Source organism: Microchirus variegatus, assembly GCF_963457635.1.
Source record: "Microchirus variegatus genome assembly, chromosome: 15".
In the NCBI taxonomy this organism is placed as follows: Eukaryota; Metazoa; Chordata; class Actinopteri; order Pleuronectiformes; family Soleidae; genus Microchirus; species Microchirus variegatus.
This window is the reverse complement of record NC_139816.1, coordinates 21,611,192-21,755,017: the sequence shown is the minus strand read 5'-3', so window position 1 is coordinate 21,755,017 and position 143,826 is coordinate 21,611,192. Positions and strand designations below refer to the sequence as shown.

General features: G+C 38.6%; 5 protein-coding genes across 6 annotated transcripts; 2 read left to right on the top strand and 3 right to left on the bottom strand.

Moving 5' to 3' along the window:
* Positions 1-41,779: 41,779 nt before the first annotated feature.
* On the top strand, positions 41,780-61,937 carry npas2 (neuronal PAS domain protein 2). The gene is made up of 21 exons (XM_083901842.1): positions 41,780-41,898; positions 43,467-43,523; positions 43,725-43,879; positions 43,989-44,080; positions 45,084-45,173; positions 46,990-47,110; positions 48,137-48,250; positions 48,409-48,527; positions 52,681-52,763; positions 52,843-52,949; positions 53,714-53,861; positions 53,959-54,043; positions 54,124-54,250; positions 55,861-55,958; positions 56,068-56,154; positions 57,122-57,313; positions 58,771-59,037; positions 59,327-59,511; positions 59,889-59,981; positions 60,145-60,355; positions 61,384-61,937. Exons 1-21 carry the CDS (start codon positions 41,843-41,845, stop codon positions 61,594-61,596), a joined length of 2,700 nt encoding a protein of 899 aa, XP_083757968.1. The 5' UTR covers positions 41,780-41,842; the 3' UTR covers positions 61,597-61,937.
* Positions 61,938-70,124: 8,187 nt separating this feature from the next.
* radx (RPA1 related single stranded DNA binding protein) lies at positions 70,125-81,076 on the bottom strand (the record flags this gene model as incomplete). Its single annotated transcript, XM_083901803.1, has 15 exons — positions 70,125-70,744; positions 70,833-71,009; positions 72,887-73,123; positions 73,209-73,360; positions 73,439-73,483; positions 73,698-73,810; positions 73,880-74,031; positions 74,690-74,857; positions 76,270-76,365; positions 76,444-76,563; positions 76,677-76,777; positions 77,395-77,503; positions 78,646-78,838; positions 79,200-79,342; positions 80,470-81,076. 15 exons carry the CDS (start codon positions 81,074-81,076, stop codon positions 70,608-70,610), a joined length of 2,550 nt encoding a protein of 849 aa, XP_083757929.1. The 3' UTR covers positions 70,125-70,607.
* Positions 81,077-87,781: 6,705 nt separating this feature from the next.
* tbc1d8b (TBC1 domain family member 8B) lies at positions 87,782-123,157 on the top strand (the record flags this gene model as incomplete). Of its 2 annotated transcripts, XM_083901630.1 has the most annotated exons (20): positions 87,782-87,908; positions 92,612-92,722; positions 92,951-93,069; positions 98,409-98,634; positions 103,017-103,257; positions 104,199-104,406; positions 104,537-104,704; positions 104,795-104,956; positions 105,556-105,706; positions 105,864-106,078; positions 107,358-107,475; positions 107,567-107,852; positions 107,951-108,080; positions 108,167-108,265; positions 108,342-108,410; positions 108,499-108,739; positions 109,855-109,920; positions 111,990-112,082; positions 114,490-114,635; positions 117,595-123,157. In XM_083901630.1, 20 exons carry the CDS (start codon positions 87,782-87,784, stop codon positions 118,009-118,011), a joined length of 3,393 nt encoding a protein of 1,130 aa, XP_083757756.1. In that variant the 3' UTR covers positions 118,012-123,157. The 2 variants fall into 2 exon arrangements, with proteins under 2 accessions (XP_083757756.1, XP_083757757.1); XM_083901631.1 differs by lacking the exons at positions 107,951-108,080; positions 108,167-108,265; positions 108,342-108,410; ... (3 more) ...; positions 114,490-114,635; positions 117,595-123,157 and having other exon boundaries at positions 107,584-107,647.
* Positions 123,158-131,554: 8,397 nt separating this feature from the next.
* gja2 (gap junction protein, alpha 2) lies at positions 131,555-132,625 on the bottom strand (the record flags this gene model as incomplete). The annotated part of the gene is made up of 1 exon (XM_083901677.1): positions 131,555-132,625. The coding sequence occupies one exon, from the start codon at positions 132,623-132,625 to the stop codon at positions 131,555-131,557; it is 1,071 nt and encodes a 356-aa protein (XP_083757803.1).
* Positions 132,626-141,028: 8,403 nt separating this feature from the next.
* Positions 141,029-143,624, bottom strand: gjb1a (gap junction protein beta 1a; the record flags this gene model as incomplete). Its single annotated transcript, XM_083901355.1, has 2 exons — positions 143,594-143,624; positions 141,029-141,765 (listed from the first exon to the last, which is right to left on the bottom strand). The coding sequence occupies exons 1-2, from the start codon at positions 143,619-143,621 to the stop codon at positions 141,029-141,031; spliced, it is 765 nt and encodes a 254-aa protein (XP_083757481.1). The 5' UTR covers positions 143,622-143,624.
* Between the last annotated feature and the right edge of the window lie 202 nt (positions 143,625-143,826).

Below are 143,826 nucleotides of genomic sequence, written 5' to 3'. Positions count from 1 at the left end.
AGCTGAGGAGGAGGTGGGAACAAACAAATGCAGCTGGCAGGTGGAATGAAAGCAGGAGAAGGAGAGCTGACCAATTAAGAAGATTCGGAAGTTTTTGGACAAATAAGAAAAGTAAAATGAATGACAGTTTGGTGTGTAACTAAAAACGAGAGGAACAAGCTGTTCTTAGGAGCAGGAGACCATGAGGATCTTAAAAAAACCTGCCTGGATACAGTGGACGTCTCAGTTGGACAACACCTACCAAGGGCAGATAAATCCAACATTTCTGGAACTCTCCTGGTTTCTCCTGGCTTATCCTGGCTTCCCCCCCAAGCTACAGATTCTCTTAAACCCCCCTCTCACTCTCTCTCTCTCACACACACACACACACACACACACACACACACACACACACACACACACACACACACACACACACACACACACACTCTCACACACTCTCTCTCCCCCCGTAATTAATTCAGATCCCCCTGAAACGGCACTGATGCGAAATGACTGAGATCACGTCTCTCTCTCTCTGAACTGACTGATACGTCATGTCCCCGTTTTCCCCTCGTCCTCCTCCTACTGAACTGAACTGAAAATACTTTATTAATGAGAAGCATTTTTGACATTTTTTCTGTTTTCTCGGATTGTTGATTTTGAATTTTGTTTGAGTTTGTGGATGGTCCAATTCAATTATTGATTGAATGTTGAATTCTATCTTCTAATTTTGTATTGACTTTTAAAGGTGAAGTAAGTAGTTTATAGTGCCATCTAGAGGAGAGGCTGAAATTTACAACAAAGAACTGCTCCTATGCTCACCCCCTCCCTTCCCTGAGCGCTACAGTATCCTCAGCAGGTCAAATGTCGTCCTCGTTGTCTTTCTCCGTGTCAGCAGATGAGGTTCGTGAGGCGAGGGAGAGGGCGAGCTACCGCGGCCGTAGCAGACGAAGCGGAAAGAGAGGAGGCGGGACTTCTGCTACAAGTAAAGAGACGCTTGATTCGTTCTCTCGCGTTTGTCCTTACAGGCTCTCGTAGAAACATGGCGTCTCGCTGCTAACAGTGGCTATGCAACCGCGGCCCGCGACCATGTTATTTTACATGACTTTTTGAAACACTACGAAAATGAAACAAAAACTATTATACAGCGACTAGACAATGCAGGAGCACATAATATGTATAAAAAAGTGGATTTTGGGTTATATAAACCCATAAATACTACATAGTGTCCCTTTAAGGTCTCATTCAGTTATTATTTCTAATATAATTTCCATGAAAATATGATGATTGGTTGTATATTTATTTGATGTTGGCATCTTTTGTAGCTTAGAGACAAGCTAACCGGGTAACCTCTCCTAAAAAAATGAATATTTAAAAATTATAAAAATTGACAGGTTCGACTTTTTAATAGCTGGCACCCAAACTTACTTTCGTTTTGAGAGGCTTCTTTAAATCTTCACAGCATACCACTGAGAGAGAGAGAGAGAGAGAGAGAGAGAGAGAGAGAGAGAGAGAGAGAGAGAGAGAGAGAGAGAGAGAGAGAGAGAGAGAGAGAGAGAGAGACTATGTAGTGCAGTGGGCGGGGCACATACCGGCTGTGGAGTCTCCACACTGCTCTGTGTCAGTGTCAGTGAAGGCACCACGTCAATCAGATTTGTCGCTCAGTGGATCGAAGGTGTGTGAGGTCTGGTGTGACAGTGGACCGGATCAGATCAACTTCACCGGTGATTATCACACGAAGAGGGCGGTGAGTCGTCGGTGCAGTTTCGTCTCTGGAGAACTTTATTTTGGAATATAGGACATTCGAGTTTTTTTTATTAGGCTGTTTTCTTCGTCTGCTCCGGATCCTTCTGGACTGTATTACTCAGAATAAGGTAAGCAAGCACTTTCCTGTTGTATAACCTAACGTTCAACACACACACGCACACGCGCACACACACACGCGCACACACACACACACATTCTTGTACTTGCTGCATACTGAGGACCAGCATTTCCACTTTATAAATCAACACAATTACAACTATCTACTTCATGAATGACATCTACAAAGAACTACTGGTTGCAGTACCATAACATGTCTGCAGGTGGAGCCCCAGAGCAAAAACGGCTGGAAAACTTTTTTTTGTTTGTTTTTTTTGGTCCAAAATTTTATAAAAACGTCATACTATACTATGTCAACCAAAATTTGAAAAAAATAATTGACCCAAAAATGTTCGTCCAAAATTTTACATAAACGTCATACTATACTATGTCGTCCAAAATAAAAAAATAAAAAATTTGACCCAAAATTTTTGGTCCAAAATTACCAAAAATTGAGTATAGCATGTTATAGCAACCTAAGGAAAGTGATTTCAATGAATACAAATTGAGGATCGGCCAAAATGTCCTCACTCCATAAAAATGACCTTGTTGGTTAAAAACCCTCACTGGTCCTCAGTATGCCGCAAGTATAAGAACACGCACACACACTGTGTCCTGTTAAAAATTAAACTTTTCACGAGTGTGAGGGGAAATACAGTTTACTTAGTTAAGACAAATTTTAAGACGAAATTAATTTTGACATTCTGTTTTTTTTTAAGTGCGAGTCGGTGAATGCACCTTTACACGACTGTAATCGATAACACATTACTGCCCTAACTAGATAAGGACATTTTCTCTGCTGTTAAAGGTACAGAAAACATTATTTATTTTAATGAGTCATTGATAATTTCACAATGACCATTGAGCATAATGTTAATCAGGTGTTCTGAGAGAAAACAACACTTCTTGACCTCTGTTTACAGCCTCCACATCTTATCTAATCTGTTAGCATCATAGGAGGATTTCACCAATCACAGGGCAGTTCAGACTAATCCACTTGTTTTCTCCATGGACTTTGGTGCGAGAGAGTGAGAGTGTGAAACTTCAGTTTTCAAGCAAAATTGTATAATTGTGGCAGAAGCCCATGACCAAGTGGAAATTGGCTTGTTACTGGAAGATTGCTGGTTTGAGTGCCCACCAGGTCAGAAAAGGGCTGGGGTACCCCTGAGCAAGGTATTGCTCATTGCTCCTGGGTAGTATGTAACTGTTATATACATGCTGATTAAGTGTATTGTTGCTGCACAACTCTCTCTGTGTTTCTCTGTTGAGCTTGAGTTGCTTGGCGATATTATCAAAACAGACGGAGGCGACAATGTGCTAATAAAGTGAGCCAAATGATATATGATTATATAGAGCTTCTACAGTCTACTCAAAGCTGTTTTACACTACAGTTTTTTTCCATTCACTCACACTTTCATGCAGGACATTTACTGTATGTCCAGCTTTAAGTGTTTTACCCAAGGACACATCAGCATTTAGACAAGTGGAGCAGGGAATTAAACCCACAACCTTCAAGTTGAAAGATGACTCACTCTACCACTAACCCACCACTGCTAAATGTATCAATCTACATTACATTACATTACATTACATATCTTATAACAATCCGTTTGTACCCATATTGCAATTTGAAGAATTCAACAACCAATCACAACCTCTGACATATGATGTAATCAGTCAGCCCAACGTTCAGTTCAGGAGTCCAGAGTCTCTCAAACTGCCTCACCGACCTTGTCATATGAGTCATAATTATTCAATTTGTTTGGTTGATGGAGCTGCTATCCACGTCATTGGTGCTCTGTTTATTTAGTTGCCTGTTTGGTTTAGTTGGGTGTTTTTCCACGAGGAACACACACGCACACACACACACACACACACACACACACACACACACACATACACACACACATTCTTGTACTTGCTGCATACTGAGGACCGGGTAAAAGAGCTGACAAAGTGAGGACCAGCATTTCCACTTTATAAATCAACACAATTACAAATATCTACTTATATATAAAATTTGACCCAAAATGTTTGGTCCAAAATTAAAAAAAAAAATTTGACCCAAAATTTGACAAAAACGTCATACTATACTGTCATCCAAAATTTGAAAAAAAAATTTGACCCAAAATTGTTGGTCCAAAATTTGAAAAAAATATTGATGCAAAAGTTTTGGTCCAAAATTTGAAAAAAAAAATTTGACCCAAAATGTTTGGTCCAAAATTTGACGCAAAATTTTTGGTCTAAAATTTGAAAAAAAAAATTGGACCCAAAATGTTTTAGTCCAAAATTTGAAAACAAATTTGACAAAAAAATTGATGCAACATTTTTGGTCCAAAATTTGAAAAAAAAAATTGGACCCAAAATGTTTGGTCAAAAATTTGAAAAAAAAATTGATGCAAAATTTTTTGTCCAAAATTTGAAGAAAAAAAATTGGACCCAAAATGTTTGGTCCAAAATTTGAAAAAGATTTGACGCAAAATGTTTGGTCCAAAATTTTACAAAAAAAGTCATACTATATACTATGTCGTCCAAAATTTCAAATTTTTTTTTTTTTTGACAAACAGAGTATAGCATGTTATAGCAACCTAAGGAAGTGACTTCAATGAAAACAAAGTGAGGACCGACACAAATGTCCTCACTCCGTAAAAATGTCCTCACTTTGTTGGTTAAAAACCCTCACTGGTCCTCAGTATGGCGCAAGTACAAGAACACACACACACACACACACACACACACACACACACACACACACACACACACACACACACACACACACACACACACACACATTGTACATGACACTCCCTCCTCTTCTCCCTCTCTTCTTACATCTTCTTCTTTTGATTCTCTATTTTAAGTCTCGTCTTTGCACAAAACACAATTGTCACAATATAATTGCACTGTTTCGCTGTTGTACTTGTACAGTCAATCATGTGACAAGTAAATCTTGAATCTTGAATAAATCTTCTTGAATCACAGCATTGTGTTTTGCACCTTTTGGAGTGAACCAGACTTGAGTCCTTTTGGAGATTTCTGCTCATGGTGGTCTGTTTTATCTTAAGCAGAGCTCTGCTCTTGCTGAAACTTATGCTGTGGTGAAGGGTTAGTTAACTGATGACACACAGCCTCGTCTCTGGTGTTACAGGGCATGTCGTGGGGAAAGTAGGTTAGTGGGCCATGTCCTCCAAGCTTCAACTGAACACTAGTCTGAATATTGCTGGAGCTGCTTAGTGTGACTGGGCATGCAGAAATGGGGCAGGTCTGTGGAGCGGCAAAGGGATAATTTCTTTGCTCTGTCTCTTTAAGAAAACAGTGTGACGCTACACACAGAATGAATGTTGAATGTTCAGCCTAGGTTGATTCATCTCAAACACTCATGGAACAGAGAAATCTGACAACAGACTGACAAATGACACAGGTTGAAAATAACTAAAGCTTTATATATCGATATATTTAGGTTATACTGTGATATACAAGATATATGGGGATATAAAGCTGCATAGAGGTTGCGTCTCTGGACTCATGGATAGTTTGTGCTTCTCAGTATCTGTATTACATGCTTAAAATACAATTATTTCAGTACATTATTTTTCTTTGGCTTTTTAATGTTAAATGAAGGATATTAACTTGTATTAGAAACAAGGAAATTGCCAGGTCTAATTCTGCTTTAACACAAATAATTAGGCTTAACATTTAAGAAGTGTTATTAAGTGATTTTTTTATATATATATATTTTGTTGATTCCATTCATAACATTGTGTATTTTGCTAATTCATTCAATATAATAAATATGATGATTATCAATGCAACAGCCTTTAAAACCAGAAAAAGTAATCCGGATACATTGTCATGATATCCAAAATCTAACATACACTACTCACAAAGTCAGGGATGTTTGGCTTTTGGATTAAATTTCAGAATGCACCCAAAATCCACTATAACCTTTATAGGTGAACTAAAGTTAACCTTCTCTAAATTTTTGAATGCACATGTTCAATTGTTCAATGTTTCCGTACTTATTGAATAACATGCTGTACTCTAACAAGGTGATTAACTGCAAAAATGACAACAACTGTCTGATGTAGTGATTCAATTGTTATTGAAGAGTTGAAAGTTCTGATTCAATGACAATTTGTATTGAAACAGTCGTCTTCATCATGATGTTCAAATTTTGACATCATGAGACCAAGACAACATTTTATTTTTTAGCTTTTGTTTGAAATAAAGAAATTATCCGTCTACTTAAATCCCCTACATGGTAGAATCACTGCAGCATGAACTTTTCATAGGGATATTCTTGTCGAATATCCCTAACTTTTTGTGAGTAGTGTGTGTGTGTATATATATATATATGTATATATATATATATATATATATATATATATATATATATATATATATATATATATATATATATATATATACATATATATGTGTATATATATATATACACACATATACTTTTTAGAGATATAGATATACTATCCATTTATTGTCCAGCCCTGTATGAATGGTCTCATCTCTTTGTATGTGAGTGGCCCAAAGATAATCAGTTTCTTCATAGGTGTTAGCAAAATGACAATCCAATTTACAATATAAAAATCTGTGCAGAATAAACATACACACAACAGTAGCAGTGCATAACAAGAGGAGTGAGCAGTAACAGATAGACAGATTTAGGGTCTATCCACATGGAACCTTAATCAACGTTTCTTTGTCATTTTGAAAAGGTTTTCTGTAAACACGGCATCGTTTCAGGATCTTCATCCCCGTGAAACCTCTAATACGGCTATAAATTATAGTATGCCAGGCCTGTATGTGGCACTGTAGCGGAGCTTTATTCAACTCAATATACGTTACAATGTATCAGGGGTGTGATTTTTCCTTTTTCTGCCTGAAAATGAGCCTCACGTGAAGTCTTAAAAAGTCTTAAATCCAATAATTTGAATTTAAGGCCTTAAAATATCTTAAATTCTCCTAAAATCTCATAAAAGGTCTTATAAACAATTGTGAAAGGTCTTAAAAATCTGCATAAAACATGCATAAACTTCAATCACGCTTTGAAATGTTTCTATTTTTGAGGATGCGATAACATAACTACAACACGGAACTAAAGTAGGCCGCCTGTGCTGCCCGGTCAGAATTTATCGAGCACCACTATCTAATGTGCTATGCGCGCCCGCCGAATTGCAAGTTCAACAATTTGTGGCTCCAATTTTCCTTCATGTCTTTTGTACTTTTTTTGCCAGTATGGATTTGAAATGGGTCTTAAATTGTATTCATTATGGTCTTAAAAGAGTCTTAATAAGTCTTAAATTTGACATTTGACGTAAATCGAACGTTGTTATAACGCATGACGAGTTTCTATGACCTCTGACCGGTAAAAGACGCTCGTAACTCCCAATTGTTAAAATTTGTCCATGCCGCGGCGCCGGAGTCCAGGCACCGCTTACCAGTTAGCGCCGTTAGCTCGTTTAGTGTCGTTTAGCGCGCCTACTGTCCAACTGGAGCGGCCTGTTTATTAAAGGAAAAGAGCATCGCTACAAATAACCAGCGTACCTGTGTACTGTGTATGTGTGCCTCTGTTTTAGTGTTCAGTTTAGTGTTACTTTAGAGACTCATTTAAACAATCGAGAGTTACGTAAACATGACGTCACATGACGTCACATGCGTCTTTTTCCGGTCAGTTGCCATGGAAACTCGTCATGCGTTAACGTTAGCGCCGTATAGTGCCCAGCACTATATATTATAAATAATTTTTTTTTTTTTTTTGTTATCATGTAATATTCGTGAAACATTTAGGTAACCAGTAGGGCTGCAACAATTTATTAATCGATTTTAGAGAGGTTTTTTTTTTTTTTTTTTTATACAATTAATACAAGCTTTGTGATTTTTTTAGCTTCTTAAATGTGAATATTGTCTGGTTTCTTTGCTCCATTTGACAAAAAATCATTTAAACTAGGTTCCAGGTTTGATAAACACTGATCAACATTTGAACTATATTTTATGGCCCAAAAAATATTAGATTAATCGAGAAAATAATTCTAAAACTAAACCGTATATTTCATTAAACACTGAAAAGACATCTCTAGCAGTGTTTCTTTGACAACCACTTTCACTTCAAGATGGAAAGATGAAAGTCTCTGTGAGTAGTGAAAGAGCATTTACATTTTTTTAAAACATGGTTTAACTCTTTTCCATGTAGACTATTGCATTTTATTTACATTTTTGAAACAATACAGTGCTGTTGCATCATGGTAGGTGCACCGGATATTTTCCTCTTTTTGTCCTTTGCTAATCACACCCCTAATGTATACAATCACAGAGACAGCATGAAGAATGAAGCCAGTGAGACTAAGGAAATAAAATGAAAGTTATCATAAAGAGAACTGACCAAACAATCTCCAAACTCAAGAAGAGGAAAACGATATTGATTAGGATTCACTAAGTGGCAGCGAATGCAAGTGTAAGATAGAGATTTGGGATTATGACATCATCGTATGCCCTAAGAAGTGCATTTCTGTATACACAAAATAAATATATATATATGTTTTTTTTTCTTTTGTGGTATTTTAAATTATGGGCATGCATGGATAAAAGTAATTGGAATAAAGGCCTGATTGCAATTCATATCATGTAAATTTGGGAACAAATTTAATTCTGAAAGAGTGCTGGTATCAGATCGGTGTTCATATAAACAGTTGATCTGATCATGACCTCCTGGTTTGATCATGTTCAGTTTTGTAGCTGCTCTATTTACATTCCAAAAAAGAATAATTAACAGACACAAATGTCACAGGAAATGAGACACAAAGCAGACAGCGAGGGGACAAACAAACATGTGCAGCGTAAGGAAGTGAAGCTTCTCCTTCTGGAAAATTAAACAACACGGCACATGACAAAATATATCTACTGAACGTTTGATGCATGTGTACGTAGACCACAATCGGATGTGAAAGATGGAATTTTTTGGAATGAAGACATTTTGCACAGTATGGACCTCAGTGCTGTTGAAATAAATCTTGGACTTATCTTGTCTTTATCAATAATTCAAACTGAAGGGCAGGTGTTAGTCTTGTGTATTGTATGGAAACTCTCATGTTGCTTGTCTTTGTACTGTACAGTAACATATAGTCTTTGTACAGTAGTCACTGAGTTTTTTGATGGCGTTGACAATAGTTGCCCTTGGTTAAAACAAACTTGATATGGTGCCATAGTCTCCCACAGTGTTTTGTCATATCATTTAAAATAGAAACTATATTCTGCAGTAAAACCCACATTAAAAATGTATTCATCTAGGTTAGTGGCAGAAACCTCAGTGAACCCATATACTGTACAAGAGATACCTGACACAGACACCTGAGACTTACTCGGGTCTAAGCAACAGCAAAAAAAAAACGAACAAGTAAAGCAAGGAAAAATTGAGAAGAGATGGAAAGAGACACTGTACCTGTATTATCTTATAATGTGATTAGCTCCTGAACACCATGTAACAATAGTTTCAGATATAGTTTCAATGTGTTGTCTGTCTGGCCATATTAATGATTATTATTATGATATCATTATACGTATGTACACTTGTGTAAAATTAGGATATAGTATATCCGTCAGCTATTTTGTCAATTTTCCTCACATTTACAGGACATAACCCTCTTTAGAGAATCTTATGAAGTTGATTTGTTGTTTGGTCCATAAAATGTGAGCAAACCGAGTTTGATCATTAGTGTTTCCCTAATTACAATTATATGGTCCTTCATTTATTTGATGTCCACAAACCAAAGATATGCAGGTAACTGTCATGGAAGCGCAAAGAAACCAGAATATTTTCATATTTAAAGGGGAAATAAGTAGTTTATAGTGCCATCTAGAGGAGAGGCTGAAATTTACAACAAAGAACTGCTCCTCTGCTCACCCCCTCCCTTCCCTGAGCGCTATGGTGTCCTTAGACGGTCAAATGTCGTCCTCGTCGTCTTTCTCCGTGTCAGCAGATGAGGTCCGTGAGGGAGAGGGAGAGGGCGAGCTACCGTGGCCGTAGCAGACGAAGCGGAGAGAGAGGAGGCGGGACTTCCGCTACAAGTAAAGAGACGCTTGATTTGTTCTCTCGCGTTTGTCCTTACAGGCTCCGGTAGAAACATGGCGTCGCTCTGCTAACAGTGGCTATGCAACCGTGGCCCGCGACCATGTTATTTTACATGACTTTTTGAAGCACTACGAAAATGAAACAAAAACTATTATACAACGACTAGACAATGCAGGAGCACATAATATGTATAAAAAAGTGACATTTGGGTTATATAAACCCATAAATACTACACATTGTCCCATTAAGAAGCTGAAAAAACAAACAAGGCTGTAATAATTATTTGTTTGCGTAGTAAGATTCCACTCTTTGTCTGTTGGGCTGCTGTAGAAACATGGTGGCTAAAGATGGCAGCCTGCATAAAGCAAAGCCTCTATGGAGGTAAGTAAAGTAAAACCAAATTATTTTTAGGTTGAAATGATTTCCATAGGTAATGTATTAAGTTTCTGTTCTAAATATACACAGTGAAGTTGCATGTTGCAGCTGAATATCCCCCACCTCATACTTCCCTTCCAAGTGTGTTGGACAACATAGCCTTGAGTTAGCACCAAAACAAAGATGTTTAGTTTGTTTATTGTGGTTCAAAATTGTGGCCTCCATAGAGCTGACCTGGCTTCTGGTGTATTAAAGGCAGCTTCTGTGGTAATGAAATAAAATAATCCATACAATCAGGTGATTTTATGCTTATAATATGTAATGAATAATTGAATATAAATTCACCTAATTTTTACACATTGGACCTTTAAGTGATGAACGATTGCATTGTTGCAGCACCTGATTTTAAAGGGCAACTGTTTGTCAGTATTTATACTGAGCTTTACACTTTTATTGGGCTGCAACTTATTTTCATAATGAATTATTATGTCTATCATTTTCTTGTCTGAGAGCTTGTCTTTTTTCATTATACTCCGTTCAGTAGTGTGTTAGTATTTTATGTGGAGACACATCAGCATGTAAACTAGAGAAGCCAGAGATTGAACCCCATGACCTTCCAGTTACAGTAAAAGACAACAAACTCTACCCACCGAGTCATAGTTGTCTGTGTACATTGGACATGCCTTGTTGTACTTCTCTCATTATATCGAATAAGTGGCTTGTCTTCACTGAGGAGATTTTTTTGAGACCTTGACTGAGGAAAGTGGTCTGACGTGATAACAGCACACAGTAGATTATTCTGTGTGCTTCTGATGGTGAGCTTGAACTATGTTGCACATGACTCCTGAGAATATGACTGGTATTCATGTCACTCTCTGACCTCGTAACTATGACAGACAAAATGTTCAGCTGGAGTTATATAACCGCCTCCACGGACGTCATCATCCTCACTGCTGATCTCTTGCTCCAAAGCACGCAGTCATTGTACTCGGTGGCTTCAGGCTCATAACCGTTTCCCATTCTTCTGCCTCGTAGACTCATGACCTTATGTTATTTCCTCACTTTATATTCATGATATGAAGGCGTGTCACAAACATCTGACCATTATGTGAAACCTTTTTCAAAGATTTTCCCAAAAATGAACAACCGTCAACTGTGAAATGTGAAGGGATGAGCTGATACCGTACTCAATATCACTATTGGTCCGATACTGGTCAAAATGATCAGATTGAATTTCGGACGGATAAAAATGTTAAATACAATACCATACAACAATGCAATATATGGCATGGTAGCTTTTGAGGTCACAAGGTATTCAAAACATAGGAAAGCCTTAGGAAGATGGCCATCTCCATATAAACACTGCTAATTTTACCATTTACCTTTAATAATAGCACTTCTATTCTTTCACAGTAAATTACACATAGCACAATTTAATCCGTAGACATATTGTCGCGCTGGTTGTGTACCAAGTAGGGCATTATTATTGTGTGGTATTGCTAACTGTGGCTAACCTGAGGCATGTTTAGGTTTCCAACTTCTCAACTGGAATGCTGTGAAATGGAAGGCAGCATTGAGCCACTTCATAAAATAATATATTCACAATATGTTTACATATTTACATATATGCTTTATCTTACAGTTAGACAGACTTTTCCGACTGTAAACTGAAGTTTGTAAACTGCTAAGTCTCCCACACCAAAGTCCTTGTTGAAGAGTCCACTGTTGCCTCGATTAGTAAGTTCAAATTAGTTATTTTGTGACTTTGGTGTTTAAAATCCTTTGTTGTATTTACCTCAGTGACACAAATTTACAAATGAGGCAATTGTAGACCAGCAGCTCCTGTGTCCTTGTGCGCAACAAATAATAAATACAGATTTTTACTTGCAGGAGAGTTATTTAGTTACCCTCTAAATCTAGACCAAAGACCATTGTATTTATTGGTATTTTTGTTATGCTTGTTGTGTTTTATGTTTTTGCCACCACTCTACATTTTGTACAGCGCATATACATCCTTTATTTAACTGTACTTTAGGAATAATTACAAAGAAACCTTCATATGCATGCACTGAGTGTCCTGTATTTTGATTCGCTGACGCTGCTTCTGTTGTCTGTCTATTGTTGGAGTTTGCTTTTTCTCTGGAGACGCTGTCTATTTTATATAACTGATTCACAAGGCTTGAGGTCCAGCTTTATTGTGTCTTTCATAACAAAAGGTCACTGTCAAGAAGCAGGTGTGACCGCACTGTGTTTCAGATGAAGGGGAAAAAATGTTGCGCAATACAGAATGAGTGGGTCCAGCCTCTGTGTGTGACCTAGATATGATTCACATCTTCAGCTCAAGGGGTGTTGGCTGCATGTGCTTTACAACCCTATTTGCTTTTGTGGGAGTAAAATACACAACAGAGGAGGACCATAGATGTCAGCTCTGATGCTGAAATAAAGAAAACACTCCTAATACACACCCCTTAATCCTTTTGATGTCATTGTGTAAGTCATATGCAAGTCTGTGACGTCAAAAGGCAAAACCTGCTCATTATATACGAAATACACACACACGCGCGCACACACACACACACCTTGAGTTTATTTTATTTCCAATCTTGGTGAATGTAATCAACACTAACATTAATCACATTTAGATCTGAATATATTAAATTCTGATTCAATTTATTTATTTATGTCAATTCATTTTCAATAATCAAAAAATATACAAAGACAAAACAACAAGAAAATTATTGGTGGCAAAGAAAAAAGGAAGGTTTTGGCTCATGGTAAAGCTTATTTTTCATGAAGTTCTTCTCTCACATTTCTTTGTCTATTCATCGTTTTTAACATAGTTTAACTTTTTGCTTTGTACTGTAATAGACAAAATAAGGTGTTTTGCTTACATTTGAGGATTCAAAATTTGTGTTAGTTGTGTTTCTTCATAACTCTTTACAATAATAAAATTGCGATAATTTTACAACATATGCTATAAAATATATATCTTTTAGATTTATTAACAGATGGGGCCTTCTGTCTTCGGATTTTTCTTTGTTTGGTGCACAAATATGCATGAATATCTGTTACAGGAGAAACAGTTGAATTAATGACAAAAAAAAATCTTACACAAAACAAGTGAAAAGATGAATACATCAATTTTCTATGTATGGTCTATGGGTAAAATATCTTTACCTTACATCTACAGTATACACTGACTGACTAACATATTCACTAGGGATGCACCGATCCGATATTTGTATCGGGTATCAGTCCCGATATTGAATAAAATTCCAGATCCGGTATCGTTCACAATGGGCCGATCTATTCAGTCTAATTCTATGCTGTGCCGCGTGAGTGACGTCGTACGCAAGCAACATGCCACATTTCCTCCTCGTCACTTTTAAGTTTAACAGTACACTGGCTGGATGAGAATTATGTGCCAAGTGCAATGTTAAATGCAACAAACTTCCATGGGTCACGCACCAGTGATGCGACTACCATAACGGAAAATATTTGACAAGTGGCAAATTCCTTTGAGTTCTAAACTATATGCTTGTGTTAAACTCTCTTACTCGGCTCCCTGACCATAGTTGGAGAGTGTGGGGGAGCACACTATTGTTCTCTACAGCTGACCACACTACACAAACAGTGTAGTTTAGTAGTATTCATTATATAGTCTAGTAGTGTAACGAAGGGAACTTCATCACTGGGAATTTTGCACTATTTTGGGTTCGAGTTATTGCATTTTAAGATCTCTCATAACAACGTTTACATTGAACATAAAAAATGGCACTCTGACACTTTAATATTAGTTGGCACAAATGGAACATTTGCACATTGCATATTTGCACGTTGTCTATGAGACATTTTAATAATTGGTATTGAATGTTGGAATTAAGTGTAGAAATTTCCTTGAATAATTGTTTGTCCTGGAGCAGGTGCTGTGGTGGCTACGCAGCTCCTCCTGGAAAGGAAGGAGAATTGTGACAATGACACTGTGAATATTGAGGATTGAATACATGACTAAAGTTAATCATTTCTGTGGCAAAATTGTGTTAAGAGGGCTATAGTAAACATGTGTTAAAGTTGGACAAGACACTCACCTTTTCTTCTGTGTTGCAGCATGGTGTTCGGGCAAAAGAGTCCCAAAGGAAACGAGAACTTATTTATGGTTCTGGGACGGACCAAGTGGGAAAATAGGAGAGGGGAACTGGTGGACAATGGTTAGGTTGTTGGGGGGTTCTTAATGGTGAGACAGACTTTATTTTTAATAAAATAATTTAAAAAACATTATTAAAAATTGGTAAAACATGTTAAAAATATGAAGTTAAAAAATGAAATTGTTTGTTGTTAATTATGTGGAGAGTTCACCTGCAAATGGTAGTGCCAGAGCTCACAATCAGGGACACAGTATAAAATGCGCCATTTTCCATCTGTCTGTTACTGGTCAGGGCGAAGCTCTTTGTCTGTGAACTATGTTGCTGATTTTTTTGGGAATAAAATGTCAATCGATCCCTCTTACCTTTGCCGTTCATCATTTGTCACTGTAACATCCAGCCGCATTTAATGGTCATTCTAAAGTAGTTATATATTTGTGTATTTGTGCTTCTAATGAATACAAACATTTACGTACGCCTTATTCTTGTATACAATACTTTACAATCATTTCCCATATATATTTTTAGTTGAATATATGTAATGACAAAAAGGCAACTCTTAAAATTGTGGCACTGAAGGTGGTGCGTTGAAAAATGTGGGCGCACACATACATTTTCATGGAGTACCTAAATGAAACAGTTAGACAGACCAGTGCAACCAATGCAAAAAGTTATTCTTGAGACGGCATTAAATTATAATGATTGACTACTTTCCTGATAAATCCACATCTACCAACTTACTGTGAGTGCTTCATGTATGATAAAATCATATGTTGACCCATCCCTAGTGCAATCATCCTGGCATGGATTTGTGTTCCTCTGGATTCTTGTGATTTCATGTTTATTTATAGTGTTGAATACATTTTTTTTTTTTTTTTTTTAAATAAAGAAATAATTTAAAAGTGCTCAAAACTCAAGGTCCACAGTTAGTGGGGGCCAGTGGACAAAGTGTTTCACCAAGTTGGAATTGCTTTAAATGTTTGCTCAAGGACACACGTGGGTGGAAAAAAAACATCGTCACAGTGAATCAAAATTTACGGAATATGGATTTGGCAGCAATTGAAACGTAACATTGTTCAGCCCCATATAACAACATCAAATGTGTAACATCTTAACTGATCAGGATGAATTAGGTCAAGTTTATGTAAGATGGTAAGTGTCACACCGGGACAAGGACTTGCTAATGAGGGGGAAACTAAGAAACAACAACAAAAAAAACTACTAGAAAAAACAAGGGCTTGACAAAGTAACAAACAAAAGTACAAAAACCTGACAGTGAGACAGTGGCATGGAGCAAATATTGATCATTCCTGACAACACAACGGCACACAGAGTTATTCTGGTTCACAAGAAAAGATGAACTGGCAACAGACAAAGGGTGGCAACTCAAAAAAGGAACCGCGGTGACCGCATTTCCGCATTTCTCCATCGCGTGTGCTCTCAACTGAGAATCTTGTAAATAAGTTATTGTTTATGTTTATCAAAAGCCCTTTCTGAGTGTGGAGAACACACACAAACACATATGAACAATACATACTAAAAAAGGTTTTTTGTCAGATGTAAAAATTGTTGATATAAAGCACTAGTCCGGGCACATCCGGTTGCGTACATTGAACCGCAGAAGAAGTCTGGGTCAGACTCTGGGTCAAAGTCATAAAAGTGACTGCAGCGTGGAGTCGTGACGCAGCTATTTTTAAACGTTTTTAAAACAATGTTTTGATAATGAGGAGCAGTGCATCCACCGTTCCAGAGGGGGGAGCTGCGCTTCTGAGAGCGGGTAGAGCTGCAGCTAACGATTATTTTCGCAATCGATTAATCTGTCGATTATTTTCTCGATTAATCGATGAATCGTTTGGTTCATAAAATGTCATAAAATGTTAAAAAACATTGATCAGTGTTTGTCAAAGCTGGAAATGATGATGTTCTTGAATGTCTTGTTTTGTTCACAAACCAAAATGATTCAGTTTTAATGATTTCTTTGTTATGTGGAGCAAAGAAACCAAGAAAATATTCACATTGAAGAAGCTAAAACAATCAGAAATCTTGTTTTAATAATGAAAAAAGCTTCCGATTATCGATTATCAAAATAGTTGGCGATTCATTTAGTAATCGATAAATAATCAATTCATCGATTAACCATTTCAACACTAAGAGCGGGTGTGCTGAATATGTCACTTCCTGGTACTGGCCAATCACAAGACAGTTGGGAAGCTTCTACGCTGGCTGGCCAATCACAACACAATCTGTCTTCTGGGGGTCAGAGTTGAGTCTGAAATCTCACGGCTGGGGAACAGCTTCAGAAAAGAGGATTTCTATCGGCTCGTTTACAGCAACTAGGAGGTTTTTGACCATAAAAACAAGTTAATGTATGTAAGTAGACGTCCATAACTAACATATATGTGCAACAGGACCACTCTATGTGAGCTTTAAATGTTTTTTAATACTCTCTTGAACAATTATGAATCAAAGCAGAAACATATATATATATAAATAAGACATCAGCAGCTGAAACGAAGTGCTGTACATCCCATATACACGTTTGGATTTTTGTTGAAAGGTAAATAAACAATAAAGTCTAGTAATAAAGCTGACTGCTTTATTCACAAAATATTTTTTCTTATTAATGTAGCATCTGAGGTGAATAGTCACAGACCTTCATGCTGAATATATCTCATCATCCAACACTGAAAGAATGATGAATGAACACAAGTATAAAACGCTGAGGATGATGATTTTGTGGTCTTGTTTTTCTACAACTGTCTGTTTCATACGATTGGTCATAAAATGTTGATCAATTATCAATAGAGTCTACTCTCTGTATTACAGATGGTCAAATGTCTAATAAACACATAAAAGACGTATTATGTGTCCAGCTATTTGTCTGCCTGTCCCCTCAGGCTGTTCTCTTTTAATTCAGAAAAGTCCTGAATTGAAAAAGAGAGATGTGTGTGCTTGCAGGATGAGGCTGAAATACAGATGGCAGAGTTTCATAATAAGGGAAAAACATTGCAATAGTTTGGAAGGAAGACAAGATATTTTTTTCCAATGACTGCTTGCAAAAGGCGACTTCATTTCAGAGTCTGAGAGAGAGAGAGCTTGTTTTACTGATCAAATCATAAAGATGATATTATGCTGGTTATTAGCTCAAACAATCAATACACTTCCACAGGTAGGAAGTGAATCAAAGATGTTTCCTACAATGGAATATAATTGCATCTTTTCCTGAGCAGCAGCATCAGACATTGAAAGGCCTGAAATAATTTTGTGATTTGTTTAGAATAGTTGAAAAAGGGTGATTATTAGAAAATCTGAGAGTAGGTCTACCTGGTAAAAGGATTTTTAGTTTGTTCTGTGGGTCTGCTTTGTCATGGAAATGATGCAGCCACCCGCCACGAGGTTGTGCTTTGTGGTGAGCATGTAATTACAAGCCACTTTTGGGTGAGGCATCATCAAAATCATTGGCCAATTTTGTCTGCTAAGCACAGAAAGTAAACACAGACCAAATAAAATGAGCTGTACAGTTAGACTCAACAAGAATAAGCTCATTGTACACAAAAACATTTATTTATTTATTTAATAAAAATGTGTTCATATAGTCCTTTGTCTATATTGATAAAGAAACACATGCAAGTTTCCTTAAAGTGATAGTTCAGATTTGGATGTTTTTCATTGCTGACTGAGCGGTGCATGTCCCTGGCTTCAGTGTGGGTCAGAAACCACCTTGACACACAGACTCGCTTGCTCATAACAACGTGTCTACCAGCAGGGACACAAGGAAAAACACATTTTAACCTCTTAATGAAAGGCTCACCTAAAAGAAAAAGTTCCATTACCATTACTATGGCCTGCCACAGGGGAGAATTTTAGTATTGGAATACAAGAGAGGTAGTTTTCAATGTTAGAAGAGTTTTTTTTTTTTGTCAATATAACAATATTGTCTCACATTATAATGATAAATTAGATATTTTTCCGCTGTGGCAGTTCTGCACTTCAAACGTTAATGCTAACAGCTGCAAACATTAATGACTAACATGTTCACCCGGGTCAATAAGAGCAGAAGCTGAAGACAACCCAAGTGAATGGCAGTGTCATTTGACCTGGGAATGAATGCTGGTGATAATCCTGTTTAAACCTGGGATTAAACAGGTTTTTTCCACCAGTGGGAATAAGGTATCAGACAGGCTCAGTGCACCAAGGTCCATAGAGAACATTTTACATCATGGCACAGATGAGTTCTCCATTAGTTCAGATGTGTTAATTTGTGATTTCTTTTTGGATTAACCTAAATTACACAAACTTACTAAAGGAGGCAACAGTAGACCAGCAGCTCTCTTGTTTGCCCAAACTAAAACCCCTTGTTTTTTTTGATGAACTTTGGTGTGTGAGAGTGAGCAATTTACAAACTCTTTCCAGTCTGACTATGTTGAAAGAAATGTTCCTAAAATATTCTATACTTAAGCGGGAGTAGATTTTATCAAGTGAGCCTTTTGTTAAGAGGTTAAATCTGTTTTTCACTGTGTCTATTGAAGCTGGTTCATGGCACAGGGGGGTCCAACTTGAATGAGTTAATGAATGTCATTATTGTCATTATACACAAGGTACAATGAAATTCAGTGAGGCTCTCTCTTGGAAAAAAAAAGTAGAATATTTAAGATTTTTTTTTAAAAAGAACAGAATCCATAAAACACCATATAATATAATCAAATAAAGGTTAGTACTTTTTAGGCAAGTACTTTTATGCAAAAATATAAGAAATTGTAGCAGAAATGAAATGAACACTGAAAAATTGCACATTGGCACATTGCTTGTTGAATTTATTGTCCTTTCTCGTATAATTCAGACAATTCAGTGTGTGTGGTAAGAGCTGTGATGGTGGAGGCTACTGCTCCTAAAGCTGTTCCTGAGTCTGTTAGTTTTTGATTTTATTGCTCTGAACTGTTTGCCTGATGGCAGCAGTTCAAATAGGGATTCTAAGTCAGGATTGTAGAAGTTGACATTAGTTTTTGTGGAGTGTTGCCTGTTTCACCTTGATATCAAATGGTAACGCCAAGAATCTTAAGGTTCTCTACCATCGAATCAAAAATGGCCAGCACAGCTCAGCAGGGGAGCAATATTTTTTGAAAAGGACATTAGGAAAACATTGAATAACAATCATTTTGTTCCCAGTCCCCTGCTCTGCTGTTGGATAAGGTCTAAAGTTATGAGAAGCAATGCTCCATCTATATTGAATTACATGGCACATATTGTCCTTGAATATTGCGTAACTTCAACCAGCCAACAGTGTGAATGAATGAGGTGTTATGTAAAAAAAAAAAAAAAGGGGGGAAAAAAGAGAGCCACCGTTTCCTGTGACGTGGTTCAGATAATACAGGTGGAACATCATTCACTGCTGCTGTTCTCATGTGTCTGAGGGAAGACAAAGCTGACTGTTTTGAAGTACCGTCCTTGGTGAATCAGTCAGGAAGCAATTATTAATGACCAGTTATGTAAAATAAGTCCTCAGCTAAAATTTCATATAAACCATTCTTATGTTCACGAAACACAGTTAAAACACAGATGGATCAAACCAGCAGGAGCGAAAAAAAAGACATTACAGCGCACACATTGAAAAGCGGCACCGGAGCGTCAGCGTGATTATGTAAACAAAAAAAACACGTGTCAGCTGGACAACGGAGAATCCCCCGATTTCAGCGGTACCATTTTTATCACTCTACGACCAAGATTCAAGGATCCAGCCCCAAAATAAGAGCAAAACAACAACTGACTTTCAAGAACTACAACCAGAAATATTGTCTTACCTTTGCTGTTTATCAAAACAAGTTATTTCCACCGGAACAAAACCACTTCTAATGAAGAACTACACTTCCCAGCATGCTTTGGGAACAAATCCCGGGCTGATTGATCATTACAGAGCGACATTAGATCGTTCTGATTAGAGAAAGGCGAATGTCCGCACAAATGCGTCATATGCATTTATGTCCTTTTGACTCGCTAATGAAGTGATTCACACGCATTTGATTCTACTGGTTTAGAGGTTTAAAACGAGCTGTCAATCACCCTAATTGACCAAGGTAAGCCAGAGCTATGGCGCTGCGTAACTGAAGACGCTGCAGAGACACAGAGTTGTTATTACGCACCACACAGGGAGCATCCATTTACAGAGAGTTTTTCGTACTTTTTTTTGCTTTTTTTTTTCAAAACAATTTCTTTTTAGACCAATAGTGACATGCAAATTAAGTTAGATGGGTTTTGATAATTTGGAACCTAAGAAATCTCAAATGGCACAGATGCTGCCAAACCGTGCCAAAAGAGAGAACGCCTAGATATCTCTTTAAAAAAACCTCTGTAACTTTACTCTGATTCACTTAAATAGCATCCGACTTTGCACAGCTCATGTCCACATGTAGTTACATGACCTCCATGTGTTTTTAAGCTCCTAAAATGTGAAAAGGTGATATTTGCTTTAAAAAATCCTTCATTTATGCTGTGTTCTATGTGCATTTTCTCTGACACAGCGGCATCTACAGTGAAACGTACACCATTGGTAGAATCTCACAAGTGTTATCTTTATTTTGATACCAAGATAATTCACATAAAGCTTGCAATTGCAGAGATTTACTCTATTTAGTTTGGGCATGTCATTTTCGAGCATGGACTCCAAAAAGAGGGTCAGGGAAAAAGAGGATAAAATCATGTATACATGAATCTGAACTAAAAGGATGGGGAAATTGGGGGGAAACACTCAAATGTGTTTGAGGACCCAAAATAAACCGCTTTATCATATATTTGTGCTCAGTTTTAAATGATACATCAAAGAATGAGTTTCAATTGTTATATTGACAAAAGTGTAGAGACAAAAGGGCTGTCTACCATCCAGTCTTTGACACGTATTCATCATGGAAATCCTTCCCTGAATGAACATATAGCTGCCTCGGTTGGGGGGGGGGGGATATACACATATTGTTACCATGGGAACGCAGAGCGAACAGCAGGACAGTCTAATTAAGGACAGTCAGTGCTTCAGTCAGAGGGCCACAATGATATCACAGATGTACAGTAAAGCTATAAGCAATATGGCCATTGTCCTTGCTGATTGTCCACGTTTTCCACCAATGTATATGCAGGCAGTCTGGACAAAAGGTACGAGATGTAAAGACCCCAGAACTGTGTGTCTTATGAAGTGAGGTCTCCTTATGAACACTAAACGTCACCTCGTTATCCATGGCCTACATGTCAAAGCACAACTAATCTCTGTGTAGGCGGATGGTGAATAAAGCAGTCAAATGTGCAGATGTAATCTGTGTCCATACCTGGGCATCAATTAATAAATGGGCCACATGGTGGAGTTGTGGCTATCTCTGTTGACTTACAGCAAAAAAAGACCCAGCCTGACAGAGGGCCTTTCTGTGAGGAGTTTGCATGTTCTCCCCATGTGGGTTTTCTCAAGGTACTCCCTCAGTCAAAAAATTGTTAATTGGACACTAGTTCACGGGTGTGAGTGAATGGTTGTTTGTCTCTGTGTATTGACCATGTGATGGATTGGCAACCTATCCAGGGTGTGACCCCACTCAACCCTCGTGTGATAGTAGGCTATGTCATCAGGCATTGTTTTCCTTGCCTTAACAACTGTTAACCTTTTGAAATGTAGCAGTGTATTGACGCTGTGTGAAAGTGAGCAGCGTTACTGGAGGTTTGTGCTCTATAGTGCTTGCTCTAGTGTTAATGGATGAATCATTTCACATTCCACGGACCTTGACAATGTGCAAATGACACGATTGGTCTGCCGACCGAAACTGAAGAACCACAGTGTAATATGGGGTTAGGGGTTGCATGACTTCACAATTTTTTTAATGTCAACACGACTGTAACAAAAGTCAAGCCGATGACGAAAGTAGAATATCTTAGCTTAATGTTCAGTTTTTGTTTTTGATCCAGGTTTACATGCACGAGCACAAGGGCATCGACATGGGCTGGGTGAGGGCTTGCCGATCGACATGCTGATGTGTCCTTGGGCAAGACACTTGCAAAAAACACTGTAGTGTAAAGCAGCTTTGAGTGGTCATCAAGACGGAAAAACTGTAATATAAATACAGACCATTTACCATTTCTAGGCTTAAATGCTCGTGCTGATTATTATTTACACGTTTACAGTCTTTGCATAGAGAAACACCTGGTCCTTCGTAATACATACATACTCAATCCATTTGATTTATCGGACCGATACCAATCAGTTTTATACCAGCTCATCCAGAATAATATTACTTTTTTTGAGCTCTTTGAAACTATAGCTCCATGTGTCAATTCAGAGGTACAGTATATAACGTGAGATGTTTGTGTAATAATACTTTATACAGCTGTGCACGGGTTCTATGCAAGATTTAACCATGGTTACCACCTTTCTTTTACTGAAACCTCAAAAGTTAAAAGTTGAGTGGAATTCATTAAGGCTGGGGTGATACAGCAGTGTCACAATCACCTCAGGTGTGAGAGTTCATCACGACATCGATTGCACAATACCGTCATCGCTGTGATGAAACAACACCATAACACACCAATCCCAAACTAGAGTCTGAAAATAGAGCATTTTGTTCTCTTCAAGGATTCAGTTGTAATTGTTATATTGTAGCAAGTAAAAGAGAGGAACAGCCTTTATATCAGCTGCTGCCTCTGTGTGGGAAAAAGGGAGCAGCTGATCAATTACACTGTGCCAAGGTGTCAACATGTCAAAAGTAGCCATTTAAGCTTAAGGCTTATCAATAAAGAAACAGTTGTCATGGAACATATCATGAGGGAAGGTCAACTATAAAGATCTCTTAAATCAGATTTTATTGTGTTGTGATAATGGTTGTCCATAAGCTTTCATAAAACACACTTGTTTGTGTATATAAAAGGGCAATAACCTGCAGTGATGGGCTAACCAGCGCCATTATAGCACATCTTAAAATCCACAGTTAAATAATGGAAAATTAGTTTAAAGCTCACATATAGTGGTCCTATCGCACATATATGTTAGTTATGGAGGTCTACTTACATACATTAACTTGTTTTTATGGTCAAAAACCTCCTAGTTGCTCTCCTCAGCGCTGTTTCAGACTGATATCTCACCTCCAGAAGACAGACTGTGTTGTGATTGGCCAATAACTGGGAGTGACGTAATCAGCACACCAGCTCTCATTCTTCTTCTGCGGTTCAATGTACGCAGCCGGATGTGCCTGGACTAGTGGCCGGAGCAGGTGGATCAACTGTTCAGGACAACTGCTGTTTACGTGCTGAGTCCGAGAACACAACACAGCGTTCTCAGCAGTGGCTTAACTGTTTGTTTTGAACAGGGGCTGCATAAACGAGGTAATGGGGCAGATACACACCAAAAAAAACAGCGTTAATTGGAACTTCTGGTCTAGGTCCGCTTTAACCTAGTTGCAAAAAAAGCATACATTTTCATAATGTCAGCCATTTTTATTCAGAATATGAGTCAATATCATCACATTGCAGTGTCTGTCTCAAAAATCACTATAGACTTTACTTTTCTCCAGTTCAACGTCATATTTATGGCTATTTTTTATTGGAAATGAAAAGTATGTTGTTTTTTGTCAAAATAGGTGTTGACTTATTGTTTAATGCAGACGTAACGGATTCCATCTTCGTTTTGTATGGAAACACTTGAAACCATCAAAAAAAAAAAGGAGGAAATGTAAAGTCAGTTCCACATCAGTGTAATAACTGTTGCTAATGAAATGAAATAATGACTTAATAAAAGTCGGCTGCATAACACGGTTTTAATTCAATTAAACACAACTATACAAACTGTTACTTGTGACACCAACTCAGATACTAACAACACCCAATCATAATTAGGTGTGGTTTTACCTGCAGCTGCTTATGTTACCTTAGAAGTTTCATAGTGTAGCCACTTCTCTGGTACTGGATGATCTTCTGTGGGTTCATTTTCCACAAAGTGAAAATGAACAGACCTAGAGACCTTTCAGTGGCTTCTTCAAATCTAAGGCTTTCAGTCGCAGTGCAAAAGTATAACTGTGTTTTGTGTCGTCTTTCCCTACGACTGACCGGAAGTCACACACAAACTCAAACACACAAATAATGGCAGACAGCTACTTACATGTTTGTGCCGAAAATAATGTCTATAATCTAGAGGAGGTAAGTGAAGTCTCAAGAGTAATTAAAGAGTAATTAAACCTCTAAACCAGGCTAAAATTAGTCTATATGTATGTATCTATTAGTCAACTAACAGTTTACACTTGTGTTATTTAAAGAATATGTGTTGTAGGCTACTTGCATGGAGAGGAAAATAGTTAAGTTAAGTTTCGAGGGTAACTTCTCCTGCATTAGGCAGTAATTGTAGGCCTCATTGTGAGGCTATTTTGGTGCCCATGCAATTTCTTAGATGTGTAGGCCTTCATGAATAATTTCAAATCGCCTACTTATCCATTTGTTGAGTCAGTGTTTGGCCTTTTCAGTCCGAAATTGTAATCTGGCCCCCTGAGGTCTCACTTGAAAAAATCTGGCCCCCTGTCCAATTTCACCCTGGCATCCCTGATTTAGTCAATCAAATATATAATCAGACAGATAAATTGATTATGAAAATATGTGTTACTTGCAGCCTTAACTATTAATAAATGACTAAAATGTACCAAGTTGTTCTGAGTGTTAGTATCTTTAGTATTATTTGTTGTTAAGTGGTCATAGACTAGACAGGCTGGTAAATAGAAATGTGTTGTGTGCTTCAATGACATCATGTTGCTTGATCCTTGTATTGAAGGTCAGCATTTTCAGTTTCGTCTTATCTGTTTATGGAGCCTCATATCTTTCTGTGTAGTCTTGAACTCTTGTACCAATTACGCATCATCTGTGTCTTTTCAATGTCTGTGATGCACAGTCTATGACACCATTCTGTAACAAATGTTCTGTGTGCTATAATAACAGATTCTTTTTTTCTTAGATCAGAGCATTTGTGTCTCAATATTTGATGGCAATAACCCAAGTCAGATCGTGCTACTATTGCTTCTTTGTTGGGTTGGCAGGTCTGGATAAGGCACTCAACATATTCTTAATACTACATACATTTTCTTTTCTTTTTTTGGCAAGCTTTTTCTCAAGTTGCACAAAATCTGCTAAATCTTTTACTTCCTCTGTGGCAGCCAATGAGAGTATCCATCCATGAAACTATCACATGATAAAATGTTGTGCCAGGTTGAGTCATATGAGACAATTTTGATTGTTTATTTTGATTCATTCTTTGTTATTACTCTTCTTTTTATGTAAGAGCACTTTGCTATTCCAAAAATGCACAACATGTTTTGCAAATGATGCACTACAACATGAAAATTCACGTTTGGCATGTTTGTGTGTATATATTTGAAAAACTGTTAGTTTTTGTCTTGTAATGTCCGACTGTGCACTAGCGTCTCCTCTGTTTGAGATGAGTGTGCAACATCATCATATTTGTGTACATAGAGTGAGCTGTCTAATGGCAGAGACATAACCAACTGGACTTATTACAAGCTTACATATACATACACTATTTAATGCTTTAGTTGTCTGTCCACCAGAGCAGGTGACGTGTACATGTATAAATCCTCTGATGTTGCAAGTTTGTGTAGGACTCTGTGCTGCACTGTGGAGCCAAGAATAGAACTTAACCCTCAATCTTAACCCTCAGCTCAACCCTTATCTTAACTGGCCCTCAAAACCAAGTGTTGAGGGTTATTTTGTCACTTAGAAATGGGACACCCCTTAAATGCAGATACGTCTTCAGACTGTAGGGGGCAGAATTACGTGAAAGCTGCATCCAGTCTGTCAACTCCAAAAAAGAAGAAGAAGAACACATTTACGTCACGATTATTTATTACGATCCGTTTGTCAGTCAAGTTATTAGGTTGTCAGTTAGTTATAAGATGATACTCATACAAATATTCAGCTGACAGTTACCACACACCACGGCTTATTGAAAAGTAAACCATAGCAAACGATCGCGTGTGCGCACCGGCCGACTATTGACAAAAGATCGTAAAATAAAAATAAATGTTACGCAACAATGACGTCAGTAATTCATAATATGGGCCTAAACTAAGATAATACAATGGTTTTCATCATTTTTATATCTCTATTAACAAAGAAAATACTTCATTTGTATCACACTCGCTTCGCTGCTTTCGACGCCATCTTTGTTTTGTGAAAACACGCAATGCATTCTGGGTAGCCCTTGCTCCCAAGGGTGGTCTCGGAAAATCTCAATATTGAGGAAATTTCAGCCCTTAAACTCGGCCCTCAACTTAATTTTTCTGAGAATCGGGACAGCACTTGCACTAGAGGGAGCGTGCATTTTTGAGATTGAGGGTTAAAGCAAGGAATTGGAATTCACCCTATGACTTGGAGCATGTGCATAAAGCGTGCGCCCTGTGTATATACCCAGGAAGAAGATGGTGGCAACGAATGCAAGAGCAAGAGAGGTGGGGCTATTACGTCATTGTTCTTCTAAAATTGCTTATTGGTTGTCTATACGAAACTTAGGGACCAGTTTTCCAGTTCAATTGTTGCCCAAAACACTGGTTCCATGTGGATAAAACCTTCATGGGATAAAAACCTTTTTTGGTTTCTCCTAAAATGATTCTTATACGTACATTGACTCGTTGACTTGACTTGGCAAAGTATAGAAATTAAATTGTGTTTTGTGTGGTAAATAATGATAATCTGAATTTTTCTGCTGGGCACCAAATATGAACAAATGTGTAGTGGTATAAGAGAGAAAACAAAATTATTAATTTTATTTACATCAACGGTGAACTTTTTTTTTTTTTTTTTTTAAAGAAACCACAAACATGGACAAGAATGATTGCTCCTTTGGTGGAGCCATGGTGGAAAAAGTGTTATGTGTAATACTTGTTTTACACATTTCCAGGCGACTGAATGGAATTGTTTTGCTTCCAGTCCACTAATTTACTCTGGCCAAAAGCATAAGGAAAAAATAAATAAAGTTTTTGTATGGAAATGTAACAGTTTCTATATAATTGATGCTGCTGGGTGTTTTCATACCAATAATTTCCTCATTTGGGAGGGTATGGTAATTACACTTCATCATCTGATATCTTAATGGATTTTTTTCCCAGAGTCTGTGTTACCCAGCGCTCACTCTGATGGTTGACTGCAATGTGAGAGCAAACTGCAGCCTGATGATCTGTACTGTACTGTGTGCTGCTGCAACCTGGCCTGCTACACTTCAGCAACACCTTTTAGTTGCCATAGTTACTTTAAAAAAAATATTGTGATTTACTGTGTGGTTCCTGGTGGCCTCATTGTGTTTAGTCTGGCTGAACAGTAACATGCTTGCCATTTTCAGTCAATAAAAAGGTGCAGAACGAAGATTTTAATATTATTTTCTTCATAAACTACCGTATATTCATAATATATATGAAAAAATATTATGTATTTAATTGGCATTCACTCCTGTGTCAAATGAATCTACACTGGATATGGGTGTTTATTTGCCTCAGCTCCAATCAGCATAAAGTCTGGTTCACACCGGACATGTTGCTTGTGTGTTGCTGCTGTGTTCCATCATGTTTTTAATTGTGGCGCTAATGTTAACATACAGTTTTCACAGTCAGGTGCGTCTAATTTTGACTTGCAATGTCTCGCCTAATTTTCATTCATTATGCATGGTTTACAGTAAAAGTAGACTGAGAGGTCTGTTGATATTGACATTCTACCAGAGTAATTACAGTAAAACTGACACCTCTCACTGTAGTTTTAGTGTCCAGGCTGAATCTTAATACATACAAAAAATGTGCAGTTTGCTGTCAGAGATAAATCAGAAGTCAAAATCAAATTTGTGGTGTGGAGAGAAGAGCACAAGCAAAAAGCAGCAGACACGGATGAACATGTTATTTTTCTGCTTCTTATGCTTCATTTTTGCAAATGTCAGCATCAATTCTGGCGCAAAGCTAAGACGCACATTCATCTTCTGGCCGTTAGCATAGCCGTTAGCTTTGAATGTTTTTAGTGAACCTGACATTTTACAACTTTGGACAGTGCTCAATATATTTTATTTCATCTTATTTAATGTTGTTAGTGACTTAAAATTGTTAACTCTCTGTTTCAGTTTGAACAAAGAACCAAAGTAAAAGATAAAATATAATAACGACTGTAACATTGTTGTTTTCTTTGGCCTCTGACCCCCAAAAGGCAGACAAACCACAGGAGGGGACTGTTGTTAAAGCTCCCATAGAGTTGTCCTATCACACATGTGAGTTATGGAGGTCTACTTACATACATTAACTCGTTTTATCTTTTTCAGACCTTCATAACATGTGAGGTTTACCTAGATGCAAAAATCCTGGGTACACCTGTTCATTTTAGTATGAAAGAAGCTTACATATACACCACCTTCATGCTAAGTGCATAACTAAAATCAGTGCACAAGTAGTGTGTTCAGCCCAATTTATGCTCCTGCGTAAAGTGCTCTGCGTAGGTTCCGAAAAGACTCTGCGTCGATGGAGAGCCTGTCGTAGAGAATCTGCGTCGTCTCCGACTGCACAAAATATTTTTTAAGTGTCCGTCACTCCGTCAAGGGACAACGGAGACGGCAAGAGCTGCGATTGGTCCTCAGGACAGGCCGAGCTAAGCTGCTCTGTGCCAGCTCACAGTGCGCACCGAGCGTCCACAGAGGCGGAGCTGATCACCGCCGACAACGTCGCTGCGACAACTATAAATACGTCATATCTTAACACACACAGCACATGTTTAGACTCTAAATGGCCAATTTCTCGCCTCAAATTATCTTAAAACTGCGTTCCGTGACACAGAAAAGTGAGAAACGGCCACTGTTTCAACAACAACAGTCTTTCTCTCTCGGACGCCATTGCTCACTGTAGCCTGAAGCACAACAACCTTGCGCAGCGACCCCTACTGATCGGGCGGGAAATTGCAGCGCGTATCCGTCACCACGACGCAGAAGTATGAAGGCTCGAGGGGTCTTCGTGGTTACGCAGTCGGATAACGCATTACGCAGTCGGAGAAGTATAATGTGGCCTTTAGAGCAGAGACAAACACTCACTGGCTACTTCTTTAGATACTCCTGTTATACCCTTGGTATGTACATATACCCTAACCCTAACTCAACCTTCAAACAATGTCTCCAAGATCATTATATAGTACATCAATGTACAACAGGGTGAATGTCACCCTCATCAGAGTCTGAGGAGGTCTGCATCCCCCGCATTGGCACTATGGCACTCTGGATCTCGGGTTGGGTCAGAAAAAAAGACCTACAAAGCTATTTTTTGTGGCATACGTTACAGCCCCATGACATGACAGACATAGTTGTTTGCATATTAGAAGTCCTGCTTCAGAGTTCACTGGTATCGTTGACTTGTCAACAATGCTTGCAACATATATTTTAAGACTGTTGTAACAGACAATAATGTTTACCAAGTGTAGGGGTAACTGTAGGAGCAAGTACTATATTGTGTTGTATATTGTGCCAAGTTCACACAACACAACTCCAATTTGTTGAGCCTTTGTAACCTGTGTGTAAAAGAACATATTCCTTTCCAAATGTTTACATTTCTGATGTATTTTAATGGAAACCTAACTTACAGTATGGTTCAGTTTCTTACACAACACTGCAGACACGTCCATTATGAGCTCTTGAAATTAGTCATGCACACTGTTGACCCACATTTGGGACTGAAGCTGAAACCAGGAAGTTGTTTAAAAAAAAAAAAGCATAGGAAGTGCATGGGGAAGCACTTGAGGACAAAAACAAAAGCCCTCAGCTTTCTTGCTAGTGGAGTGAAGAGTTATCATTGGCAGTTCTGTCTTGTTGACAAGGCAGGACAAAATGAATTTACCCTGACCTCCACCTCAGGCTGAGGCCATACTGGATGCATGTGCACTGCAGTGTATGATGAATTTACCATGAAAATGCCATGAATAAATATGCTGCTGTACTAAACTGAATTCCAGTCTTTAGTATGAAGCTGTGCATCCATGGTTCCTTCAAATATTAATAATAACAAAATGCTTTACCAAAAACAAGTGAATGGATAAAAAAAAAAAAAAAGCAATAAAAAAGTAATTTTCATTTACGTAAAAGCCTCCGACAGGGATGTGAAATTCTTCAATTTGCCAAATTATTTAAAACATATATTCTTTGTTCGGGAAAAGAAAAATATGAATCACAACATATTTCAATATGTCTGATAGGATGTTTAACTGTGTCATTTACCACCTGTTCCATACTGGTCCCACTGTAATAATCACATATTTAAAAAATATTTTGAAGACATATATTTAAATTAGGAAGGAAAATCCAATACCATCAGTGAGTAAAATGTACAATTTGTCATATTAAATGTAGATAAACTGTTAAATTTACTCAGAGGTGACATACTGTACCTCCTGTCCTTGGAGTCTTTGGCCATAGATTTGCATTATAAAGTTTTCAATACAAGAGATAGTTGTCAACAAACAACATTAAAGTTTGAGTTGTGAGGGACATTGATGTAAACAGCCTTGTTTAGAATCAAAGGGAGGGAGAGAGAAAAGGAGAGAGGAAGAAGCATGAAGAACAGAACTTAGATAAAGGAAGACTATTCTGTTAAGTTGCTAAAAATAAAGCCATGTTGTTTTGAAACAGTGAAGGAGCTCAGACCAGATTAGCTGGACATCAAACATTTCCTGTTTCCCAGAGACTGGGTCAGCCTTTAACTTGTTTATTTAATTTTTTTTAATCAAATAACAAAAAAATTACATCTTGATATCACATTGTGTATATCTCGTGAGAATAACTGTTGGATCCATTCAAAACAATATCATATCAAAATAACAGGAGTTCAAATGTAATGCCTTGAATATAAAATAGTGTTATGGACATGTTAACCAGTTCTCACACGGCACGGATCTGTGCTGCAGGTGCATCCATGGTCATTTTCAATAATAATAACAGTAATACTCAACTACTTATATGGACATCCTGGTGGTGAGTGTATATAGGTCACATATTCAGGCTTTAAAAAATGTGTGATTTTTTATTTTTGTTCATCAAATTGCCTAGGTTGTGCTGAAAAAAAGATATAAGACACTCCATATTGCACATTGTTATACCCTCTGTATACTGTATGTTTAAACATAGTAATGGGAAAAAAGCAACCAAATTGCTCTGTGTTCTAAGGGTTCAACTGTTTGAATACATACATATGCATTTCCATCGGGGTGTCAAACAGATCATTCCAATAATAGGAATCACACATTTGGACATGACTTGGTCGAGTAAAAAGGGTATAAACCAGTGTTTCCTAAACTTTCCACATGAGGACCCACTTCTTAACGATGGCAAAAAAAAATCACTCATGACAGGAGCAAATTTGTGTATAATGTAACGACTAATAAATAGCCATATGTGTATTTGAGTTGGGAAGTAAAAGTAAAAAAAAGTAAAAGGTTGGGAAAATTCTAATAAATTTTGGTCCCGACCCTGTATTTTGGAAAAACTGGCATAAACAAACCAAAATCACAGTAAAATCAAGGTTCAACTTCACATTAATACAGTCAATCTCAAAGACCTGTAGTGTGTGGACAGCTTATTGATTTAAAAGGTTCGGAAAGCTCCGAACCAGTTTCTCCTGTCGGGTGGAGCATCTCTTAAAACTGATAATGATGGTACAGGAAACATCTGTATGATTGTATTGTCACTTTTATAACCCAATTTCTTTTTATAATATGCTTTATTTTTTCTGCCTCCATGTTGTATGTAGTGACAAATACCACCTTGCCTTTTGTTTGGTTGTGGGTGTTATTTTGGTCTCTCTGTCCAGTTTGAATGTATGCTGTCTGAAAAGCTGTCTGGGTACTACATGTTTGCTTTAAACAGTTTATCATGACCATGCTACTGTACTAGAGCCATTTAGTTAAATTAGGTGATTTAAAGATAGTTAATTTCAAACGAACTTTAAAATGTAATAATTGTAATTTCACAGCTCAGTGTACAGCCTGCCGAAAATTAGAAGAGAAAGGCTTGGAGTTTTTCTACGCGTTTCCCATCTAAATTGCCCCTTTAAGTTACACATGATTCTAAGAATTGCTTCTCCCCAAAGAGTTTAAAATTAGGTGCTGTACTCTGTAACCACTGATTTTAGCTGTTAGGCCAGATTCACATCATTCACATGTGTTGCATGTCACACGTGATGTGCACGGTTTCCAGCAAAAAAGGACAGGGAATCGATAATGACGATAATTCTAACTGCAACATTACATAGAACTGACGCTTTTAGTGTACAGGCTGAATGTGAACGCGCGGAAACATAAATATCATATTTACAAAACCATTTTAGCAGCTGTTATAATTACAGTATATCAAGTGAAGGGTAGATTATCTTTGTCCATCTGGGTATGTTTTATGTCATGAGATAAATTGTAAACTAAAGACATAAACATTATCGGTGGTGTGGGGGAGACACTCAAGCGAGACTGGGCAGACGCCGCAATAGTTGTGACGCTCACGCCCTGCATCCAAAGTCCAGGCATTACAGTCCACAACAGCAAAGTTGGTCAGATAGTTTGTTATCTTTACGTTCTCTGTAGAAATGATCTGTGGCTCTTCCTGAGGTTTCAGAGGTTTTTGTGGAGTTTTTCCCTCACTCGATTTGTGTGTGTGATGTTCTTTAAAAAGTAGGTTAAAATTGTGGTTAAAACACAGTGAATGGTGTGTAGGTTCGTCAACAGATTCAGAAAGAACCATTGTTCCAATATAGAGTTATGCAGTAGGTATAATAATAATAATACTAATAATAAATATAAACAAATAAAAGAAATAAATACAAATACAACATGTTTTCATCGGGCCTGTGTGTTTGTCCACCTCTTTCTTCTGACCAAGCTTCCTCGTGTCTACCACTCACAGTGAGACATGTGCGTTACACAACCACGGCGTGATTGTTGTAATGACAGGTAGTGCGCAGTTATTACCACAGTATGAATTAAGCACGTGTTAACGATTAGCGTGTGTGTGTGTGTGTGTGTCCCCCTCCACTCACTCACACACTCATTCACTCAGGCTCTCTCTCTCTCTCTCTCTCTCTTCTCTGCTGTTGCCGTCGTTCGCCCAGTATTGAGCTACCAGCTGACCTACTTTTCTCTCCTCAGCCTCTCTGCTGTTTACAAGGCTGTATGTGGCAGCGGCAGCGGCGGCGGCGGCAGCAGCAGTGGAGGAGGAGGATGTTGGAGTCCGGAGACTGGAAAAACACACGGACACAAGCGAACAGAGCACGACATTAGCCACTATGTTATGTTGTTGTTGAAGAAGAAGAGAGAGACTGCAAAGCGGAGATTCACAACAACACCTTATTCACTTCTTGACCTGGTTATTCAATAGAAGGCTTCGCCTCCTGTCGCTCAGTCAGACGCTGGAGCAGCTAGCTGCTCTCGGCTACTATCTTCTACTTTCCTCCTTTTTAAAAAGATTTAAAAAAAAAAAAAGGAAACATGGCTGAAAGGATTAAAGTTAAACGCTGAAGTGTGTGGAGCCGTTTTCAAGGTATGTGACTGCGCTTTCGTTTATTTGAAGCTTCGAGTTGTCGCGTCAGTGTTGTCAGAAAATGTCGCTGTAACGTCAAAGTCCTTCTTTTTCTCTATCAAAGTAGTTTGTAGTCGTACACGAGACCAACCGCTGTCAATACCGAGTAAATAATGTTCTACTCTACTGTGTGTGTGTGTGTGTGTGTGTGTGTGTGTGTGTGTGTGTGTGTGTGTGTGTGTGTGTGTGTGTGTGTCACTCATCAAGTGTCCTGGTTGTTACAACAGTGAAATAACCTATTTCCTCCCCCTCGCTGTCAACATTGTCGATTACATTAATGGCAATAAAAATACTGCAAAGGATATTTTCTGTTTCTGGCCTGATAACAAAATGTTAGATGTCACTGAGGAGGAAAACAAAACCTTAAATGATTTCCCAGCAGCATTTCTTAGGTCAGGCTGATGTTACCTAACCTGGCAGCTTAGTTAACATTTCTCTGGCTAAGCCTCTCTTTTCTCCTCAAGACCTGTTGAGATTCTTGTCATTTGCAGCTGACATTATCTTTGTTTTTTTTCTTTATTTTTATATTTACTCTGTTTTACTCTGTAGTAGCACAATGACTTATTTACTATGTCCATAGTGTGGAGTTGAACAGTCATTGAGTGCACTCTCTGCCCGCCCTGTGTTGTTCTTTGTTAGATGCTGTTGCCAATACAAGTGTTTGCTGATTCCTGAGCTTCCCTTGCACCTGAAATCACTACAGAAAACCAGTGATGTGGGGGGTAGAGGGTTAATTGCTGAATGATATGCAGCGCTGTATAGAAAATACCCGTCTCGATGATGCTGCGCTGTAGGATGTTCCTGTATAGGTGTATACAGGTGTGTCAGAAAGTGGGAAATTGCAGACTAGTGGATCTTGCCTCACCAGTGGGGTTCCCTTTAAACTTTCCCTGCCCTTTCAAATGTACGGTGGCCCTGAGGTGCAAAACACAAACGCAAATCAAAAAACAGAGAGCAGATACATACCTTTTCTGTTTTGAGTTAATGTTTTTGTGTTTTCTGCTTTTGTTTGTGTTTTTTGATATGCGTCTGTGGTTTTGCCTTTGTTTTTGCTAATTTGCGTTTGTGTTTTTTGGTTTGTGTTTGTTTTGTGATTCCTGTTTGTGTTTTTTGATTTGCATTTGTGTTTTTTGATTTGCGTTTGTGTTTTGTGATTTGTGATTGTGTTTTGCACCTCAGGGCCACCATGCAACTATCTGTGACAATGACTGCAGAAAACCCTTTATTTTTTTGAATTCTGAAATAAATCAGTTTAGAAATTAAAATGATCATTGTACATATGTGTATATGGTATATGCACCAATATGTTTATATTACCTGGTAGCATAAGTTAAAGCAATTGATTAGTGAATCAATTACTCCATCAAAACTACTATTTCAATCAATACATTAGTTAAAAAAAAGTATCAAGTATAAACGCCAATAACTTAACTATTAAGAATTTGACTTTTCATTTTAAAGGAGGAACTTAACTTTTCCTCATGTCAGCATGCACATGAGGAAAACATGTTTTTAGCTCTTGGATTCATCTAATAAAACTGCCACCTATTATATCATAAGACTATGTTAATTTCATTGTAGACAGCCCTTTCCAAATGGAAACTGACGTTTGTCAACTGCTCACTCCCTGCACCTAAGTCCATACACATAATCATCAATTTTACCACGGAGCAAATAAGAGTTGTTTATCTGCTGCAGTAAGTTCAAATATGTTATTTTGAGATTTTGGTGATTTAAATAATTCATTCAGATTCATCTCAGTGACACAAACTTATTGCATGCGGCAGCAGTAGACTAATAGCTCCCATGTCCCAGCAAGCTAAAAATGTTGGTTTTCTCTACTGTCTAATGTGTTAGGTGAGTGTGTGAGAGAGAGATTTACAAACTTCACTTTCCTGTCAGAACAGGTTAAACCTCATAAAACAGCCAAAATATTTTTTCGATATTGTTGCTAATGTCTTGTAGGGCTTTTAAATTTAAATTTGTTATAATTTTGACTTTAAGATAGAAAGTTGACATTCAAACTGTAATTACAAAATTTAAATGCTGCAATTTTATACAGGCCTATTTAAGTAGTACCCCTTAGAGTCCAGCAGAGGGTGCACATAAGGTTTCCTGTCACATCACATAACAGTGTTACTTAGCCAAAGCATTTTGGAATGACAAGATTTTCAGAGGAAGACACTGCTCTCTGCAGAATTAAAACCTCCTTTGGTGGAAAGACATGGGGTGCAACAGCAACTCTGTGTAAGCTGATTCATAAATATCTGTATCCCGATCAGGTTGACAGACTTGTGTTTCTGGCTAATGATTTTAGAAAGTATGTCGGGCTTGACTATCAAATGTAATACAATTATTACATTTTAGTTAAATGTATGAAGCTGTTGGAGCTTCATCCTGTTGACAGTGATTTTACTTTCAGGGAGTGTTAAATTCCATCCTACTCTACTGAGCAGTATGGTATTCTAACGCTAGCAGCACTGTTAATAAGGCAACAATTATTAAAATTGTTAATAAAGTTATGGAAACTGTGACATTTGTGGTGTTCTGCACACACACATGAAGTCCACGTGTTCTGATAAATGCAAATCACTGATTAAAACATTTGTTTTTTATATTAAAAAAAAAATATATATATATATATATATATATATAATTACAAATAGTAACAGTAACTGATTGATTTCTTATAATGAAGAAATGATTGGATGAAACCAATCTTGTCCATGCCTTGTTAATACTACCTGACACCAGACCTGTCAACTCAAAACCAGATGAACGTGGCAGAGAGTAGTAACCCAGCCTCTGGTGTTAGGTTAGACAGAAGCCCAAACATCCATCAGCACATAAACAAAACACAGCCAGCTCTCTTACTGGAATGCTAGTCATTTTTAAGTCATTTTTAAAGAATGTTGTTGGTGTAGAGAAAGAAAAGCACAAAGCTGTTTCTCACCTGGTTTATTCTGTATTTATTTGGTGGACTTATTGTAGCAGTTCAGGCAAATATCTCTTTAAAAAAGGACAAATATACTGTTCATGTCATATTGTCTGGTTATTGATATCTGCTTATTATTTGTCAATGAAGGAATTCAGTTTGGCGGAATTCATTTATTTATATTTTTGCTCTAAAGAAGTCAAGTCCTTGACTGCTATCTCACAAGATGTGCATGTTTTGTTAAATTTTGTTCAGTATTGCATTACTAAATAATCATCAATCAACGAGATGATGAACGAGAGTTTGAAAACACTACAGATTCTGCCATGGGGTTTGGATTTAGTCTAATGTGGTTTTGTGCATTTGTATGGTTTGGATACTGTGGTTTAGACATGGCCTGCTGCTACAGCTATAGTCTGTTGCTAGTATCTGAGATGATATTTGCTGTGTTTTTCACACAGTCATTATAAATCAGTGATATGAGTCACCGAGATGAACCATTTCTGCTTTGCTGAAGAGTTGTTGTCAAGGATAAGGTTTTCTTTTTATAGAAAAAGTCAATGTGTGAATCATTACACGTTTCTGTCTTTATTTTGCGATTTATTCACCAGACTATTGAGGATTTTAATACAAAGCAAGGTCATTTAACCATGAAAAGCCAAAATTGATTATACAATCCTGCTGAGCATCCGTGATTGGTTTTAGCAGTAGAATCCACTTTTGTGGGTGAATTTTGGCATTTGAACATGAAGTTTAGCTTGAGAACCTATGAACTGATCATCAAAATAATAATTCACTTAGTAGTCAGGAAATCCGTTCTTCGATTGTTGCAGCACCAAACAATACATATATAATGACTTAATTGCAGCCTTTGTGATTCACCAATTGCACCTTATCTGACGTGCAGCGTTACTTGCCAGTCGAACACTGCGTTCGTCATCTGCCTGAGTTTGACAGACTACGGTTGAACGGCGAATGCCAATGGGTGCTTCTTTTACCAATATATTTAACGACATCTTTTGCATTACTTCATTACAAGTAAAATTACCAAACAACATCAAACTGGCACTGCACTTACTCGTGCCCATATCAAGTCAACTGTCAAGTTTGAAATCGGATCATCGGTTCAAGAGATATGCCAATAACTCACACACAGAGACAGACGTTCCTGGAATTTTATATAGATATGGTTCAGGTCTGCTTCTTGGTGTGGGGTATCGCCCATTATGGCTTAATATACTCATAGATTGCTATTATGATTTGAATTTTATTGTGAAATGTCAGCTTCTTACTTTAAGAAATACAGAAAGAAAGGCAACAAAAAATCCAGTTGGATTATGAATAAACTGTGTCTGCAGGGTGATCGTGCATATTATGGCTGTAATTTGTACTGTACATTATGGGCAGTGTAATGATTCTTCATGTAAATGTAAAGTGTGAAAGAGAACTGTTTGTTTATGTGTGACTGTGTGCCGTGTTATCATTACGCCATCATTATGTGTTAACGCTGACAGACGTGGTAGCCTCACCTCAGGCACTGATGTAAAAGCTAGTTTGTCTTAGACAGCTGCAGGAAAACAATCTGCCATCAACATCTGTGCCAATGCCCTATACAAGCTGTTGTCAGTGTAAAGTTACTGACACTATCACCTGTTATAATCCATCCACCAGTGCTATAATCCATCATTGACTAATTGATACACTTAGGTTTGGATTTAACTGTCATCATCCCTCAAATAGTGCTCATGCACTGTACCAAACAGAATTGTACCGTGATGGAAACACAGCTTAAGAGTCATGGAAACGCAGCTTAAGAGGCAGTGCCTTAGGGCTGGGCGATTAATCAATTTTAAATTGAAATTGGATTTATTTGTTTGGACGATTTAAAAAAAATAATTAAAAAAAATAGATTTTTCAGATTTTTCCTTTTTCTTTTTTTACTGCTCTCTCTCAACTCCAGTCCCCTCCGCTCCCTTCTCAAAAATCTCAATATTTCACAGAGGAGTCTGGTCCGCGACTGGCATCAGACTGCTGCTGTATTTCAGTCCAGAGACGGTGTGCCGGTCATGGAGGACGTACTGAACAAATATTTTTAATTAACTGACACTGAAAACAATTGCTTTACAAGTCACAACTTGTTAAACTTAAAGTTATTTTATAAATATAAAAAAATGCATTGCCTTCACTTAGTCTCTTCAACAGAAGTTTATATGCAGTAAGGATGTTGTATTTTTTTTTTTTTTTTTTTTTAAACAGACTGTTTACAAAGACAGTTTGGTCTTGAACTTGAACCTCAGTGTACTGACTTCTGCCAGGAGTTCAGGTTGCTTTTTAAAGGCTTTAAATACCTGAGGGCACATTTGTAACCAGACTCGGGTGTTTTCTAGCTGTTAACCTTGCAAGGTGTGGTTTAACCTCAATACATTAAAAGAATGCAGACTGATGTGTGAGGTTTCAACTTACACAGTGTGGCTGACCTTAGTTGCAGTCCCATCAGGAATTGTAGTTTGATTATTTAAAAGTTTAAATTCAGTAACAAATAAAAATGTATGGTAACGCTTTCTTTTACAGTCCCCTAATTACCTGGTATTTAGCTGGTAAATTCATGGTAACACTAAAGTGTTGCTAGGTAATTACCAAGGGTAATAAGATAAGTAAATACAGTGAAACCGTTGCCAAAATACTGGGTAATGCACGGTAATGTACTCGGTAAGTAAAGTAAAACTGTACTGTAAAAGAAAGCCAAGCTTGTTTCCATGTAATTACACACATTTTTAGGGTTAGGTTTGTTAGATTACCCCTTGGGTAAATAGCTAGTAATTAGGGGACTGTAGGTACCTGCTTATTACCAGTTTATAACCCAATAATACACTTACATTTACCATAGTTTTGCCATAGTTTAGCTGTACATACCTTCTTATTAACAGCAGTAATAACACGCTATAATTAACTATATAGTTACCAGGTAAATGCCCAGTATTTTGGCAACAGTTTCACTGTATTTACTTTCTTATTACCATTGGTAATTACCTAGTAACACTTTGGTGTTACCATGAATTTACCAGGTAAATACCTGGTAATTAGGGGACTGTAAAAGAAAGCGTTACCAAATGTATTTGTTAATCTCCTCCATGTCATAAAATATAACTAACAAATAATAAAAACAAGATTAAACAACACTAAGAAAAAAGAGTCCAGTGTTTCTCAATTTGTGGGTCAGTGGGACAAATTGAGTGAGTCGCAGATACTGAGAAAAGTTGCGGCGCAGAAAAGTCTTTAACTTTTTTTTCCTGTAGTGCACAGCAGTTTTAAATTAATATAATATATAATAAGTGACATTATTTATTCAATATTGATACAATGACTCAACCGTAAAATCCTGTGTAAGGTGGATTATATCGACAAAGTGTAGCAGCCTTCGTGCAGGGCAACATTAGCATGTAAATTAGAGGAGCAAGGTATAAAACCCTTGACCCTAGAGTTGAAAGACATCCCCCTCTACCACTGAGCCACAGTTTGTCATATACAATATTATTTTAATTCAAATTATATCATTTGACAGGAAAGTACAATGCAAAAAAATAATAGATGGTGTAACAACATTGAAGTTTATTTATTGTATAATATAAGAAATCTTATGTATGTGATGCTGATGGAAGTTAGATTCATGCTGAAATAAAGTGTCATTTGAAACATAACTTTTCTAGTCTGCACATATTCACATGAAGTGAAGCATTAAAATCAATGTACTGGTATATGGAGCCAGATCCGATGATAAAAATATATAATAATATATTATTTTTACCGTGAAATACCTCAGTTTTATTATTAGAACTGATAGCAAAATGACAAAAAATATCAGCTCAATATAGTTTCTAGGCAGGATACAGACCAGAGGCCAGGCCAATAACATTCTAGTAATTCAGTAATTGTTATTCAAATTATTCATAATTCTTATCTCTCATTTCTCTTTTGATAATGGGTCTCCTTTGACTTGAGTTTGAGTTTTTCCACTTGTTGACGACTTCCTGAACTCTCATTATGGTCCAACTGTACAACTTCAGCATGGTTTATTAATGAGGTGAAGTTTATCCACAACACAAAACCGCATTAAGGTTAAAGGGAAGTGCTTGTGTATGTGTTGCTTTTCTACTGGAATATAATGGCTGCTCTCTGTTCTTGTATTTCAAATACAGTACTACAGTACTTAGTGCTAACCACTACCCTAAAGGCAACATATTATGCAAAATCAACTTTTTAATCATTATATTTAACCTTATATTTGGGACACAGTGTGAAAAAAGATGACTCAGTCATGTTTTGTGGTCCCCCTCAAGTACATCACATGACTTCTGCACTCATTGCTACATCACAATGAGACATTCCTGGAATTGTTGTCTCGCGGAGCTTCGCTTTGTCCCTAAAAAAACGTGAGAGTGCAGGCGAGGGCAATAGTATCCGGAAGAGCGGAAGTCCGTGAAGTGTTCTGTTCTTGGCCGCACAGTGCAGCAGAGTTCTCCACAAATTTCCAGCCTCAGAGGATTTACGTGCGATTTAACTGCCGTTAGCTGCCGGAGCCTCAGTGACGTAGTTTCCTGTGTCTGATTTGCATTTAAAGTGACAGGCACTCAAAACTGACCATTCTGAACTTGGTGAAATAGGGTATAATATGTCTCCTTTAAATGATGTGAACAAACACAATTTTGCTGAAATTGGTTTATCTGTGTTGACAGGATTTGGTGTTTCTCTGCTATCCTGGTGGCAGTGGTGGGCAGCTGGTCTGCTGTAGAATTTTCCAGAACAGTGTTTGGACAAGGAGTGCGGATGGGACTCAGAAGTCTTCAGAAAAGCCCTGGTTGGGAAAGGGTGTGAATATGGACAACCTCTCTGACTTTGGTGTCCCCTGCTCGTCCGCCCACGGGGAATGGGAGTGAGTATCACATCAAGTTTACTATCTCACATGGACCTTCTTCATCATGTACTACTTACATGCACTTTTTTATCCAGAGTTGCACTAGTTAAAGTGCAATATAACTAGATACCCATATACACTAGTTCAGTATATCTGAAACGAGTGGTTTCAGGGTTTAGTTGTACTTAAAACTTTGACAGTACACTGTCCAACTGGAGCGCTTGGTCAAGGTACAACAGGCAGCCCCTGGACTCTTGCCATGAAGTCAGATATGACTGACACTGTTCTGTGACTTCTGAAAGCTGCCTCCAACCCCGTGACAGACACGCCCACCATCAAACATTAAAGTGGCATGTATGTGAGTGCAGTAGCAGCAGCAGCAGCAGTAATAGCAGCAGCAATAGTAATTTGCCTTCAAGGAACACAGTTTATACCATCTTGTCTGACACAATCATGGACAAATTATTTGTCAAAAACTATTAGTAAAAATATCAAATTAAATAAGTTGCAGTACATTACATTTAAGGCATAATAAAAATTCTTTACATGCGATAATGAACACTGGCTTCTGTTGGGTAGCTGATATGGCTTGTTAACACTTAAATATTGTTGCTGTATAAGGTAGTGTAACGCAAACAATGTTTAAGCTACTGAATAAAAGTTCCACCAAAAAAGATCTATGCACCTTTGAGTCTACGATATTAAATATAAAATATACAAATTAATAAACAGATATAAATAAACAAAGTAAATAAATACATTTTGTTTGCTACTTTATATCACAAAATATTAGTAAACATTTTTTTAAGATACATACATGGAAACAGGCAGTGCTTTCTGTCTGTGCTACTAGGTTTTTTCCTTTATAACCTTTGGCCTTTTTGATGGGGTTTACACTTACAGGACAACAGGAAGTAATAGTTTAAAAAAGTAGCAACAAACATCCTGAGGGCTGGACCTGACACTACATATGAAGCACTAAAGGTTCATTCACTGCTTCCATTCACAGTTTACATATACAGTTGTATGCAAAAGTTTGGACCCCTGTAAATTTTCATGATTTTCCTTTATAAATCATTGGTTGTTTGGATAAGAAATGTCAGTTAAATATATCATATAGGAGACAAACACAGTGGTATTTGAAAGTGAAATAAAGTTTATATGATTTACAGAAAGTGACAAGAATTATTTAAACAAAATTAGGCATGTGCATAAATTTAGGCACCCTTGTCATTTTATTGATTTCAATACATTTAGCACTATATTATTATTAATTATTGGAGCTCAAAATTGGTTTGGTAACCTCAGTGACCCTTGACCTCCATACACAGGTGAATCCAATCATGAGAAAGGGTATTTAAGGAGGCCAATTGTACAATGCAATATTGCCTTTGCTATAGTCTAAATAGTTTTATATTAAGATATCGAAACCATACCGATAGCGTGGCCCAAATACCCTGATACATGGAGAAACTGTACCGTTGCATCCCTAACATATATATATATACATATACATATATATTTATATAAACCATTTATTTACATTTACATAATAAGCATCTAACAATATAAATATATATTTTCAGCACCAGCAGCTGCATGGACGACTTGATTGAGGAGGATGAGAAAGACAGGGCAAAAAGGTACTCACACATATTTTCACCTTATATATCTGTGACATTGCAGGTAGTATGTACAATTTTCAGCCATGGATGGATACAAATTTGTTTACTTTCATCATTAAGAATATAATTATTTCTCAATAATTCTTTTTATTTGCTTAGCTGAGCTCTTGCCTGTAGCTACAGTGATTCCTAATTGTTTTGCTGTGTCCATATTTTAAGGGCATGCCGGAACAAATCAGAAAAGAAAAGAAGAGACCAGTTCAATGTGCTCATCAAGGAGCTGTGCACTATGCTGCAGGGCCAAGGACATCCACGCAAGATGGACAAGTCCACCATATTACAGAGAACTATTGACTTCTTGCAGAAACAGAAGGGTATGGAAATGAAAATATTTCTGTAAAAACTAATTTACTTCTCCTCAGGAAAAATGTGTTTACTGTTTTTTTTGTTTTTGTTTTTAATTCCACCCTCCATCTCCTGTAGACATCACTGCACAGAATGAAACCTGTGACGTAAGACAGGACTGGAAGCCTTCATTCCTTAGTAATGAGGAGTTCACACAGCTGATGTTGGAGGTAAAACTGTGACGATTATTGATAATAAGAAATAAAGGCTTACAGGGCCAGAGGAAATAAGAGAAGAAGTAAATGTTTAGCTCAGTTATTTGTTTTTCAAGTTCTTTATTTAGAAGCATGGTGGAAAATGTAAGGAGTCAAGGAGGCACTTTGAAGCAAAATGATCACACAAAAACAAAATAAAAATAAACCCAATGTAAAAGTGATTTTGCACTGCTTTATGGTAAATAGTCTGTATTTATATAGCTCTTTTGTTTGACTTGATGACTGCTCAAAGTGCTTGACCCTATAGTTTTGCCGTTCACCTATTCACACATCTATGTAGCAAATCTATATGCAGCATTGTCTGTATAACACCATTCACACAGCAAAGCAGCCATGAGGTTTGAGGTTTAAATGTCTCGCCCAGCGATACATCTTCATGTGGATTAGTGGAGAAGGGATCAAACACCCAGCCCTTCGGGTTGGATATTGACCCACTCCTGATACCTACTGATCCACAGCTGCCCATATGATAAGTGATAAGCATCAGGACTTAAATCCTCAACTGTCAGAGAGACACTTCTCCCTTCAACTGACACACTGAACACCTTCTGTTGTCCTCACAGTAAATGTAAATTCAAAATATCTTCCTGCTCAGTTATATCAACTTCATAAAATCCACCAGTTATCATCATCTAGAAAAAGTAATATGATACAAATAAACAAGTTGACAGGAAGATACAACTAATCAGGATGATACAATGTGAGATAACTAAAGAGTTGACTGAGAATAGTGTGTCCATGGAGACAACTGTAACCACTTTTGCTAATGTGACTATAATAATAATTGTCTGAAATTGATGAACATCTTTCTTTGAGAGACAGTTATCAAACATTTGTAGCAATAGAGCATTCATCCTTAATTTATAATAATGTATAATAATCCTTAATTTCCAAAGTGCTGTTAATCAAACTGTATTTGTAGCCTGGTTGACAAGTCCTTATGTTTTTTCACTTTCAGGCCCTGGATGGTTTCTTGATTGCACTAACCACCGATGGAAACATCATATATGTATCTGACAGTGTGTCTTCACTTACTGGCCATTTACCAGTAAGTAAGGAAGCTCTCTCTCTCTCGTGTGGTCTTTAGTTGTCTTGTCTACTGTCTAGTTTTGTCCTCTTTTATTTTATTTTCCTGATAAACTGTTAAGCACGTCACCTGGACATTTCTTGCTGCGTTTGCCTTGATATTGATTTAAAATTTCTCATCCCCAACACAATTCAGAATGATAGTTTGAGCAGGTTCATGGGTGTTAAATGTATCTGACTAGTACAGTTGTCAGACACATGTACAGATACATGTTAAAACACATTTCAGCCACTTAAAGGTGAATTATGTAATAAATCTAAAGCAACTGGCCATAAAATCCATAAAAAGTCACACTCAGGAATAATGTTCATATAACAAACTGAACTCACCAACAACAACAGTACAGCCAAAATATTTACATCATTTTTTTTTTTGCAAACTGCAAATCATGTTTATGTTTTGAAATCATGTTTTGGCATGTGGCGCCACCTACTGCCATCTACCAATCATTGCAGTCAGTAGAGTCTCAGCTGCCGAGCAACCACGGGTTGCCAGTTACGTCAGAAAACGGAACCTAAAAGACCTCTGTATTTTGAATTTGAATGTAGTAACCGTTTTTGGCCACATTCTTACATACGGCACCTTTAACAAAAGGCTCAATTAATAAAACTATTCCTGCTAAAGCCTATGATAACTTCAGGGTTCCTATGCAGCATGGAAAAGTAAAAAATTAGTGAAGGATTTTAAAACCATTTATTTACATAATAAGCATCTAACAATTGGTATTCAGATGTTTAATATTGACTGAAAAATCCTCAGAGAAGTCTGGAAATTTGAGTCTGTAAAAGTATAGAATTTTGAAACGGAAAATGTGTAGGAACCCTGTAGGAACTCTGTATCTAGGCTATAGGCAGCCTTTTCCCAACTGGAAACACTCTCCTGCACCGTCGGAACAGATTACTTTGACATGTGCAGTCTTGTCTAATTTTCTGAAAGTAAAAGAAGCTTATTTTCGGCTTCCGTAGTAAACAAACGCTGCACATGTCTGCTTGTCTGTTCATTATTCATTTTTGAAATTAAAATAATTCCAGTCTGGATCTGGATCAGACACGTGATAGCACCAAGCCAGGAAGTCATGTTCGAATCGACCAATCCAAATGACTATCGGCATATAGAAGCCCTCTCATTTGGAATGAAATTCCTTTCCAAATGGGCTGTATCGGAGCAGAGTTTTCAAATTGGCATGTTGACATGCCATTTTTATTCCGATCAGGCTTTTATTCCAAGTACTTGTATCCAGCTAGTGAGGACCAAAAGCTTATTTTAGCCACTTAACAGTAGGCTCACCTAATGAGATATGGCTGCATAGTCTACAATATAAGAATATGGCAATTTAGGTCATCATTAGACTCATTGTTCCGACTGGAAACTGAAGTTTGTAAACCACTCACTCTCCCACACCAAAGTCCACTGAGAAAATCAGTGTTTTTAGCTCACAGGGACACAGGAGCTTCTGGGCTGCTGCTGCTGCCTCATTCTGCAAGTTTGTGTCACTAAGGTAATTCTGAATCAAGGATTTCAAAGACCAAAGACACAAAATGATTCTATACACTTACTGATGAAGGCAGCAATGGATCCACAAATTCTCTGTGTTTTGATGCAAAACCTCTCATTTTCTCAATGGATTATGGCATGGGGGATTCTAACATCAGTTTTTCCTTGTGTCCTGGTAGCCAAAAACATTTTCCTGATTACGTCAGACACATTTATACTTCTATAGCAGCACAGTTACATGTCACATTCTCCCCAAAAGACTGACTCATCTTTCCTGTACCAGTCAGATATGGTGGACCAAAATATCTTGAATTTCCTCCCGGAGCGGGAACATGGGGAGGTGTATAAGCTGCTCTCATCCCACATGCTGATGACTGACCCCATTGCTACAGACTATTTTGACAGTGAGTATCCTGCTGCGTGGCCTCTGTGCACACGTCTGGCCTGTCTATTTCTAACACCACTTTCTAACATCACACCAGACTGTGTCTGGGTCATCACATTGAAGCACAACAGGAGCTAAAAGGTCAATGCTCTGTAGATTGTCTCCCGTTCTCTCAGGAGGTCACTTTCAGTGTATGGTAGCATTCTCAATTGTTTCTCAGTATTTTGTGTAATTTGTACTTTTTTTTTTTATCTGAAATCCAGAAATAACACTCACTTGACTCTTTAAATACGGCTTAAGTTCTTTTTTAGTGTTTCAGATGGCGTTAACACTGTAAATACCACTTTAAGCTCTTTATATATAGAGCAAGTTCCTGAAGATAGGTCTGTACTTTATTGGATTGCTGATTAGTGTGTATCTATGATTAGCCTTTCCGCTTATAATAGGAGCTAGCTTAGTATCATAGTTAAGACTTTAAATCACTGTTAGGTTAGCACAGTAATCCACAGCAATGTTGTAGCTAGGACTCAATGCACTGACCTTAATCCTGTGTCACTATTGAGCTTTTCTAATAAAGAGAGATGGTGAGTCATCTCAAACTGTCTCAAAAATGTCTACATTGTTAAAAGAGACATAGCAAACTGTTTACACTCAGTCACGTTATATCAAATGTAGACTTTAAACTAGGGATGCACTGATCTCGCCCACTTTGAGCAGTTATCTAAAGAGATCAGCTCATCTGATGCATCTGTTATTCCCTTAATTGCAGTGCTAAAGCGTCATCTACACAAAGGTTGAGACCACGGAGTGAAACAATGAAAAGTGCGCTCTTAAGAGTCTGTCAACACATTTTACTAAGATCTATTCGGATCCCCTTGCACTTTTGAACGACTGTACTCGATCCTTGTCATAAAGATCATTATTTTGATGTGGGGATAAAAAAGAAAAACAAAGCAAACACAATTAAAAAGCACCTCATTAAAAAGTTGTTATGAAAATATGTGTATTGAAAAATAACTATGCTGTAAAAAATATTGTTTTTCAGGTGAGGCACAAATTGAATTTTGCTGTCATCTCGCCAGAGGCAACATTGACCCAAAAGAGCCACCTGTGTATGAATATGTCAAGTTTGTCGGAGATTTCAAGTTTCACAACAATGGTATGGCATTTTCATTTTGTCCTTGTTCTGTCAAAGTTCTGCATAATGTCTCTTTTTCTTTATTGCTAAACAGTGTGAAAATAATATGGAAAAAGTTATTTTTCAGTGGATGAGATAATGATGGATGTCACAGTTATATTGTGTCTTCTGTCACATAGTGCCTACATCTTCTTGTAACGGGCTTGAAATGGCTTTACCAAGAAGCCTGCAGTCAGCACTGGAGGAGCAGGTCTGCCTCATTGCTACTGTACGATTAGTCACTCCACAGTTTCTTAAGGTAAGACCAGTTGGGATTTTCAAACTTTAAAGTGGCAGTTCAGGTATTTTGATGGGTGTTTTTTTCAGATCCTGGCACCTGACTGCAGTGTGTGTGCCCTTTTTGCCAGGAAATTACGAGTTCATCCCTGTATCTCACAGTTAGACAGCCTTGACTGACGAGATACTGACATTTGTGAGCTTCTCAATCTCCCACATTAAAAGTCTGGAGAGACTCACATAATAATATCTACATCTGCTATAGTCTAGTCTATCACATTTTAAGAATACTGTATGTTAGCTGCTTAGACAACTTTTCCTGACTGAAGAAACTGAAGTTTTTGTCACTTGGTAAACCACTCACTCTCCCACACCAGTCCATAGAGAAAATGAGTGCAGCACACAGGACTTGTTGATCCACTGCTACCTCCTTCAGTAAGTTCAAATGTGTTATTTTAGGGGTTTAAAATCTATTTATTTATCTCAGTGACACAACCTTACCAAATGAAGCAGCAGTAGACCAGGGGTTTGGTGTAGGAGAATGAGTAGTTTACAAACCTCAGTTTTTTGTTTAAAAATGTCATATATTTAAGATATAATTGACTTATGTATGCATAAAATTTATGAGGGGAGCAGGGACGGAGCCACGCCAGCTGCCCCCCTAACTTTTGTGGTTTAAAAACTTGACTTGTAAAAACATCTGCCACTATGTCCACAAGCAAAGCAAAGCATTTCAAAGCATTGAAACAAACAATAAATTGACCAAAAGTGAATAATTGCAAATATAATCTTAGGCCCCTGACTCACTAAGCTACGGCCCTGCATCAAACGTGCAGTGCGCTTCGTCCAGAGGCTTCATGCAAACGACACAGCAAGTCTGCTGCGGTGGCTCTGCATCCCGGCACAGAGCGGAGCGACCCTTACCCTAACCCTGTTATGTTAAATCCATTTACATTTGGGGATTCTTGCGTACCGTCCTCCCATGCCACCCTGCCAAGACCTCTTGCCACCGCTTAGCCACCGCATGTAGAATTTTCTAGATATGCCACTGGAGGGGGGCCTTTTATCAAGTGGCTGAAATCTGTTTCCTTGCATCCTCACTGGCAGCCATTTTCAGCACAGCTGAGTCCCAGCACAGAAGGAGTACACAGCTGAATCAGTGCAGACTATGCCATTACCTCATACATCACTTAAAGGTGAAGTAAGTAGTTTATAGTGCCATCTAGAGGAGAGGCTGAAATTTGCAACAAAGACCTGCTCCTCTGCTCACCCCCTCCCTTCCCTGAGCGCTACGGTGTCCTCAGCTGGTCAAATGTCGTCCTCGTCGTCTTTCTCCGTGTCAGCAGATGAGGTTCGTGAGGCGAGGGAGACGGCGGAGCTACAGCGGCCGTAGCAGACGAAGCGGAGAGAGTGGAGGCGGGACTTCCGCTACAATTAAAGAGACGCTTGATTTGTTCTCTCCCGTTTGTCCTTACAGGCTCCGGTAGAAACATGGCGTCTCGCTGCTAACAGTGGCTATGCAACCCCGGCCCGTGACCATGTTATTTTACATGACTTTTTGAAACACTACGAAAATGAAACAAAAACTATTATACAGTGACTAGACAATGCAGGAGCACATAATATGTATAAAAAAGTGGATTTTGGGTCATATAAAAAACCCATAAATACTACACAGTGTCCCTTTAGAAGAAAACCTGATAAACTCTCTCTGTGTTTTCCTCAGTTTGTGTTGCATGTACAGTATGTGGCATCATTACCATCAGAGGAAAGGAATAGGGGTGGCACTGAAACCTATAATAATCACACAACTAACCATCCAATGAGCTACAGTCTATGATCTGGGAGGATTTTGAGAGAGTCATGACACATTTGAGTTGATAATGACTCTGCAGAGTTGAGTCCTCTCCAGAGATTACTTGTTGTACTTCGTAACATGTGGCACAGCATGTACCTCCCAAATGACAAGTAAACATCGGATCCCAAAGGTAATCAATGAGTTGAAATCAGGACACCTGTAAGCCAGTAAGAGGAGGAGGCTTCACGCAAACAAATAAGATTACAGTTTTATACTTTGTGTAAAATATAAAATAAACTATATAAATGGCATCACATCCGCGTATGGCTCCAATAGAACTGACCTCTGCTGCCTGTTAACCCTTTTGAGCTTGAATTGTGTTTAAATGAATTCACATTATACATCATGTCAAGACAGTTTTCCTGATACTGATAGCTTAGAATTTTTTTAACCTGCGGTTGCCACACCGGATCTGGGAGCATGTTTCAGACATGGAGGATCTCTCTCACTGAAAACATGGCTGCTAGCAGGGACACAAGGGAAAACAGATTTTAGCCCTCCCCATGAAACTTTAAATTCAACTAATAATTTGTAATAAAACCAAATGTTAAATATGTTTAATGAACGAAATGGACACTGATCCGAATCAATTATTAACAGAAACATTGTCCAATAATCTACACCACATGTGTCAAACTCAAGGCCCGGGGGCCAGATGTGGCCCGCCACATCATTTTATGTGGCCCGCAAGGTCTATGCTGCTTTAAGGCATGTGTTGACCATAAACTATATTTCCCACAATGCATGGCGATTGTGTTACCCGTGAAGTGACGGCATCCCGCCACTAGTTTGCAGTTTATCATTGTATATGCATCATGCGACGAATGAAATTGAGATTGAAATATCCACAAATGATCCCAAAATGTCCAGGAAGAGAAAGATTGATGCAGATGGAAGGCAGTTTCAAGAAAGATGGGAAGGCGAATACATGTTTGTGCTTCAAGGAGAAAAACCAGTATGTCTTTTGTGTTATGAGGCGGTGTCGGTCGTGAAAGAGTACAATCTACGTCGGCATTTTGACACCAAACAAGGAGCCAAGTGTGCCAAAGTTAGCCTTCAAGAAAAAGACTTAAAAGGCAAACTGCGATCGCAGCAGAATGCGTTCACAAAAGTCATAACAAAAAATGATGTGGCGGTGAAAGTTAGCTTTATTGTGGCTGAAGAAATCACCTGTGTCTTTTTCTGAGGGTGCGTTTCCATTTAGTTACATTTATTCTGTCTTGCAGTTACATGCTGTGGGACAATGTGAGACAAGTCACCTATCCAGTGTTCTACATTATTGTAGATATTATTATTATGCTTTTTTATAGTGCAGCAATGAAACACAACAGATGTTGATACTGTATTTTAAAAATGTCATCACTTAAAGCAGATGTAGATTTTATGAGGTGAATATTTTGTTAAAGCAGCTACACGTGTCATGCTTACAAAAAACTGAACTATAATTTTAGGGTGTGGTAATGTTATATATAATAACAGCAATGGAAGGAACACGGATGAGGTTTAAATAATTAGGATAAGAATTAAGCAGAACTGTGGAGGGCAGCATTACACCTCTCAGTGTACAGCCTGCCATGAATTATTCTTAAAAGAAAAAAGAAGAACATCAACAGCAGCACCACCAAGCGCTACTAATAATGATCATAATAATAATAACATATAGTTATAATGATAATAGCTAGTTGAATAGTAGTTTCAGATTTTGATCCTGCACCTCAGCCTAACTAGGCTTTAGGGTTTACCTGAGCTAGTCCTAACTTTAATTAAAGTTAACTTTAAACAAAGAGGATGTTTTCCAACCAGTCTACTGAAGAGGCAAGACAAGATATATTGATTTGTATTTGTATTGTATATGATGATGATTATAATTTTCATAATAATACATTAATACAATAATACATGCAATGTGCTTTCTTTTCTTTCTTTTTTCTTTTTTTTTTACTTTTCCACAGCTCAGAGAGCATATATTGAATAGATATATATGGATTTTTTTCCCATCAGATTCGCTGGCCCAATTAAAAATCTTTAGCATAGAGTCCATTTTGAATTTGGACTTGAGGTCTGGTTCTCGTGCACTAGTTTGTTGCCACAGTATTCCAGTGGTTTGAAAATTAAAATGTCAAAAAAAAGCTAAATCAGCCAACTTGTCTCCACATGCTTGATATGAGGCAAGATATGAGTGTTATACTGTGTCATTTTATGCATTGATAAGTAGCTGATAATTAATGTCTGAATATATTGTTTAAGTGCTAATTATTTGCTGTGTTGTGAAGTTAGTAGTGACTCACAAGCTCTGTCACTGTTGTTGTTTGTTCAGGATTTGTGTAACGTGGAAGATCCGTGTGATGAATTCACTTCCAGACACAGCCTTGAATGGAAGTTCCTGTTTTTAGATCACAGGTAAACACGTTTCCTTCTTTCAATTGTAATGTAAAAAGAATGTTTTTTTTAATGTGTTTGTCATCTTTTTGTGTTTCAGAGCCTCACCAATCATAGGCTATTTACCCTTTGAGGTTCTAGGAACGTCTGGCTATGATTACTATCATGTCGATGACCTGGAGTTAATAGCTCAGTGTCACAAGCAGTGTAAGTTACATCTGCTTCTTTCTTGACAACCCTTTAACACCGAGACTCCATCCCAGAGAAATAGGTTGTAGTTGACTAAATGGAAATTTAGATTTTTATTTAAACTGTGGTTCCATGAGGCACATAGTCTGTGACATTCAGACGCATATGCTGTGTTTCCATTATGGTATAGTGTTGTTTGGTGCAGTATGGTAATGTTTGGAATGGTAAAGACCTGGGCCAGGCTTACATTTCAACTGAGAATAGTACTTGGTGGCTGGGTGTGGACTGTGCCCAGTGGCCGCGTTAGCAAGATACGTAGCGTGATGTCATACCAGTGCAATGACTCAGCTCCCCCCTGACTGTACCATACCATTTTACTCTGGTAACTCAAGAAAATTATGCCAAATTGAACAGTAGGGGCTGGTTATTATGACACTATTCCTAATGGAAACGCCCAAAAATATGTACTGTACCAAACCGGACTGTTCCACTCGATGGAAACACAGCTATAGTCATTTTCTGTAGTCAGTTGTTGGCGACTAGACTTGCTAGAGTTAAGTTTGAATCGGACAGCCATGTTTTCATTAAGAGCGAGCCTCCCTGTCTTATGCTGGATCTTGGTGAAGGGTAGTCTGTACAGCTCAGTCATTCACTAACTGTCTCATACAACCTTACTCGAAAAAAATGTGTCCCTTTCTAAATGAATCCAGCATGTGAGTGCATGGAAAAAGCTTTTATCTATGACACCAGAACATGACACAGACTTTTCTCCCTCTCCTCAGTAATGCAGTTTGGGAAAGGTAAATCCTGTTACTATCGCTTCTTGACCAAAGGTCAGCAGTGGATTTGGTTGCAGACTCACTACTACATCACGTATCACCAGTGGAACTCCAAACCTGAGTTCATTGTCTGCACGCACACTGTTGTCAGGTAAGACTGACTGTTGTGGTCACTTTTGTCATCTTGTGATTGTCCTGGTGTCCATCTACACCGGTCACATGTACCGACGCTATCTGATATCTTTCAGTTATGCCGAGGTACGAGCTGAAAGGAGGAGAGCGTTTGGCCTTGAGGAGCTGGCTCCACCTGAGAATGCTCCCTCCTCTGTGAAGGTAAAGAGTCAAGAGCCCTTCTTTTATACAAGGTCAGCCTTTATGGACTTCTGTTTCATATGTTGCTCTCTATGTTCCAGGCTCAGGAGCTATACTTGGACATCTGCTCCACAATGGATCCTGCAACGGACAGAAACAGTGGTGCACGTTCAGTATCGTCCCACAGCTCACGGAAGTCCTCCCACACAGCACTTTCAGACTCTGCATGTGAGTCACTCAGCAGCAGGTCCATGTGTGCACACATCCTGTTCCTACAGTATATGTCATTGAGTGGCTATTGTAAATTAAATTCAAATGTTTGACCATGGTGTTTTAAGTTGACAAGAGCTGGTGATCAGACGTGACTCTTCTATTACTAAAAATAAATTACTAGAAAATCCTCTGTGGTCCACACCCACGTATTAAATCACCACTCTGATCTACACATGAGACTATGATCAATAATTCCCATATTATTGTTGACATGTTAACATTGGAATACAAAAAATCAGTGCAGATTAATAATCAGTCCACTTCACTTTATTTCTGAATTGCATGTCTTTCAATACATGCATGTGGTTATTTTGAAAGATTTAGCTTCATAGAAAGTACTCACTCTCAAATAAATAACAATTTCAGAATGAATTAAAATGAAAAAAGAAAAAATTAACATTGAGTGCAAATACTGAAATGTCAGGCTTTTATGCTGACTGGTTGGCACTAGATACTGACACAAAATGTCACAATATTGCTATATACGGTATATTACCTGCTATACTCGGTCAGATAAAAGAAAAATAACACATAACTTAAATACCATGGCTTTCTTTTATTGCTTCTAAGTATGTCTCAAAATCTACTGTACATCACCAGGTTTGTACACATCTCAGGAGGAATTTTGGACCACTCCTCTTTGTGGATCCTCTCCAAATCCTTAAGGTTTCGAGGCTGTCGCCTCTCACTGAAAACATGACTGTTTAAAAAGAAAGCTACACTCTTAGAAATAAGGTGTCTAAAAGGATCCTTCTACAAGGGCTGAGGTTCTACCTGGAACCATTTGCTTCTGAAAAACTTTCCCAAAGAAAGGGTTTTTCAAGGGTTCTTGGTAACAGTAATGGTTCCAGTAAGAATCATTTTGAACCAGAGAACCCTTTAAATCCCTTTCCCGAATAAAGGGTTTTAAAAGGGTTCTTGGTGGAACCCTCCAAAAGGGTTCCAGGTAGAACCTTTTGCCAAAAAGGGTTTTCCTATGAGGACAAGCCGAAGAACCTTATATGGTTCTACTTAGCACTTTTATTTCTAAGAGTGTAGCCACTGAATGAAATATATTCCCACTTAAGTCTACATTATATGCAATATAACAATATGTTTGACATACGTTTTCAACTGAAAAAAGAAGTTTGTATTGCTTTGTAAAACAGTCCATAGAGAAAGTCAGAATTTTTAGGAGTTGCTGGCCTACTGCTGCCATGTTTGGTAAGATTGGGTCACTTTCGTAAAACTACCTGAAAGATTTCAAACACTAAGTCTGGTGTGAGGAGTAAGTGGTTTACAAAACAACACAAACTAAAGACTGTAATAATAAAGCAGTAAACTGTATTCTTGAGATAGCATAGACCAGGCATATATGTTATTAAGTGAGCCTTTTAGGAAGTTACTAAAATTATTCCTTGGATCCCGGCTAGTAGCCATGTTTTCAGTGGGATGCAAAATCAGCGCTGGGATGTGTCAGTACCTCATACTTACATACTCATATCGCAAAATACCTTAACTATCCCTTTAAGATCTAAGTGAAAATACTGTCAGTCCACTTTGATTGATGTGTGTCTCCTCTGCAGCGGCTAACTCCTACACAGAGGCCTGCACTCCATCATGGCAGTCTGCCTCCATTGCAACAGAGAAGACAAGTGCCAGACTCCAGTCCAGTGGTTCAAAGGTCAGTTGATCCACAGACATAACGCTCAGTGAAAAAGAGCCACACCAGATTGGTACAATAATGTCAGAGGCTGTGCTCAATTGTTAAACTTTGTTGTTTCCCCCTGTAGAATTTGGCAAAAAGACAAAAATCCTTTGACCTTGTTCCCCAAATGAGCCTCCCCGTCTCTCTTACCTGCAACAAGCACTCCTCGATGGTCAGTGTGTTGACCTCCTCTCCTGCCTGTTTCCCGTCCTGCACAATATCATTCTGTTTTATGTGATCACCTGTTGCTTGTGTGCAGTAGCTCCAAGAAATAAAAATAAAATGAGAGAGCGAGATCCTCCCAGTGGCATTGGCAGGTAGTGGCACCTCACTGGCAGTCCGTGACAGCCTGTGACAACTTCTGGCCTTTCTGTGGCATTTCCTGACACCTGCTCGGTGTTCAGAAACGCCTCCCTTGACTCGCTGCTAATAAAGGCGGGGGCCACATTTGTTGTTACGACAGTCACTTCCTCCATGGATCATGATGGATACAAAATAAAAGTATTAGGGAAACATCAACTACTTGTTTACTTATTTTAGTGTACAAAGTTTTGCATGCGTTCTCTAAAAAAAACTTGTTAATCTATAGGATTATGTCTGAATTGTTTTGGATGATGATAATATTATTGGCACAATATCAGCCAATATTGGCTTAAAAATGTATTATCCGATAACATGCCAAAATCCCCTGATATGACTAATGACTAAAACAATAGTAAAACTAACACACTGCTACCTCCTTGACATCTATGCTGGTGCCCTCTACAGCTATTATTTGTTTATGTTTATTTATTTTCCACACAGAAGAAAATGCATATCGATCATATCTGTTGCAATATGAGTATGAAACTTATCACTGAAGAGACTGAATGACCTCTGTTTGAGTATAGCACATGGAAATATGTATATACAGTATATTGGTATTAGTTATGGGCTCAAGCACTCCAGATATATTGGATATTGGCAAAAAGTCCAATATTGTGTATCCTTAATTTTAACTGCAGGTTAAAAATTAAGATTGTAGTGTTGACAGCCAATTATATGACTGATGCCATCGCATAGTCTCTATGTCATATTTACAGTAACTAAAAAAAATAAATGTAGTATATCGTTTCAAGTTTTCAAACTTGTATTTACAGCAACAGCAAACCAAGCAGCAACAGCAGCAGCAGTCTTCGTCCACGTATCAGCTGCAGGAGCCTCAGCTCGGCATCATGAACCAGCTGAAGGAGCAGCTGGAGGAGAGGACACGGATTCTGCAGGCCGACATTAAGACACAGCAGCAGGAGCTGCATGACATCAAGGAGAAACTTCAGCTGGCTAACATCCAGGTAACACCTATGCCTCACGTGCCAATCTGAAAGAAACATGAAAGGATTTATGTTGAATCTTCCGCTCCATTTCAATACACTCCTGAACCCCGTAACACATAAACAAATCTGAATACAGATCTGTGTCCAGATCACAACCAAAGTCTAGACTATATTCCCAGAAAATCATCGAAATCAAAATCTCTCTTTACATTTTTGAGTTAGGTTGCTCACAAACAGACTAACAAATGTGGTTGAAAGCCTAACCTCATTAGTGGGTAATAAGATATAGATAAACAGATTTAATCTACTAAAGGTATTCCCAAAATATGTGAAAGTAATACAGGTTTTTTAACCAAGCTTGGTCAAATGCTTTGCAAACTATTACGTTTATGTGAATAGATTATTATGGATCATTTATGTAGCATGTTGTTTTATACCTCAGAGAAGCAAAGTACAAAAAAAAAATCGATCCGATCATGTCTTCCTGGTTTGCGCTACTGTATCACGTGTGTGATCCACATATACACGACGCATTTAACAGATCTTTTTGAAGAGCATGGTGTATTTGCATTAAAAAAAAAATGAACAGATGAAAGTCACAGATGCAGAAGAGGAGGATGAAAATGAGATCAGTAGTGGACAGTGAGGAGATTAGCAGACGTGCACCGTTTGTTTACTACAGAAGCAGAAGTGAAGCTTATTCTTCTGCTCCTACTTCTGGAGAATTAGACAAAATATTCCATTCCGACTGAATGCCTTCATGTAAACATTGGAATTGGAAATTCCGATCAGAACTTTTGGAAGCAATTTTGCACATAAACATAGCTACTGTTGCTGTAACTGGGTATAGCAGATAAAACGTGTTGTAGAAAAAAAGGTAAATAATATTGTTGTTCTTACTTGTCAGATGCCTTCATTGTGTTACTTCTGTGCGGTTGAACTCGTGTTTAGGATTTTGTTGAGATAAGAAAAGTGCAGTCAGGCAGCATGGTAATAAATCTCTGAAAATATTAAAAATGCTGTATACAGAGAAGATGTTATTGTTTTATTTTCAGTTCTTAAACTGTCTGTGTTCACATCATAACACTTATGGTTTTGTGGTGTTTGTAAAACACTGCTTCATTAGAAAAAAAAACGAAAAAAAACCCTGAACTGATCCTTCAATTTTGTGACTGGATGATCCAGACATACAAATATTAGTCATAAAAAAGGTCAACATAATTTTAGGCTCATTTTACCAAACCCCTCACTGTCATGCTGGAATGACACCACCAAGAGGCAAACACTAACCAGTTCAGCTGCAAGTTCTCTCATGACCTACATAACAGACAGAGAGAAGATTCTTCCGTCCTGTTGTAATGTTTGGTTAGTAAAGCCCAATGATGAGAGTGTTACCTCAACTAACTATGTCAGACACACTACTGTGTACCAGAATACACGTAACACCCCAACCTGTGTGTGTGTGTGTGTGTTAGATGTTGTTACAGCAGCCTGTCAATGACTTTGGCCCAGCCCAGCAGCAGCAGCCGCAACAGCAGCAGCAGCAGCAGCATCAGCAGCAGCAGCAGCAGCAGCAGCAGCAACAGCCTCAGCAGCAGGGCCCGGGCAGTGTGGCCCAGCACAACCAGGCAGGGGTCATCAGACAGTTATCAGGCCCTCAGCCCAAAGCAGCAGGCTGTGGGGGCCACACGTCATCCCCACACTCACTCCTGAGCGAGAACAGCTCTCCCGTGGCAACACAGGTGAAAATGCAATTCTACAGACAAGACTAGAAAGATTACAGTGGAACATTTGTGCCATACTAGAGAAAAAATATTAGAAGAAAAGGTCATCATATCACGAGAATAGAATTGTAATATTATAAGAAAAAGTGGTTTTATTATGAGGAAAAAATTGTGATATTACAAGAAGTTAATTGGTTGTGAAGTTAATTTCAAAACCTGATATGTCAGGTGATGGTTAAATGGTGGAGTGTATTGTTTTTAAATGTTTTAACCAGAATTGGTGTATGTTTCCGTTGTTTGAGTACAGGTGCAGCAGAGGATAGCTCGAGGCGGGCAGGTACAGTCAGTGAGTCTGCCTGTACAGACAAACACCAGTCTGACCATGCCCTTCTACAGCAACCCCATGATGTTCTCTCAGACCAACACCAGGCCCGTGCAGGACGCAAACCAAAGACACACAGACACTGAGTTCAACCAAGAAGGACAACTACGGTGAGTTTTTACACACAATGAAAACAAATGTTCTCGATCAGCTTCTTACTGTGAGCAGCTGGATTGTACATGACTGCATTTTTTTATTTTATTGGATATTGGATAGAAAACCTGATTCTGAGACTCACACTTGTTTGTATTCCGGCTTCTTTTTCTCAGAAATAATGTGTTCCATTTGTATTAAATCAAAGAGAATGAAAGTAAATACGCTTGATCAATTAATTATGAATCAATCAATAAATACATTTTAACTGCATCAACCCTTAAATCACAATTATCTGTCAGAAAAATCCTCAATTTGTTTCAGCTGAAATGAGAGACAGACTTCTTCCATTTAATAATGTCTTTCTTTTCTTTTCTTTTCTTTTATTTTGCAGCATGCTTCTCAACCAACCAATGCAGACGCTGGTTCCTACAAGCAGTGTCAATTCACAGCCTTCCCAGTGCAACATGGGCCTCTCCCAAGCCATGTGAGTACATGCACGCACACACACACAAACACACACGCGCACACACACACACACACAGGCACAGTCTGATTTCCATGATTTCCAAGAACATCACATTGATTTATATTTATAGATGTAGGTCCCCACATCATTAGTAATACCTGGAATTGTTCCCTCCCCACAGATACACGTTGGAGCAGCAGATCATCGCCCCCTCGTTCTCCATGCAACAGGTCAACTGCAACGCCGTACTGGTGCCATCTCCGGTCTTCACGTCCCCCATCATGTTCCCACACAACAGTTTCATCTCCCCCCAGGCCCAGTCAGCGTACCACACCCAGCCCCAGGCCTCTCAGCACTCCCTGCAGCTGCAGCAGTCCCAGCAGTTCTTTCAGGTATGACCACCACCTGCTCACCAGCTGCATGGCCACGTTCTTTGACTGAACATTTCATATTCAGTGATACATTATTGGAAAATGTAATGTATAATAATTAGAGGCATTATGCTGCATCAGAATCCTTAGTTACCGTAGCAACAACCTAGCCTGCCATTTCCACACATGTCTGTGACACATTGAGTGATGTAGTGTAAGGTTCATCAGGTCTGATATTAAAGGGATATTTCAGGTTTTTTAAAGTGTGGTTGAGTGAAGACTTACTGCAATGTGTCTGCCTCAGGTTGCAGCCTGCACTGGGACCCAGCTTATGAAATAGACTCTCACTTTCTGGGGACACTAGGAAAAACAGATTTTACTCACTTACCACTCAGACCTGACCTAATGAAAACTACACCTGCTTAAGTCTATGATATCTTAAGAACATGTTTACTAATGTATTGTTTTGCTGCTTTGTAAAAACGTCTCACTCACTGCAAAGTCCATAGAGAAAATCTGCACTTTATGTAATTCTATCAATGCACACAGGAGTTGTTGATCCACTGCCTCCTCTACCAGGTGCAAATGAACAGAACAAGGCAGCAGTAGACCAACAGGTCCTGTGTTCCTGTGAGCTAAAAACAGTGATTTTGTCTATGGACTTTAGTGCAGGGAGAGTGAGCGTTGTACAAACCTCAGTTTTCCGTCTGAAAAGTCTGAAGGCAGACATGTTCTTAATATATCAAAGACTTAATCTGATGTAGATTTGGTGACTCTTGTTAAGTGGCCCAAATTCATTTTCCCATGCTTCACTGAGAGTTAGCATCCATCTCTCAAGCAGGTTCTCAGTGCAGGGGGAGTGCACAGTGACTATTTGTCAGTACCTCATACACACTCTCTTCGAAAACTTGACCTATCCCTTTAAAATTCAGAGATATTGTTCATGGATACACAATGCAGTGTTAAATATTACATTGGCAGGAGTTTGAGGAAATAGAAGATGTTCTGCCACCTGACAAGAGTATATTCAAATGTTCTTTTGTCAACAGATGACTCAAGGACTTGTACCCAGTGGGTCTACTCCAGCATTCTTACACACCACTAATGTCCCACAGCAAAGCACTGTGGGATATATCCAGCAACAGCCTCAAACACAGCAACTACCACAAGCACAGCAGCAGCAGCAGCAGCAAAGGCAATACCAACATTCCCAAAACCAGACTGGCAGTGTTTCAGACTTCCGAAATATGCTCACACGGTAGCACTGTGGACTGCTATAGCGTGGAGTGATCCCCTCTGTGTTATTGCAGAGTAGGCGTCTGCACACTGTGGCATTTCAAGTCAAAGTTGACGTCAAGTTCTGCCGCAGAAGCGCTTGAAAAGTTGGAAAGGGCTCAAAGCCTTCACCTGTGATGTGAAGCAGCCTGTTGAGAAGGAGTGGAATCGAAGATTTGCCACGAGCAGAGGCTGCTCTGAACTGCAGGAGACTGAGGACAGTCTGAGGTTCTGGGCCACGCCATGCGCTCATCCATCAAAGACACTGCTGAGACATGTCAATTATCAAATGCTCTCAACAAGACAGTCACATGTTTACATGTGGATATGTTGAATCGAACACAGAGAGTTTTCTTTCAAGTGTCAGTTTGCACTTTTGTAACCACCTGCCACCTGAAAGTAGAATATTTATTTTTACCCAAGACTTCTTTACTAATAATGGATCACTTTTTCAGCCCCACACAGTGACCTGAGGTCAGCGCAGGTCCGATTTTTCGCTAATGAAAAGGAGAAACAGGCAGCTGAAATATACGCGTCATGTTAATGCTTGATGGTGGCCAAGTCTGATGCTTGGTGCTAAAGGTAGCTATCAGAGGTTAGCAGAGCACTGTCTGTCACGTCTAACTACGAAGGAAGAGTTGTTAATGTTGCTATGGTGATGTGATTGCACTTTCTCTGACGAAAAGAGGAGAGAACAGCCTTGTTTTGAGAGTTCTCTAACTTGATTTTATTAATTAAATGCACAGTCACTTCCTGGTTTTCTCAAAGCTAGCCCGAGTATTTCCGGTCAGCTGTCAGCCAAAGATGCAGAGATGGAAAGGTAGCGTCTACAGAAGTTGTTACCAAGTTGCTGAAATGTAAATGTATTTAGCATTTAAGCAAGCAATTTAGCATTGAATCCCTCAGAGCTAACTACTAAAAGAAGTACTGAAAGACATTAGAAACATTCTCAATTGATATCAGAATTTTCAATCGCTAATGTTATCCTCAAAGGTCCAATTTTCCCCTTTAGCAACAACTCACCGAAAGCAAAGGAACTAGCTTATCATTAAGCACAGGAGTCTTAAACTCAAATGACCTGGGGGCCACTGAGTGTCTAGTTTGGTGTCAGTAGGGGATCAGTCAAGTCAAAAAAAGTCAAGCTTTATCAGAAAAAGACATTGAAATAACCAGATTTATGATGATACTAATTTCAAAATAAACTTGGAACGATAAATAGTTCACAATATAAACCGCACAGAAATAACTCATTATAAGTTGATATTACGTGGCAGGCCACATGTGGTTTGAGATCTCTGATTTCGCACCAGTTCTAAGTGACACTGCATGTAAGTCAGTTAGCTAGCACCTGTTCATATTATGTGTTTTGACTGGCTGACACTTTTGGCCACTTTTGCTGAACATTGAACAAAGCTGAATATCTCTTATAATTGACATGACCTGTTGCTGCTATGTTGCTCCTATGATGTCCCCATTTAGACCTGGTATCAGAAACAATGAATGTTCACACTTGGAGTCATTTCTGTTTGCGAGAACATCATGTTTTTTAATAATGCTGGGAGACGAGAGGAACTGAGGGAATCAAAGAACAACTTGCACTGCTGTAACTTGTGATCAGATCATAACTCTAAGGAAAAAGAAATCATGTTGATTGGTGTTAAAGGTCCAGTGTGTAAGAATTAGTGACATCTGATCTTGAAACTGCAGATTGCAGAACAAAATGTTCACAAAAGCATTCTAATGCATGTAAGGCCTGTTTCACAGCGGATGTGTCACGTGTGCACTGCTGCTGTGTTCCATGTGTTTCATCTCTGCTCCCATGGTAACAGATTAGCGCTGTCTCAAGCGCATCTACATTTGAGTTGCAGCATCTTGCTTATTTTTCACTTCCCAGCTAAAATAGAGTTGATAGATAGAAGATAAAAGATTTTAAATCTAATCACAATTTCCTAATAAGGTTTTTTTTTTTTTGATTGACATAGCTTGTTTCATCTTAAAATACCTGTACCCTTACAGGGTTAAAGCATGGTATGTCATGCCCTCACATAGCATTTCAGGTTAAACCCAGACTACCCAAATTCAGCTTAAATCAATTTATATATTTCTTTTTTTTTCCAGATATAACAGCTAATCTTGCAAACACTTTATTCTGATTTCATGAGGACATCATTTTTTTTTTAGCACAAAAAAAATCAAATCATGAACCAAGGAATTAAATCATGACATTCACACCTCAAGAGAAAAAACCTGTTGATAATATTCTACCAGCACGATTACAAAAAAACTGACACCGCTTACAGTTATTTTAGTGTTGAAGCTGAATAAATATATATTATATCTTTTAAACTATTTTAGTACGCATGCAGATTCTCTCTCTCTCCCATGGGTGAAAACGGAAATCATGACACAGTACAGCAGTGACGCGCACATCCTTTATAGCTGAACTCTAGTGATGGGATCACTCAGGGCGGATATTAATACCGGGTCTGAATGGGGTGAAAAATAATGACTAAATGGAGAGCATGTTCATGTCAAGTCACTTGTGAGGCTCTTTGTTGTTGTGGGATGACTATCGAATCTAAAATGAGTTTTGTTAGTAATAAAGCTGTGACACTGGGAAAGTGGGAAGAGAAGGGGGAGAGGAGGGTTTCCTTCAATCATTTAAATAATATTTTAAAGCCCAAGTCTGCAAGTGAAGACGCGGTGCTACAACATCACGCCCTTCTTAGCAAGAGTGATTCTGCTGACCTCTGTATCAAACAGATAGGGGATCGGGTATAAATGTGTGCCTTTAACCGTGGTCTACATCCATGGTGTGGTTTGCTGGTTTTGTCTGATGATGGCTTTAAAAATGCAGCTCAGGTCCATTTGGAATACAAATGATATTTTCATAGGTCCTAATTTATTATTTTCCACCCTCAGATCAAAACACATTATATTTAGATTTATATATGGTATACTATAAATACCTTTTGCAACCTTCAACATCTGGAGGTCCAAACTCTTTGTGAATGAAGACTTTCTGTAATCATTGTATATCTGGTAAAGAAAATTATTTAACTATTTACTGAAACCTTATTGTAATGAAATGATTTCATTTTATTTATTCCAGATGTATTTTAAACTATGTGTCTGATAATAAAGTAGTTTTATTTAATTTTTTTTGATTTCATGCATTCATTTAGTCATGGAAAGCTCAACACTGGTCTTTACAGTGATAGTTGTGCGAGGTACTGATAGATCTGCCTGTGCTGTGAGAACAAAGGACTCACCAAATGCAATCGACAACTGCTTAATAAATGCTTGCAGCCATGTCAGCCATTTCAAATGAGAAACTTACGTTTGCAAAGTGCTGCCTCGCCTGCACCAAAGTCCATAGACAAAATCTGTCTTTGCTGGTGAGTTTGTGTCACTTAATTAAAGACATTCTAAGGATTTCAAACACTGACGTAGTGGATCTGCAGTGGATTCACAACTCCTGTTTGCTGTGATTTGAAGTCAATGATTTTCTCTTTAGACTTTGGTGCAGGAAAATCAGTTACCGTCAGAAAAGGTTGTATAACGGCAAGATAAAGGGGCAAACATATCCTTTAAGAGTCTTATGCTCAGAGGCTATTTGTCCTCCTGATGGCGGCCATGCTCCGTTTCCTACTACTTGTCAGAACCTCATGCAACTACTATGGGGCGCAGATTGTAAAGTTGCGCGTGCTAAAATAAACAGCAACTTTTTGCCACATTTAGCAAAAAAAAAATGTAGAAAAATCATGTGAATTTTTTTGTATGTTAGTTTTGACTGTGGCTGTGACTGTTTGGATGTACCAAAATAAGAGCTCGAGGAGGTCAGGCTGTGTTTATACAATCAAATAACGAATTAAATCCACCATAGCGGGGGAAATAAACTTGAACATACACTATCGTGATAATAACTACCTAAACTATGTAAACGTTGTTCAAACTGTCAGGTCAAAGCGTTTACATTAAAAACAAATAACGCGTCAACCACAAATCAATCGATCACACCACGTATCTGATGACAGAGACGTCTGAGCCAGCGGATCATTTCAATAAGACAGGCCGAGGTAACGGTGCTCTGTGCCGGCCACTGTGCGTACAGAGCGTCCGCAGAGGTGGAGCTGATCACACCCCAACTATAAATACGTCATATCTTAATACACAAAACACGTTTGGATTCTAAATGACTAATTTCTCGCGTAAAATGATTTTAAATCTGCGTTCCGGGACACAGAAAAATATGCATTTATTTGTTTTCTCTGCTGCGACGTTCCAACGAAATGCATTCTGGGATACTTGGCTTTCCCAAGTAAAACGGGCGAAGCGAAAACACTTGTGAACATGTTTTTTTGTTATTTTAGGTAGTTATTATCACGATAGTGTATGTTCAAGTTTATTTCTCCAATTCGTTTTTTGTTTGTATAAACACAGCCTGACTAGCTTAATATTTAGTTTCAAACTAAAGATTTAGATTTAACATTTATATTCAACATTTATAATTATATATATTTTTTTCAGATTAAACATTGAAATTATATTTTCACAAGAGAAGTAAATATCACAAAATTCACAAATATTGCTGTAAGTCTGGTCAAAACTAACATGAAAAAATATGTTTTTTATCTTTCTTTTTTTGTTGTTGCTAAAAGTGGCAAAAAGTTGCTGTTTATTTTAGCATGCGCAACTTTACAATCGGCACCCCATAAACTACAGCTGGAAAAGCCTGGACTATCCCTTAAATGTCTAATCCCATCATGGTGTAATGCTACATTTTTTCAGTGACTGAATGACCTCTGACCTGTACTTGATCTGAAGACTTCACAAACAGTGAGAAATGATTGATTTGGAAGATTCTGAGTGGATCCTTGTTTCCAGCTCCTGGAAATGTGTTAGTTTCAGTCACATCATTAATGCTCCAACAATGAGCTGCAGAGCTCATTTACAAGTGAAGACCACGCTGAAAAAGACAGATTGAATTAACCTTAACCCCTAAACCCTTTTTCCCAGGTGTAATCTAGTGTATATGGGCATCTAGTAATATTATCCAGGTGCAAATAGTCACAGTTTATCTATGTTATAAAAAAAAAAACAGTGCCTCTCTCTGGTCAAACACCAACTACTGCATTCAAATTTTGCCACTGGCTATTTTAGTCCATGTTTGCACTACTGCTCCAGTCTTTCGTTTACTCTCTTGTCTAATCAGCACGAGGCTCATTGTCCCAGACTTCTCCCCCTTTTTTTAAATGAAAGATATTGCAGATGTGATAAAGGTTGAGATCCACAGTAAATGTTAGTGCATTAATCTGTTTTCTTGCTACGATCTTCTTACATTTCAAGTCACTATATTTTTGGCTAAATTAAACACTGTGAAGCATAAACTCATCAGCCCAGCATCAGATGTTATGGCCAGACCCAAGCAGGCCATCATCTTTACATCACATACAGTAGGTGATGATATGACACAGTGAGGTTGGGGGCAGTTGTAGGTGGTCAAGTTCTGAATGGTGCTGGTGGAAACAGGTGGCCACTTGAACTGAACGAACTAAACCTACATCTCTCTATCTGTGGTGATAGCTGCATGCTATATGTAACAGCAGTCTGATGTTACAAATGAAACTCAAATTATTCCAAATTTCCAAAAAGAAGTTTGACATAAAAGTTTCCTTAAACTCTCAACCCTATGTCAACTGAGTCAATCCCAGCCGACACGGGGGGTGAAAGGCGGGGTCACAACCTGGACAGGTCACCAGTCCATCATAGGGCAAACACACAGGGGTGATCAACCACTCACTGTCAAATTTACACCTATGGTGAGTTTAGAGTGTCCAACCTTAGAGTGCTCACCTATCGGGAGAATCCCACCTGCACACGGGGAGACCATGCAAACTCCGCACAGAAAGGTCCTCAGTCAAACCGGGATCTGAACAGGTGACCTTACTGTGAGGCAACAGTGCTAGCCACTGCCCGTCAACCATTGTACTGGGTAAAAAAAAAAAAAAAAGTAGAGGAAAGTCCTATGGCAGCTTGAAGAGTTCACAAAGGTCCAATTTTGTTCTTAAAATGCCTCCACATTTTTTATTTGAACATTTCTAACATTGACAATTCTCAATCAATCAGTCAGACTTTATTGACATAGCATTTTTCGTACAGTGATGCAACTCATGCAGCTTTATGTGGGGGGAAAAAACACCCAATCACACACCTGCCACACATAAAATAGATCAAACTAAAAAAGCAGACATCACAAACATACATTAGACATGTACGTTGAACCACACATTTTGCATTTGATGTGCTAAGGCCTTTACAGCTAAATCTGTAGCATCACTGGAGACTTTGACCAATCACAGAGCAGTTCAGAGAGGGAGATAGAGAGAGCGAGTCGGTGCTACTATTGGCTGTTCTATTGTAACTGTAGCTCCTCACTCCAGCTCACTGCAAAAACACCGGAAAGACAGACACTACGTATCGGCAGATAATTATTTTATCTCACTTCAGCTCTCACCATGTGATCTCGCCTACTGCAGCCTTAACTGCAGTTAGCTACATTCAACATGATCATTTCCTATGTGCCATTTGAATTTGAACATTTTTTATTTTCATTTATACAGTTTGAAATGTATAGAGGTTAAAATGATATGGAAGTATTTTTGTAATGGGGTTTAGACATAGGGGTTTAGACATAGACACAAGGCTTTATCCGCATGTACTCACTTGAAGATGGTTCGTGCCACATAATGTGACATATGAATAGTTTTTTGAAAAGAAATAAAACATTTAATTAAAAAGCCTGAATTCTAGCTAATGTGAGAATTCTCAGAATTCTGATATGAAGACAGAATCATAATATCACTCTAAATTGACAGTAGAAGGATAGATGGCGGTAGAAGATGAGTGAGTGAGAATCCTGACTTTAATTATCATAATTTTCTTTTTTTTTTTTTAATTTTGTATCAACTTATTTATTTTTTCACAGGCGGCCCCTAATCTTCCTCCATAATAATCACAATTGTTTGATGTCACTTCTGTGGGTGGACTGCAGGTCTTTAAAAGGTGATTCAGCCACCGTTTTAAAGAGGTTTTAACAAAAGTATCAATGCAAAAAATCATGAAAATATAGATGGACAATGGGAATCGTGATCACTTTAGCAACACATGTTCAATTTAAAAATAATAGTGACTACATGTAAAGGTTCAGCTCAGAGAGGCCATACATGACAATACTGATTTAATTTATTACAACATTTATTTTGGTTTTTTTGACTGAAGAAAATCTGAAAACATTATTGCAAAACTGATTTGGCAGATTGTCACCCTTTCACCTAGTGGTCATACATATCCCCATTTGATGTGCTTTCTGTTGTTGTAAATAATCCATCTGCTTAGTTACTACAGTTTTTCTTTATCGCTGAGTCATGAAAGAAAATGTTCTTTTTTCATGTTTTTATTTAAGCATTATTTAAGTGTCCATTTTTGTTTTTGAAGGTATGTGATTTTAATCTCATTTGCACACACACACACACACACACTCAGCCCTTTGTTGTTTCATACAAAAAAACATTGATTATATTGTATTAAAAAAAGTTTAAAAAAAAGAGAGAGAAAAAAGTCTAGACTATATAATTGTTTAATTTATATGTCCAAAAAATGTAATGTATGTTACATTATTTTAAAAATGAAAGTAATTTTGTAACAGCTAATGAAGTGTCTTATTAAAGAATGTATTTTTTTGTGTTCAAGTTGGTGTTTGTTTTCTACAGTATTTATTATCAAAATAAGCTTTAAAACTAAATTGTTAATACTTTTTTAAGAAATTTAAATGTACATTGTAAAATATACCTTATTCTATACTGAAATATTTATAAATGAACAGGGATTGACTTGAAAATAAACATTTTAAACACATGTTGTTAGTATGCTTCTCAGCTGTTTGGTCTTAAAGGGTTAGTTCAGGATTTTTAAAGTGTGGTTGTAATGACACAGATTCTCTGTCAACATGGCTGCCAACAGGGACACAGAAAAACAGATTTTAGTCAGTTAACAAAGGCCTCACCTGATACATTATATGACTGTTTAAGTCTATGACATCTTAATAAGACATTTTCCACTTTTCTAACAATTAAACAGCCTTTTTTGACTGTAAAGTTTGTAAACTGCTTACTGTCCTGCAATAAACTCCAGACGGAGATTTTAGCTCAGAGGAACACAGGAGCTGTTGGTCTACTGCTGCTTTGTCTGGTCAGTCTGTGTCACTCAGGTAAATCTGAATGAAGACTGAACACTGATGGAGGCAGCAGTGGATCAACAACTCCTGTTTACAAATTTCAATTGAAACAAAACTGTGAGAACTTGGGGTAAACATAATGTCAATATGGGACAGGCATAGATTTTTAGTAAGTGAGCCTTATGTTAAGTGGCTGTTAAGTCCTGTTATATTTTGCTGACAGCCATGTCACTGATAACAAGTCATCCACACTTCAAAAACCCTGAACTAGCCCTTTTGTTAGAGGAATATACTGAATGTTGTTTCATTTGAGGATCAAGTCACGTTTGATACGAGTGACTGAGTTAATGTCAGTCAAATTAAAAACCACTACAAGTCTGCATTTAATATTTCCTGATCAAACTTAAGGTTTGCGGTGAACCCGTTAAGGCTCAGGACCTTGTTGTGCCTGTATACCAGGCTCCACGATATGCAACGCACACTTGGGTATACCACGGGCTTAAGCCAACATCTGTAGGTCACAGTTAACGTACAGTTGTTCAGCTGGTTAGAAAATCTAGTTTATTTAGTTAATTTCCCTACCTTCCAATCTCAAAGCACTACTTTAACTTTTTCTGTGCACGTGTGACAAGTAATCAGAATTAATGTGATTACAAATATGAAAAGACGAGAGCACTTGGTTTCTTTTGCTCTTTCTCTCCAACTGACATGCTTCATGTACAGTTGTACACTGATGATGTAACTCTCACAGAGGTGTAGCCATTAGCTGACAGAAACATCAGTCACTCTGTAAACCTTGTTGATCAGGGCTTCCACCTTATCTCCTCCTAGATGACAAAGATCAAGGACACACACAATGTGTGTGTCCTCCAGCTCGCTGGCAGTCGCCAAGATCTCCTCTGCAAAGATGAGACAAAACAGCAGGATCCTGAATATGAAGTCATGTTTTAGTGACTAAAGGCTGTGAGGTGTTTGTTGCTGTCCTACCTGGCTCAGGTGCAGCCGAATCACTGTGGTCATCTCTGAGAGGGCAGAGGAAGCCTGAAGAAAGACAGGTCAGCATTGTGTTGCCATGGGGATCCTGGGGAAGTCCTACAGCCCTGGGATCGTCAGCACTCACCACAGGAAAATACGCAGCATCAATAGCGATCTGCTTATTAATGCCTGACAGGAAGATAAAAGAAAAAAAACAGTGTGGAAAGCTGAGATCTGCTGTTTCTCAGTAATTCAAACAAGATGGAAATGTTGTATTTAACTAGGGATGCAACGAAATGAAATTTCACAAACACAAGGCCGAAAACCGAAACCAAAAGAAATTATGTCAATTCTGTACCATTGTTTTGTTTTTTTTTAAATCTAATTTTGTTGTTATGGCTGGGAGTGTGTATACTTACCTCACTAAGGTCAAGGCATTGCAGTTATAGAATGTTCTCTGGTGTGAAGTGAATGTCTTGGGGAGTTTATAATCTGCACTGTATGCAGCCAAGTTTCACTTTTGCGCAAAGAGACTTTCCAGCATTTAATAGGTGCTATTCCAGTTTTCCACAGTGTACTCACATCTTGTTGGAACCATTTTATTGGTGTTCCAAACTGATCTTGGATAGACTCTAAGCGGGAATAGACAGACGCGTGCTGGCCGCAGTTTTCGCAGTCTTTCACAACATTGCGTCGGTGCTAAAAGTCTTCCGGACAGAAAACAAAAATGGCTTTTTTTCTTGGCAATTTTCGGCCGATAATTTTCAGTGCATCCCTATATTTAACATTTGCTGTGTCTTTTTGTCTAGTCAATTTAAACATGTAGTCTGTAGTTTTGTTAACCAAACATGTTGTCAGATAGGCCTGAACCAATACCAATGGCTGACATATAGCAATCAACTTGACATTCTTGGTTCTCACTGAAAACATGGCTGCCAGCAGCGGCACAAGCCTCACCTTGTAAAACATAATATGTTTTACAAAGTTTTACAAACTTAAGTTGGCATATTATGCCAACTTAAGTTAATATCTTGAGAATATATCTAGCCTTTACCAACTGGAAACTGTTGCAAACTTCTCTATCTTGCGCCAAATTCCATAGAGAAAATTAAAAATTTTTAGAGAGCATGGGTACAAGAGCAGCTGTTCCATTTCATAAACCTAATGATTTATAAAACCATGCTCACACATCCCACATCAGTTTCCCTTCATAAAACAGCTCAATTTGGTGCAGCTTTAGCGAGCTACAGTGGGCGCCCATAGTTGCAAATAAATAGTCAGAAAAATGCCAACCCAAATTAATTAATAATGTACGTGTTAGTGAAGTGGATGCATGCAAAGAAAAATTCATTTGTTGAGCAAAGTGACAAAACGGCATCACACTGTCAGAATGTGGCAGATGCTGTGAATGCTGCTACCTCAGAAGTCCAATGGTGTGCTTCACAACAGCGCCACCTAGCTGTGCCACACTATAGACCCTCTCCTCAACACACTGTGAAAAAAAAAAGTGAATAGCCACCGTTTCAGTGGGTATCTACTGTTATCTCCTGTCAGGTCAGTGAATGGCTTGTCTTTGAAAGGGTTGTTAGTCAAATTGGATTTGTACGTATAGAAAATTGTCATAGAAGACTGAAGACTCCCCACAAAATCTTCCTTTTTCCTCATCCTCTAGCAGTGCCAGAGAAGATCTATACACATCGTAATAATATTCCTTATTATTGAATTTGAAAAATATGATGGCAATAACAATAATAATAGTATTATTATAATATAATATAATAATAATGTGGGAATGACATTAAACCCAAAATTATCTTTAGAAGCGTAATAAAATGTCATACATAATCGATCCTCCTGTTTCTATGTTATTATTCCTAAATGATTGTGTTATAACTACAGCATTTTTATAAGTGTTATACCAGACATTTATTTAACGTCCTTTTGGGTGGGTGTGTAGTACGTGTGCATTTCAGGGAGTTAGGCAGGTTAAACACGTCTTTTCTGTTTATGTGGGCCTTCTTCAGTGTTCTCCAAAACCCCCCGAATGTTCCCTTTAACTGTCTTACCTAATATTGTCACTTGGTAGAATCCTGGACAAACCACAGGTAGGAATGTGTCAGTGGTTTGTCCTGGTGTCCAACACATTGACTGAAGGTTACTCCACTGCAGCAGGATGTTCTTCGCATCAGTTGTGAACCTCTGAGAGACACTGCCCTCACAGAGTCCACCCTGACTCAAATGTTCAGACACTTCCTCTCTTTGCTTTGGCCAGCTGCTGCTTTCCCAAGAAAAAATGTCAGAGCCTGGTGAAAAACGGGCACAGGATAAAGCATCGGACATCATCACGCTATCAGATCCTCCAGTAAAGTTGCAACTCCAGTCATTTACCCTCATTTGGATTTTGTGACTGTGGACTATGTACCACATCCTGAGCTTCTTCTGAATCACAGTCTTTGTCTTCCCACTCTGCCCTGAGTTCTGTTTCTGGGGGCACAGCTGACTTACTTGGGCTGTCATGCGTCTTTTTTTGTTGAGCTTTTCTGTAGGAGCAAAGACAAATAAACTTGGGGTGGTGGAAATACTTTCTTGTTGAACAGAAAAAGATCAATCTTAACTACCTTTTCGATGTTGTGCCACTAAACTCTGAGGACTGCGTCTCTTTCCTAGAAAACATATTACATTTACAGTGCTTAACAAATTTATTGGATCACCCGTCATAAAAACAAGAAAACATTAATATTTTAGAAATCTTTCAAGTATCTTTGCAGTAGTGGTCTAATAAAATTGTTAAACACTGTATACCACATTAGATATTATATTAGCCCAAATTTAATTTAACCTCTATTGATCGTTCAATATCAAGCCATTCCATCAAACCTGGTATAAATTCTTCTTTTCCTTCTGCTTGGTGAGATTATCTCAGTCTGCTCGGCTGCTGAGGGCTGATTGTGTGCGTCTGCTACACACATAACAGTAGAAATGTCTGACACCTGTAGGAAAAACAGTGGACTTTATTATTTATTGATCATTAACCTTGAAGAAGATGCTTTTTTTTTTACCTCACTCTCTTGTGTTCTTTGCGACAGTGTGGTCTTTGGTGTTTTCATGTACCACACTGATGTGATTTGTCCTTGAATTGCCAGTTTTTTGTGTTCCCTATATTGCAGTGTCTCTAACTCCGTCTTCAAATCAGCGGCAGAAACTAATGGCACTTGAGTTGAAGAACGAGAGGAAAAAACAACATGGACAAATAAAACAAGTCAATTCGATGGTGTAATTCAGAATTTTAAATCCTCAATGTACTGTACTGTAGTGTACTACAGATTAAGAATACACTCCATACATTTAAACCTAAACTAGATGAGTCTCATAAAAGAACATTTCATATTTTATTCTACACCACAAAGTGTTCAAAACGTCATCAAAGAGTAAAGAAAACAGCAGAGGTTGAAGCTGTGCTTTCAGGATTCACTAAGAAAAGTATGTTATTTTTGACAGCGTCAGTGGTGGAATAAAAATGTATACATACTCAAAAAGATAATTTCATGTAGTGATGGTATTAAACATAAACAACCAAATTGTGTATTATAATAGTCAGATTCACACACACAAGCCAGGCTCAGGCCCAGACCCAGTTTTTATAAGTCAGACTTATTTTAATCTTCCATTTAATAAGCCAACTCATTTTGTGGAAAAAATATACAGTCAGTATGTCAAGCATTTTCGAGCACTTCATCCAAGCAATTTTCAAGGATTTCAAGCACCTGCATGAACCCTGCTGTTGCGTTAGCACATAGACTCACTTGAACATTTTGTCTCTGAGGTAAAAATGTTCTTAACCCTGTAAACCACTGTGTTTATCTCCTAACCTGAGGCATCAGCCGCTGACTGTGTGAAAGTCTTCGGGGGATGAGGGTAGCAGTAATGGCCACCAACAGCTGTCTTTTGTAGGACAATGTTGTCTTTCAGAGTCTTGGTCCACTGGATGAAGCTCTTTACTCTGGGTTCATTTACATACGGTTGACCTCTGTGGTAACCTGGAGATGGATGATATAAGAGTTGAGCTTTCACTTCAGAGACCAGGGGTCCGTTTCTCAAAGAAGGTTCAACAAACTCTGAGTCTAACCCTGAACTCTGAGTTGATCTACTCTGAGATAGGAAACTCTGAGTTTTCGGTTTTAGAACAGCTGATTTGAGTTAGTTTGTTCAACTCGGAGTAGTTTCACCTCGAGTTAAGCGCGTGCACCACAAGTATAAAAAGACAGCATTAATGGAGCCCCGTTTCGACGAGTCACCATGACAACGGGGAAGCGGAGGGTGACGTTCTTCACCCGCAAATTTTTAGAAGGAAGTGTAACACACCAGCAAAAGAGAGGGAGACGACGTCGGAGAGAACACGGTGATGCGGAAGTTTTAATGTCGTCCTTTGCACAATCACAATAATATTACGGGGGAAACTGCTTGAGTTGTAGATTATTCATTTATATATTCTATATCTTTATTTATATCTCCCGCAGGGGAGAAGCGCAGTTGGCAGCAGTTTAAGATGAAACATAAAAACATTGTTCAAACAGGTAAGACCTCAGTATAATCTCATGGGATTAACCTCATTTTGATCATGTTTTACATAAATTAAATATGAAGTGGCTGTTTGACTGTACAGTTGTTTTATCCCCAACATAATGATGTTTTCACACATAAATGACTTCTCATTTGTTATATCACATTCAAGTGCTCTGCATCTATGACGTTGTATAAAAGAAAAAATTGTAAATTTGTAAATTTTTAAGTAAAAAATATAATTTGAAAAACCGCAGCGCAACACAATTATCTGATGGGATGTGAGAGCATGACTCTGGTTGTTAATGTTAAATATAAGGACTGATTAGGTTGTGTATGTAAATGATGGACTGTGAAGTTGAAATTTACAGCTCAAAAAGAAAAGTGTGTGGAAATGTAAGGACATCTATTTAATTCTCTGCGCAGTAATGCTGCACCTTCATCCACGGGATCACTGTCAAAAGGACATGGTAGTGAAAATAGTCGCCACCTAATATAACTTCTAATGTAGACGCAGAACAGACGCAGAACTATACTACGCCAAAACTCTGCTGACTGAATGAATGAGGAAATCAAATACCGTGTGTGTCTGAAAGAGGGCGGAGACAGAGAGAAACTCCAGGTTTGCGGAGAAAAACCTGGTCCCGACCAGGTTAGGTTCAAAGAGCATGTTACCATGGTAACTGACCGAGAGGTTAAGTTACCTCTCTCTGTGAAACAGGCTAGAGTTACTCCTCTTTCTCTGGTTTGACTTACCTCCCTTTGTAAAACGGAAAACTCAGAGTTTCCCTCATTTCAGGGTTAACAGACTCAGAGTTTTCACTAAACCTGCTTTGTGAAACGGACCCCAGTACTGTCAACACAGTATTATTGTTGCTGTTGTGCTTACCTGAGATGAACATCTCTGTCTCGCAGCTACTTGTAAGGTAAAGCAATGAGCCTTCCACAGGACAAACCCTCATCTGCGTGCAAACCAAGTAGGTCACTGTGGGACAAATGAGGATGTACTGAAACAAGTGAAGATGGCAGAGCAGTCACAAAAAAAAGGGCACAGCTGACTTACTTGGGCAAATAGAATTGAAGATTTCTGGTTGAGAAGAGGAAAAAATCTCCAGGATAAAGGGATGATGAGATGTCCCATCCACAGCATGGACCCAGCGATACGTCCAATATTTTTCCGCAGCTAAGTAATAAAAACATCTCAACATCAACGAAACATCATGGAATAAATTCACCAGCTTTCCTCCAGACTTTGCAAATTATTTACGTCATAGCGGAAAGATAAACATTTCCTACCCATGATGCCTTTACTCTTGACTCTTTCAACACGGCCAACGAATGTTACCAGTCCAATGACATCGCATGCAGAATTGTTGGATAGTTTTTCCAGCTGTGACCTGTAACAAACCTACAAAGCATGAGGCCATTTCTGGAAGAAAACTGTTCATAATAATAGGTTGTGCTTGTGCTGCATGCACAGAATAATAATTACAATCAATCAATCAGGGTTCATTTGTATAGCATTTACAACACCCATAAGGTAGCCTAAGATATAAAGCATATATTATAATCAGTAAAATAAGATAAAATAAAAGAATAAGTAAATATACTTTGCGAGCAGAAGGAAAGTGTCACTATGCTATTTTGTTCCCAAACTTAAGCCAGGCAACAGCAAACAGATGGTCCTTCTTTTTTTGTGTAAACCAATGCAGCGATAAAATACAATACAATACAATATACAACAATAGCATATTCAGCACCAATGAAGTCCTAGAAAAAGACATAAAATAAAAGATCCAGGGTGAAACATTTAAGAGAGTTTTGTATTGGCACAAATTTAATAGTACACTATGAATAGTGTATGTAAATGTGTATAAGCTTATAATAATCACAAATATATACTTTTTTATAGCCTTAGATTAAACCTTTTATATGTATTTAGTTAGGGGCCTTGCCTTACAGAGGCCGCCATCTTGTGCCAGCAGACCTTTATGTAGCAAGGTCAATTCATTACCTGGTGGTGAACTGGTAGGAAACCTTGGGCAGTCCCCACTGAGGCAGCACACTCTTCTGTGACACTATAGTGATGATTGAAGCTGGTTTGCGAGGGTTCAGGCAGATTTCTTGGAAAAATACATATGGGGTGAGAAGGTGAATGTTCTGTAGGAAGTAAAGCTGCGCAATACATGGATATTTAATCTATAATGATGAGAAAAGACATGTTCTGTGATGACTTTTCCTGGCTGTTGTCTTCATAATCATCATAAATAACTTTTATTTTATGCCTAGTTATGTATCAATTTCATGTACACACGTACAAATCCTTCATTTAACATTAAAAAGTCAATAGAAATAAACCAGGTATCTGAAATGAAAGGTATTAATAAGTGTATTTTAAGATCATGTAATAGAGATAATAAACAGTAGATACTTTATTTTAGAGTGCATTTCCAATGTATTGCCATTCTCCTTTGAGAAGCACAAACATCTCAAAAGAGAAACAACCTGTGTGCAGTTTTACATCCCCACATGTCTTGTATATCAGGATATAGACAAAAAATATCTGGATATTATTTATAAACTATAAACTAAACTGTGGAAAGATGTAAAAAAGTATATCAAGATAAGATTTTTCCCATTTCAGAAAACCCTATGCGTGTACTTCTCTACTTCTAAAGTCTAAATGTAAATGTGCTTCAGCATCTGGATGTACTCGACAAATTACTTTCAAATCAAGGAAAGAATAATAAAGAAAGGCCATAAGAGGCAAGTAAATATTATTCTATCATTACAATATATTTTATCGATTTTGACATTGACCTATTTTCTCATGTCAAAATATAAAAATAAAATAGGCCAACAGAAACAATTTAAAAAAAAAAACACTTTACAATCACATTCAAAAATGTGTGTTTAAAAGTGAAATGCTGAATGCTTTCATCCCGTCCCTTAATGGCTGGAAAAAATGCACCAGTCAAAGTACCAATCTGTCAAAAAGTTAACTTTAAATCTTAGTCTGGATCATCTGGTTTAAACCATGACTCTGGGGTTAAATCCTGTAGAATGGAAAAACTCATACTGAAAGCAGATGCATGTGTACACTACAGAACTGCCTTAAAATATGAGGATTGTATTGACAAGTTGATGCATATCAATATCATCATATCATGTGTGCCTTCTCTATTTAGAAAAGAATGCCATCGACACAAAGAAGTGCTACTAATCTTAAAATGTAATGACCTTGATCAGTGTTTTTTGTTCTTACCGACAGAGGAAAAAGCCTTGATTCTGTGATGGTCCATTTGTGGGCGTGAGCGGTTTGAATAACTCTGCTTCACGGTGTAGTTCTGAAGGTACAACACTGTGCCCACAGTCAGTCTCTGGTAAAACTCTGGACAGAGTTCGTTCCAAAGCACAAGGGACATTGTGCCGCTCTGGTCTGCAACTTCAAAGTAGGCCTGAAATATGAGAAAGCATGAAGTGAGACCACACTTTCTCATAAGATTACAGGAAAAAATGGAGAGAGTTACGAAATTCAATGGGTGAGAAACTGGGATCTTAGTTGGCATACAAATTTAAGATATAAGCTTAAATAAATTGAGGACTCTTGTGTGGTTGTGTAAGGTACTGATAGTTAGCACTGACTGCACTGTGTTTGCCCTTGGTGTTTAGTTGCTGAAATCTGTTTTGCCTTTCCTTTGGTTTTCAGGGAGAACAAGTAGTCATGCTGTGTTTCCATGCCTCATACAGTCAGCCATACACACAAAAAACACCTGTGATTTAAACTATCAGTTAAAATATCTTTGAGTTGAAAGTTACCTGATAAGGAAAATCAATCTTGAGCCCAAACTTGCCATAATATCTTAATCTGGATTTGTGAATTATCTTCACTAGGAGAGGCAAAGGTTTCCATGAGCTTCTGAAGTTTGACTCCAGACTAGAAAGAAGAGTAATCTTGGACACTGTGGAAAGGAAGAGAGTGGAGACAACAAATCATTGAGATTTTCTGGAATAAGCAGAGGTACAGTTTCCAAACATCTCTTGGTCATCAACGCCGTAGGATTCTGGATACTATAATGCAGGGGTCACCAACCTTTTTGAGACAGAGAGCTACCTTAAGGGTAAAAAATAATATGGAGGGCTACCATATAATATTTTTTTGTTTGTTTACCATTTAAATGATTAATATTATGCATTCAACTGCATACACATTAATTCCAGTGCTTACTCCTAACGATTACCAGTTTTTATAAACAATATCAAAGATATTTTACTGAGTGATCATACGGATACATGCAAGTGAGGTGAAGTGAAGTGAGCCCGCGGGCACCGTATTGGCTGCCTGCGGGCTACCAGGTGCCCCCGGGCACCACGTTGGTGACCCCTGCTATAATGCATAAACATAAAGCACCTGGGCCTTGAAACCTAAAGTTAGTTAGTTTTTAGGCAAAACGTCCAAATATTATGCAGTATGTAGCTTTGCAGAGCTACAGGTTTCCTGTCGATTTGGTTTATATACTAAATACTATACTGCAGACAAACTAGAGAAACCAATATTTGCATTTGTGAAACCTTTCCCTGCAAGTGAAAACAAAACTTAAAGGACATTTCAGCGAGTGTATTAGACAACACAACCCAGGTCTTTATCAAACCTGGACTTACAGACTGACTACAGTGTTGGGATGAACTGATATGAATATACTGTGTACTTAGTATTCAGTGTATAGTATATTTATTGCCACTAATTTACTGTATCTAATGTAATCCTCATCCACCCTTCATCTACAGCTTCTCTGTTTCTGAGGGTAAACTGAAGAACTGGAACAAAGCCCAGATCATAGTATTACAGCAAGAGGCATGTCACACCCTGGACAAGGTTATGAAGATAATGGTGATGATAATTATTATCAATGTTGAATTGAAATACACCTTTTACACTGGTCTCTATCTCTACTTAATTTTCTTCTTTCCTTTCCCCTACCTCCCTCACTAAAAGTGCAGTTGACTAGGAACTGATTTAACATCTGTGAGGTAAAGAGCACATTTTCTGGGTGAAGTGTGACAGAGGGACCAGAGAGCTCCATCTCACCGTCCAGCACTGTTTCAGCTGCGGAGGAAGCTGGGGTCCAGATGTCTCCCTCTGGATCGTCGTTGTTCCACAGAGGCAGGTAGTGTTTGCGGCTCAGCTGAAGGGGAACATCACTCTGCAGCTCCACACTCCTCTCCATGCCCTGCTTGACCAGCAGAGGCAGTGAACTGGCGCCGTTAATCCGGGGCAGGAGGGCAGAGTTCTCTGCACAACATCTGACCCTTTCAATGCTGATGTAACCGTGTCCCAATCTCTTCTCGTTGTATACATAAGAACACTGGGTTATGCTGATGTCAGCACCGGTCCTCAGGGTGTTTGTGTGAACCAGGTGGTTTAAACGAGGGTGAATGTAGCATTTTGCTCGCCACAGCCCGTCAGTGACCGTCACGTCGTAGCTGAAGCCGTGGGTCTGCTGCTGCTGTCCCTCACTGCGGTCAGACAAATACCTCTGAAGAGCAACGACGGCGACAGGAGCTTCCTCGTCTGTCGTTAACGTCAGGCTCTGTGTCGAGGACAGTCGCTGCAGTATCTTCTGCAGGAAGGACGCCGGATAAACAGCAGTCACGGTCGACGAACAGGGAGACCTGTTGTCGTCCGTTGATCTCATATTAGCTTGTTGGCTAAAAAACGAACTTCTTCCTGTCAACTAATATCAGCGCATTCGTACGTACTCAGACAAATTTTACTAACTGAGTAAATGTATCCGTAGAATCAGAAATGCTCCGGAATGAGCATTTTAACGTCGATAACGAAGTTTAAATGAGTTACCTCGGTCTGAAACGACGCACACGCACAACGCGGATGCTGTGTGATTGCGTCACTATTTGTTTTTAACAATAGAGGATAAATGTATACGCTAACGTTATATACAACCAACGTTTCTAACAATTAAATATCGCATATTTCAGTATGTTTAATATACTAATCGGATAGTTTATCGAACAAAAATATATTTTTAAATTCCGCGCTGAGCTGCGGACAGTCGACTAAAAGTGACGTCACCATCATGGATGCCAGGATGTGTAGAACTCTGCCTTGAAGACAATTTTGCCATGGTGGCCAATCTGGGTACTGCAACCAGAAAAATACTCTTTGGGCAATTTTCCCATTGACCACAATAGTAAGAGAGACGCCTGTAAAAGTCCCCACTGGACACCTCGAGTCACGGACACGGGCTTTTATAGCTCTTTATATTCTATGTTTTTACATGATTGGAGTTTCATACATGTAAAACATTCCTAAAGGCCATAAAAAGCCCAGAAAAATATTATATCCCTGCGTGACGTCACAGCTGTGCACGAGCACAGGAAAGATAAGAAAACTTCATGAGAAATGTGAATGAATTAAGACAATGAGGGGTTTTCCGTTTCCATTTTTAAAATATTATGACAAAGCAAGTTTTAGTTGTTTATTCGGCGCTCATTAACATTTATTTTCAAACGTATTATCGATGTATTAACGAGCTGCTTTGTGGATTCATTGAGGAGAGGAGACTGAACCTGTATTCCTGTAACACATATAAACTAATAGTCACGGTCCTAACCCAAACAAACAATTTTTATTGATCGTTTTAATCATTAACTTTTCAGCTTCACTATATTCACTTCTATATCGTTTGTTTTGCATTTATTTACAAATCCATGGTTTAACGCCGAAGTTAGTTAGTTAGTTAGTTTTCTGTTAGAGAAGGTGTTTTATGAAATCTGCTGTCCGGGTTACTTGTATGTAGCTCAATCTTCTGTGGCCACGGTGAAGGTGATTGAGAGACATTTGTGTGCTATAGCAGCCTATGGCCAGTAGATGGTGCTAGGCTACATTGCTTGTGTGTTACTGAAGGCCTGTTGCTGAATGGCTGATAACGTTTCATGTGTTGGGTGTTGGTATCCAGAGATATCACAAACACATGAGCCAGTGACTTTATCACATACAGTTCTGATGGTTCAAAATATCCTGCCGTTATTTAGATTTTCCATGTGTTCATTTGGAGATTGGAGAAAATGTCACACAGTAAAGTACTTCATACTACTTGTGCATGAAGTAAATAAAGTACTTTGTCCAATAAAATTGGATCCATTAACTATGACTACACATTGTGGATTTTATCCCACACAAAAGTCAGAATCTTGCTCAGTTTAAGGAAATTTGACACTTGAAAAGTAAATAATACTTGCAAGAAGTAAAAAAAAAAGTACTTAGTACAATTATATTCAAATCATAAACTACGAATGAAAATTGTGGATTTTAAACTACTTCAAATGTAGACGAATATTAAAATTTTTGTTTTTTGTTATTTGACCCTGGATTTGGAGGTACACAGTAAAACTGCGAACTGTACCCCCCCCCCATCGCCCTATGTCAGCTGAGATAGGCAAATAGATAATGGATGGATGGATGGGAATAATATGACGACTGACAGTTATGACAGGCTGTAGGTTCATTATAATCTGTCAGGATAAAGCAGTATTTCAATGTAACAAAGTACAAAAACTTAAGTACATTTTATATCAGAAAATGACTTCTGATACTCAAGTAGCCTACAGTCACTTCAACTTCTTACACGTCACATATTTTTACTTAGTATCACTTTCACTTTTCTCTTTTTGCTGCGCAGTTAAAATAGTAATAGTATCCATGATGCAGGCCCGAAGACACTTGACTGTTGCTGTCAACTCGAGAAGGGCTATCTGCAGACCGCAGACCCTGGCAAAACACGCCCCTCGGTCTGTAGATAGACCCATAGATGGTCAACGCTCCGAATTTCACTTCCGCTCCGTCAGACGTCGGTCTACTTCTTCTTCTCGGTTTTTTAACGGCGGCTAGCCACCGATATTACGGGGCATTACCGCCACCTACTGACCAGCGCTATAATGGCGGTATACTTATTATAATATTAATAATAATAATGTGTATAAGTATACACTTATACAAGTACACTTATATAACTACAAGTATACACTTGTATAAGTATACACTTATACACATACTGTATACACAGTGGTATACAAACGTTTGGGCACCCCTGTAAATGTTCATCATTTTCCTTTATAAATCATTGGTTGTTTGAATAAGAAATTTTGGTTAAATATATCATATAGGAGACAAACACAGTGATATTTCAGAAGTGAAATAAAGCCACAGGCGCAGTTCTAGTTCAGCTTCAGCTTCATTTTGGAATAAGGTGCTGTGGACAGATGAAACTAAAATAGAGTTATTTAGGCAAAACAAGGGGCGTTATGCATGGTGGAAAAAGAACAAAGCATTCCAAGAAAAAACTTGCTACCTACAGTAAAATTTGGTGGTGGTTCCATCATGCTGTGGGGCTGTGTGGCCAGTGCAGGGACTGAGAATCTTGTTGAATTTGAGGGTCGCATGGATTCCACTCAATATCAGCAGATTCTGGAGAACAATGTCCAGGAATCAGTGACATTTTTTTTCTTTTGTGGTGCCTAAACTTATGCACATGTCTAATTTTGTTTAAATAATTCTTGCAGACTTTCTGTAAATCACATAAACTTTATTTCACTTCTAAAATATCACTGTCTTTGTCTGCTATATGAAATATTTAACTGGAATTTCTAACCCAAACAACCAATGAATTATAAAGGAAAACCATGGAAATTTACAGGGCTGACCAAACTTTTGCATACCACTGTATAATCTCCCAACGAGGCCCCTTTCCTCATTCTTCCGTACACTCTCCGTATACTTTCTACTGATCTAATGCAAATGATCTATATCAGAGTCAACATTTATATTCAAATGAAGGTAAAAATCATATCTTCTAACACATTATTTGAATAATATATTATTCAAGATTCAAGATTCAAGATTCAAGATGCTTTATTTATCCCGAGGGAAATTATTGTGCAACAATTGGGAGGTAAAAGTGTAGATGTACAAGAGTTAAAAGATACATTAAATAAAATAAAATAAAATAAAAATAATAATAAAAATAAAATAAAATAAAAATAAAAATAAAACAAAAAAAATAAAATAAAAATAAAAGTAAAATAAACAAATAAGACAATGCAACAAAGTGCCAAACAGAAGGAAAAACAGTAACTTACAACAGTAACTTAAATGCAACAATGCCACAAAAAAGAATCCAAAAAAGAATCACAGTCAACGTAGGTATATATAATATACAGCAGTACGCACGGAAATAAAATAAGTACAACTAAATATGGTGAGCACATGTTGAAAGTGATAAACAGTGATAAGGTGACTAATGATATCAGCATAGTGCAAACAAAGTAAAGTGATGAAGTGATATGGGTAAAGTGACATTTTGATCAGGACACAGTGTCTCCACTGTTCCTAATGCGAAATGAAATAAATATATTCTCCCTGGCACAAGGGTACCTTGTCAGCCCTTGTACCAGCCCTTGACCTGGCGGGGGAACATTTGTGTCTCTTAAAAAATATAATAATATATATATATATAATACCAGGGTTTCTCAATCCTGGTCTGGGGACCCACTGCCCTGCATGTTTTAGAAGTTCCCTTGCTCCAACACAGGTGATTCAAATAAATGGGTCATTATTAGGCTTTTGTAGTGCTTGATGATGGGCTGAACATTTGAATCAGGTGTGTTGGAGCAGGTAACAATTTAAAACATGCAGGGCAGTGGGTCCCCAGACCAAGATAGAGATTGACCTACAGTGCTGTGCAAAGGTTTTAGGCAGGAATTTATGCCTTCAAATCATCATCAATTATTGTAGGTACACTTACACAAAGTCAGGGGTTTTGTAGGATTATAATCAGGTGTATGATCAACCAGTTATACCAAAAAGGGGATTGTTATTTTCATATGTATATCAAGCATGGTCATTAACTGAAACAGAATTAGTAATACGCTGGTACTCTTGAGTAAATGAGCTAAATCAGCAACTAGTGAACACGCCTTTTTACCTCAAGGAGGCAGTAGAGTATTACACCTGACCTCCTCCTCAACTGCATGAATGCCATCGTGGGTATTGGGTCCAGACACACTGTTGGACCAGTCAAAAGGCTGCTACAATATCTTCAAATATCGCCCATTTTCAAAGGAAGGAAATAAGACATTTGAAAGTTTTCTTTTTAGCTCCACAGAGCTTTTTGTTGCTTTTCAATACATTTTATTCAGCAAAATAAACTAACAAATCTCAATCAACTAATCCGAGAAAGTGTCAGACAGCTGATTATCAACATACATTCATTCATACATGTAAAGTTTAGGATTTCTTATATTTGTACACACGTGCATGCACACACACGCACACACTGTTATTTCTGTATTTAACACAAACTATACACACCAGTCATGAACACACAAAGCAGGATCAGTTATGATTTTATACAAGCCATTATCTTAGCTGTTAACATATTAAGCCTTGCCAGGATTATTGTTCTTGAAATGTTGAAATAACCCTTATTTTATATTCTTGAAAATCATGCACAGACCTCCACAATGGCTTAAATGCAGTGTCACAGTATATACAACTTTACCTGCTTATAACTATTACTATTATTATTATTATTATTACCTATTACATAAACCAATTTTATCCTGATCTGTTAAGATAAGATATACACATATGAACTTGTCCAATGGGACTGAAACATATTACATTTAAATCCGTAGTCTGGATCAGTCTCATGGTAGAGTGTGTGATCCTGCATATACATAACAGATTTTGCCCAATGTAAGAGATGGGGATTTCTTGACAGTTTGATCATTTTTTGTGACATCATCATCATCACCTATACTCCTCACAAAAAATTCAGATCGATCAGTCAAAAATGGTAGAGCAAGCTGCTAACAGAAGGACAAACTTACAGATGAACCCACAGCCATGAAAACATAACCTCTAATAATATTATTACATCACACGTTCAAATGTTTTGCATTACTTAGGAAGACCCTTTCCTGTTTCATCATAACAGTATGATGTTGCATACATCGCGATTACGCAAATAAACTCTTTTTTATTCATTTTGTAAAACTTTACCTATTTACCTACACAGAACAATGACCTTCAGCTCCACTCAGCACTTGATATGAGCAAAAGCCTCCCAAGGGACTTGGGAGCTAGTCGATAGATAAAATGCAAATGCAAATGAAAACCATGGCAAAACTGATTCATTCAGCTTTAGGCTTTAACAAGATGTTCTAATTTTGAAATTTGAGACATAAATTATAAAATGAAATGACAGTAACTTGCTGTTCACCATTGAAACACCACCAAACGCCATTGTCTAACCTCACCAAAGCTCTTGTTGTTGAATGGAAGCAAAATTCAAATTTTTTTCATGCCATCGATATTTGATGGTATATTTGATTCACAGCTGCTCTCAACCATGGACTTTTACAGTATATAAACTGCTGTTGCAACTTCCTGACAATGGAATCAGTCGTCATGGTGTTTTTATTTCCCTCTGCAAAGCAGTGTTTTAAAACAGTGTTTTAAAACAGTGTTTTAATACAGACAGAACCACATTCTATAATGTGCCACTTTTCAGCTATGCTTAGCATTAAGCTAAGTGTTATGTTATTATAAATTTCAGAAGTATGAAGCCTCATTTTATATTGGATGTTGGTGGCACATTCTTATTTGTAATGCCATAGGTTATTTAAATGAGCTTTTCCCAAACTTTTAAGTTAGTAAAGATAGCATTCAGACTAGAGGATAAAGGGACAGATTATACAGAAATACACAGGTACTTGATGTCACTTTAGGTGAGTTGAGAATAGACGATTTTTTTAACTATGTATCTAATATGTTGTAATTTCTGTTATACTATTATACAATGAAATTATTGATATAAACATTGTGGAATGCGTCACTTTTGTATATGACTTTTCGAGTTATCTTGCTAGCAGACAGACATACAGAAAACGTATACCTCATTGGCAGAGGTGCTGCAGCCACGTGGTGGCATGCACTTCCGTACAATTCACATTGCAGGAAAGGTTATCATGGAATTTTGATCTGTTACTCCACAAAACCCAGTCACCTGTATGTCCAATTTGTGTGTTGTAAGGTATTCATTCATCACTTATTTGTTTGTTGCATGCATCCGACCTACCTACCTAGCACAGCTCAGGGCAGATACATTAATTTCTGTAGTTCCGCCTTCTCGTCGGAAAAAACTACAATCCCAGAATGCCCCGCGCCTTTGGCATCGTTTCTTGTCGACGTGGGAAGGAAGGGATGGCGTAAGAAGGACTCGGACACAAACAAACGTCCACTGGGTTAATGTGGGGTCTACGTTAGCGTTGACCGTGACATGTCAGGTGGATTTGATACATAACTCCATGACATTAGCAACATGTGGCTCAAACCTGAAGAGATTCTACTGAAAAACGCCTTCAAATTATGGCTCACCGAGAAGGATAACGAGTACTTCGTACTGCAAAGGAGACGAGGGTATGGGGAAGGTGGCGGCGGTTTGACAGGTAACGATACCAACCGTTAGCTGACAGCTGCTCAAACATTTAAACTACATATAAAAACAGCCCCTAAGTCATTAGCTGTACATTAGCTTAGCTAACATGCTGCTCGTCTGTATGTCTCTCTCTGTGTGTAGGGCGGGTGTTGCAGACCACTCGCATAGAATTATATGTAGAATATCCTCACTGCAACAGGTACAAGCCTGGAGTCAGTCTGCACAGTGAACAGCTGGTTTGTCTGTGGTGAACACAGCAGTTAGGTGTGTGCGTGTGTGTGTGTATGTGTGTGTGTGTGTGTTGATTTATCTAGTTTGTTTGGTTTGTCACAGCTCAGTGTTGACATGGAGGTCACGTGGGAGAGGACGCTCTGTCTATGTGTGTCCACCACCAGAGGGGTGTCAATGGTCTTTGAGGGCCCCAGGAAAAAAAGAACCTGGAGGGACCAAACATGGACAGAACCATAGTCTCCTGGTGGGGCACCTAAGTAGGACATGTTGAGTATGGAGGACAAGACCTGACATATCAATAAATAAATACATAAATACATTATTATAATATGTTTTTATTTATTTCTGTATTTATTTATTATATATTTACTATATATACAGAAATAAATAAATGCATAAGTAAATGCTTTACATTTATTTCTACATTTATGTATTTATTTATTTATGCATTTAATCCTATATTTATTTCTTTTTATTTATTGATACGTCAGGTCTCGTCCACCATAGTTGAGGGGTAGAGACCTGACCCTGAATCCGTTTTTTTTTTCTAATTGTGTCAGTGTTTTATCCACACACATTTTTGGGAGCACTGAAATGCAATTTTTTTGAAAATGGGTTAAAATCTCAAAATGCCACCCTCGCATTTCTGTGTAGACGACAAATACGCTACTTTGGGTAAACAATGATGAGCAGCAAATGACAGCTGAGATGTGCTCAGATGATCCTCATGTGGAGGATAAAGCAGTAGAAAATGGATGGATTGATCTATCAAAGAAAAAAGTTGAAAACTGAAAACTCAGAAAAATTGTTTTATTTATTATATGTATTATTTAGATAAACAAACAAACAAAAACATTCAAACTGTGCTAAATGCAGGCATTAAGAACTCCTCTATAGTTAACCTGAATGTGTGGATATGTTTGCTTGTCTGTATAATGCACTAATGGACTCATCATTTACTTCTTCTTTTTTTTAGTGAAACATAATACATATTAGACATGGTGAATACAAGCTGCCCGTGATTTAAGTGTTTGAAATGTGGGATGGTTTTTGGTCTAAGTATTTTAGAAACTGCTCACAAGGGTGTCTAAATATCCAGGGTTTTGATCTGGTCTGAAAACAAAAACATCCAGAAGAAAATGCCCTGTTGATACTAAATAAAGGTCAGTGGAGAATGACTGATTCTAAAAGACGTTAATAACTGAAATACAGTTGATTGGTCCTCCATGAACCGGTTTGGAATCCTTCATTCGACTCATTTTGCCTCAATGACATAAATTTATGAATCAAGGTAGATGCTCCTGTGTCGCAATTAGCTAAATACTCACGTGTCTTTATGGATGCAAGTTTGTGAAAGTGAGTGTAATCAGTGTGATTACAAAATCACTTGAGAAACCACCAGTGACTGTGTAGTTTCACTGTTTTTAACCTTATGGCACAATGTGACAGCCTTTAGGTAACTAACGGATAATTGCAGATAATGAATGGTGTTCTAGCTGAAGACACTAGTAGCACTGCCCTGTCTGGCTGGTTAATGATAGTGGAGTTTAAGTGGTACCTGATGGTACATAGCATGCTACACTTGAAGCCCCCTCCACAGAGACTGTCTTGTATGCACTTATGTATGTCCTTTGTTGTTGCTCTACAAAAATGAAAAGATACATTTTGTGAATTGTGCCAGATGTCTTTGAAGCCTTCATGTATTTGGCAGCTCACCAGTAAAGCATGTTGATGTGGAGAGCTGATCCTTGTTCAGAATCAGCAGGCATCTCCGTGTAATCCTGATGCAGTGCAGCAGCGACCTTGTTAATTATTCATGGAGGACATGTCAGAGGGAAGGTGTAAAGGTAACAGATTTAGCTAATTTTAGTTATGTGGCTTCAACATAGATTTGGAGAGCATTTCATCTCTTCACTGCCTGTATGACTGTATTGTGTATAATCAAGTATATAACAAGCAGCACTGAATGGGCCCTCGCAGCATCATTAATGTTGGGGTGTGGAGCAACCGCAATGGCAACAAATGGAAATGGAAACTAAATGTGTTACCAAAGGCATACTTCCTGTTGCCAGTAGGTGGCACAGTGACTGGCCTCGCTCCTAAACTATCACATTCATCATTAATATCAATGTTCTCAGTCTTTCCTCCACCTCTCATTAGGGAGTAACACCTGTCCCAGTCATTCCCCTCCATTAATCCTGCGAAGATGTTCTCCAAACATAAAAACCAGCCTGAAATATCTGCGCATGTGAACGATCTGACACTCGTCCTCCATGATTCGACTAACACTTGAAACACACGCCATGGCTGTGGGGAGGTCCTTTATTTATTTATTTATTTTTTGTTTATTTTTGGCTGCTTGTTATATTAATTATTCATCTTCATCTATTGTTTACTGAATATCAATACATAACAAAACAAATGCTTTTATTTGTATCGCTTCATTTATCGCAAGTGACATCGTCATTGCAATATACAGCAATGTTATTGTACATTAAATTATTTCCTTGCACCAATCTGTACCTGTGTTATAATACTGCAAAATAAACTAAAATACCAATCAGTGGAAGTCATGCTCTGGTCTACTGTATATGAACACCGATCCAAATGATGATTAGCATATACTTATATACTCATTCAGAATATTAGTATGATCCACCAGACAAAGGAAATTGTGAATGAATAGAGCAGGTATAAGTCACTGATCCAAAACAAAAAAGTCAACTGCTCAGAGAATTAAGTATTTAATTAAACTTTATTAGATTGATAGATTTGTAAGTATGGTTGTGTGAGGTACTGACACATGCGAGCTGCCCCCTGGCTCCCTGTACAAAAGTACACAGAGATTATCAGTATTTTTAGCTCATGGGGATGCAGGAGCTACTAAAGGGAATTGTGTGCAGTGTTGTTGAAGTAGAAGAGGAAAGTGTCCCTCTTTCTGAGATCTCTTCATTTACATTATACTTAATTTTTTAAAATTGAAACGGTTTCACAGTATACAATGGTATTTTTTATGCATGAGCATGAATGAGTGCGAGAGTGAGTAAGAGAGGTGTGTGTGTGTGGGGGGGGGGGAGCATCACACGCACCGACAAAAACGTCATAAAACCGCGTCTAACTTTCATAAACACAGACATGCTGCATACCCACAGAAAGGTGAGAAGCTCAGCTAAAACCTTATAAAAAACACTCTTATGTTCACCAAACACAGTTAAAAAATAGATGGATCAAACCAGCAGGAGTGGAAAACACTGTTAAAGCACACACATTTAAAAGTAGCACCGGAGCATCAGCATGATTATGTAAACAAACAAAAAAAAAAGAATCCACAATACATATAACGGAACCATTTTTAGCACTCTACGACCAAGATTCACGGATCCAGCTGCAAAATAAGAGCAAAACAACAACTCACTTTCAAAAAATACAACCAGAAATGGTGTCTTACCTTTGCTACCTTTGAACTACACTTCTGTCTGGTCATTCCAGAGTGACATTAGATCATTCTGGATAGAGAAGGGTGAATGTACGCACAAATGCGTCATACGCATTTATGTACTTTTGACTCGCTAATGAAGTGATTTACATGCACTTGGAGACCGGGGCCCGCCGGTTTAGAGGATTGAAATGAGCTGTCAATCACCCAAATTCAGAACAAGTTCTTTTTAGACCAATAGTGACATGTAAAAAAATTAAATGGGTTTTGATAATTTGGTACAGATGGTGCCAAACTGTGCCAAGCGAGAGAACGCCTCGACATCTCTTTACTAAAACCTCTGTAATTTTACTCTGCTTAGCTTCAGCAGCATCAGACTTTGCACAGTTCATGTCCACATGCTGTTACATGACCTCCTACTGCATATTTGAAAGGTGATATTTACTTTTTTTTGGTTTATGCTGTGTACCATGTGCATTTACTCTGACACAGTGGCATCTACATTGAAATTGGTGGAATCTCACAAGTGTTATCTTTATTTTGATGGCAATATAATCCACATAGACCTTGTAATTGCAGAGATGTACTCTGTTTGTTAGTTTGGGCATGTCATTTTCAGACAGGGACTCCAAAAAGATGGTCAGGGAAGAAGAGGTTCAGATGTGTTTTCTGCTCAGGTGGTGAAGTAATACTATCATTCCTGAAATTACTACCACAGTCACTCCTTCAGATAAGCTCTAAGCAGGTGCAGGGTTAGGGTTGCAGCAGTGAAAAGGGTCTCCCCCCGTCGAACAGTGTTTTACTGTGCCACGTGAAAAAAAATAATATCGTTTTTTGATATGAACCGGTATACCGCCCAACACAAATTAAACTTAAAGCTTACTATGGAATTATTGATCAATAACAACAAAAAAAATCCTGCATACTGTCCCTTAATTTCTTGAGTATCGCATATGAATCTGAAATTTGTCTTCCGACTTTGTCACGTGTGTACGTCATGTGTTACAGGATTGGTTAAAAATAACTAATGTGCATGTATGTTGCAGGTCTGCTGGTGGGAACACTAGATACAGTCTTGGACTCTACATCTAAAGTTGCTCCCTTTCGTATTCTACATCACACACCTGACTCCCAGGTGTACTGGTCGATAGCATGCGGTACGTCCCTGCAGTGCCATCTTATTCTGGCAAACATTGCCATAGGCCATGTTGAATCTCATCAATTCAATGTCTAGCTAAATCTGTCATAATGCATAATGAAGCCTGTGTTTCTAAATTTATGGTAACATGAGCTGTGTTTCTTTAAAAATAAAAGGATGTTCTTCTTTATCAGTTTAATTATTTATATTTATGTGATTTTTCTAACTCTTGATATTTTTTGGTCAGGTGTCACCAAAGAAGAGATTTTTCAGCACTGGGATTGGCTCCAACAGAACATCATGAGGACACTCTCTGTTTTTGACTCCAGTGAAGACATCACCAGCTTTGTACAGGGCAAGATTAGAGTAAGTCTCCAAACGACATCCATATTTAACCCTGCCAGTAATGGGTTTCACTGGCCGTTTCTCAATATGCATACTTCTCTGTACTTGCGTACTCCGGTACTTGCGAAACATAATGAGCCTTAGTCCAAGTACTGTTCCAATTCACAAGTATGTGAGCAGTGAGTAGGGTTTTCATACCCGGCTCCGCCCATTTAACCAAGTATGCATCGAGTGGTGACTTGTGAGTACAGTATAGCCATGTATCCCAGAATGTATTTTGCCGGAACATAGGGGCAGAGAAAACAAATATAAACCTGAAATAAATATTGTTCTGTGTCCCAGAACACAATTGTAAGATTATTTGAGGCAAGAAATTAGTCATTTAGAATTCAAACTTGTGGTTTGTGTGTTGAGATATGACGATTTTTGTAGTTGGGCAGTGCCGGAGATGAACAGCGCCGCCTCTGTGGACTCATTGCGCACAGATTCGTGGCGAGATCAATAGATTTTGTTGACGCGTTATGTATTGTTTTTAATGTAAAAGTTTTGACCTGACAGTTTGAAAGTTTGTATATTATTTAGGGTTTATTTATTTTAGCTTTAAAATTTAAGTTGCACTGGTGCACTGTCATTGCATATAATGTAACTGTCAATGTTACTCTACACTGTGGTAATATATAAATGTTCCACATAATACTGTATATTTCATTAAAAATAAATACATACATTAATATAACATTTAAAATTTGACAATAATAACAAAAGTAATTTACATGTCAGTTTTTTCTGTTGGTGCCGGTAATGAGGCTTAAACGGAACTTGACCGGAAGTTCCTATTAACGCTGTTTTTTTGGTGTGTATCTGCGTCATTACCTTGTTTATGAAGCCCTGAAGCAGTTCAGCCATTGCTGAGAACGCTGTGTTTATTGTAATCTCGGGGCTCAACGAGATCTCTGAAAATCCCGATATAGTTACGTAAACAGCGGTTCTCCTGAACAACCGATCATCCTGCTCCGGGCAGTAGTCCGGGCACATCCGGTTGCGTACATTGAACCGCAGAAGAAGAATAACGTCCTTTGTGGAGGTGTTTCACGAGCGGCTGTGTCTTCTGACTCTGGGTCTGACTCTGGGTCAAAGGTCGTCAAAGGGACTGAGGCGGGGAGTCGTGAAGAAGCTATTTTTAAACACTGTTAAAACAATGTTTTGATAATGAGGAGCAGTGCATCCACCGTTCCAGAGGGGGGCGCTGCGCTTCTGAGAACGGATATGCTGGATAGTACTGGCCAATCACAAGACTCTGTCTTCTGGGGGTAAAAGTTCACTCTGAAATCTCGCAGCAGAAAAACAGCGGCAGAAAAGAGGATTTCTATTGGCTAGTTTATAGCAACTAGGAGGTTTTTGACCATAAAAACAAGTTAATATATGTAAGTAGACCTCCATAACTAACATATATGTGCAACATGACCACTCTATGTGACCTTTAAGTGCTTGGCACCACCCACCATTCAAACAGTAGAACAAGGAAGTACGCAATGATCGTACTTGTGTAGTCCCGTACTTGGTGAGTATGTACTCACTCGTACTCCTCAAGTATGCAAGTACATCCTGGCCGTATTGAGAAACGGCCACTGTCTTACAATTCACTGCACTAATCTGTTATTTTTGGCCACTTTGGGAGTAAAATTCACTGTACATTTAAAGCCCTTATGAAGCAGTAAAAAGTGTTTTGCATTCATCACACCATACATGTTTTAAACCATTCAGCCCATGCTAAATAATAATATAACTTGCTCAGTAGATAAAATTCTTAATTATAAAATGCTCTGCACTGAAATGGTAGGGGCATGTCCACGGAAAGTGAAAGTACCAGCTTCACTCTGAGTCTTTCACTGAAAAGCTTTGGTGACGTCACTCTTTTGAGGGTTGACAGCTTTCATCACTTTAACCTCTTGCAGAAACAGACACAGCATCACACATGACTGGGGTTCGTTGCACCACCTCTCAAACCTTGGTAATAGCATAGGTGTTTATGAAATCAGGTTTTAGCAAATGCTTAGAGTTTAGTAATTACTAAATATTTACACCTACACCATAGGTGTACACTGGTTGTGGAACGGAACGAGGGACACTTTTCACTTCTGCAACCCTAACTCTGATCCCCACAGCTTGGCCAATTTACACTGCTTGCACCACACGCATGGCTGGACAGCTGAAATCGCAAAACTAGCTTTTCTCATTGTACTTCTTGTATAGAAATACACTGTTGTGTTGTGGCGATCAGCGGTGCTGTCCCTAAGTCTTTTTTAACTGATTTACAGTTCGGCACTGTTCGGCTTGATCCGTGTGGTGGACGTCTCTTCCTGTAACGTCACTATCGCTGTTTTCCGTGCTGGTTTCAAGTTTAAGAAACCAACAGTTTTCCCCTTACCTTGACAATTGGGGGTAAATACGCACATTTCACATTGTGTCATCGAACTGTGTCATCAAAGTGACTTTACTTATCTTTTCCTTCAAAAACATTAATTTTGTATTTAAGCAGTGCAGCTACTTCTGTACATTACATTTGTCCTAAGTAGCATGAGAGTTTGCAAACATTAGATCCCTCTTCATCATTCAAGCTGTGAAACAATCCTGAAAGATTGAAATCGTGTTCCAAAGAAGCTATCGAGAACATTAAGGAGCTGAAGGCATTAGGAGATCTGCCTGAGGATTATAGTGGACATTAGTGGTGGTAGTGAGGATGTAGTTCACTCGATGATTCAAGCTGATTGTTTATCCTCAATGAGTTGTTAAATACATCGAGGACTATCGTTGCTCAGGGGAATCACTGGCGATGTGTGCCTTGACAGCCTTCTATGACGGGCACATTGCTAATCTGGGATTTATAGTGTATATATAACTAATATAATTTAAATGCAACACCACATGCCTTCGGGAGGATATTGAACGCCTGATTCCTGACATCAGATCAGTCCAAATAAATTGTGTCTGGTCCCTTGTATTTGATGATGACCTGAGCAGAGCTGTTGGTGGAAATAAATATATTATTTATTATTAACATAATGTATTGTGTTTTAATTATATTACCAGTAAGTAACAACTCAAAATGTAAAAAAAGATTTTCGGGACGATTCAGGACGATTCGGGACGGTTCAAATCCTTACAGCAGGCAGGGGTGCTGTCAGGATTGTCTTTCATAATAAACACAGTCCCCCCTAGGCTACTTTTAAGTTTTTTAAATTGCATATTTTACCTCCAACTGTCATGGTAAGGAGAACATTATTGATTTTTAGTCTTGGAACCTATTTTATTGGATTCCTTGACCCCAAAAATTTACACTTTCACACCAAATGTGTTATTGTAAATATAACGGAAGCAACGATATGGGCCTCTCAAGTAAGGTCGGCGACCATTTTGAAAAAAATGTGTGTATTTTAGATACAAAAGGTGATCTCGCTTTTGTCTGAGGATAAATTTATTTCTATGGCCCTAAGGTACTTCCATGCCAAAGAGGACATTTGTATCATGACTTGAAGTCAAAAGTAAGTGTAAAAGGGAAAAATCGATTTTAATTTTTTGACATTGCCCAAACAAATAAATCTGATTTCGATTTACATCGATTAATTGCTCAGCCATATTTACAATACAAGATTATATTTTTTAAGGATAATAAGGAAAGGGGACAATCAAAAGAATGTAAAAATGTGAAATCAAATCAAAAAGAAAAACAGCCCATGAGAAAAGGACCGAATAAACAATGGGAACAAACAACATAAAAAAAAATAGTATCACAACTTGACAATTAATCAGTAAAGTACAAGCTAAAATACACTGAGCCAGGTAGAACTTGAGTGAGTGAGTAAGTGAGTGAGAACAATGACAGATTATGAGAGACCAAAGTTAATTGTAGGTGCTATTGAAGACAGTAGTTCAGAAGAAAAAGAAAGTCAGAAGAAAGTTTGCACCGTGGCTCCATAAACATGCATACACAACATAAACAGGCACAGTTTTTTGTCGTGGAGACTACTTGTTTTCCCGGACGTGGCCTCTAACTATAGAAATCCATGTGGAAGACAAGACTGTCAATGTCATTATGGACACATGCAGATCAGATCTGATCACGCAATATATAATGTGACCAGTTGGTCAGGAAGATCAGATTCTAAACGGATATGCTTACAAATCTGATTTGGGTTGCAGTCTAAACAAGGCCTTATTGATCATGAGGTACCAGTTAATTCTGCGCTATAATCCATTGCATGCCGACGATCCATACATTATACACACCAGCATCATGGATGTATTATAAAAACTGAATAGAGCACCACCCCTTTGGAGCCATTGATTCCTATGAAGCTAGGTTCAAAGGAATATTTCTGGGTTGTGCAGCCCATAGAGCATGTACAGTAGTGCCTCTTGGCTATGTGAACAAACACTGACAGCATACACTCGCTTTTCCTTCCCTCAAGGAACCCAAGCCCCTTAGAACTTTATCGGGGGAAGGTGGTTTTACAATTGACTTCTAGTCCTTTTAATTTAGATTTTTTTAAATGAAAATGACACAGTCTATCTAATAGTATTTTCTTTAAAAAACAACTGGACCACAATAACATGTACAGGGCTTAAAGTTTTCAGGAGGGAAGCCACTAAAATACAGCAAAATATAAGCAGTGTCTTTGTCTCGGACGGACGACTTCTCATGGCTTTTTTAATGTTGTTCTGAAGGCTGAAACTGTGCTCTGCTGCTACACTTGACTGGAATCACCAGCGCCACTTCAACTACAGTTTTAAAGATAATGGAAATTGACATTATTGAGTAGTTAAATTATTTTGCAAAACCAGCTGAAACACTCACTGAAACTCCACACATGACCACTAGTTGGCCTACATGATCACATGACCTCTCACTAGCATCCTCACTGCAACACATTAGCCACATGTGGTAATACTAGGAGAAAACGTAGAGACACCCACCCCAACATCTAAGTCTTTGAATTGTTGAATTAGTTGCTCTTGTTTGTATGTTGCACAATTTACCTTAACAGCAGAGCATCTGAATGTTTACAGAGAGTTCAGTGTTTCTTCACTGTAGTAAATTAAAGTCTTTGAATTTTTACTTGAATGCTAAAGTTAATAAGAAAAAGGAAAACAAGAGTTTTTTCCTGTAAACATTGTGGCCATTGATATCATATGTAAGCAAGAATAATAATTTAAACAATTAAAATCAAATTTTCAAAGGATATTGACTAATTATCATTATCGTCAACATGCCAATAAATATACAGATGTTTTTGCCTGCATCGCCCAATCCTCGCTGCAAGGCCAATTTTCACAAGCTGTTTCTATATATCATGTGTTAGGGTCTCATTGCTGAGGAAGGGAAGACGTGTCTGGTGCTGGAGGACGAGCCTGAGAAGTTCCGAGAAGCACATCTGAGGTTTGAGAAATGGTTTGAGCTGCCACTGGAGGAAAAACTGGTCACATATTACTCCTGCAGCTATTGGAGAGGCAAAGTACCATGCCAAGGCTGGCTCTACCTCAGCACTAATTTCTTGTGCTTCTATTCATTCCTGCTGGGATCTGAGGGTAAGACTTTTGTTAGCATAAACTCAGTTGCCACTTTTCTTGACCACGTTGACTTGTGACAATCATGGATGTATTATATGAACTGGATAGAGCACCACCCCTTCACTTCCGTTCATTCCTATGAAGCTGCTCACCCAGCGCATATGCCAAAAAAGTTTTTTGACTTCCGCCTTTATTTCCGGGTTATGGGGCCCATAGAGCAGCGGTCCCCAACCCCCGGGCCGCGGACCGGTACCGGTCCGTGGGTCGTTTCATACCGGGCCGCACAGAAAGAATAAATAACTTTAATAAAATAACATTATTTCCGTTTTATTTATTATCGGGGTCTGAACAATGTTTTATTTTGAAAAATGACCGGATTCCCACCGCTACATCTGTCTATGACTCACTCTTCACGCCTCCCGAGGGAGATCGCTGGCCAGAGTGTATGCAGCGAGAGCCGCTGCAGAGATTTCTCTCAAAAAAAAAGTCACCGCTGGCAGCACATTTCAGTGACAAGGAGTGAGTGGCAAAACTCGCTTACTTGTGCGATGTATTCAGCCTACACACCTACAGAAACATTAGAGACACAGAGACATTAAACCGGTCCGTGGAGCAAAAAAGGTTGGGGACCGCTGCCATAGAGCATGCGCAGTAGTGTCACTACCATATTAAGATCTATAAAAGCCCGTGTCCATGTCTCGAGGTGTCCTGTGGACACTTTTACAGGCGTCTCTTTTACTACTGCGCTCAATGAGAAAATTGCTTTTTGGGCTTTTGGGCTTTTATGGGGATTTCCGTTGTAGTACCCACAGTGGCCACCATGTAAAAATTGTCTTCCAGACAGAGGGGGCGGTGCTCTATCCAGTTCATATTATACATCCATGGTGACAATAGATGTATATGTAGATACTGCATTGGTTGCTCTTGCCTATTGCAGCAGAATGTCAGTGTTTCTGCCATGTTGAGATAACAGTAACATTTCTCAAAAGCTTTTTGGTATTGAAAAAGTATATGATATTAAAGTAAATGGTTTAATAATACACTTGAATGAAAAAATATTATTAGATTGATAATATAAAATGTATAATCCTAACCTATCCCATAACCACTTTTTTTTCAGGTGTAAACCGTATATGGGTAATATTATTTGCTGATCCAGGTGCAAATCATTAAAGCGGAACTAGACCGGAAGTTCCTATTATCACTGTTTTTTTGGTGTGTATCTGCGTCATTACCTTGTTTATGAAGCCCTGACGGTTCGAAACAAACAGTTCAGCCATTGCTGAGAACGCTGTGTTTTATTGTAATCTCGGGGCTCAACGAGATCACTGAAAATCCCATAATAGTTACGTAAGCAGCGGTTCTCCTGAACAACCGATCATCCTGCTCCGGGCGGTAGTCCGGGCACATCCGGTTACGTACATTGAACCGCAGAAGAAGAATAACGTCCGTTGTGGAGGTGTTTCACGAGCAACAGTGTCTTCTGACTCTGGGTTTGACTCCGGTTTAAAGTCGTCAAAGGGACTGCTGCGGGGAGTCGTGACGAAGCTATTTTTAAACACTGTTAAAACAATGTTTTGATAATGAGGAGCAGTGCATCCACCGTTCCAGAGGGGGGCGCTGCGCTTCTGAGAACGGATGTGCTGGATAGTACTGGCCAATCACAAGACTCTGTCTTCTGGGGGTGAAAGTTCACTCTGAAATCTCGCAGCAGAAAAACACTGTCAGAAAAGAGGATTTCTATCGGCTAGTTTGCATCAACTAGGAGGTTTTTGACCATAAAAACAAGTTAATATATGTAAGTAGACCTCCATAACTAACATTTATGTGCAACAGGACCACTCTATGTGACCTTTAAAGTATTGAAATTATACATACTTGTGCAGTGTCCGTAGGAAGTATGTATTCCTATAGTGGGAGCTGAAGAAGATTTTCGCGGAGGCAGCAGTCTGAGAAGGGATGCCCAGACCTCCCTCTCGCAGGACACTTCCTCCAGCTCTTCCGGGGGGACCCCAAGGCGTTCCCAGGCCAGCCGAGTGACGTAGTCACTCCAACGTGTACTGGGTCTTCCTCTGGGTCTCCTCCCGGTGGGACATACCTGGAACACCTCCCGAGGGAGGCGTCCAGGGGGCATCCGTTACAGATGCTAGAGCCACCTCAGCTGGCTCCTTTTGATGTGGAGGAGCAGCGGCTCTACTCCGAGCTCCTCCCGGTGACAGAGCTCCTCACCCTATCTCTAAGGGAGCGCTCTGCCACCCTGCGGAGAAAACTAATTTCAGCCGCTTGTATCCGGGATCTTGTCCTTTCGGTCATAACCCAAAGTTCATAACCATAGGTGAGGGTAGGAACGTAGACTGACCGGTAAATCGAGAGCTTTGCCTTTCGGCTCAGCTCCTTCTTCACCACAACAGACCGATACAACGACCGCATTACTGCGGCCGCTGCCCCGATCCGCCTGTCAATCTGAACAATCGTTCAGATTGAACAAGACTCCAAGATACTTAAACTCCTCCACCTGAGGCAGGATCTCTCCACTGACCCGGAGGGGAAAAGCCAACTTTTTCCGGTCGAGAACCATGGCCTCGGACTTAGAGGTGCTGATTCTCATCCCAGCTGCTTCGCACTCGGCTGCAAACCGCCCCAGCGCATCCTGGAGTTCCTGGTTCGAAGGAGCCATCAAGACCACATCATCTGCAAAGAGCAGAGATATCCAGCTGCTCCCGAACCGGACCCCCTCTGGCCGCTGGCTGCGCCTAGAAATTCTGTCCATAAAAATAATGAACAGAACCGATGACAAAGTGCAGCCCTGTCAGGGGTCCAACATGCACTGGGAACAAGTCTGAGTTACTGCCGGCAATGCAAACAAAGCTCCTGCTCCGGTCGTACAGGGACCGCACAGCCGTTAACAAAGGGCCCCCGACCCCATACTCCCGGAGCACCCCCACAGAATGCCACGAGGGACACGGTCGAAAGCCTTCTCCAAGTCCACAAAACACATGTGGACTGGTTGAGCAAACTACCATGAACCCTCGAGCACCCTGCGAAGGGTATAGAGCTGGTCCAGTGTTCCACGGCCAGGACGAAAACCGCATTGTTCCTCTTGAATCCGAGGTTCGACTATCGGCCGAACTCTCCTCTCCAGTACCATGGATGGACTTTCCCCGGGAGGCTGAGGAGTGTGATCCCCCGATAGTTGGAACACACCCTCCGGTCCCCCTTTTTAAAAAGAGGGACCACCACCCCGGTCTGCCAGTCCAGAGGCACTGTCCCCAACTGCCACGCAATGCTGCAGAGACGTGTCAACCAGGACAGCCCTACAGCATCCAGAGACTTTAGGTACTCAGGTCGGATCTCATCCACTCCCCGGTGCCTTGCCAGCTTCCTAACTACCTCACTGACTTCGGCTTGGGTAATGAATGAGTCGACCTCTGAGTCCCCAGCCTCTGCATCCTCTAGGGAAGACGTGTCAGTGGGATTGAGGAGATCCTCGAAGTATTCCTTCCACCGCCCGACAATGTCCCCTGTCGAGGTCAACAGCTCCCCACCTCCACTGTAAACAGTGTTGGTGGAGTACTGCTTCCCCCTCCTGCCATTGTTTTTTTAGTCCACTCTTCATCTTCCCCTTGTCCAACCACTGTTGGCTTGTTGACCCATAGCTAATTAGTCAGTGAAATAATTTCAGCATAATTGTATTGTACATAATTGTAGCATAAATGTAGTTCTCCATTGAAAACACTCTTTAGTCTACATTAAATGCACTGTACTCACTTTCTGTGATGAGAAACAGCATCCGACATAGATGCCAGGTATCACATAAAATTAACACAATTAATGCCAATGGGGTAAAAAGTAATTTTACATCACAGCATACAGGGGTTGTTGAGCCACTCCTGCCCCCATAAGCAAGTTTTAATGTGTTATTTCATGTGACAAATCCACAGTGGCCCGAAAAGAGTGCATTTTCTTTTTCCCTTTATGGACTTTGGTTACGGAAGAGTGAGCTGTGTACAAATTGAAGTTTCTAGTCAGAACATGCTGTTGCAAAGCTAGTGTAGGTTTTAGAAGACAAGCGTTTTGTGAAATGGCTAATGCTGGTCCACTTACATTGGAAGGTTTACTGGTCTAAACGTTTATATTTTCTCTCTTCTTTGTTTCATACAACAAATAAATGGATAATAAATAATAACAAAGATTTAATTTTCTGACATTTTATCGGCCAAAAGCTTACTCGATTAATCAAGAAAATATTCAATAGATAAATTGATTATGAAAAAAATTGTTAGTTGCCGCCCTAAAGGCAAGCATCTTTGTCTCTAGCTGGTTCTTAGTGCAGGGAGTCATCACAAACTCTAGTCTGTGTCAGTGCCTCATACAAACTCACTATCACTTCTACCCTGCAGTGAGACTGGTCATCTCCTGGGATGAGATCTGGAAGCTGGAGAAGACCGCTAACGTTATTCTGACTGAGAGTATCCACGTCTTGGCTCATGGAGAGGATCACTACTTCTCCATGCTGCTGCATCTCAATGAAACCTTCCTTATCATGGAACAGCTGGCTGACTATGCTATCAAGCGCCTTTTTGATAAAGAAGCCTACCAGAAAGAGCCAGCGCTCTCTGACCCTCTACAAATCACCAAGAGGTACTGTCTTTCTTTCTTTCTGCTACAGCAAACATCTTTACATCATCCAGTTTTCTCTGGCTACTGGCTACTCACTGGAAGACGTTGTTCTGCCTGGAGATAATACTGGTTTCAGGTTGTTGAAAAGCAATTTACTGTTGTTGTTTAAGTTGACAATAAGTTAAAATATTTTCCAGCTTTTGATTTAATATTGAAGTGTTAAAATCATGGTTTGTAATTTAAAAACAAATGCTTAAACATGTTTAGATATATAATAATACAATAATATAGTAATACACCAGACGCATCATTTTATATAAAATAATGTAACTAATGGCTTCAAATAAAAAAAGGAATCCCAACACACCATCTACCCACCAACCCATAATACAAATATAACAAGAGTCTTAGAGTTGAGGAAACACTAGAAATAAAATAAATAAAATAAAAATGATAATACAGAATATACACTAAAATTAATACAATAATTACCCTAAAAAATAAGTACAGTAAGTAAAATTTGACATTCAGGTAAATAACTATTCAGTTGTTAAGAGTCCCATTTAAAGGTATAGAGAAAAATTATAAAATATCTTAAATAATACAAATATATTTTTTAAAATAATTCCTATTTTTTTTTTCCTATTTTTTAAATATTTCCTAGGTCATTCTGAATGTGGAGTGTCCTGAATCATTGTTATAGGCAATATTAATCATCACAGTGCTGTTTTCTTGACTATACTCCTGCCCTTTTCAGTGCCTTTCTAAAAATGACGTATCCATACTTTGATAATAAAGTGAATATTTTATTTAAAAACACACAGAAACAGCATAGATACTGTTCATAATGTAAACAACTGTGATGTTTGTGGTGTATCAGGGCGAGCAGCGATGGCGGTGTGTGTGGTGGTGTTCGACTGTACTTTTTCTTGACATCATTTTTGGTCTTCTGTCCCCCACAGAGGTCTGGAGGCTTATGGAAAGAGTGCACAGTTCCGGACATTTTTCAGGCTTCCAAAAGAGGAAAACCTGTTGGAGGTGCATGAGAGCTTCTTGTGGGTGCCCTTCAGCCATTTTAACACACTTGGCAAGATTTGTCTGTCTGAGAACTACCTGTGTTTTGCCAGTCAGGATGGAAGCCAATGCCATATCATTATCCCAATGAGAGAGGTAAAATCAGAGGACAGTTTTACTAGATTATCAAAAACACTCTCAATAATGATATGTCTCATGTTGCGCACCGATTGTTTACTGATGAAGAGCAGTGACGGTGTGGTCTGCTAATATTGCCTTTTTCCAGGTTGTTAGTGTTGAGAAGCCAGACTCCAGCAGCAGAGCCTTAACTGTGTGTGTGCGTGGCAAGAGGGCGCTGCGCTTCTCTGAGGTACGGGACTACCAGAGGCTCGCCAACTCAATTCGTAGCAGGTGTGGCATCAGTGCCAGCCCTCAGCACTCTGTCTCGTCAGAGGTAACAGGTTTTAACAGTCATAGGTCTTTGCTGTTCCATCTGTAGATCTCAGTGCTTTCTGACGGTGAAAAATGTTTTTTAAATCTCGAGGTTATTCGAGGAGAATGTCAGTCTCTCATCAACCATTTTGAGGACAATCCAGAAGATGTAACTCTGATGGTGGGACAGAAAGACAGCAGCAAGGCTGTAAGCACCGAGGCTCTCATGACTGTTTTCCACCCTCAGGATATTGAAAACCTCGACCCCAAGATGGTAATTACCACCCTGTTCAAATTAATTAATTAATTGGGCAGTATTTTGATAGTACAGTACATTTTGATACAGTAAATTAAATAGTTGTTTGGTTTATAAAAGGTCAGAAAATATTATGAAATGTGAAAAATATTGATCAGTGTTTTCCAAACCTCGAAATGATGATGTTTTCAAATGTACGGTATAGTTTGTCCAAAAACCACAATGATTCAGTTATATTGATTTATTTATTATTTAGAGCAAAGAGACCAGAAAATGTTGAATTGTTGTAACCTTATCTAATTTTTACTAACTACTAACCACAAGCAAATTACCTTGGGGATGTTTATTGTTATACTTCTTTTTATGGCTGCCAAGTGATTACAATAACATTAATTGCAGAATTTGTTATGATATGCCTCTCCTCTCTGGTGGTTATCCATGATTAGTTTTTTTCTCTTTTATGAGGGTAATGAAACTGATGCATCTCTTTTTTAGATACAGCAATGTTGTCTTTATGCTGTGAGAACTTTTTTTACATATGTACTTCGGAATTGGGCTCTGCAGGTGGGTGTTCAATCAAACTGGTGGGTGATGTGTACCATCTGTGTGTTTGACAGCTCAAAGAAAAGATGAAGGAACAGTCATGGGACATCCACTTCTCTGAATATGGACGTGGCACAAGTATGTTCTTCACCAGGAAGACGCGGGACTTGATCGTTCGTGGAGTTCCTGAGGCCCTGAGAGGAGAGCTGTGGATGCTGTTTTCAGGTAACATTTATCTCGTCATGTCATGTAAATGATATGCCATGTTAGTGATTTGCTAAGAAAGCTGTGCATCATTGAAAATGTGCATTCAGTTGCTCACATAACATAAATAATGACGTTTGTAATCACTGCAGCATCTGTTTTTGGACTGCCTCTGCAGGAGCTGTGAATGACATGGCCACCCACCCTGGCTATTACACTGAGCTGGTGGAACAGTCTCTGGGCACAAGCACTCTGGCAACAGATGAGATTGAAAGAGACTTGCACCGCTCGCTGCCAGAGCACCCAGCCTTTCAGAGCGACACAGGAATCTCTGCTCTACGCAGAGTCCTTACTGCTTATGCCTACAGGAACCCGAAAATCGGTTACTGCCAGGTATTTTGACTTCTACAGGTTTTTAAAGTTCAGTTTTCTTGTGTGTGTGAAGTGTGGGTGGATGAGTCCCTGACAAGAGTGAGCAGTTTACAAACTGTAGTTTTTTTAGAATTTAACACAATTACACAATCAAATTTTAACATTTTAAGATAAGTCCCTTATTAGTCCCGCAGTGGGGAAATTCCAATTACTGCAACCGTGAAGTAGTGAACACACACAGCACACAGTGAGGTGAAGTTCACGCTAACCCGGAGCAGTGAGCTGCCTGCATTCAGCGGCGCTCGGGGAGCAGTGAGGGGGCACTTTAACAAATTTGTGTGGATTAGCTTTGATTAAATATAATTATAAAAAATAATTATAAAATAACAAATCTAATTTGAAAAAAATGATTAAAAAAAAAAAATAGATAATATATATATATATAATATGAGCAAATTACAGCGAAAGTTGTGAGTGCATGTTCCAAATGAAATTTTGGTTAAGTCCTGCTGAATCTTTTTTCTTCACTGATTTTAAATAAAGCGCATTGACGGAACATATTTTGGTCTCACCTCAACCTCCACCTCACATTCTATTTACATAGGAACTCAGAAGTCGGAGCAGGGAGTGAGCTCACCTCCGAGTTCACCATGTTTCACAGAGAAGTTGGAAAAAAAACATGTATGCAAACATTTCTCTAGCTAGCAATTGTTAGCAATAGCTGTCAATAACAACCTCTGCATGTTATTTTGAGCACACAAAAACTGTAGCAACATGTCTAGGGATAAACATTAAACAGAATGTTGTGTACGACAGGTTTACCGTGAAACGAATACGACAGAATTGCTATTTACGGTAAAAGTTTGAAATCTGACTTCAGGGGGTGTTTCTGTTGAAGGATCGTCCCACTGAACAAATGGAACACACCATATATAACAGTGTTCTTCAACCAGTGTGCTGTGGGAAATTATCCAATTTCACCTAATTAGTCTAAAAACATTTTTTGAAAACAAATAATTAATTATCTGCAAATTATATGGATATACATATTCAAGACACTTTGATAAGAATGACTAAATTGTTAATATAGGCTAAAGAGTATCATTTTATAAACATTTTTGTTTGGTGGTGTGTCTCGTGATTTTTTCAATGAAAAAAATGTACCTTGGCTCAAAAAAGGTTGGAAAACACTGATATATAACATATTCAGGTGCTTTAAACCAATAGAAAACCATTAAGAATGTTCTCTCTTTTCAGCTAATCTGAAATAGTGTTTTAAAAATTGTTTTCTTATCTTCAGGCCATGAACATTCTCACCTCAGTTCTCCTGCTCTATGCTAAAGAAGAGGAGGCTTTCTGGCTCCTGGTAGCTGTTTGTGAGCGGATGTTGCCAGATTACTTTAACCGTAGAATCATTGGTAAGTGAGGAAATAATAATTGTCATTATGAGTCTCTGTTGGAATACTGTTTTAATTATTTCAGAAATGAATTTGCTCATCTTTCTGTTAGGTGCTCTGGTGGACCAGGCTGTTTTTGAAGATCTGATTAGAGAAAACCTGCCCCAGCTGGTGGAGCACATGACAGACCTGAGTTTCTTCTCCTCCGTGTCCCTGTCCTGGTTTCTCACTCTCTTCATTAGTGTCCTGCCCATAGAGAGTGCCGTGAACGTGGTTGACTGTTTCTTCTACGATGGCATAAAAGCCATTCTGCAGCTTGGCCTGGCTGTGCTCGACTACAACATGGAGGCCTTGATCAGCTGCCATGACGACGCAGAGGCTGTCACTATCCTGAACAAGTCTGTGTCAATTAAATCAAGAGATGAATGATGACACTCAAACATTATTACTCATTCATCTAATTCATCTCTCTCTGTCTCTTACGCTCTTTCTTCAGATTCTTTGACAGTGTGACAAACAAAGACAGTCCACTGCCTCCAACAGTGCAGCAGGCGTCAGTGGGCAATAATGATAAAGCATCACGCATGAAAGTAGATATCAGTGAACTGATCCGAGAGGCCTATGAGGTACTGCTGCTATTTCAGTGTCATTTACACTCGGCGATGTTGTTGATGATGTGAAGGATTATTTAAGTAGTTTTGTTTATCTACAGAAATATGGAAACATCAGTGCAGAGGAAGTCGAGAGCTCACGCAAGAGGAACAAACTATATGTGATCCAGACACTGGAAGATACAACCAAACAAAATGTTGTAAGTGTCTGTTGATTTTAGAGTAAGTGTAATTATTACATGGCTTTCAAGGACGAATGAAAAATCTTTTTTTCAGATTCGAGTGGTGTCCCAAGAAGTCAGATTCAGCGTCTCACACCTCGATGAGCTCTATAATTTGTTCAAAGTGAGTCACCAAAGATACTTCAGTGTCATTCAGTGGTCGAGGTGAAAACAAGAACTAGACAGTTCTTCTCTCTCTTTCTTTTGGTCAGAGGCAACATTTCCTCTGCTGCTACTGGACCATGCAGAGTCCAGCTCTTCTACATCATGACCCCAGCCTGGCATATCTAGAGCAGTACCAGTTAGGTTTCCAGCAGTTCAGTGTGCTCTTCTCTCTGCTGGAGCCCTGGGGTTTCTGCACCACCAAGAGCCCACTCTCCCTGTGGGTCTTCCGCCTGATAGACGAAAACCAGGATGGCCTCATCAACTTTAAAGAATTCTGCTTTGCCCTTGGTAGGTCCAGATTTTGTCTGTCCTCTGTTGCAGTTGTTAAAAGTGTTTTTGAGCACTGACATAATATGACATGCAGTCAGCACTGATTATAGTCAGTGCTGACTGCACTGTGATGGTCACAGCATTGAATACGTGGCTGCCAGTAGGGAAGCAAAAAAACAGGTTTTAGCCTCTCTTCAGAATTTGCTTGCAGCTTAATCTCTCTGTTACAAACCCTCTTCTGACTGGAAACCAGTTGCCAGTCCATTGCAGGGCAAACATGTAGAGACAAAAAACCATTCACTTGCACCTACGTTTTAATTTTTTTTTAAAGTGTTCCGATTAACCTCTACATGTTTTTGGATTGTGGGAGGAAACTGGAGAACCTGGAGAAAACTCACGGGAGAAAATACCAACTCGACATAGAAAAGCTCTCAGCTGGACCGGGTCACAAAGCTGAGTCTTTATGCTTTAGGCAGCTAACCACTGCACCCCTGTGTGTAGTGAGAGATTTACAAAGTAGTAGGCGTGTGCCAAAAATTGATTCACATAAGAATCGCAATTCTCATTTACTACAATTGAGAATCGATATAAAATGTACCCGGAATCAATTTTTTATAAAGAGGCACTATTTTTGTTAAATTTGTATAAATATATAATATGTGATATTGGTTTCATGCAACAGTTACAACAATTACATTTAAAACTTAATAAATCTGAAAAAGACACTTTAATGTCTCCATTTGTCTTGTAAAGCAGACTGGAGTAGATCATCCTTTGCACACCTGTAGTTTAAAGCAGAAATCATTATGAATCAAATCATTATGAAACAAATTGTAGCCCCAAAAATCGGAACTGAATCAAATTGTGAGATAGTAAAAGATTTCCACACCTACTAAGCAGCTCTCTGATGAGCCTTTTGTTGAATGGCTAATATTAGTTTTATGATCGTGTCCCCGCCTGCAGCCATGTTTTCAGTGAGACTAAGCCTTCTTGTCTCAAGCTTATTCTTGGTTCAGAGGGTGTGCACATAGTGTTGTCCGTGCTGATCATTACTGGTCAGTACCTCACTTTAGGAAACATATCCCTTTAACCTCATAATTTCCACTAACCATTGTGCATTTCTTCTTCAACAGACACTTTGTACTGTGGATCTTTCACAAATAAGCTGAAATTGCTCTTCAAGCTGCACCTGCCTCCAGGTGAGTGACTAACAATGTAGCAGCATTTTTCATGTGAGGGATTTAACCCAGAGTCTCATCTCAGTGACCTGTCTGTTGTAAGCTAGCTACAGCTCTGACATGTTTTCTTTCACAACATATTGACAGTGATGATTCCAATTTCAAGTGTAGTAAATATGTTTAGGCACAGGTCTCTTTAAAGTCTCATAAGGTAAAACATTGTCTTTTTTAGCTGTTTTAGATACAGTTGTAGTCATAAGTTTATATACCCTGGCAGAATTTATGATTTCTTGATTTCTTTTTTCTCAAAAAGTTATTTTGTTGGTCTCATGACTTTGTGCCAGAAGGTTTGAGGCTTGTCTCTGTGCTGTTTGGTGTATCGTAAGCAGAATACTTTGTGGCATTTGTGTACTAATGGCTTTCTTCTGGCAAGTCGACCATGCGGCCCATCTTTGTTGTGCCTTCTTATTGTGCATCTTGAAACAGCCACACCAAATTTTTTTTAGAGTCCTGTAGTTCACCTGAAGTTATCAGTGGGTTTTTCTTTGCATCCCGAACAATTTTCCTGGCAGTTGTTGCTGCAATTTTAGTTGGTTCTACCTGACTGTGGTTTGGGTTCAACGGAACTCCTCATTTTCCACTTCTTAATTAGAGTTTGAAAACTGCTGATTGGCATTTTGAGTGGTGGTTCTGGGGTGGTTTGTGTTGTCATTATGATTTAAAAAGAGTAAACACAGTTGTTTGACAATAAATGGCTTCAGCCAACCACTAACCATGAGGGAAAGAAAGGTTTTTCTGTTTTCATTCATATCCTCTGACAAATGCAGTCAGGGTATGTAAACTTGCACAACTGTAATAACTAACCCTAACCCTAAGATAAGATAAAGATCATTTCAATACATGGCTGTGTTGTTGGAATGCCATCTAATAAATAACAGTCAACAAGATGAATATAAGTCAACTGATGCACAGCTAATAGATCATCACATCCCTCAATGATCTAGTCTATTTTTCCCTATTTTTACAATTCAGATGTCTGTTGTCCCTAACATTTTGGCTTCACTGTGTTGTGCAGTGAAGCCAACATTTTTCCTCTTTCTGATCCAAAGTGTGAATAAAAGTTTGAAAAGAATTGATTTCACAGTAGGACAGCCGTACTTCTCATGATCTTAGAGGGAGTCCATGTCAAATTGTGGGTGATCATGGAAATTAACTCATGTGATGTTGAGTGGAAAAACACATTACATTAGCTTACAGTTCAATCACAGCGGAAGGAATACTTACTCAACTGTGCAATGATTGGTTTTAGAGACATTTTGTTTCTCTTCAATGTAACAGTAAAGCGCTGCTAAAGGCTGCCGTGTTTTGCATATCTCGCACTCTATGAACCACTGCACAAATATAGTGTGTTTTTTTTTCCATTTCTTGAGAACTAGTCAGAAATCAAATGTGTGTGTTGTAATAAATATCATATAATCTGCTGCCCCTCTTTGGTCAAACCCCAGTTACTTTTTATTCAAATTTTGCTATTGGCTTTTTTTAGTCCACTAGTACACTGTTCGTCTTTTCCAACCAGCACAAGACATTTTGCCCCAGATTCCTCCCATTTGTATAAACATTGGAGCTGTCGCATTTCACCGCTTGAAGTGCAGTGGAAAGTCACTAGACCCAACTAAGCTAGGTTTCCATTAAAGTATATCCCAAATCAAAGATTTTGTGAAAGTAAGTGAGCAAATGTGTGTTTCCTTCGACTGCTGAAAAGCAAATATTGGGAATTTGTTCTCCAAGATAAGCAGCAGGTGGTACCATAGCCTGTGTCGACGTCTGATGGATAATGGCAAGGATTAAGGTGCAATGTGATGATATAAAAAAAAACAACAGAGCAGCAATAGTTATTTTTCAACATCCCCTTTTATTCACTGTAACTGTTTCCATTGCCCATATTGATATTGATTGATATAAATAACATTATTATTTGTATCAATTCAATAACTTTTCCACTAGAACAGATGTTCATGCCATATCTGAATGGGGCCTTTAATTCCTTCCTCTATCACTCTGTCTCTTTGTCTTGCATCTGTGTTCTCTAGCTTTTACAGGCAGTCCTTTGCCTTTAAAGGAGCAAAGAATCCAGAACTTTGTTCCAGCGACTGAAGACTCTTCTCACTTGAGTAGACTCACTGGTTAGCCTCTTTAATCTTTCTTTTCCCTTTAAACTCAAATTTCATTTTTCCACTACTCATTCATGCCTTAAAGTTTGAGTCCGTAATTCGTTTTTGAAACGCTCGTTTTATGTTATTTGTAGGAATAGAGGTTGGACTCTCAGTTGACCATATAGGTGTGAGTGTGAGAGGGAATGGTTGTTTGTCTCTATATGTTTTGCCCTGGATGCACTGGTGACCTGTCCAGGGTGTACCCTGTCTTTCGCCTCCTCTATCTCAGCTGGGATTGGCACTGTGGCACTGTGACCCTCAAGTGGAAGATAAAGCAGTAGAATGAGATGAGTGAGTGAGAAAATAACACCAAGATCACCAAGGGAGCACAGAACACTGCCACCTGGGTTTTTTTTACATTTAGATCCACATAGAACTTTACCTGCTTATAGCTATTGCCATCTTACATAGACATGACAACATTTTTCCAGCTCTGTTAACCTCTTCTTTTCTGACCCTCGAGTCCCTGCTCGAAAATGACATGCCCAAACTAAATAGAGTAAATCTCTGCAGTTACAAGCTCTATGTGGATTATCTTGGTATCAAAATAAAGATAACACTTGTGAGATTCCAGAGTTGTAAGTTTGTAGATGCCACTGTGTCAGAGATGGAACCCAGTATAAATGATGTTTTTTTTTTCTCTTGCGGAAAAGTATTGCATTTTAAAGCAAATATCACCTTTAAAATATGCAGTAGGAGCTTGAAATGCAGGGAGGTCATGTAACAACATGTGGACATGAGCTGTGTAAAGTCTGATGCTCCTGAAGTGAAGCATAGTAAAATTACAGAGGTTTTAGTAAAGAGATGTCTAGGCGTTCTCTCATCTGGCACCATCTGTGCCATTTGACATTTGAGAGATCTCAGGTACCAAATTATTAAAACCCATTTAATTTTATTTAAATTTTGAAAAAAAAAAAAGTACAACAACTCGCTGTAAGTCGATGCTCCCTGTGCAGAGCGTATTAACAACTCTGACTCTGCAACATGTTCAGTTACGCAGTGCCTGGCTTACCTTGGTCAATGATGATGGTGATTGAAAGCTTGTTTTAAACCTCTAAACCGGTAGAATCAGGCCCCGGTCTCCAAATGCATATGAATCACTTCAATAGCGAGTCAAAAGGACATAAATGTGTATGACGCATTTGTGCGTGTGTCCCCAACACATGCTGGGAAGTGTAGTTCTTCATTAGAAATGGTTTTGTTCTGGAAATAACTTGTTTTGATAAACAGCAAAGGTAAGACAACATTTCTGGTTGTATTTCTTGTAACAGTGTTTTCTTCTCCTGCTGGTTTGATCCATTGGTGTTTTAACTGTGTTTTGTGAACATAAGAATGGGTTATATGAGCTTTTAGCTGAGTTTCTGACCTTTCTGTGGTTATGCAGCATGTCTGTGTTTGTTAGTTAGTTAGTTATAAGTTAGACATGGTTTTATGACGTTTTTGTCGCTGCATGTGACACTGCAGGGAGGAAGAGGTTAAGATGTCACTGCGATGTGCGACATCTGAACTTGTTGAAAGAGACTGAACCATTCATCCATTATCTACTGCTTTATCCTCCACCAGAAGGTCAGGGGGGGTGCTGTGCCTATCTCAGCTGACATAGGTTAGGGATAAACCCTGAACAGTTCGACAGTCCATCGCAGGGCCACGTTTAGAGACAAACAACCATACACCTACACTCTCATGGTCAATTTAGAGTGTCAAATTCACATAATCCCCAAATCTTCATGTTTTTGGACTGTGGGAGGAAGCCGGAGAACCCAGAGAAAACCCACGCACACATGTGGAGAACATGCAAACTCCATGCAGGAAGGCCTAGTTCCAACTGGGGCTCGAACCCGGGTCTGCTTGCTTGTTAAATTGTCACCAATTGTGGAGCATTTGATCCTGTATGCATATCAAATTTTGTTTTTTACAGTTAGATGTCTTAAAAAGTAGATATTTTTTGTGATGCCATCAAACGAGAAGTTGTTAACCAAAGGACACATTTACAGATAAACCCATGTTGATGAAAATATTAGTTAGGTATTAGTTAGCTAATCCTACATTTAAAACACAGAGACGATGAAACAAGACAGGCTAACCATACATAGCACTGTACAGGCCACTTAACCGTCATAATACTGAGATAAACATGAAAGGAAAATGTCCAATGTCTAAAGTGTAGACTCTGATCTTTTTACTTTTTTATTCCAGACCACTTTATTTGTCGATGTCTATCAGGAAGGAAGGAGAATTCCAACTAAATGAAAATAAAAAAGATCTTTCAACAAATTACGGACTTGAGCTTTAAAAAAAGAAAGAAAAGAAAAATGGATGGGTTGTTCTTCAGGCATTTCTCTCTGCAGTTTGTTCACCTGCTGTTTATACATTTCAGCATTCGATCTTCCAGAAGATGGGGTGATACGTAAAAGCCCTGAAAGAGGTAGAGGAAAAGTTGACCTGCAGGCCTACCTAAAACAATGGCAGAATGAGATCCTGAAAAAAGAGGAAACCATCAAGGACCTACCCCGTATCAATCAGGTAATATTGTCCATGTTGTTTTTAGTGATCCTTTTTGTTCCTGGAGGGGCCAAAAAGATTAAAGGGGTATAGTTTAGGTTTTTTTTTTTTGAAGTGCTGTTGTCTGAGTTACTTTCTGAACTGTGAGCAACTGTGTGCCAGGCATGGACCTGCTTGAGGTATGAATGCTCACCCTCAGTGAAAATCTATGCCAGCTTAAGTCTATGATACTAGTGCAGTGCCTGCAGGAAGTATGTATTCCTATAGTGGGAGCTGAAGAAGATTTTTCAGTTATGGTAATGCATATTAGGGAACGTAAAGGTGTGGCTGACAGTCACAACAGCTAGCTATGCTAATGCTAACCGAAAATTTTTAAAAAAATTGCATTGTGCCTAATGAGGTTGCACAGTGTTTGTATTATGTTAGCCCTACGCTAATGCTAATCGTAGCCTTGCTAGCTTACCTTTGGAAACAGGTTCGCCAAGTAAGCCAAAAGTAGTAGCATGCTAATGCAAAATAAATATGTGCTCGCGTATGGTGGGGTGGTGAATAGACACGGACTTTGTCGTTTCAGTATAACACCATGTTCTGCAGTGAACTGTGTGAAAATGTCTCACCCACTGTGAGGAGAGCCTCTTCACTCCCACCTCCTCACTCCAGACAGTGCAGCTGCTGCTGATGAGCCGCTGCTGATGAGCCGCTGCCTGCCACCTGGTGTAGCGTGATAAATCAGCGAAAGTGCAGCATGATAAAAACTTGAAATCAAGAATGCACACCATCGGGCCATGCTCAACCCATATCCAAAGTCAAACACACAGACAGAACTTGCTTTATAGATACATCTTACAAATATGTTCACTGCTTTATCCTAGTGTTAGGCAGCCTGTTCTGACTGGTATACTGCTCTCTCCCCTGAAATAATCACAGCATTTTTATCACAGCACACATAAGTATTTGATGCTGCCTCCCTCAGTAAGTTCAGTTGTGTTACTGTGTAACTTAGCACTTAATTCCTTTCGATTAATCCAAGTGACACAAACCTACCAAATGAGAGAGCAATGGACGGGTAGCTCCTGTTTACCTGTGAGCTAAAAACACCTAACTATAGTTTTAGTCAGAAATAAAGTGTCTTACTATCAAGTAGTATCGCTAAAGGAAAAGCAAAATAACCATTCTGTGATGAGGCGATGAGTCATACTGGTGGAAAAGCGCCAAATTACAGCAAGTTAAAGCAGTAACAATGTTGGTAAAGCTACTTGGAAAATATAGTGAGCTAAGCTACCAGTTACTCTACATTAAATTGAGCTTCACTACACCGAAGCTAATCCCCAGAGAAAAGTAGCAATCTAAGCTACAGCAACATGGCAAAAGTAGTTTTGCCATGTTGCTGTAGCTTAGATTGTAGCCATTGAAGCTATTTATTTTTTCTATATATATTGGAACAACTTCCTTCCAAGTCAAAGCTATCTCAGTGATCAATTAAACTTATCAGACAGATAAACAGGCAAAGATGTTACATTCTATTGTTTAATAAACAATAAGTTGTGCTCTCTCCTAAACCAGAACACACAAATTTGGCAACAAAAACCAAACAAAATTTTTGCACAACATTTTTTGTGGTTCAAATGGTAACAAAAAGCAGGTGTTGAGACTGTGTATGTTCAACTGTTTAAACTGTTTAACTAATTAAAGCATTAACATACTGTATGTATATCAAGGCATTTCATGATGATGAAGTTTCTCTGTGTCATCAAAACATTTTTTATTATTCAGAACTAAGGCATTTATTGCAGCCAGGATATTATTGTATATATATATATATATATATTGAGGATATTATAGAACACTGCCACTGCGCGGGTGCTGAATGGAAAGCAGTTTGAATTGTAAACCGTGTCTGGTTTAGCCTCTTCCCCACTTGTGATGGTCACAGCTGTGTGGACAGTGATTAATATGCATATTTTTTTGGTTTGCCCTGGTAGACAGTGAGTGATGCGTTGTCACTTTTCAGCACCTGTGTCTTAATCAGCGGCATTTGCGTCTTTACACCCGGGGGAAGCTGGTGCCAACCAGGCTCGTTTTCTTGGCTCGTAATGTTTTTGCCAAATCCAAGTGAAGTAAAAAACTTATCTTCAGCGAAGTCCCTGCCCTTTCTTGTGTAAGAACTCCACCAATACCAACACTACACTGTCTCCGAGCCTCTGAACCGGCCTCCGCGTCTCGTCCCTTCCGAGGTATGGACCCGGCCAAATTTGTCTGGTTTACTGACAATGTAATGGATGAAGCTGCATCTTGCCTTTGTTGGAAAGAGCGTTTCATCCACAGTAATGTTGACACCTGGTTTACAGCAGGAGTGCGCTGTGGGACACCAGGCTCGGTGCATATTGTAATGAATACTTGTACCCAGCACTTTTTCAAACCACACCCAAGCTTATGGTTATTGTCCCCGGCACAACAATCTGACGCCCTTGGTCGGCTCTACATATATGGCGGTGGCGTCACTGACTGATCCCCTATTTCAGAACGTGGTAGAAAGATCCACTGCGCTGAGCTTCAGAGATTTTTGTCAAAATGTAGCTTGCGTGGACATTACCACACTACTTGGTCTATATAAGAGCTAAGCTACTGAAAAGCCTTTAGATTCAGAAAACAGCCACGCTACCACGCTACTGAGAAATGTAGTTTTTCTAGTAACATCGCTACTTGTAGCAACTTTACTGCCCAACACTGAGCAGTAAACATATTTTTTATGTATTATAGACTTACCTGCTGTAGATTTTATTAGGTGAGTCTTTGTTGCTGAAGTTGCTGAAATCTGTTATTCCTTGTGTCCCATCTGGCATCCGACATTTTCAAAAGCTTTTACAACACAATCATTGATTTTGTTTAGCTCATGCAAAAAAAAAACCCTGCACTATCTAACATTCTCAGTATGATATGATGAGATGGTAAACTACATGTGCTGGTTCTTCTTTTTCAGACTCAGTTCATCCAGTTCTCTAAGACCCTCTACAACATATTTCATGGCGATCCAGAGGAGGAATCTCTTTACCGAGCTGTGGCTCATGTGACCAGCCTTCTCCTGAGGATGGAGGAGGTGGGGCGGAGGCTGCAAGGGTCCAGCAGCTCACCAGAATCTGCAAAACCTACTAGCGCCTCTGCCGCGGAAGAGTCTTCAACCGAAGAAGCCTCCTGCACACCAGAGACCTCTGGCTCCCCCAACTCCCACAACAGTCAGGAAGTAGTGGAGGTGGAGTGGTCATTTTCGTTTGAGCAGGTCCTGGCTTCTCTGCTTAACGAGCCGGCCATAGTCGGCTTTTTTGAAAGGCCTTTCGACTTTCAGACCAAACTAGGACAAGTTAAGGTCGCCCAGCTGAAGCTCAAAGTGAATAAGTGAATGGATGCAAGGGATACTTTGCTTCTGATCCAAACCTAGTCATTTATTTCTCTTGGATATAGGGCAAAGGGTGTTATTAAGGCGACTGGTGCATACATCAAAATTCCAGATCGTGCGCGCGTTTGTGTGTGCACAGACACATTTCAGGCGGCTGTTCCTCAGATTTAATTATGCATTTTCAGTCTCACTGACGATTTTCGTTCTCTTATGTAGCCTCTGATTATTGATATGATATAATATTTTGTCCCTTCATGCAGTGGTGGACAAACACAAACAGTATAATTTTGTATTCTGAAAACACGACAGACCCAGTGTGTCATCATGCCCACTCAGCTGTCTGTGATGTCACGCACCACAACTAGTGACTGGGACACAGTGACACAGGGACATTACTCCCTGGATGTATTGATATGTGTTATCTTTAAGATAAAAGAAGTGTTCACTGCTGTAAAGTAAAACATTCTGTAAATGCTAATGTGTCCTGTGACTGCAGTGTCTCCTGCTGAGTGTAGCCTGTAAATCAGGAGTTCTCAAATGTTTGGAGGCCAGGGAATTCTTACTGGGGAGATAAAAATGTTCCATGCCTTTCATAATTCCAACACTGACTAAATATATGCTCACTGCCATTTGTTGTAGATGCTGTGTCAGGTTCTTCAGTTATTCTGCAGTGCATCACGTCTAGCATCTCTAAGGATGGTTATCAAGAGTTGGTTCTTAATTTGGATGATCAGTTACCGTGACTTCATTATTTTACACACATACATAACAATGATTGCATTTACAAAAAAAATAATTGTAATCCAAATTGTTTTGGTTGCTCACGGATCCTCATTGGTCAATATAAAAATGTTAACAAGTATCTGGACCAATGGTGCTCCTATAGATGTTTATGTTAAATCATTGGTTCTCAAAGTGCGGCGCGGGGGCCAATGGCGGCCCGCTGAAACATTCCTTGCGGCCCGCAATGAATTACAGTTGATAGTTTTAATCCAGGAGGTACTAAGCTTGTTAAATGTTTATTGGACATAACTGGATACAGACCAATAAGTGTAAACAAACATACTGGGTATTTACCTGGTTTCTATATGGTGAATTTTAGTGTATTATTGGGTTATAAGCTGGTAATAAGTAGGTAGCTAGTAAATATATGGTAACAGAAATGTGTTACTTGGTATTAACCTGTAATTAGAAGGTAAGAACAATGGCCAAAATACTAATACAATTACTATATACAGCGTTATTGTATTAATGCTTAAATTACATTATATTAACTCTTATATTACTTAACGCTAAACTGTAGAACTGAAATCTGGTCATTAAAATTATTACAAATGGGATTTATTTCTGTTTTTTTTTTCTTTGGCGGCCCTCAGTCAAATGTTGGTTCCTAAATTGGCCCTCAGATGTCAAAACTTTGAGAACCCCTGTGTTAAATGGTATCTATTTATATAGGATTTATAACTCTTGATGACCATGTGAAAAGCCTTAAATTACTTTTTTCCATTCACTATGGTAAACCTGGAGTGTTCTTTAACCATTAATGATGCAGTTATGTGTCTTGCCTCGGGACACACCGTGAACAGCAGAGCCGGGTATTGAACCATCGCCTTCTGTTTGAATGATAACACACATCGCATTGCAATTTGTCATTCCCAACCTTTCAATAATGACGACGGCACCAGTGTCAGGTGATTACATTTGTCGTTGCACTGCATTGTTCACTCTCTAGCAAACAAGTGCTGGAAAGTTTGGTCTCACTTCTAACTTATGTAAAACCGTAATCATGAGGGCGTTGCCTTATTTATTGTTAAAATATTCACAGCTTGGTTTAAACAGAAGTGAGAAGAACACTTCCTTATTTTTCAGTATCAGTATCTGTAATAATAACAGTAATAATAACGATAATAATATTCCTGATAATATCGCTGTCCAGTTCCCTTTAAACAAACGTGACTTCAGTATCCAGATCTTTGAGTGAAGATTTGTGTTTTGCTGATGCTGCTAAAATGTGTAGCAACAATCTTCAGATTGACAGACTTTATCCATGCACAGTCATTGTATCTTCCAGCTAAAGCACCATTTGTACTGCCTGACCTAGCCAACGTGAAATGTGCATCTACTTGACTTCGTATGTACATTTGCAAGAAATATTTGTGCCGTCGCTGGTGCGACTGCAGCATCAGTCTGAGAATCATCACTGCTGAACCATCCTTGCAAAATCCTACACAATTTCGTGAAAGCATCTATGAATCTGAATATTTCCTGACGAATCAGGCATAATTGAATTTTTCTGCCTTCCCCTAATCTTTTGGTTGGTGGACCCCCTTTGTCCCTGACCCCACTTTGAGATCTGCTGCTGTAAATGTCTGCTTTTTGTGTGAAACACCAGCTTTTTTTTCTTTTTTAATGCGGATGCAGAATAAACAGTTGTACAGCGAGGAAGGATGAGCTGAAGCCAGTGTCTGGAGTCTGAGGAAGGATGTCACGTGCAATCTGTGGCAAACACTTGGAGATTTAATTATGGTATTTTGCATTTCCAGCACCATGAAACCGTTCTATACTAGCACTCAGCACTCATCTGTGTCCTCCCTCAGTAGCAGTGCTGTAGTAGAAATCTATGAGATGACTGTGTCGCTGCTGCAGGGAGTGCAGCTCTTCTGTCAGCTCAGAATGTTCTGTGTGTGACCTTTACAGTGCTTAAGTAAATGTAGTGTGTTACACTCTAGTATAGACATTCAGTTCAATAGTTGATTCATTATTATGTTAATGAGGCTAGTATTGATAATGTAATATAGGAGATACTGTATAGAGGACACAACTAAAACCTTTAAAAGGATTGAAGGATATTTTAGTTTCTATCAAATCTCAGGGTTCAATTTGTGTAAAATAAAAGGAGAGAAAAGGGATATTTTCTTCGACCTGCAACATAATATAATGATATACAAGTTATATATATATATACAGTACATATATGTAGAGAGAGAGAGAGAGTTCATCTTGTCTGTAACATAAGTATGGAGCATGTGTAGCATAGTTACAGGCATTGTCACTTGCTAAGAGCCGTTATTACTCTTGTGACAAAAAAGCTTGATTTCCAGTATTTCAGTTTCAGTTTTCTTCATTTCTGTGTGTCTTAAATTTCTCTTTGTTTCTTTCTTTGCCTCTATCTCAGTGAATACTTTGCACAGTTGTTTGAGATTCACCTGCTGTAGATGTGTATAAGCCTGTATCTGGGTTAGGCCTCAGAGTTGTTGGATTTTAAAAGGGTCCAGCAATGTGTTCAGCTGCAGCGTGTTCTCTCCCGGGGCCAAATTCACACATTCATAGAGCTTTACCTCTGCTTGTGTGTGATTCAAGTGTTTTAGAGGCTTCTTAAAAGTAAGCAAGTGCAATTTTCTGTTTGCTATATATATATATTTTTATTATGCATTTTCTTGGAATATATTCTTGTTGTTTTCTTAATGAAGATTCTTTCACTTAAAGGTCCAATAGGCAATACTCGAGCCTCTTAAGTTGTCACAGTTGAGCATGCATATCAGACCAAAACAAAAGTGGTGGTGATAGATAAACAGCAGTAAGTGAGCATGTCTGTTGTAGCTGCTCACCAATGACAACATGCATGTAACATAACATTATGCATCAAGACATTATGGTTGACTCACATATGCAATGGAGGTGTCAACCATATATTGGCATTAGGTGGTGCCCAACTGGGTTGTGGGTCCATTGCGTGGCTTTGCACGCTTTTGCGTTTAGCAGAAGTCTAGAAGTATTCAACTTGCCAAACTTTGGACAATCAAATCACATTATGCAAATATAACAACACGGGCAATAGCCAATGCTTAAATGCCCTTAACTACACAGCCCAAATGGGCCTCGTAAAAAATATATTATTCTTCCCATTGCTGATGTTATTTGTCAGACAACCAGCGCCCAACAATCGTGGGCATCACTGTAGCAACATTACCAACTGTTTACATAGTCGATCATAATATACAATACTGCTAACATGCAATAGCCGCATGAGAATGCAGAACAAACTTTCTTTAGAAGTGAATCCATAGAGTTCTTCTCCTTCAGTTCGTTCAGCTGTATGCACTCATTTTCTTTCAGCCATTTCCATTTCTCCTTAACTGTGAACCATATGCAGCTCATTAAAAAGTGTGTTTACTGTCGTTTTCAAGCAGAACTTGTGATCACGACATAGACAATGTATACAGGACACCATTGAAGACTGAGCTAACAGGAACTTGACAGGTTGTGAATCTGGCAAGTGGACTGTTCTCATTTGCTCGTATTTGAATGCAACACACAGTAAATACTGTATACGTTTTTCTGATGGTACTTAAATAACTGCTGGAAAAAGTGTGCAATGTGACATCATTATTATGAATTTAGGTCATATTTGAATATATTGACATCTTCTGAGGCAGATTGTTGTATATTGGACCTTACAGACTTTATTTGGTTGTGTGTTTGTGGGGGATTGACGTATGAATTGCTTTCAGAAAAAAGAAAAAATGTTGTCACTGTTTACATTATGTTAAAAATGAAAATCCACACTTGAGTGTTTTACATTTTTTTTCGTGACATCATCAGCTGAAGCCATAATCAAACAGCAGCAGAGTCAGCAGCTCAGTCTGAGCTCTGAGGAGCTGAGTAACTGATCTCATTGCAGACACACAGCAGATCATTTTTCAACCATGGTATTTTAGTTTCTTGCTGCATATGTACCGTCCTCAGACTTCAAGAAATTATTTTTAAATAATCAAAGAGTGTGTTATATTTCTGCTAAAACTATGTCAATGCTTGGTCTTTTTCCTGATTATTTAACTTTGAAAGGTATATACAAAAAAAAGAGGTTTGCTCTCAGGGTGAATCTGTTGGAAACGGTTTCCTCAGACATGGCTTATGAAAAAAAAGTTCTGCAAATATAAATTCAAGGAGATGACTTTGTTAGAACGTTTGTCAAATAAGAGGAAAATCATGGTGTCAGCTCTGCTGTCATGGTGAGGAGAGTGGGGACTGGAAATCAGCTATAATCACTTGTCATTGTGTTGATTTTAGCACAGAAGTTTGTGTTTACCTGCTTGATTATGTCTTGTTTTCACAAAAATGTACCACAATAAAAATTCTATCATTATTCCTAGTTCTTTTTTTTTTTAAACAATCGTACACCATGTTTTCTACATACTTAGTCCAAACTGTGTGTCAAAATGTGCAATCACCACATCTGAGAGGAAATTGGTTAAATGCATTTGGGTGCTTGAAGTCCTTGGAGATGCTTCAGTTTTAATGTTGTATTTTCCAGGTTTGAAAAGTGCTTGAAAATAGGATGAAGATGATAATAGTGCTTGATATTCTGATTTCCATCCATCTATTATCTACCGCTTTATCCTCCACTGAGGGTCGCAATGCCAATCTCAGCTGACAGAGGGCGATAGGCGGGGTACACCCTGGACAGATCGCCAGTCCATCGCAGCGCCACATAAACAACCATTCACTCTCACATTCATAACTACAGTTAATTTACAGTGACCAATTCACCGTATCCCCATATTGCATGTTTTTCGATTGTGGGAGGACAACCCGGAGAAAACCCATGCACACACGGGGAGAACATGGAAACTCTGTGCAGAAAGGCCCTTGTTCCAACCAGGACTCAAACCTGGGTCGAGTGCTAACCACTACACCAACTGTGTGGCCCCAAATACTGATTTCTTTCACAAAATAGCTTATTGACTGAATAATTAAGCTTATTAGATTGAGCGAAAAAAATTTTTACTAAAACCTGGGTCTGGGCCTTGTGTGTATGACCGTGACTATTATAAAACATGATTTTGGTTTATAGCAAAATCTCCCCTCTTTTAATGTGAAAGAAACAGTGAAATAACTTTCTTATGTATATATTCAACTTCATTCACCACGGCTGCAGGAAAAGCCTTAAAAAAAGAGCTTGAAAAGTGCTTGAATTTGACCTGCATGAACTGTGTTTATTATTTAAATATTATTATGCATACACAATATTTGTTGAGTATACATAATTAAAAGAAACAGCAACAAAATGTTGCCATGTTACTTTACAGTAAGGGTTTATGTGAATTACGATATTATCACATATTGCAAACTAGAGTATTTGCAGTATTTCGTGAGCACTTGGCACCATCTAGTGGACTGAAAAGTCTATCAGTTTTCTATGCTATTACACAGAACGTTTAATGTATATCAGTAAAAAAAAAATTGCACGCAAAAATCCCCAACAACCAATACTTGGTATATCAAAAGACATATAATGTCATGGCTCAGTTGCTCAGTGCTAGAGCAAGTTATCTTTCAACTTGAAGAGTGTGGTTAACATTCCTGGCTCTGCTAGTTTACGTGCTGATGTGCCCTTGCGCAAGACACTTAACCCCAAGTTGCTCCTGATGGCCGTGCCAGCAGCGTGTGAATGAATATGAAAGATTAGTGACAGAAAATGCTAGGTGAGCCTTTTAAAAACTCTTTTACTCATGTTACTGTTGGCAACTTCCATGATAGAGGAACGAAGTGGCAGTTTTATCTGACATGACTGTCATTAGCAATGTGACCAATAATAAATAATATATAATAAATAAAAATAATCAGTCTTCAGTGAAACTATACTGTGAAATAACATGCTCACTTCTAGCTTGTTGCACAACATGTATATGGGAACAGGAGGTTTATTATTATAACAGGAAACCCAGGCTATGCTAAATGAATCATGTTGCATCTGTATACCCATGTTTTAATGACGTGGATGTAATAAAGAAGTTTTTTATGATGACACTCCTGCTTACTGGCAACATAGCAGCAACAAAAATAGCCTCTATATGGAATGAAAGAAACTTGGGGTCCCACTGTGTCATGTCATAAATCCTGATTTTCTGTGTATGTGATTGACAGGCTGCAGTGTGACCTGGTGACTAATGGCCTCTGCGTGTCTCTCATACTATTCTGGCTCAAAGGTTTTGGTTGTAACCCCCCGAGTTCATACTGTAACCTTAACCTCCTTCACCTGTTCTGGATTCAGCCTTGACGCATGTCACGTCGGTGACGTGTCAGTCTGCTCTGTAAATTGAGGACTTCCTATTTTGGTTCATGACAAAGTACAGTCTGTTCTTTCTTTACAAACTTCCATGAATCTCATTCAAGTTTTTTGGGGGTTTTTTTTGGGGCTCTTTTTCCCGATATTGGATAGGATTGAACAACATGAAGGGAGGGGAGAGGGGCACATAGGAAAGGACCATAAGTGGAATCAAACCCAGATCACTGCAGTGGGACCTTTGCCTCCAACTGAGCTGCCTCTGACTGTAGGAGGAACAACCACACATTTAACTGGCCTGATAATCCCAACACATCTTTTTTCGACAGGAGTATTATGTTAAATATTTTTTTTTAAAGAATTAAAACAAACAAACAAACAAACAAAAAACCCAGCATGCATTCTGAGAATAAAGTCAGTTATGTGATTAAAGTAGAATCTGAGATTAAAAATTCTAAGATTAATGTCAGAATAATGAGAAAAAAGTCTGAATTCTGATATTAAAGTAAACCTTTGAGATTAAAGCCAGAATTCTGAGGGAGAAAAAATCAGAATTCTAAAATTAAAGTCTGAGATTAAAGTCAGAATTACGAGATTAAAGTAGAATCTGAAATTAAAGTCAGAATAATGAGAAAAAAAGTCAGCATTATTTGCAAAGCCATGCAGGACAGGACCTGTCCTAAAAATGTTGGATTTTATTTTATTTTATCTTATCTTATTATTATTTGTATTTGTATTTTTATTATTTTACAGCATTAATTCTGAAAATAAAGTCAGAATTCTGAGATACTACAGTATACTTATACACTATTAAGCAATCGTTAAGCATGAATAAATATTGAATTCATAATTTATAACACATGAATACTCATTAGTACGTAGTTTATATACGGGTTATAAATGTTTTACTCATCATTTATAAGCATGCCACTAAATATACAGCGTGCTGAAGTGTTGGCATGTACTGAGGTGAGACAGCAGTCGCTTTAAGTTGATCAAAGAGCTCTTTTGTTGGTGGTGGATTGTTTTTGGTGAATTATTATGTAATGTGCAAAATAAATGTCTCTTCTTTTTGCTTTCATGCAGATTGACAGTGATGCTGCTGTGGATGATGCCTTTGCATTCCTCTCAAAATACTTAGATTATGACTATTGCTGCCCACAACAATGCCTGCAATACATGATTTAATAAAAATATACTTCAGGTTTTCATTCCGTAACAAAGAAATCCTTACAATTTAAGCGTATAACAATCACATGGTAATAAACATACAGACTTTGAAGATAATTTGTGGAAGATTTTGTGGAGAAAATCTAATTTAGAGGAAGTGCTGGCTTTTGTCCAACATCAGATCATGACCAGTTTTTTGTCTGTTTTTGTTGTTTCATTTATTTCGTTCGGGGGTGCAGTAGCTCAGTGGTTAAGATTGGTACTCCATCATGGTCACAAGTTCAACTCCACCCCTGTCTGTACTCAATTGTACGTCGCTTTGGATTAAAACATCTGCTAAATGACATTTGATCCTCTGCTTTTTGTTGTTGTTTGCTTGTGCTCTGGTTCCTATTTGTGTTCCACTCCCTTCCTTGTTTGGAGTGTTTTTGCCTTTTTTGTGTTTATTTCCCAACCTGTATTTGGGTCCTCCTTTTTGTGCACTGTGACAAAGTAGATTAAGGAGCACTGTTCTGAAAACAATACTGGACAGATCTTAGATGCTAATACGTTAATATGAGAGTGATTTAATTAGCACCTATGTAGCCTTCAGTTATCATCAAAACTCAAAAGATGAAAGTGGGCTACTCTAAAAACATGGTGGTCCAAAAGGGCAGCCTCTGTAGAGCCAATTGTCTTCACAACGTTGTGACTTAAACTATTTTTAAGTTAAGGAAAGAGAGTACTTTTGCTTCTTCTGTTCTTCGAGACATGCATATATACTGTTGTATCATGTATTTGTCTTGATTTTGTGTCCTTTGCCTGGCTGCGATAATGATGATGATGATGATGATGAGACATCTGACACTTTCCCCTTGTCTCGTTATACTGTACAACACCACAGGTCTTGGTTGACCAGGTGTAGCAGAACAAAACTGTAACTTCAAAAATGACGTGGTTGTTTTCTGTATGATGTCTTCATATAAATGAATGGTAAATAAATCAGTCTCATCCTACTCAATGGACAATTCATTACAGTTTTAGTGAGTGAAAGAAACAGTTGGAGACGCTCTTCCTGTATCAGGGTTAAATAACTTTTTTCAACACGCAACAGAGTGTTATTGTTTTTTTGCTGCAGGGGCAGAAAGTTTTGGCCTCCTACCCCCCATTTCACACACCATGCTCCTCCAAAGTGTACGAGGAGTTATTAATAGCAGTGAGGAAGCGTTTGAAGCTCAGCTCTCACCAGTGTATGGTGGTATGTGTTTTGTAAAAGCATCCACGTACATGCACAGACTGTGCAGCTGGTGGTTACCATGCTGGTAAACATGGCAGCTTCAAGGAAAAGTCTCTTCCTCACTGTACGTACAGTATACACAAAATATATACGACCATTTGAAATGCACATTTAGCTAATTTTAAACAACATTATATCTTTTGAAATAGTAACTCTGACATTTGATGGGCCCTCTCACAGTCCATAAGCACCAAGATGTGCTTCAACTGCACACTCAGCTTTAATTTGAGGGTATTTACATCCAAATCGGGTGAACGGTATAGGAATTACAACACTTTCAATATGTGACACCCACTTTTTAGGGGACCAAAAGTAATGGGACAATTGACTGAAAAGCTATTTCATGGAAGCAGGTAAAAGTTCTGGAGTTGATTCCAGGAGTGATATTTGCATTTGGAATCTGTTGCTGAAAGTGTGCAGTTAAAGTGCACTTAGTTCATTTCATTTCAAATCCATTGTAGAGCCATAGAGCCAAAAAGAAGAGAATTGTGTCCATGCCCCAATACTAAATGTGGTCTTCTCTGCTAATTAGGGCCCAGATATAAAAAAGATGGTTCTTCTTCTGCAGATTTAAAGGTGAAGTAGGTAGTTTATAGTGCCATCTAGAGGAAAGGCTGAAATTTACAACAAAGACCTGCTGCTCTGCTCACCCCCTCCCTTCCCCGAGCGCTACAGTATCCTCAGCCGGTCAAATGTCGTCCTCGTTGTCTTTCTCCGTGTCAGCAGATGAGGTTCGTGAGGCGAGGGAGAGGGCGAGCTACCGCGGCCGTAGCAGACGAAGCGGAGAGAGAGGAGGCGGGACTTCCGCTACAAGTAAAGAGACGCTTGTTTTGTTCTCTCGCGTTTGTCCTTACAGGCTCCGGTAGAAACATGGCGTCTCGCTGCTAACAGTGGCAATGCAACCGCGGTCCGCGACCATGTTATTTTACATGACTTTTTGAAACACTCCGAAAATGAAACAAAAACTATTATACAGCGACTAGACAATGCAGGAGCACATAATATGTATAAAAAAGTGGATTTTGGGTTATATAAACCCATAAATACTACACATTGTCCCTTTAACAAAACAATAACAACTCAAGAGCACCTCCTTATGAACAAACAATAACATTACATGAACATTACAGCTACTTCATGTCTCCTTACAGTGGTGCTGCTCAAATGAATGAGGGGAAACTTGGGCGACTCCGTGGGGAGGAAGTTTACAGAGACATAATGGTGTAGAAAGCTATGTTAAGAGAAACCTGAACTTTTAACTTTTCACGGACGTTTTTGTTTTCTTCAATTAGACAGATATCATGATGTATCACCATATAATTGTCTTGCAATGTATTGATTATCACAGAATTGTTGTTTTGTGATATTATTGTGAAGTACCCTGTGATTTACAAACTTAATTGTCCATATTTGTTAACATAATTGTAAGATGTCGTAGACGTCAGCTTATGTAGACTGTTGCAGGTTTGTTAGAGTTGTATCCCTGCTGGCAGCCGTGTTTTTGTACCTCACGAGAGTTCTCAGCACAGAAGCAGACTATGTATTAGTCCCTTGTACAGTCACACTTCAGGAAACCTGACCAACGCCTTTAAGGTTGTTGTGTACTGTCCTATGTAAATGTAATGTATTGTATCGTATTGGATTGATACTATATATTGTAGGCTCATCGCTACAGACAGTTTTGTATGTTGTGTGTTAATATTATTAAGACCAGCATACTTCTCTTAATATTTACATTATGTTAGGAATATGTGATTATTAACATTATATTTATCTTTTAGTAACACCAATTAACCTCAAACATGGAGGAGTCTTGTCCAGAGGAACTGAAGAAGTCTTTTTAGATGAGAAACATTATTTAATAAACTTTTGCCTCCAGCTGCTGTAGATACATCAATGAATGACTGAGCATCTTCACAGACTCACACGAGGATGTTTTTCAAAAAAGCCCTGACACATTTCTACCAGTATAGTTGATGCGTTATTAATAACTGATTTTAAGTAGAAATGTAGGTCAATCTAAATAAACGGAATGTTGTGGGAAGATAAAAACGGTTAAAGCATAACTACATACATAAAGATGTATTATTCAAAGCAACAATGTTGTTATTCATTCAGGACTCCTTTAAGACAACTAATCATTCATCAGCGCATTCCTTTTGTGAATGGGAATTGTAGACACGTGACAATGAATTCGCTGAAGGTTTTCTGTCTCAATCAGCACAAACAAACCTTTGCTTTAATCACTTTAATCAAGTCACAGTCACAGATGAGCATGATCGATCATGTTTGTGTATTGAAAATCCAAACGAACACATTGACAGTTATTGCCAGTCTTGCATGCAACACACACATTTTTAGTTCGTTAATCGCTTGTAAACAAAAATAATTTAATCAAGTAATTTGCATCTTCGCCGCCGCCTACATTATGGTCTTTTATGACATAAAAACTGATTAAAATAAGCAAAAGTTCATCTGTAACAAAATGTGTTACTTAATCTGCAAGTCAAGTTACTGATGAATAGTCAGTGCTTACTCCCACTGAACAAATGTATGCGTATGCATTTGAGTAATAAAGCAAATGATACCTTTAATATATTTTATATTCAGCCTCATTCTACTTTTCTGAGTGGAAACTGAAGTTTGTCTCCCACAATAGTTTGTGGTTAGTTTGCGATACGCCAAATTAAGAATTTCAAACAATTAAGTAACAAAATAACACATTTGTATTCACGAATGAAGTCACCAGTCAGGACCATCAACTCCAACAGTATGTGCTATAATTAAAATCACAGATTTTCTCTCTACGTATTTTGGGGTAGAGAGTGAATGTTATACAAATCAACACAAACGTCAGTTTCCGCTCAGAAAAAATCTGTCTAACAGTGAGATAAACATATTCTTAAGATATCGTATCATATTAACTTAAGCCAGCCTTTCTCAAACTGTGGGGCCTGCCCCCTGTCTGAAGACACGTCCAACTGTTGAACATAGAATTTAGTCGGTGAGCTGTTATAAGTGGCTAAAATAAAAGTGTTCTCGGACGTAAAAGTATCCCGGGGCGGGACCGTACCTATGTTCCCCGGGTCCTATGTTCCCGGGTCCTATGTTCCCCACTTTGTATGCGACCGGGGGAACATAGGACCCTTTCTCTAACCCTAACCCTAACCCTACCCTTTTTCCAAAAAAGGGTCCTATGTTCCCCTGTCACATACAAAGTGGGGAACATAGGACCTTTTTTGGAAAAACGGGGAACATAGGACCCGGGGAACATAGGTACGACCCCCTCCCGGGGCTAGCCACTTAGCTAGCTAGCAATATCAGTCAATAACAACACTCTACATTTTGTTTGCATATATAAACAGCGTAACAACATGTCTTTGGGTTAAAAAACATAACGTACGATTGATTTACTGTGAAAACAAATACGACAGGAATGCGATTAACAGTAAAGCAATATCTGTGAGGTGGCAGCCATCTTGGAATCCTCTGTCAGGTTGATAAGGTAACTCCGTGTTGGAACAGGAACTTCTACACACTACAAATGGAATGCACCAAGTCAGCAGTGGATGCTGTTTGTGGCATTATCTAGTACAACCACACAAAATGAACTACTCATTTCTTCAAATGAGTAGTTCATTTTAATTGATTGCTGATGTTATTTGATTCGAAATTAAGACTTGTGATTTGAGTGATTAGGCGGTCTTTAAACTTTAGAGCAGCAAATTAACTCCACTTCATTAAATCCTGACTTCCGAGTCACAATGAGCCAGTTTACAAAACAAACAAACACATTTATTTGATCATAAGTGCCACTGGACAACAGTTCACATGAAAAAGTCCTGTGAGCTGAGGAGTTTTCAAAAATTCACTTGTTCCCTGATTACAAGGCGATCGCTGTGTGCTCTCAAATCTTGACCTGCAAATTGATCACAGCTATAATCTGTTTAATGCACATTTTCTAAAACTCATGCAAGATTTTGAAGACAAATGCATGTTGTTCCTGAGTCAGGGATAATAACACGGTTGCTGGTCTAGATCTTCAGGTCGTTCAGCCTGCTCCTGTTGCTGCTGTGTTTGCTGGATTGACTGTTTCTGCGCTGATTTTCAATAGGCATCTCTAGGGCAGGACTGGGGGTTCTCCGCTCTCTCAAATCCTCTTCCTCTGATTTACCTTTCCTCTCCACAGCCATATTGTCTCTGTTCTGCTTGTAAACCGCTTTGCTGTTGTAGGGGCTGTAAGCAGAGTTGGGCTCTGTGATGCCATACTTTGAGTCCACAGGGAAAGGCTCAGTCACGGCAGGGTGACTGGTAAAGTATTCGTAGCTCGGTACAAAGGGCATAGGTGCCTCAGTGAGGTTCCTGGAGGCTTCACTTGCAGCCTGTGTGCGTCTGTAGCGCAGCCCCTGATGACACTTTGTGAAACCCAGATGGTACATTTCCACCAGGTTCAGCAGTAGTGAGATAGAGGCCACTCCCAGCATGAAGAGGATAAAGACTGTCTTCTCAGTGGGTCGGGAGATGTAGCAGTTCACCATGTTAGGGCAAGGCCAGCGATCGCAGGTGTACATGGGCTTCAGCTCAAAGCCATAGAGGAAGTACTGAGCTACAATAAAGGCCACTTCAAACAGGGCCTTGAAGATAATGTTGAACACGTAGGTTCGCAGCAGTGCGCCTTGTAAGCGCACATGGCCTTGGTTGTCTTTTATTGGAGCCTTCTTGGCTTTTCTGGGAAGTAACTGCTGTTGCTTTTCATTCAAGATGGCGGCCTCTTTCTCTTTCTGCTTCTCCTTTTCCTCCATGCGAACCAGATGGAGGATGTGGCCCAGATAAATGAGAGTTGGCGTGGAGACAAAGATGATTTGCATCACCCAGAAACGGATGTGAGAAATAGGGAAGGTCTTGTCATAGCAGACATTCTGACAACCAGGTTGCTTGGTGTCACAGGTGAAGCCCGAGAGTTCGTCGCCCCACACTTTTTCCGCGGCGGCTCCCAGAACCAGGATACGGAAGATGAACAGCACCGTGAGCCAAACTTTGCCCACAACTGTGGAGTGTGTCTGTGCGCTCTCCAGCAGCTTCCCCAACAAGTTCCAGTCCGCCATAGTGGCTCACAGATGTCGACTCAGCTCTATTTAGAAATCCAGGAGGAAAGCCTGAAAAAATTTGAAAAACTGTGAGACGACAAACATTTTGGCAATTTTAATATGTTCTTAAGCTTCATGACAGTTTTAAAGGTACAATATGTAGTATTTATGGGTTTATATAACCCAAAATCCACTTTTTTATACATATTATGTGCACCTGCATTGTCTAGTCGCTGTATAATAATTTTTGTTTCATTTTCGTAGTGTTTCAAAAAGTCATGTTAAATAACATGACCACGGATCGTGGTTGCATAGCCACTGTTAGCAGCGAGACGCCATGTTTCTACCGGAGCCTGTAAGGACAAACGCGAGAGAACAAATCAAGCGTCTCTTTACTTGTAGCGGAAGTCCCGCCTCCTCTCTCTCCGCTTCGTCTGCTACGGCCGCGGTAGCTCGCCCTCTCCCTCACCTCACGAACCTCATCTGCTGACACGGAGAAAGACGACGAGGACGACATTTGACCAGCTGCGGATACCGTAGCGCTCAGGGAAGGGAGGGGGTGAGCAGAGCAGCAGGTCTTTGTTGTAAATTTCAGCCTCTCCTCTAGATGGCACTATAAACTACTTATTTCCCCTTTAAAGTAATAGTTTTTCTTTTTATATGTACTTTGAGCAAGGGGTTGCCATGTTGTACACCCATGTTTTTACAGCAGCCCAAACAGACATGGATTTTGACTTTTAAAGCAAAACGACTACCACCGTAAACCTAAAGCTTAAACCATCAAAGAAGGAGAAGAAAATGACAGAAAGAGTAAGAAAGTGGAGAGTGGAGAGTGAAAGAGTGTTTGCATCCTTTCTGGTATGGGAATGGATAATTTTAGTCACTGAATAAAAGTCTCACCTCTACAATATCTTGGTTATATGTTCACTGAATAATATCTGTCAAACATTTCCAACTGGAAGCTGAAGTTTGTGAGAAAATGTACATTTTTAGCAGAAAAAGAATGTACATTTTTACAAAAAAAACACTTCATTTTTTTGGTAGGTTTACATTGCTAATCTGAACGAAGAATTTCAAACAACAAAGACACAAATTAACACATTTGAATTTAGTGATGGAAGAAGCAGTGAATCAACATCTCTTGCTTGCTGTGCTCTGCTGATTTTCTTTATGGACTAAGGTTTGAGAGAGTGTGTGGTTTACAAAGCACACACATGTCAGTTTCCAGTAGGAAATGGCTGTTGCAAAATATATAGTGGCAACATATTCCTTTGCTATTATTGACTTGAGCTGCCCTGAATGTTATATGTTAGGAGCTACCATCTATTTTATTTGCCGTGTGTCTCACACTGCACATTCGGAGCAACCTAATAGTTAGTAGCTCATACAACCACACTTGAAATACCTGAGCTGGGTTTGATTTTTAGGCCACTTCAGGGCAGCGAAACCAGCTGTGAGTACTGTGAGACATGTCACATTTTAAAATTAATAAAAGAGGTTTTTACACAATAAGCAAATAAAGAGCAGTGGTATCATTCCCCTGTAGCTAGGTATATGAATACAGGGTGAATAAAAACACCAAACTCTCCTTTTAGCTCTGTTTTGCTCATCTATAAACTAGCTAGTCACACACTTTACATAGCTGTAATTCCCCTTTTAATTTTGTAATCTGTAAAATCTGTTCTTTAATTTATTTACAAATAATTTAAAGGAACAGACAATATTTGGGGGCCGAAGAAATTCAAGTGGGGGGCTTTTTTTTTACTGCGAACAGAAAACTGTTTTGTGACAGGAAACATAAGAATTTGAAGTTGTTTTTTTTACTTTTTGAAAACCCAATTTAAGCACAGGGCAATAATTGCTTAGTAACCAATAATTGGTCCCTTTAATATAATAATCATTGATTAGTAGGTCCCTTTAATATAATAATAATTGGTTAGTAAGTCCCTTTAACATAATAATAATTGGTTAGTAAGTCCCTTTAATATAATAATAATTGGTTAGTAAGTCCCTTTAATATAATAATAATTGGTTAGTAAGTCCCTTTAATATAATAATAATTGGTTAGTAGGTCCCTTTAATATAATAATAATTGGTTAGTAGGTCCCTTTAATATAATAATAATTGGTTAGTAAGTCCCTTTAATATAATAATAATTGGTTAGTAGGTCCCTTTAATATAATAATAATTGGTTAGTAGGTCCCTTTAATATAATAATAATTGGTTAGTAAGTCCCTTTAATATAATAATAATTGGTTAGTAAGTCCCTTTAATATAATAATAATTGGTTAGTAAGTCCCTTTAATATAATAATAATTGGTTAGTAGGTCCCTTTAATATAATAATAATTGGTTAGTAGGTCCCTTTAATATAATAATAATTGGTTAGTAAGTCCCTTTAATATAATAATAATTGGTTAGTAGGTCCCTTTAATATAATAATAATTGGTAAGTAGGTCCCTTTAATATAATAATAATTGGTTAGTAAGTCCCTTTAATATAATAATAATTGGTTAGTAGGTCCCTTTAATATAATAATAATTGGTTAGTAGGTCCCTTTAATATAATAATAATTGATTAGTAAGTCCCTTTAATATAATAATAATTGGTTAGTAGGTCCCTTTAATATAATAATAATTGGTTAGTAGGTCCCTTTCGTCTGGAGACACCAAACTCCCTGATCTGAATCTAATTGTAGTAAAAATAAAACCTGTATTTCTATTCACCAGTATAATTTTTTTTTGTTTGTTTGTTTTCTTGTACTGGGTCCTTGGTTAAGAAATAAATTGTGAACCTCTGATATAAAGCAAGCATTAAAGAGCTTTGCAGACACATTGGCGCAAGTTTCAAATAAACCTGAACTATGAATACAGAATAGCTGAGTCAAATGTGTGAACCGTGGTGTAAAATTTGAGAAGTGTGTTCATAAATGATCTGGTTCATCTTTAAACTGACAATAGGCACAATATACTCATTTTATGTGTATAAGTAGTGTATTCGATTTTGCTGGTGGCACAGTGTTCCAGACACTCTACAAGCAGAGGTCACTGTTCTGCAGAAAACCCCCGGCAGGTACTTATCACTAGCAACATTGATTGATCATGAGTTCACTAGTTGTATTCATAAATGCTGTGTGCGTTTGTGTCTATGTGTGCGTCTATGTGTGCGCTGATCAAACAGAGCAGGACACAGCTGACTGTGTGTGAAGGAAAGCCCTGCAGCAGGCTGGCAGATGCTGCGCCTCACCATCTTGTGACACATGAACCCAATAGTGAACCCCAACTCCAGGTTTGGGTTTCTAGTTTAAATTTGATATGACGAAGGAAAAAAAGTTCACTTTAAAATAGACTATGTCTGAGAAATGTGTTTACATTTAGAAAGAGTGTCAGTCTGAGCACCTGTTTGTAAAACAGTGTTCGTAAAACAGTGTTCAGACAGGATTTCATTCATGAAAATATTTAGATAATTCATTCATATATTTTGGAACTCAAGTGGGTTCTGAGACAAAGCAGCCTCACAGTTTGGAGCCACTATGTTTCTGAATGATTATCTGGTTATTTCTGTGAGAGACAGAGAGAGAGACGTACCTGCTAATGTTCATCTCCTACAGCAGGACAGATCCAGAGTCACTCAGTGACTTCACTTCACAGAGGCCATGTTTTTTCCTGCAGCCCCTGAGGAAAATGTTGTGCTAAGAAAAAAACAAAACTCCTTTGTGATAGTTAGCTCTGAAAACTCTGATGCCCTCCAACTCTGACCTGATCAATGCTCGCTGTCTCTGCCCGCACACACTGAAAACACTGGCTGGCTGTGGAAAAGTCAAAGAGCCCTTCACTTAAGAGGTGTCTCTGTGCAACTGAGTGGCAGCTGAGGAGCCCAGTGAGGTGCAGGTTAGTCTTACATGTCAGTGTGTGCTAAATATAATTCATGCTTCAGGGAGGGGCTTTGTTGTCTCCTGCATTGGTGATCTGACCCTTGACAGCGTCACTCACTGTGGAGCCGCTGCTGCAGTCTTCAGTGTAACTGCTCTAGAATGAGTGACGTGTTATTCGTGATGATGACAAAGACGTACATTTAATTCTATTTAAAATGTGTGTGATTCATGTTGAACACATTATTGCTCCAGCGCAGACTGACAGACACTGGTGTTAAATAAACAAATCTTACTTAAACATGTTTTGTTAAACTCCACTGTAATGTGCTGAAATATAACATCACTACAACTATGTAAGTTCTTAGTCTTAATTGTCATCCAAAAAAAGCAGAATATCCTTAACATTTCATTAGCTTTAAAACAGCATGTAATACAAAATCATAATACATACAGAATACATGCAGACAATATTTACTGTATATATCCCTTTATCATACAAATATAAATTGTAGCACAAATCAAGGAATGCTATTCTTCCTTTTTCCTGTTTTATAGTAGTATTAATAATTAATAATATTCCTATGTGTGCCTTGTATATTCGGCCAGATTGACAATTCATTTGACTTTGATAATGAAAAATAGAAACCCGTTACATTCATTGATTGTCAAATGAGTACACTTTATGCTGATTACCTCGATCGGCTGCACACGACTTTCTATGTGTTTCTCAGTGTTTAGATTGTGTGTCACCCTGTGATGTTGCCATACTGCACACAGGAAGTGATTTGTTTTATGTCAAAACAGGTATTAGCAACATTGCGCTATAGTAAAGTGAGATGACTGCAAACAAAGTGGTTGGAGTTTGACTGAAAACACAAAGAAGCACCCACGACTGATTAGACACTCCATGTCACCTGCTCTGCTGCTGTATAAACACAAACACTCCCTCTAGTCTGTCAGGTCTAATAGTAGCATTAGTGAAACTAACTCATACAGACACAGTTGTGGTACAGCTTTAAATGTGGAAGATGTTTGATAATATTTTGTATTATATATAAAATGATTGAGGTCATTCTCCCCTAACAGGTTGTCCTTATGTGCTCCTTGAGATTTGAAATGCAGGATGAAACAAGATGATAATTAACACTCCACAATAAATGTGAACATTGGTTAGAGTCGCAAGTAATAGTGAGGATTTTGTGTTTGTTATATTTATATTATATACTGTACATTCTATTCCTCTCATTACTCTCATGAGCTATGCAGATGAAGCGTGTGTGTGTGTGTGTGTGTGTGTGTGTGTGTGTGTGTGTGTGTGTGTGTGTGTGTGTGTGTTCTTGTACTTGCGGCATACTGAGGACCAGTGAGGGTTTTTAACCAACAAAGTGAGGTAATTTTTACGGAGTGAGGACATTTTGGCCGGTCCTCACTTTGTTTTCATTGAAATCACTTCCTTAGGTTGCTATAACATGCTATACTCAATTTTTGGTAATTTTGGACCAAAAATGTTGGGTCAAATTTTTTATTTTTTTATTTTGGACGACAGTATAGTATGACGTTTTTATAAAATTTTGGACCCAAAATTAAAAAAAAAATCAAAAAAATCAAAAAAGTTTTCCAGCCGTTTTTGCTCTGGGGCTCCACCTGCAGACATGTTATGGTACTGCAACCAGTAGTTCTTTGTAGATGTCATTCATGAAGTAGATATTTGTAATTGTGTTGATTTATAAAGTGGAAATGCTGGTCCTCAGTATGCAGCAAGTACAAGAATCTGTGTGTGTGTGTGTGTGTGTGTTGACCCTTTCTTAAAAAAGAGAAGTGCCATGTTGCTCAGTCATGGGAGGTCCAGCTGTTCTCTGGGTCAACCATTGTCACCCACACACTGACCCCAAAATGTCCCGGCTATTGATAACCCTCAAAAATATGCTCTTTGGCCTTCAAAGCTGAGCATAATCAGCCTGCGACGTTTCCTCACAGGTGGCAACATGGCATAGAGCGGCTCATGACTAAAGATGGTGAAGGTGACACTAAATGTGTGATCAAGAGTTGTTCGTTTTTGTTGTTGTTGTTTTGCCCCACAGGTCAACCTGTTCCTGTAGATTTAAATGCTGTCTGGTGCTTTATGGTGTAAGGAGTTAGGAAATACTTCAAGGTGCTTTCAATTTCACTTTCAATTTTATTAGTATGTATTTGTATAACAAACATTATCTCAAGTCACTTAGTAAGGTCAAGACCTTAGCCCTCAATTGTATTTTGCTCCCTCTCTTTTACCTTCGTTGTGACCCTCAGAAAAGAACAAGCCATAGATGAAGAATGGACGAGGATAATACTAATGTTTATAAGACTAATATAATAGTGATAATAATAGTAACAGCAATAGTATGATTCATTAATTGTTGGTGTGAAATCTGGATTTTGAATCTCTGGAATCAGGGATATCTGCAAAATGAGGACAGAGAGGAGACAGAAGGGAAGACAAACTAGGGAGAGAAAAAAAGAGAGTCTGGAAATGTTTTCTTGAAAATGTTTTTGAAATGATATGGAGGAGCTTGATATGAGAATGCAAATGTCTGCAAAAGTCACACCAGACTATTCTGTAACTTCTCCTGCCAGCGTCCTGTATGCTATTTCTGGATTCCAGACACAGTCTCTTGCTGTTGTGAACATGTCTGCCTCAGACAGTTCATCATGTGTCAACAAAAAACGACTTTTTGACATGAACTCCAGAAAATGTTTTGACCCAGGTTTATTTAACAGATTTAGTCCACAGAAATGACTCATTTGCCCCCCTAAATGCTAACAACAGCTAACTGCAGCAGATTCATTTTTAAACTAATAGTTTAAACTAATACATGATAATGAAAATGTAACACATGTTCCATGTATTAAAGGGTGACAGTGTAGCTCAGTGGTAGAGCGGGTCTTCTTTCAACTTCGATTCCCAGCTACGCTAGTCTGCCGATGTGCCCTTGGGCAGATAACCCGTGTTGCTCTTGACGTCTGTGCTGGCAGCGTGTGAATGGCTATGAGGAATGAGTGATAGGAAGTGATGGGTGTGAATGGCAAAACTGTACTGTTCTCCCATTTAGTCCAGTTCAGTGGTTAAGACAAAGCATGACACGTGCGATCATATTTGAAGTAAATAGAAGAATATTATAAATATCAAAAATATTGGTGCACATTTTATTTTCAGTTGGCACAACAATTTATCTTTAATATTTTCATTTGAAGACCAAAAATCTTAATTATGGTGAAAACATCAAAAATCCCATGACAATACAAGCCTATGATTTGGTCAGCTGGAATACTGTTTTTTAAAAACGGTTACTTCATCGATGTTATATTACTCTTGCTGTATACAGTGAGTGCAGCTGTTTATAGTGGTTTGGTTCATGGCACAAATAAATGTATAGATGCTGCATGTAATAATGTTGGAATATCGACCTTAAAGTCTGTGCAATTGAAATGTTCAGCTCATTGAGATTAAATGTATAGTTTAGTTTTTGAAGTGTAGTTGTATGAGGTACTGGCACATACACATGTACGCAAACTGTGCCAAATCCAGGATTTTACATCGTGGCAACATGCTAGTGTTGTTGAACCACTGCTAATCTATCAGTAAGCTCACAATGTGTTATTTTTGTGTTTTGAAATCCTTTGTTCTACCTCAGTGGCACAACCTCACCAAAAGCGACTCAGCAGTAGACCTGCTGCTCTTGTATCCCTGTGAGCTAAAAATGATGTTTTCTGTATGAATTTTGTGAGTGAGATATTTAAGCCTTTTAATTAAAAAAAAGTATTCTTAAGATATGGTAGACTTAAGCGGGTAGATTGTATAAGATGAGCCTTCTGTTTGGTTCACAGTCTCCACCCCAGAGCTTTGATCCAGAAATAATAGAAGAAGCCGGTACACAGAAGACAAAGACAACAGTGAGGAAAACAGTACATACAGGATAGAATATCCCAAAGTTCATGTATGGTCTGTAGGAAGACTCGGAAATGGTGGTAATCATGGTACCAACTACTGTAATTGAGTATGAGTCTGGACAGGGTGTCGTCACCTCCCACTTTCAAGAGGCGTCACCAACGGATGTAGATCAAAATACATATTTACACAATTGGATAGACCTACGACCAAGCAGGTTAATGATCTGGATGACGTATGCAGAGCGATGGCTATCTATTATTGATAAACAGCTGCTCTTCATTGGGTTAAGCCTGCTTCTAGTGGAACAGGGGTATGTGATTGGTTCCCAGTTTTAGCATAGCTGGGTTGACCCATACTACCACCTAGCATAGTGGAGGTGGGCACGTCCTGTTAGTTCCTATAATGGAAAAAGGACAGTTGTCCATTTAAACAGCTATACAGTGTTTATGTAATTGTGCATTAAACTGTACTGAATGGCAAATGCAAGGTGGGTTGTGTCAGTACCTCATACAACCACACTTAAAAAAACCAAAACATGAACTATCCCTTTAAGTTGTGCATGGATATATACAGTATGTCACTGTCATATTCCTTTATGCAAGTGTGAACACAGTGTTTTGTTAGAATGAGCAGAGTTTGTGTTGAATCCAGGCGCCCATAGTTGATTCTCCAACACCGTGCAAATGCTTACTACAGGCCTTCACCACCAGGAAGACCACCTCCGCAATGTTGAGCAGAATACAAACGCCTGACACGGCCAGCATGAACACCGTGAAGACCGTCTTCTCCGTGGGCCTGGACACAAAGCAATCCACCGTGTTCGGACACGGGTACGAGTCACACTTGACCAGACGGATCATCTTGTATCCAGGGTAGATCATGTAAAACACATACATAAAGATGACCTCAAAGACAACACGGAACAACAGGCTGATTACATACGTCCACCATAGGGCGCCTGTGATTTTCATCTTCTGTGTCTTGATCTGCTCCAGCTCTTTCGGGTTGGTCCTCCCTGACAGTCTGTAAACCCTCTTGTCGACATGGCGGCGGTGGGCCACATGCATGGCCACCAGCAGGGCCGGAGTGGACACCAGGATGAGCTGGAGTGCCCACAGGCGGATGTGAGAGATGGGGAAGAAGTGGTCGTAGCAGACGCTGTTGCAGCCTGGCTGCTGGGTGTTACAGGTGAAACCGGACTTCTCATCGCCCCACACGCTCTCCGCTGCCACCACCAGGACCAGGATGCGAAAGATGAAGAGGACAGAGAGCCAGATGCGGCCAATGCCTGTGGAGTGCTTGTTCACGCCGCTGATGACGGCATAAAACGTCGCCCAGTTCATCTTTGATTCCGGCTCTGATGGTTAAAATTGGAGAGAGAAAAAACACACACACACACATAGACACGTACATTAAAGCACTGAATCAAACTTGGAAAAAAATTGTGCTGACTATCTGCTGTTACTATTACCAACTGAATATTAAGAATACTTGTTTATCGTATAGTTTCACAAATAAATGGCTACTCTCTGTAGGTGTCATTTTAGAAAGTTGTTTTTTATGCTGAATTACCTTCCTGACTAATTTACCCAGCTTTGGGACTGGCACAAGGAGTACACTGATGTATGTATAACCTTTACTGTTACAAGCAAAGTTCCCTTTCCACTAAGCCATGGGCTGTCAAGTACAAAGCATATAATTATAAGTAAAAATTATCAATCATACACAGTAAACGGATTCAGATAGGTCAAGTACAAGCAAGGTTTCATTTTAAATCCATTACATAAGAAATATGCTGAAATAATCTGACAATTATTGATGAATTAATTGACCAAACATTTGAATACAGATGATGACAGTGATGATATGCTTCTTTCCTCTGGACAGAAGTAAACAGGTCCAAAAAAGAAAAGCCATCTAATATGTATATATATATATATATATATATATATTGTTCCAGTAGTCGTTGTGGCATAGCAAGTTATCTATTTAATTTTTACTTAGGTGTAATTTGTATTTAAAACTGGAGCAGTTTTATCTTTTTACTCTTTTTAGTTCCTTTTATAATGTTTTTCCTCTTTCACTATTACTGGCTCTAATAGACACTGTCACATCACCCCAGTCCCGGCCCATTTTCACTGCTCCCTGATCATTTTAGAATTGATTTTAAGGTTTTATTGATCACTTTTAAAGCTTACTATGGAGGAGAAGGACCCTAACTATATTTCACATATGTTGACCACAATACAAGCCATCTGAGGCTCTTACGTAGCCTGAGATCCTCCTGCTCGAAAGCTGATGCTCAAATCCAGAGGAGTCATAGCCCCTTGACCCTGGAATGACCGCCTATAGCAGAATTCTTGTTTGTATTTGTTGTCGTTTTTTGTTTGGCTTTAATTAATCTGGTCTATGAAAGCACTTTGTAAAGCAATGTTATGACTGATGCTGTATAAAAAAAGAGCATGATTTATTTAAGTTTTTATGTCTTAAAATTGCAAAACAAATCTACCTGAGGAAACAAATAAAGGGACTTGCCAGTCTGTCCTCTTTGAAACAAAATGGTTTTGTGTGGTGATCAAATATATGTATGAAAAAATTCATACTGGATATTTTATGAAAACAAACAATCAGATAATCAAGGAACTAGTCTTCAGAGATCATACCAGAAAATGTCTTTAAACTTAAGCTATATCTTTAAAAAGACACACAGAATTAATCTCAGTGAAAATGTATTAGTAACATCATACTACATACATATATATGTGTATATACATAATTGGGACCATTTAGTCCCAGATTTTCTCTAATTCCAGCATCTTCACTGCAAGGATTTGCCAATTTTCTGTCTTTTGTTACATAAAAATGTACATTTATTTGGTTATTGTGAATTATATCAACAAGCAGGTTTAAAATAAAAAACACACGTGACGCAAGAAGATCAGAGATCGAACTGAAAAAAATAAATGTTATGATTGAATCATAACATTCATCACAGTGCACTTTATATATATATATAATATCACACTTAATATTATAATGGGAGCATTTATTCTCTGCAGCTCAGAAATTAGTATTTAACATAGGTAAATAGAGCATCAAACATTAACATTCTCTTTTTCACAATTGTTTGTCATGTGTCATCCACATGTTTTCATTTCTAGTAGATATATCAGAGATGATGTTACCCGGCTCAGCAGGAGGTGAAAGAGGCATAGGAGGCAATGCAGAGGACAACGCTAAGCCGCTGATTTGGCATTGATGTGAATCCAGAGAAGAAGGAAGTCTCTCTGCTCCTCTCTGAAGTTGGCAAGCCACTTAAGAGTGAAACACAGTGGTCTGGCACCATGTGTCATGTGACATGATTTCACCAGTCGCCATGGTGTTAACATCCAATCTGCACCTCATGTAACAATGACTC

Bases quoted from the DNA above. Each gene is read 5' to 3' on its own strand.
- npas2 (XM_083901842.1), top strand. From the start codon at position 41,843: ATGGACAACCTCTCTGACTTTGGTGTCCCCTGCTCGTCCGCCCACGGG. The intron at 48,528-52,680 runs GTAAGACCAGTT...TTGTTTGTTCAG, and splicing joins TCACTCCACAGTTTCTTAAG to GATTTGTGTAACGTGGAAGA. The intron at 57,314-58,770 runs GTAACACCTATG...TGTGTGTGTTAG, and splicing joins TTCAGCTGGCTAACATCCAG to ATGTTGTTACAGCAGCCTGT.